Here is a 144,179-nt window from a genome sequence, read left to right as displayed (position 1 = left end):
TCCTGAAAAACATTAACACGCAATGTGGAGGTAACAAACCAGCAGGGCTTTTTTCATTCCTACTTGCCACCCAGTACTAGGATGATAAGCCACTGTTTCATCTCATATAGAATATAACTACAATAGTTTTCTGTAAGGTGTTGGGATAGAATTTCATTGAGAGGATGTTGCAGCAATGTTCTCCTGACTTGCAATTTTCTTTCTTCTCTTCCTGACAAAACTCAAGTTTTGAATTGTATACCTTGAGGAAGCAAAGGATTTTGCATCCTCACTGAAGACAAAAGCCCTTGTCATATTAAGTCTGGAATACAGCATCAGTTTTAAATTTAGCCTGTCTATAAATAAGCTACAGAACTGTGAAATAATTCAGTTTATGAGGAAATGCATCATAATGGAGCAGAAAAAAGCCTCCATTAGACATAAGTAAGGCTGAAAAGATTTTAACGAAATAGTACACATTTTTCTCTTCTGGAAATGTGATTTGTGCTAAAGAAAATACATTTTGCATTTCTGTCAGATAAAACCCATGTATCCCGAATTTACTAATCTATAGCTCAACATACCAAAGGCTTGGGGAAAAAGAAAGGCCTCAACTTCTTTCTTCACTGCCTTAGCAAGTGCTAGAAGACTGTTTTATTGTCATATTTCAGTACAAAAGATCAGCTTATTAGAAGAAGCTAATGAACAATAGAAGTGTACCAAGTTTGGCCAGCACAGCAAATAATACTAGAATAACTAGAAAGAAGTTATTTGATAGTGAGATGGACTGTTAAAGATGCCTGTATAACAATCATTGTCCCAGGGTTTATTGACCTGCCTTACTATTAATTTAAATGTTTGTTCAGTTGCATTGTGTGTATTAATTCATATATTTCAGTTTATTGGAAAATTTTGTAGTTTATAACTAGCTACTCTAGGATTAAATATTGGATTGTTGATGTTCTATTGAAGGTAAATGTCAAGAGAAAGTATTTGAGTAATGCTAGCATCTCCACTTAAAGATCAGTTTGTACAATATGTCTCTAGCAGATGAGACTTACTGTATTCCCATACGATACACTTATAGAAAAGACTTCATTGATAAATGAAATAATGGTATTTAAACTTATCCTACAATGATGCAATTTTGCAATAAAATTCCCAGTCTCCCTCCTGTGTCACTTAACCACAAACTGGTTTGTTCAGACCTACAAGTGTGCTGACTGACTAGCTACAAAGCCACATTGAACAGAAGTATTGAGCTCCTGCTGCATCCTTTCCCTAAGTGGGACTATTAGCTTTGTTCTTTCCACCTTCTCCAAGCTCAGCTTGTGAAATTCAAAGGAATTTATATTTGAAAACTTTACCTTCTTTTGTTTCGGTTGAAACTGGCAAGAGATTCAGTATGCTACTGTGAAGAGAAAGCAGGAATGCAAGATAGGCAATATGGGCACTGTGACTGTGCAAGTCTTATTTCCATAGGAAACATGCAAGTTACAGTGGGTGATCTATGGACATAGCATAAATTTCATACCTTTTCTAGTCCAGGTCTCTGAAAACATAAGACACATTAGGAAGCACTTTAGTATAATAGTAACTACATGGAACACTTCTCTGATAAGTTAGTAAGCAGTATATACGTTAAACCTAATGAAAGACAATGCATGCTACAAATAATAATGACACCTATCAAGTAGAAATTGTAGCCACTGAAGAAAAAATAGCTGAGACAAGTACAGACAGATGGGGGAAAGCTTATAGCCAGTTTGATACTGCCCCAAAACCCAAACAGATTAAGAAATTATGTAGCTCAGTAACATATGATCCAATACCTTATGCTTGGCTTTGCTTGTCCTCTGTCAAAAAATTCTGAAGTAGAGAGGGGCATTTTGGAGATGAGAAAGAAAAAAAAGTTTGAATCTCAGTAAAAAATAGTTTCTGCAATAGTTTAGAGCCGTGGACACCATGATTGCATATCCTTGGTCTGCCACACATTTCATGTCTGACCACAAGAGCATTCTTTAAGCTTTCTCCACTTTAATTTCCAGCCTGCAAAATGAGAATAATTCTGTAGCAAATAATATAAACAAATACTTAGATTAGATCTACTCTTACTTTCTGTGCTCACTTGACATTTGAAGAGACTATTTCACAGCACTGCTGTCAAATAATTGCATCGAATTATAAAGACAGCTAAAGCGGAAGAACTGACTAGAACAAGATAAATACACTAAAGATTTTATGTCACCATTGAAAGACATAAAAATACATAAAATAAATTGAAAGGTACAATGGATTTCAAGTTGTATTGGGCAACTGGTAGGCCCGAAGGTCTCAGCTAATACACACATACATCGAGCCATTAGAGGTCTCATATTATTTGTACTTAGTAGTTCTTATGGGCATCTTCTCAGGTTTGCAGAGACTTATTTAACTGCTTTCTGAGCCATGTGATAACACCAACTGCTTCTGAAATGCAGCCAACCTTGAAAGTAGAGCAGTTGCATTCATTCAGAATTGCAATCTAAATTAGGCCTGACTTGGGCTAGCTCAGGTGTCTCCAGTCACTCAAGCTTTCTACAAATCGTATAGCTGAGAACATAAACCAAGTGAATGGGCCATCTTATTTATTCTCTGATAACATAAGAGAGAAGACAATGAAAATGGAAGGCAATATGCTTAAAATTGTAGAAGGAAATGTTTGAAAGCAACGCATAATATAAGGAAATAGAATTTTTGAGATGGTTTAATAAAATCTAAAATAATTTGTTTATATATGGTTAATGAAAATCTATTGAACTACTTTGGGCACGATGTCAAAATGATTATGTAAACAGTCATGTTTCAGGGCTTAAGCCAATTATTAAGACCACCATCTGATAAATCACTAAAGCATGTTAAGAACATGCGTGGTTTCGTTCAAAGCAATGGAACTATTCGTGCTTAAAGATGGTATGCACTTAAGTGCTTTACTGGCTCAGGAGCTAATAGTTCAATTGTAGAAAGATAAAACAACTATGGGTAGGTTCTTTCAGGGGTGTCTATTATATCTTTCTTTTACTTTCCCCTAAAAAAAATAGCATAAGTTACTGTCAAAGGCAGGATATTACGATAGAGGGACCTCTGGTCTGATCCAATAGTTAGTTAGTGTTCTTATATTTTCCTGTAACTAGCAATTTTTCAATGCTAGTTTTGTTTTTCCTTTTTCTGCGATGCATAACGGAAAAAAAGAATTATGAGCCCTATCTTCTGCATGATCTGTTTGACCTCTCTAAAAATACAAGAGATGTATCCACTAGGAAAGGTAAATTATTAGAAATGTACATACTAGGGACAGACAATGGAGATTACCTTTTTTAAACATTATATAGCATCCAGGTTTTTTTAAGTAGATGGGAAAGTCATTTCATTCTTCAGCAATGATGTCACTATGCTTGTAGCCCAAATGGTGTTCTCATTCTTGGCAAGTAACATTAAACAAAGAATGTATGGTTTTCAAATGCTGCTCAGATTCAGTAAAAAGCATTTATGCAAACAAAAGCTGCTGTTGTGTCTAGAAAGTGTTGTTTATCATTAAAATGGAGCCATGTTAATAGTTTTAATATGCTAACACGTGAGGTCCTAAATGCACAGAATAATCAAATTCTGATCATCGGACTAAATAGCGCTGTCGTACTGTGATCTGAATTAGGACTGTGTGCAAGAGAAAGTGAAGATTCGAATGCTGAAGCTTCAGGCCCTGAGTCAGTTGTGCACAAATAGATACCATGGAAGTCTTTTTTATTCTTACTTTCCAGGTAAAGTATAGTTGCGTTTCTAAGTTTTAGGTGTATTTTCTTGAATGTGTAGAGAAAATATATATATAGTATGTATAATAGTCATGATGCTGCATCAATATGCAAGTTTACTGATCTGATTGAACTGATATCTGTCTTTTCTGGAATCTTGAAGGAGATGTACATTGAAGAGACATTGTGAGTTTTGGTTCAAAGTGGTTAATGTCTACATCCAAAATCATTAAAGTCAATAGTGGGATCTCAGTACTTCTGGTGTCCTCTATTTTCTGATGAGTGCTTATAACTTTATCAAAGGATATGATGGTATTGAGTGCAAATATATAGTTATCTTCATATTCATTTTACAGCGAATAAACAAGGATTGAAACTTTTTAGTTGAGAATAGTATCCCTAATAGTAGATAGGAATATACAAATAGGTATGAAGTAGAATGAGCAGTGTATTCTTGTTGTGACTTACCTGACTGCCAATATGAATTTTCAGTTTTAGCTTTTCTGGTTTTACCTAAACATTTCTATTTCATTATAAAACAGTGTATAGTGCCATTTTTGCATGGGGCTGTCCTTTTGTACTTGGGATGGAAGTCATTCCCATGAGGATGACAAAGCACGGGAACAGGTTGCCCAGGGTGGTTGTTGAGTCTCCATCCTTGGAGATATCGAGAAGCCGTCTGGACATGGTCCTGCATTCTGTGATTTCATTTCTTGCCTCTAAAAAAAAGAAGGGAATATGTGTTGCTGTTTAGATGAAGAATTCTGTTTATAGTAGCATTCGGGGCTATCTTTGTGAAAATACTCAGGATGTCACAGTGAAAAACTTTTAAAGTTTCCAATACAGAAAAATTAATATGGTTCTCAATTTTCTTAATTGTCCTTCAGTTCTTCTCTACCTGTTAGTTGTCAGGGGGAGAGGAGGCAAATGAGTCTACTGTACTCGATGTGTCTATAGCTGGGACCTGATAAGGACTGAGCAAAAGAAAGAGGAACAGCCTTACTCCTCCTAATTGGTGGGTGCAACCAAACTGACAGTATGATATTCTAGCTAGGCCAAGATTCAGCAAGTGAGAATAAGAAGAATACAGAAAATAATTTACAGATGTCCTTATGGGGAAAAGTGTATATGACTATTCTATGTGTCATTGTATCTGGATGGCTCCCCTAATAAGTTGGCACTCCTTAGACAATTTCAGTCACATTTGACTGAATGGGAAAGGTCTCAGCGAGAAGTTCCCATAAGTCTGAATATAGGTAATGGGGAAGGATTCATTAAAGGACTAGTTGAAGAAAAGCCTGCAGCTGTATTCATTGCCAAAAACACTACATGGGAGAAAAAAAAAAAGTCTTAATTTCTTCAGCCACAGGAAACACTTCAACTAGAGTTTGTATCTTTTTAAACATCTGCTTCAAATAATGACAGGGAAAAAACCATCAGGAACCAAGTGTTAGTTTTGATATTTTAGTGTGACTTGTCTTAATATTTATCTAGTGTCCAGGAAAAATGATGAGAAGAAAACAAGAAAGGAAGTGGAAGATTGGAGGAGAAAAGCGGAGAAATGGCAGCTATATGAAGTAAATTTTTTTTTTTCATTTAAAATGTTCATCTATGTATCTAAACATCTTTTCCTCTCAATATCACTGTAACCTTCAGTGGAACAAAGAAGGAACATCTGTATGTCATCTGTATGTCAGCTACATACCATACCGTTGTAAAGAACAACTGCCAGACCATTTGGATGACTGTATAATTATCAAGGCAAGTAAAACATGATAAGCCATTTCTGAAGTAATATACAAGCACAGATAGATCGTTAAGTTTCCATAGGTTGGCTTCTCACTTACAATTTGAGACAGCCACGGAGTTGTATAGATGCCATGCAACTTGCTGTTTAAAATTGGAGCAGGGGGGAATTCCATCTTTATTCCATCTTTTCAAATGACATGGTTTTTTCTTACTTAATGACAGAATCCAAGATCTGGTTGCTTATTTTTAGTTGTTATAATAGGCCTATTACATACAAAAATGTATGTTTGCCAATGTCACATTCCAGTTCATAGACCCACTCCCAGTGATTAGGAATTAATAAACTTCCCTCCAGCATGATACAAAATCTCTTTATCATCTGTAATGCAATCTTCCTTGTATAAAACTGAAATTAAGCAATCTGTCTGGATTATATCTTCTGTTTCTGAGAATCTCTGAGGCAACTGCATGTGATCATTTTGCAGTTTGCTATGCCAGTTACTAATTTATCACATTTTTTTTTTGTAAAATTATGTACAAAATAACAACTAATGATGCTTGTTTCATGTATATTTGTGTCTCAACTTTGGAGTCTAAGAAGTTCTAGCTGCTAATTTAGCTTTGCCCAAGGTTGAGAAATTTGTACACTCTTTCTCTCACCTGCTACCTTTTGTGTAATGATTCTCTGGCATCTAATGAAGTAGTGACCTGGGATCAGATAAGGTCATTCTTTATCCAAGTACCTATTGTCACAAGCCTTAATGAAAATTAATAATCTTTCACACATTTATGTGTCCATTGAATTTGGCTCAGGCTGTGAAAATAACGTACAAGAGACAGAAGTGTGAACGCACTAGGAAAACAGAAGAGGAATTTAATTCAGTTTTTAAAAAGTATTTTAGACAATCTAACCTCCTTTTTGCCTTTGTTTCTTTTTTTTTAGCCTTTAATGTTTGCCACAGAAGACTTTATCTACAGAGATTATACCAGCTCAACAAGAAATCACACAAGACAGCTAAATGTAAAAGGGAATTGCAGTAATGCAGTTGGAGTAACACAGAGCAAGAATCAGCTGTAGGCAGGACATTTTAACGTGCTGAGGTAAAAATTGTTTTGCAAATTTGCCAGTGTGCTGAATAGACCAGGCTGATCCATTGTCCCCTTACATTAGCTCCCTAAGGTGTAACAAAACCTAAGTGTACCCAGGGAAGCAGCAGTTCACAGCGGGAAGTATTTTTCCATTCATTGGTAAGGCAAGTCATGATCTTTTACCTATGGGTTTTCTACTGTGTATTTGTACTTCAAGTTACAGTGTTTGGATAGGGAAAGGAGGGATTTCTAATGGGATTCTTTGCTTTTAAGAAGTTTCTTCTTAAGAAGATTCTTCTCTTTTGGAAAATTCTTGAATCTCACATTATATGGTGCACTGAAGAGGCAGGTAAATTGAATTTCAAACTTGCATTGGAGATAAGCCTCCCTTATCAAGGACAGCTAAGTATTCCTAACAGATCAGTGTAGCTAGAAGCGTAGCTATAGGTGCAGAATTGTGGCTTAGGCTTTGTGCCCACAGGGGTGTTAAAAGCAAAGGATTTCCTTTCCACCACCCAGTTCTTAAATCTAGGTATAAAAAGGTTATGGGGTACTGAATGTCTGCTTGCTCTACAGCAGACTGAGTGGGGAATAGGCATTGGCCTGGCTATTTGAATTATTTGGATGAAGTTGAATGGATGTTGGGTTTTGTTACTACTTTAGATAAAAAATGTATGTATGCTGAAGATGTTTTTTGTTTGAGATGCCCTGCAAACAAATCAAACCTACAACGCATTACAGTCTCAAATGATTACAGTACATTATAAGATTTAAAAAAAAAAAAAAAAACACACTTTTTTTTCTATGCAATAGTGTTTAATTGTAACTATTATTATTATAACCACTAAAGGCCAGAATGTTCACTCACTTGCACAGCTTCTATTGCCAAAGACCCAGCAATTGCCTCTAAAATATTCCGATATTCATCTTGTTGCTATAGCTGCCTCTTTCGTCCATGCTGACGAAGCTTACGGTAAGAATGCTGTAATTGTAACACGCTCCTTGCTGTCTTAAGTAGTTTTCACAGCAGTATTTTCAGAGTGTTTGTGAAGCTTACCATATGGTTTCCACACTTCAGTGCTGACAAGACTGGCTATTACCAACAGACATGAACAACACATCTTCAGAAACTCACGTTCTTTACTCCTTGCCTCTTGAATCAGTTCATTTTTGCAAAAGACCTGTAATAAGCTAGTCTTCATTAAAACAGGAGAAACTGAAATCAATTGTTCTATATATGTAAAGCTGCTGCCCGCACCCAGGAGACTAATCTGTGGCTGCTCTACTAGCGCTGTTTGTCCTTGTACACCTCTTGACCTTACTTTATAGTTACTTTGTTGAATGACTTCTTATTTATAAAAGAAAAAAAGCTGAAAATACTAAGAGGGTGCTAAGCAGCTCAACTATTATGACAAGCAAGATAACTAATGTATGTGAACACTGCCATCTTTCTATTAGCCTGTCCTCCATTTGTGTGTTCACCTCTCACTGTAGTTTTCTGTCCTAAATTTTGATAAGGAATATTTTGGTACACATGTGCTTTTGTTTGGCCTCTAAAAAGAATGCTGTTTCCCATTTTGTCCTACATGGTGGAGTTTTAAATGTATTTAGGTGCTAATTCATGTTGAATTCAGAGAGAATTAAATGCCTTCACAAATATCTTTAGAAATGTAGCCACCCTTAATATAAATATTAATTAGAAATGTGTCCACTACATTGGGAATGCCATGATCCAGACAATATTTTTTCACCCATCTTTGATTTTGCACCGTAGGGAGTTTTCATGGATGGCTCTAGGAGACTAGTCTTCCTCCACAGTAGAAAAAGAAGATATTTCTGTTTAGATTGAGCTTTCTAGGGATTATGAGCCAATGTGGTATATAGAGGATAGAGGGTAGTGCAGCTGGCCGTGGAACACTGGCTGTGGGTATCACTTTAAAAAAAGTAACTTTAGCTAATACAGTTATTTTTAAATCAAATTGTATCATAGGGAAGGAAAAGATTCACAGTTAAATACTGTATTTTTCTTTGAAGATTTTCCTAGGTACTTTTAAGTAACGTTTCGTCTGGCTAGAAAGGGTTCAAATAATAACTATGTAAGTTTGCTTTCCAGACAACTTTAGCTTTCCAGGTTTCCAGGTTTTCACAATTAATTGTTTAGTTCTTTGCCTTCTCATGAATTAAAGAAAAAGAATGAATCATCTGACTTTACATTTTTGGTAAAACCTGTGATTTTGGCTTACAGAATGGTACATTCCAATGAAAGTAAAAGCCAGGCAATCCCGTTTACCATTGATGTAAATCAATACAGCTTCATCAGCTGCTGCTTTTGCACACTAAGAAATCTAATATTTTAGCAGCTTAAAGACTAGAAATAGCATGGCTATGTCCGCTGCTAAGGCTACAGTAATATAGACTGGAGATAGCAGAGCCATGTCTCCATCCTGGAAGATGTTAGTGTCTTCTGTTTGAGCTGACTCTGCAGATTTCAGAAGCACAGAATGGCAGATTCTGCTTTGTGAACGTTGCTCACTGAGTAACAAGGCCTCTTTCACATGTTCTCAAACCTGAATAGAAGTTTAGAAGATAACAATTCAGCTGCACATCTGTACAAAGAAGTTAAGAGCAGTAAGACCATTCTACGTCTTTCTCAACTTTGGGATTTGACATGCAAAAGCAAAAGGTGCAATGTACTCATTTGCTCCCCTTCCAGACCAGGCAGCCTGAACATAAATGAGGAGGATTAAACGTAGCTTTGGTGAGCTACTTGCTGAGCTCGGCTACATGTCATTAGCACATGACAGTGCAAATTTACATCTCGCGCAGCCTGTAAGTCAGTTTGTATTCCTCAGAAGTGCCAAGATTGCAAGAAGGAATTTCTGATTTTCTGAACCATGATTATTTCCCCAGCAATCTAGCAGGACAATAAGGTATTACCCCATCTTTTATACCTTCGGCCACTGGAACTATGGCAAGGATGCATTGTCTGACTCTCCTTAAGTCACTGCCTTTCTTTCTTTGCCGTATTCTCCCCATATTTGTAAAAACATTACCTGTTTGGGTTTGGAAATACTAATTTGTTAGCGTTTATAATGTGCAGTCATCTGTTCCATGCAGAATTCTGTTATAAATTCATAATAAAGATTAAAATGAGTGGAAACCTAACTAAATATGATCTACATTAGAGACTCAATATGGCTTCTATAAAGGAAAGTTCTCCTTACAGACCTCTGGGTGATCGTTCAGAGGATCAACACATTTGTGGATGACGTTGTTCCAGGCTATATAGTCTGTGTAGATATGTAATGCATTTAATGAAGTCCCTCACTGAAAGCTTTTAAGAAAATTAATCAGCCATAGAACAAAAAGGAAGGTCCTTGCATAGGTAAACAGTTGACTGAAATATCGACTACGGAGGAGAAGTGTAGAAAGTCAGGTTTACAATGGACTGGTCATTTGCAAAGTTCAGCAGCAGTCTGTGCTAGGATCTACTCTATTCCATGTACTCATAAATAACCTGGAAGCAGAGGTGAACATTGAGATTAAAAGTTTGTGGAAGATACTAGGTTATTCAGGGTAGAAAGGGGAAGAGAAGACTGTGAAGAAGAACTTATAGAACTTACAGAACGAAATGGCAGTTGAAATTCAGTGTAGATAGATGTGAAGTGATACACCTGGTGAAAACAACTCTAGAGTCATATATAAAATTGAACCAGCTGTTACCACTCAAGAGCAAGATTCTGAGGTTATGATCTTTAGTTTCATAAAGCATTGATTCATTGCTCAATGACAGTCAAAAAACCTAATCAACTTAGGCATTTTCAGTATTGAAAACAAAACAGAAAACACCATTATGCCATACCATTATGCCACCATGTACATTTATAGTTCAACCATGTTTTGAATACTGTGCACATTCTGATCCCTTGATCACAGAAAGGAGTATATTAAAACTGGAAAATGTTAAGAGAAGGCAAAAAAGGTGACAAAGGTATGGAGTGTCTATAGAAGGGATGCTTTAGCAGGCTAGGCGTTTTTAACTTGGGAAAGGGTGATTTAGAGGGCTGATGACAGATCCACAGAATCCTGGCTTTCATGGGGACAGTTGATGCGGATCAGCTGTTCACTGTCTCTTCTCATACAAAAAATAAGGGCCATCAAATGAAGCTGGCCAAGCCAACTTCAAAACAAATATAACAGGGTAGTTCTTTATGCAAAGGGTAGTAGGCCCATGGAACTGCTCGCCAAAAGGCATTGTAGATGCTCATGTTTATGTGTATTTTAGGGGAGAGTGGACAAGCACTTGGAAAAGAAATCCACTGAAGATTACTAAACAGAAAAACTCCATTAAGCTCAGGAAATTGCGTGACCTGAATATAATCAGAGACTGAGGGACTACTGAGGGGAAAGTCAAGTCTGTTTTTTCTCTGTTGCTCTTTGCTGAGCATCCACTTATGGCCACTATTAGAAAAAAGATACTAAGCTAAATGGACCCCTGGTCTGAATCCATAGATGCATTTCTGATCTTATATGAGCCTTACTTCTTTTACTCAGCTGCAGATGCTGAGCACTCATGCTGAGAATATAAAAAGTGCAAATAACGTGTTTCTTTTTTAAAAAAATAAAGACCTAACTCACTCAGTTAGAGAATGTTGGGCATGTGGTGTTCTGTGTTATTAGGCTGTTTAGATATCTAAATAAGAATTTAGAGCTGATATTTTCATAAAACATTATGGGAGCCTGGCTTCCAAATCTGACTGAATTGCAGTCAGGTTTAGATATTTCATTGTATTTGTTGTCCTTGAAAACTGGGGCATAAAATAACATACAGGCAATATTAGAGAGTAATGATTCTGGTTAAAATTATGTTGACTTTTGCACTTTAATCAGGGATTCATCTCTTCTCTTATTCTTTAGGATTATTAAGCTGCCATACATACTTTCAGTATAGGCTGAGTAGAAACTCATGTTTCTATTTTAAATTTTCATCCCCAAAGCCTAAAAAGAGAAAAAACCAAAGAGTTCAAAACCAAGCTGATGTTAATAATGATTTTCCAGGAAACATGACTGATCCATAAATGTATTCTGTTGTTCATTCACGCAGAATAGTGCTCTCTGCATTTGCTGATTCACTGAGGCTTCTATAACACTCCAGAATGTGTAACCCTTTAGAATGTCATTTTCTGAAGATCAACCATTTTTTTTTTTTCAGCTAAGACTCAACAAAAAATTATGTGGTTCCTTAATGCATATATTTCTTAAAACCTCAAACTAAACAGTTTAAGATCTAGAAGAACATTGCTGTCCAAGATTATATTAATGCTTTCAAATATTTCATCTGAGAATTTATGTATGAATGGACATTCCCAAAGCATATGCATTAGATTAACAGTCAGTCCACCACAGCTACAATGCATAACATTTTCTTTAATGAATTCCAGGGATTCAAGAAGAGTATATTTTACATTATTAACTTCAGCTTAATGCTATTAACAGCAAGTAATCCTCTCTTTTCTTCAACTTCATGAGATTTATGCAAGTTTAGGATTTTGAAAATAATGTTGTTATATTAGCCTAAAACTACTAATGAAGGCATAAATAGTGAAATCACTATTTATTCACTGTCTATCCAGTGAAAATTCACTGTCTATACAGATGGTACCACACTGTCCATCATCAACATGCCTACCCAGTTCACAGTTAAGTAAGTCTTCTAGTTAGCACACTAGGACTCTGAGTTCTACCTAAAGACTCCTGCTGACTAATTAGAAAATTAATATAGTTATATATATATATATGTATATAGTATATCTTGCAATCTAGTACAAGATTTCTGATAAAATTAGAAATTTTCTTACTACATTAAGGCTTTTGCTTATACTCGTTGCTTGCAGTGTATATTAACCCTCAATAATCATAATCTTCTGTAGGGTTAGCACATCACTTTAGTTCTTCATGTCAGATTAATGTGCAATAAAACAATATCAGGCAGTAGACAACAGCCTGTTTCTTGGTCTGCACATCTAGTAAATAATAAAGTGCAAAAATTCAAAAGTTTTGAGTTGGAATAAGAGTATTTTTGAAGCTTTGAATGAAGGAGGGAAAACTCACTAAGAATTTTGCTACCAACATCAGTGCATCCAAGACTCAAGTCTAAAAATACAAGCAGTGTAGATCATATTTTTGTTATTTTAATTTTTTTTCTCCTCCCCTAGCTCTAATAAATAATGCTATTAGCCAGTTTGCTTGATTGTATTTAGAATTTTTAATATTTTAGCATATTACTTAAATCATAAGATAGAGTGCATCAGTTCTTGTGTTTGGGCCTTCATTCTGGAAGATGCTTAACGTAGTTTGTCATTTTAAACAGGAGTTGTCTTGTTCGATTAAGAGCATTGTTCAGGTACTTAAAAGTTACACTCATGTTTAAATTCCTTGCTGCGTAGGAGATTTGTTTCTTAAAGTAACGTACGCCACTTTTGACTTAACCAAACAATTTCTATTTTGCCAACAGATGATACGTGTATGGATTCAGGCAAATTGCCAAAAAGGCTCCACTATATTATCTTTCTTGTATTGTTAAAAAATTACCCTTAGTACACCAGAGGGCCTAGTAAAGGCAAATCTGTTTGAAATTTAGAAAATGATTCTAAAGAGGCTGCAAATGCCTAGTTTAGGAGCAATGAAAGTTATAGTCTACAGCAGAAGTTGCATTGCCTTGTTTTCTTTAGCCCTGTAGGACAGATTTGAGACTTGTGCCTGTGTGGATATCTTTTAATATGAACTGAATGTAATCTGAAAATTATACTTCTAATCAGCACAGCGGATTTATTTTTCCTGTTCCTCACTGGGAAGCCAAACTGGCTGTTTGAAAGGAGACACAGCAGGTACAAACAAAAATATTTGCTTTTAAATTACTTCGGGATGTTACAGTATCTTTCTTCTTCTCTTAGTAGTTCTAGAAGATTGAGAGAATTGTAAAAATGCTATAATGTTGATTTAAATTCTCATAGTAATCTCAGTGTTTTTATCTAATTTTCATAATGAATTTAATGTACAACTCATAACTAACAGTAACTACCAATAATGCTTGGAGCATGCTATGGATGTCATAAAACCAGAAATAGCATTTGTACCTTTTGCCTCCAACTAACATTTTTCATTCTGACCCCTCCAAGGTCCATGATAAAATCATATTCCACTTCTGCTGGCGCCTCAAGTGGGGACTGTTAGACCCTCACAGACTTGGTACAAACAGTCACAGAGCTGGAAGGCCCCAGATTCCAGTGCAGCAGAGCAAGTACTGCAATGAGTTGCTCCTATCCCTTTGTATACCTGCATTACTAGTTACAAGACATCAGCCTCTGGTTATGCTGGATGTGTCTGGCTATCCCTTCAAAGAGCTGTACTTCATGTATTTCCAGTGTTTGGTCACATTGCATGTATATAATTAGCATTTGATGGGAGCTGAGTAGCATATGTCAGTGTTTGCCTGCTCCAGTTCATGGGGAAAAAAAATATCACTGCACTCAGTAGTGCTGTTGCCACATCAGTGTTTTTGTCATGAGAATCTGCTTTAAGTCTTCATGCGAGCTTGTTGCGTGCACTGAAAATGTCTATGGCTGTGCCTGCTTCTGTCCCAATTTGGTGTGGAGGTATATGGCTACATAACATAACACAGATATGGCGATTCCTAACATCTTCCTTTTCTTCCCTCTACAAGCCAAAGTTGCCACTCCTGCCACTGTTCAGGGTGAACACCATTTTGTTTCCTCACTAAATGTTGAAGATAAGACATTCTGAGCTTGAAAGGGTACTTGGGACGCTTCCTTCAAGATCTTGAAATATCCTGCAAGACAAATTGGTGAAAACTTACTCGTGACCTTACTTGTCTGTTTCGCACAATTGTTAGAAGAAGACAGCAGTTTGCTTTTCTCCATTTCACCTACATTGTTAAGCCTTCTGAGCTCTTCTGTTTGGAGACTTTATACGAACCCACTAAAGAAACCAGGGATTAAATGAATGAAAACTACAGAATCTCTTTAAACCAACAGGAAGATGACTCCATGTTAGAATTCAGGTGCAGCTGCCAGTTGCACTAAGTGAAAAATTTACCTCTGTTTTATTTTAAGTGAAAAACTCAATTTTTGTTGAAATTCAATTTTAAGTTCCATCTGCCCTTCTCTTGAGCCGAGGCTTGCAAAGGGGGCATACCTTCCTCAACGTCCAGAGGTTCTCTGGCTCCCACAATACCTCACAGTACGTCAGCAAGAGCAAAGACTGCTATAACATGAAAGAGGGTCAGACTCTTTAGTATTGCATATCAGAATAATTATAATAAGCTACGGATCCAGCAATAAAAAGTGATCTTGAAAAAGAAAATGGGATCTCACTATTTAAATCCTTTCTTTTCAGAACCAGTGTATGTCAACTGCAGTATTCAAATGCAGATCTTAATATGCACAAGACCATGAAATTGAAGGTAAAAAGAATTTACACATTAATAAATGACATCATAAAATAATAAATATATGGCTAATTAGCATATGTGTACATACCAACTGCCTGCTAGTTTTCATTTTATTTGAAGGACAGAGTATGTCTAAAGTCATCTCCACAACATAAAATATCTCACATAACTTGGACTGGATCCTGTTTCCTATGAAGTAAGGAGAATTTTGCCATAGACCTCAACGGACCTAACTCTTGCCCAGACGCTTATATAGTCATTTGAGACAAAGCAAAGAAAATGAAAGAAAAACCCCACTGTTACTCTGTCTTACTCGCAATTAGCACCAGTGTTAATGACTAACATGAGACACAGGAGAATGGATAAGGCTCACAAAATACTGTAACTTGGAGCATGCCAGAATTTATATGTTCAATTACATTGTTACATTGTATTGTAGGAAAAAAGCCTTACAAATACTAATTCAACATTTTTAATTGAGCACAAGTGGTAGTATCTTACTCAATTAAATAATTAGCAGATAGGAAGTCATATCAGGCAATTTCAACTAGTTGAAATTTGTTAAGAATTGTTAGGTGACTTCAGTGGTCTTTGGACCCAGCTTGTATGTAAACGTAGAAAACTGTCTTCATTATTTGTAATTAGATGTTTTTATTTTTTTAAAGACTAGATTTCAAATTAAGTATGGCCTATTTTAACCCTGTGGGCAGTAAGTATTTCCATTGATTTGTTTAGTGCACCTGTAATGTAGTTAGCTTGATCCTTCTACCCTTGAAATTAATGGCAAAATTCCTGCTGATTCCAGCAGCAAAACCAAGTCTGCATCATAACTAACCGCAATTCCCTCTACTCCTCCTTCCCTTTCCAAATATCTTGTTTATTACAGAAAATTAATTTTAAAATGTTCGTTGACTAATGATCTGTTGAAAGACATTTAACTCTTTCAATTTAAATTTACTTTTTAAACATTAGAAGTTAAGGAACAGGTTGCTTGCGATGAGAAACAAAATACTTTGTTTAATGGATTTCTGTTTTGATCTGTGCATATGCCAAAACTATGGGTAGAAAGGAGATGTTTACATGGTATATAGCACATTGCAAACACTAATAGCATTTAGAAAGACCTGTATTAATGCAATTTTCCTGCTTGAATGTATCCTCTGTGTTTTGCGTGGTACTAGTTAAAGCTTATTATCATACAAACTAAATGAAAGAGCCTAGTGAAATAGGCTGTTGTCAGATCCCACATGATGAATTGTAACTTCAGGCATCTCTATTTAAATCTCTCTGCTAACCTGTTCCCAATTAGGGACATCTGGGACTAGATTTTCTTTCATTTGAAGCAGAGGTTTTAAGAAGTTTTGACTCTGGGGAAAAAAAAAAAAAAAGACATAAAAAAAGGAGACGGGAAATGTAATAACAGAAAGAACTTTAAATCCAAGTCCTATATATGATTTTACAAGCAGTGTCAGAATTTTTTTAAGTATTACAGCTAAGTGTAGTGCTTTATACCATGATGTGTTAAAGGTCTGATTTTACAGTGATTGGTATTTTTCCAAGTATAAGTTTCAAAACTTTGGCTAGGATTTCTTAAAAGGCTTTTTTTTTTTTTTTTTTTTTTTAAATAAAGAGATGAACTAGAATATCATTGAAGAAACACTAGTAAACTTCCTATTCTACATATAGAAATACAGAAATATATAGGATACTACACCTCCTTTTTTTTACGAGAGTTGGAAATCCTCTTCTGTTGTAAATTGGCACAGTTTTGTGGAAACGAGTGGAGCCATGAGGATTTACACAGTTGAGAATCTTGACATATATATATTTATACTTCCTTTGCATTTTTGGTTATATCACTTCTGTTTTTCTTCATGCCATGGATGACTTTTTAGACTATGTATCTGTTCAGTCTTTCCCTGAAATTATAGCTGGAGTGCAGGAGTCCTGAGGCAAAAACATCTAACTTGCTGAAATGTACAAATGGTCTTTTAAACAAGAATTCTTCATTTTGAGAGACACTGAACATTAACCTCCCGTGCATTTCAGCTGGAACTGGCAATGTGTTGATCCAAAAATCAGGCCAGCATAAAAATGCATGCATATATACATAAATACACAAACAAGTAAAGAAATACATGCTCAAACTTAGCATTTTTGTGGTGTTTCACAAATAATTATGGGTGCTTTTCATATGTATTAGGGTCAAAAGAGAAGGTGGTAATTTAAGCAAATGTAAGTAATTTTTGTGTGTGTCCCCCAGAAAACACATATCCTGTTCTTGTGATAGCTTAGAGTGCTTAAAAAATTCATTGTATAAATGTAATTGTATGTGTTATAGTGACAGCTCCAATCCCACATTGCAAAGGAAACGTCAATCCACTGTCCTATGTACAATGGAAAACAGCTACTCCTTTTACTTTTATTTGAGTCCTCTGAAGTACAGAGGAGCACCATGAAAATGCCTCCAAATAAAATACAGCCTGGGTGGTAAATGGGAATGCCAAATCCAAAAGCAGCACAAACTGAGTAAAATGTGAGCCAGACAAACTCCCATTGACTGAGCATTTTCTCATCTTCAAAAAAAAAAGTCTAAATTTTGAACAGTGTCACATGGGACAGACAGAGACAGACAGACAGAAATTATTATGTGTGCATTCTGGTTCTCAAGCAGTATAAGGCCTATGCAGTCACAATGTATAACTTAAAATTGCTGCAGGCTACTGTATATATTGCTCAACTGTGTCTGTTAGTAAGAAAGAGATTGTAAACAAACCCCTTTTGCATTACTCTGAACAGAACAAAGGAACTTTAAAGTGACTTTACTAATCAGTGTGTCACAAAAGCAGAGAGTAACCATGGCATACAATGGTTCCATGACAGCCAAAGCAATCATCAAAATGACTGTAAAGAAAAAAAAATAGCAAAAACCTGAAGAATATCAGGTATGAAATAGCTAAAACAACAGCCTGAGACGAAGGAAAACTACAAATGACTTGCGTTCTTTGGCTGTATTCTTAAATGAAAGCTTTATAGGTGATTGTTCATAGATATGACAGAAGCTTTCTCTAGGACCTGTATTAGTTAAAAAAAAAAAGTTTTAGGAAGATGTATTTTGACGTTCCATTGTTATCATTTGTCTGGACGTAAGGGCCATACAGGACATAAGACCGTAGGAAAACATTTACAAAATACTCACAATAAGCTTGAAATAGTCCACGCTAAAAGCAGTATAAAGGCTGATAAAGTCTTTCTGATAAGTACTTTTTTGACCTTGCTATCCTGCTAGCATGATAGTGAGGGCTGTATACAATCACATACACAATTAAGTCTCATGTCCATCCTTGCTGTGCTCTTAAGAGCAGACTTGTCCTTCCAGCAAGAAAGATCTCCAGCTAATCTTCCATCTCAGAAGTCCTCAATCTGATGAGAAGCTGTTAGCAACTTTGACGGCTTAAAACTCAAGTATTTTAACTGGCATCTAAGGCAAATATTAAGTATATTGTATAAGGAGGAGCCATGGAGAGCAGGAAGAGAGAACAGATGAAAGGAATTCTTTAGGCTATCATCAAAAAGGGTTTCCCCTTGTTTTTTATTGAAAGTGCATATACTGTTATTACTATTATTAGTTACCGTTTCTATCAAGGCAATATCTAGGGGTCTGTCTTACAAATGGGATGCCACAGTGCCAGATACTCTAGCAGTATACAGCTAATGTCTGCATAATCAAATAAAGGAGAGATTCTACCATGTATAACCATGCCTGAAACAGCTTACACTTAGCTAACACAATGAACAATAGTCATGCTGATGTGACAGCATATTTGCCCGTAGTCTACTGGAAGTCCCTACTACTGTGTCTTCACTCCTGATTAAAGTGAATATGGGATATACTTTCCTGAGATACAAACACACTCTTCTCTCTGTTCTCCAAGAAAGTAATTTCTGAAGAAAAGTTCAATGACAAGCTTTCTCTTTAAAAAGGAGAACAGTCATTGCCTCCTTCACAGAAGAAATAAACTCAGGATATCAGAGAAACAGACTGTTGCACCTTATCAAAATCTAAGGTCAGTTTTAGACCTATAAAAGCAATGCTGATGTTATTATTCATGTCCTCTTCCCCAATACTGACTTGAGTAGAAATCTAGCAGTGAAAACTTTAGCAGCTCCAGCATGGATTCTGTTACTAGAAACAGAACAGCAAAACAGGGAGAATTTACAGACATTTCTAGTAAGGTTGGCTTTTCTAAAAAATGAAATAGATCACTGTAACAACAAAGGAAGTCAAAAGGACCTCAAATTGCGTGAGCTGTCAGAAAATACAGAAGGAGGCATGAGTAGCGTGTATGTGAAAAAGATTCTTTTGACCCATGATGGAGTCTGGCAAATGCTACCTTTTAAATAGCGCTTCAGAAATTGTATTGAAAGACTACACTTCCCAACATATACTTTGAAAAATGAAAAGCATGAGTGATCTTTTCTGTTTAGGACACTTTATATAACCCAGTTCAGTAAAGAATTTAAGGGCATATATAAATTAAGGTGTGTGAGTAATCCCACTGAAGTTAATAAGACTATTAAAAAATGATGAAGTGTTTTGCTATATTGAAGTCAGACTACATACCATCTCATGGGAACAAGTCTTACAACACTCCAATAGAAATATTACCATTTACTTCAGTGGCAGTTACTTGCAAAGTTAAAGCTATTCTTAGCTTTGCTGGTTCAGAGCGAACAGTCAAATTTCTTTGACCTAGGAACAGAACAACAGTACTTTAACATTTATTGCAAAACGTCCCAGAGTTCAAAAGAAAAATGCATCTAAGCAGCTAGAAAGACTTATCAAGGGGACACAGAGATTTATTCAATGACCAGTAACATGTATCTGCATTTAGTATGTTTAGCAAAGCACTTTAAATATGGAAGATCCTCAGTATATCATTATAGAGAACTGTTCATGGCTGGATTTTTAGGGGTTTTGTTGCACTATGACAGTGTTGCTGAATTTTGTGTTACATGTTGAATGCAGAGTTTCTTGTTATCTGGTGACAGTTCAGGACCTGGCTTTCAATCCTTCTGTAGCAGTCAGGGAACAGGCAGAATTAAGTTACACACAATGCATCATGTAAAACATAATGCGACCAAACCAGTCATGATTGTAATGTATAGCTAAGAAGTAGAATATGCAGTATAAGGTCAAGTTATGACAGATACGAATGCCCTAGCTTCAGTAAATGAAGCAAACAAAACTGTTGGCTTTTGGTATTGCTGCTGCTAGATGGAACAGATCTGAGGAGCAAGGTACATTATAACTAAATGAGCATAGAAACTTCAGTAGATTACTGAAGTAGATTGCTAAGTGTTCGATGGAAGGTGTGGAAGTGTTATCTGTGTGTCTCAGTACTTTGTGCATATATGCCCTCTAAGTGCTTTTTTTCCTATTCACAAAGTCATCTTTATATTTTGATGGGAACAAGCAAGCTGAAACATACCAAGCATAGTAATGAATGGTCTGGTGTAAACATATCTTTAAATCATCCTTAATTCTGATAGCTTCAGGAGATAGATACAAAATAATATACTAATATTTCACTAAATTTTGTATATTTTAGTGTATTTGTAGTGAAATGTCGGACCTGAGGGCAAAACATTTCATCAGTGTTCATTTAAGAAACATGAGTTGCTTTCTGAAACTGAGAATGAATTTTTTAATTTCTATAAAAGCAAAACTGTCACTGAAACTATTGGAAGATCTAAGTCTGCATACGTGCTTTCACTTATAAAGTGAGAAGGTTTGTTTCACTCCAGGGTAAAAGTTTGGGGATAATTTATGATGCTAGTTTTGTCTTAAGGATTTGGCAAACTCTCAAGAATAACAGCCTTAGTAATTGTAGAAGGTCAGTTCAACTTGTAAGCAGTCTGGATCGTGGTCTCAACTGAGGCAGGTCAGTTTCTTAGGCAATCTGGATTTTCCTTGTAGGGAAGAGTTAACAGCAATATTGGCCCCACTGAAGTCAGTGGGAATTTTGCCAATGATTTCCGTAGAGCCAAGATTTCACTCGTCTTTAGCAGAGCTATTAAATACAGTATATTGCATAAACTGATGGAAAAAGTGAAAGCTACAAATAAAGAAACTTCTTTTTCTGGATTCCTGTTAATGATTCTGCAAATGCTTATCTTACTAGCTATCTGCTTCATGAGAGTTAAGATACAATTTGCATTTCTCCGGAATACACAGAGAATACACCTATTTAATGGGAAATCTAAAATCTTGAACGAATCCTGTTTTCTGACTTGCAATGAAGCTATTACTTGCATGTACAAGTTAGATCCTTATAATGACTGGCCTGTATGTTTGTGGAACATTTCAGAAGTAAAGTACAAATTATGGAATAACTATCAAAGCAAATGTATATATCTGCTATTCAGCTGGAAATTTGGCTGCCTGTACATTTCTAAGTTTAGAGAGAAGAATATGAGAGCTATTCTGAACACTAATGTTATTGTAATATAGACGACTATGTAAGATGCTGCTTTTCAACAGGGGAAATAGAAGTTAAGCTAAAATTGGCCTAAATTACTTCATACCACATTCATGGGAAGTTAATGGCTCAAGGTTGCTAGTTTATAACAGCTAACTCTTATGCAGTGTGTTTAATTTTATGGACCTCAAGACATTTTACAAATCAGGTTATTCTTATAGATAAAATGAGGCACAGAGAGGTAAGTATCTTGCCAAAAGACATCTCATAAGCCAGAGAGAGAGCTGGAAACACAACCTCTGTTAAAGTCTGCTCAAAGTTGCTGTTTAGCAGGCCACATTTCTCCCAGATAATTAATTCCTAAATAGTTACAACTTGCAGAGGGTGGGAGGTCATTTTTGAGAGTAGACTGAGCATGTTTTTTCTACCTCCCTTTGGCATAAGTTGCTGCTGTCTGTCTGTATGTCACATCTTCTTTTTTATGCATTGCACTGGGGACTATTCTTCCCTCTTGTAGGAATACCTCCCTGACCCAGGCCCAAACTCTATGACTAGATCTAAGAACAGTTGTGAGATCGCAGTTGAAAGCAATAAGAGTGGGAGGAAAGGGTTTTCTGGAATAAAATGGGTAGTACAGGGCTGGTTGGTTTGAGTTTTTTTAGATGGAACCTAAATTCTGTTGCTAGCTCTGCTTCTGGAGCTCAGCCAGGAGCTAAGAAAGGAGTGTCAGAGTAGTCCCTGACAGACAGAAAGCTCAATTTTTATGCCAAACTTAATTATACTACAGCTCTTCTACAAAGACTCTGAGCCAGTCTCCTCATCTACATGGCCTGTGGCTAATAATGTAGTAGATGCAAATGAAAATGTCTGCTCTGAGACCTGGGAGCCACAGGGTACATGCAGCATGGAACAGCTTAACCCATTAGGTTCATTTTAATAGGGCTAATCTGTTTATTTTTCCTTTTGTAGCTGTCCAGAAATATTCTGATCCATCCACCCTTCCAATTAAGAGCCAGTGTCCACCAACTTCGCATATGCCAGATGGCAGTTTCTGTAGAATCGTGCCAGAAAATATGGTAAGTTTGCTACACTACAATAACTTTTAAATGAATTTGTATGAAGGTGCCCTCCCATAGCCACTGCTCAGAATTGTGTAAGCATTGTGTAAATGCAAGCCCCACTCCCTGTGTATAATATCATTAACATGTGTTTGTAGAATCAGGCCACCAAGGATGATCTTGGGTTCCTGCAACAAAGATATTACAGCCCAAGGCTGTAAAGTCTAGAAGATGTGGTACATGAGTAAATAAAGTTTTGGAACCTCTGTTAAAGAAACTGAGACTGAGGAAAAGAAACAGAGGCGGTCTATGAGGCTGGGGGAAAAGGAGGAAGCCCAGTATACATGAATTTGTTGTAGAGCTTTATCAGTGTTCATATTCTTTCTGCTGACTGTCTGCTTACATTATACTGAGTTTAAATCGCAGTTTCTACTGGTAAGATAAAAGTTTTCTGGCAGGCTGGGACTGTTTGCAGATGGGCAGGATGGCTTCTTTCTTTATTAGACTCATGCAAAAACATTTGTAAATAATACAGCAAATTCATAAAACAATAATGAAGTAGCACTGAATGAAGCAGATTTTAAGTGATCATGAGAAAACATAGAAAACTCTGTGCTCCTGATTCTAAGCTATTAGATACAACAGACTCTGGAATTTTATTTATGCAAACCTGAAATGTCTTATATTCACTTGTATATTTTCTGTTCCCCAAAGATCATTTGGTCACATACTTGGATATTACTTTTGTTTGACAGGGATGGAGCTCAGATTTATCAAGGATGTCAGGAAGGGAAATGGCCTTTTGCCAGAATAGCCATTTACTTTATTGATGGCTTTTCCCCACCCTTTTTAATGAGATTTTATTTTTGTTTGAACAGTGAAAATAACCATTGGTACAGTTGCTGATTGACAAATTTAAGAGTCACCCTCTGAGAGGTTGCAGCTAAAATAATGACTGATCTCTGCTGTTGTTAGATTTGTGGAGGCCTCAAGCAGAGTCTAAGGCAGATGCCGTTGTCCCCTCCAACCCATGTGTGCATGACTCGCACTGCTCTCCAGCTTATCCAAACGGATCCCAGCCTTCCTAGGCCTCAGGTCCTGGAAAACGCCTTGTCTATTCACACATAAGACTAGCTCTGCCTGCAATGACATGAGACAGTCTAGAAGGGGAAAGGAAATTTATGGGAAGAGGGAGATCTGAGGGACTGGGAGGATGCATCTCTAGAAGGAGAGGCAGGAAATACCCCATGAATGTCAGATTGAGTTATTCCTGAATTCTACAAGTAATGCCACAAGGGAAATGACATGGATCATCAAAGCATTCCTTTATACCCCAATAAACTCCTCCTTGTCTTAGAAGCAGACCCTATACATATTAATAGAAAACCAGCGCATGTTTCGAGTGTCCAAGATAGCTATATATATTTTTTTTCTTAATCAGACAGGAAAGAAAAGAAAATGTAGGCAACACTTACAAAATGGATGCAAACTCCAAAACGGGTAAACACTCAAAATGCTTAGAGGCAATGATGTTGAAAAGGGCTCAGGGTTCTGAGTCCCAGTCTGGAATATTTAACTGATCCATGCAAAGAGGAAAAAAATGTTCAGAGATTAATCTAGCAGTGAAAGGGTTTGTCTGCACGAGGAAAGCACTATAAAGTAAGCCAAGCCTCTTCTAACGGTCTTTAGGTATTTGAAACACGGAGCCCAGGCAGATACCCTGGTTTGGATACAAGCATATGTATTGCTACCCATATGGTATAAGCGGCTTGGGCTATTGGCATCCACATAATTATGTATATGCGTATATGTAATATTACTTATATATGTACTTTTATATAGAGAGGTAATATTATTTATATAAAGAGCAGTCCAAATTTAGGATGGTTGTAAATTTGATCTGACATTGTAATTGTTCTGGAAGGAGTCCTGAGCCAGCTTCTCTGCCTGACTTTAGCTACAAGATGCCGTCATAAGCCAGATGGCATAAAGGTGGTGGCTAGGTCAGCCTTCTTGACTAGACTTGGAGGCACAGTTTCGTACACACTAGGGAACAGAGGAGGCTCTCAGTCCTCCCACCTTCCTTTGCTTATCTAAGGCCTGGCTTGGCTCAGGCTGGTAGCCATTTGGTGTGGATAGTCAGTAGTTTGGGATCTGAGAATGAAGATGACCCTGCGGTGTGGGGGACAAACTGACTTATCTAAGGGGAGGTTTTCTTCCAAGCTAATACCTAACAAGGACATGCTAGGTGTGTATGAAGTGTCCACAAGCTACGCTACCCTAGGGTGCTTTGATGGTCAGTGATGATGCACAAAGCATTGAGTACATAGTGACAGTAACTTCAACATGAATACAAACCCAGAGATCTGTTAAAAACTAAACCAGATGATTGATTTAGACTCAAAATAAGCAACAAATTGTTATCTGTAATGCTATTAGCAGTTCATAAAATAACCAAGGATTATCGTGCATCTGTCTCTGAAAACTCTGACTTTAAAGTTCTAGTTCAATCGGAAAGCCTGCCTACACTATTCAGAAGGATGGGCAAGATGATCAGAATGGTGCCTATAAACCTTAAAAATCGATTTCCAATATTAAGATGCTAAAAACTAAAAATTTCCAAAACTTCCAATATTAAAATTATGTGAGACAGTTGTTACCACATCTCTTTTGGACAGAGGTCTTCCTTATTATTCTAACTATTTTTTTAATTCATAAAAGATTCAGGTAGTGTTTTCTCCAGGAAAGAAGCTGAATGCCAATTGTACTTTGCACATACTAGTGTCTGGAGCTAAGCTGAGTGGATCATTTGTACTCCAATAGCTATGGATTTGCCTACTGTAGAGTCTGGGGTCTTATTTTTACAGTGGGAGATGGTAAGATCCACACAGGCTTTTCTTAATCCTTGTGCATCCATAGCAGTCGGTGAAGTATTTCTTCCTATTAAGAAGGAAAGAGGTCTTTTTATGCATCTTTAGTGTGGCACATTACCTTAATGAGAGCCAAAAAGTAGCTTCATTTTTTGCCGTAGGGACCAGGAGTTTCCCTTCAGTAACTATGGGTAGATTTCATTTCTAGGTGAATCTGTTTTCTTACTTCCAACAACCTTTTTGAAAACAGCGAAGATAGATATAGCAATTTCTTTCCCCTCTCTTTTGCTCAACTTCTGGGACAGATGGGTGGAGGGAAAAAAAAATATCAGGGTTTGGGAGCTGCAGTAAAACAGAGGAGCTGGGAGGCACAACAGCTGGGACTATGGGGCAGCTTTGTTCACTAGGCAGAGGTTGATGTCCTTATATAGGCTTATTCAGGCCATCTCCAGAATTCCTGTTCCCATGAAAACTAAGTAGCCGAAGGACAACTGTGAACCTGCTGCCATAGATGGTAATGGATTTGTTAGAGTAATTGTAAATTCTTTGTCAGTCTACTTGCGTGTATCTACTCTCAACAAGACCCTTGGAAATGACTTGCGCAATGATTTGTTACGCTGTCATTACTCATTAATCTGAGCTTCTGCAAACGATTTTTATTCTTCTGAAGTAAAAATAAAATCCTCATTAAAGAATTTGTTTGTTTTAAAAGCTACACAAAGGATTACAGGGCCTTTGCAAACAGATGTAAGAAAAAATGTGGTTATGCAAAATGTTCCCTCTCATAAGCCTTTACTTTCCATTGACTTCCAGGAGCTTTGAATCAAGCCCGAAGTGCACGGCTTAGCTCACTACAAAGCTTGGGGTCAGTAATTAGAATCACATGTACTCGAGGCCACTGAATCTGATTGTAGGCGAGAGCGCCAATTTATTCGGGAAATGTGTATTAATATTATGCAAAAAACCCCACCCCAAACCAAGGAAAAACCTATTATCAGATCTGCAGATGACCATAGCCGTGATAGGTTCTAGAAATATTTCTTACACTGTTACTTGAATTTGCCTCATTTCTGGTAAATGGCTTGTGGTGGCAAACTAAACAGAACAAGGAATTCTTACTCTGGAGTAAGAATGTCCACACATGGTGTTAATCAGGGTAACTCCATGTGTGGACAGGCTAATATGTGTGACTCTACACTGTTTTAGTCGAACTGGTGAACTTCTTTCTACCCACCTTTAATCAATTAGGAGAGGATTTAAAGTAAAGTGAAAGAAACCAATACTGAACTGAATCCAGGGTTTCTGTAGAGGGGATTCCACTGGTTCAGTTAAGCTGGTACAAACTTTAGACAAGGTGTGATCTGTGTTAGTTGCCTCCTGCAGCTCTGATACACGAAAAACAGTGGCTTGGAGGTTGTGATGAAACACTGCCAAAGTCCCACTATAACTGATGTAAGATCCTTGTAAACTGAGTTAGGGCATTTAAAGAAGAGACAGAACTAGACATGCATGTGTAGAAAAAGGGAGCAAAAAACACCCCTAAAGTCAGCCCTCCATCCTTCTTCCCCTTTTCCAGCTGCCCCTTCCCAATGAAATGGGGGGGGGGAGGGGGGGAGAATGACAAAAAAGAAACAGCAGTCGAAAAAAGATGACCTGGGCGGGACATGATAATGGCATTAAGAGTGTGGATAGGGGTCAGCTCTTCGATGTCTCTTCCTGCAGCAGAGTTAGGAGGCACCATGAGCAGGTTGGTGGAGCCAGGTTCAGAAGGAACAAAAGCAAATGGCTCTTCACACAGTCACGGGTAGCTGCGCGAAACCTGTTGCCACAGGATATTTTGGATGATAAAGGTTTACAAGAACTCATGGGGAGACAGGATAAATACCTGGAACAGAAATTCACTGGAGGCTACTAACTGCACAGAAACCACATTCCACTGAGGAAATGCTCCAAACTCAAAGCAGCTGGAGGCTGGGAGAGCAGTTGGGAGAATGATCATGTATGTTTTCCTTGGTCATACTCTTCCTTTGGTGACCACTTATGATCATTGCTGAAGACAGGCTATTGGGATAGTTGGACCCTCGGCAGTATGGCCATTTTTATCTTCTTGTCTAAGAAAAGAAAAGAGCAAGTAACCTGGGGCAGAACAAAACATGCACACTTTCAACTCTTACTGCCTTAAATACTTCTTCCAGTTGGACATTTTAAGGAGAGATATTGAAAAGTTGAGTTATTGAGTAGTTACAAGAGGAATAGTCCAATCAGAGTCCACGTGGGTCAACTACCAAGTAAACACAAACTAACTTCCAGCTGTTCTTCTGAGTAAAACCGAGGGCAAAGTGTAGCGGGGTGATGAACTCTCCATTCGTTTCCATGCGCATTTGCCCGCAAATATTATCCCCCACATTATCTTAAGGATCTTGGCAACAGCATAGCCAACGGGGTGCTTTCAACTCTAGCTCTTCTTTTGACCACTATCAGTGTTTGTGTTCCTGTTTAAATAAGATAAGGTTTAAAAAAAAAAAAAAAAAAGAGGGGAGGGGAGAGAGAGAGCAGAGCTGACTGCCTCATTTGGGTTGAAATTCTCATCCTGACTTTTGAAGAGGAGGGGGAGGAAAGAAGGGAATTTTTTTCCAGTGAATTTCATTGAAAGGTTCTAGAATCTCTCTCCTTTTTAAAATCCTTTTTACTGACAGAAGTTGTGTTGATGTAAAATCCACGGAAAGACCAAGAACGGGGGTTGAAAAATCTCCCCTCCAGAGGTTAAACCTCTCCTTCTCTGCTAGGTGGTTTCTTTTGTTTTGTTTTTCTTTGCTTTGCCTTTGTTTGTGGCTTTCTCCTACTTGGCACCGAGAGAAGTCGCTGCATTTCCATTTCTCCTTCACAGAATCAGTCACGCCGGCCCTAGGTTCACGCTGAGTATCTGTAAAGTTTCCCGAGCTGAAGGGAGTCACTTTCACAGCGTGTGTGGGGCTGGCGGGGAGAGAGGCAGGGGTATCAGAGGCAACGGGGTCTCTGCCTCCGAGCTGCGGTGGCGGCTCTGTTCTGCTAAGCACTTGCAGGCTGTATAATTAACCGGGTAGGCAGTGAATTAAATCTTTGTAAAGCCCACTGAGTGGGGGGTTCCTGCGAGCTCTTTTCCAACCGGTCTCAGGCGGCTGGGATAACATCAGAAACAGCAGCGACGGCAGCAAGCAAAAAGGGGGGAGCCCGCTGGACGCTGCAGGAGAGCCAAGCCCCCGCTCGCTGCGAGTGCTCCCGGCGGCGGGGAGCTGCGGGCGGCCGATGGACAACCTCCGCGGGGCCCGGCCGCTGCGGCTGCTCTTCCTCCTGGCGCTGGTGCCTTCGCTCCGGGGCCAAGGTAAGTGCGGGGAGCTGCGCCGAGCCCGTTACCGGGCGTCCGCCGGGCTGCGCCGCGCCGCGCCGCGCTCTCCCCCCCGCGCCGCCGCCGCCGCCCCGGCGGGCCCGGCTCTGCCCCGCGGGGTCCCGGGCGCCCCGGCGGGCTGCGGGGCGCCGGCACAGCCCCGCCTGGCCGGGAGGCTGCCGGCGGCGGGGAGCCTCGCTGCCCCCCGGGCTGCCTGCCCCGGCCGTGCCCGCTCCCCCTCCCGGGGCCGCGGAGGGCGCGGGCGGCCGCACTGAGGGCGCCGAGCTTGGTCCCGCGGCTGCGGGGCGGGAGGGGGCCCAGGGGGTACGGGGCGGCTGGGTTTCCCCTGATGTCCCCCCCGTTCCCGTGCCCCTGGACGTCCCGGGCAGAGTTTAAAGCGCCGCTGCCATGTTCAAGTGAGCAGAAAGGCGTGGCGTGCACCGGCTCCGCCGCAGCCGCCGCCGGCTCCCGCTCGCCCCCCCCCGCGCCCTGGGGGCCGCTGCCGGCGAGCGGGTTCGCCCGGCTCCGGAGGGTCGGTGCGAGGCTCCGCCGGGACCGACCTCGCCGCTGGGAGCTGGTGAGTCCGACCGCCGCGGGGCCGGGCTGCGCTGTCCGACCGGCGCCCCCCGCTCCCGGGGCCGGCCGGGCCCCCGGGGGCGGCCCCGGACCTTTTGCAGCCCCGTGTCCCGGGAGTTGCGACATGTCGGGGCGGTTGGCGCTGCCGCACGCCCTTGTGCGGTGCCGCTCTGCAAGGGAAGCCGCCCGGCGGTGGGCGTCGGGTTCACTTGCACGGCGCGAAGGTGATGTGTCCCGAAACCGGCGGTCAGGAGAGGTGGCAGGTCTGATCTGCTGGGGACCAAATTGCGCCCCCCCAAAAATGAGAAACAGGATCAACAGTTACTTGAGATCTCATTGGAGCAGGAGGAATAGTGAAGCAAAAGGTGCAGGCTTTTTGAAGACAAAGTATGAAACCTTTATGAATGATACTGTGTGATGTGGTTGCTTTTGAAAGCAGGGATCTGGATCTGGGCCGTGACTCCCCTTCCATACTGTGCACTCTTTTCCCGTTCTCTTAACACTGTATAAAAAGAGGATATTCTCTTGATTTAATTCGGTGTAGTAATCCAGCCAAAACGTAACGGGTAAGATATGACAAAGAAACTTCTTTCCATATGGTGATAATGAATTTATCATAGCTAACAGATAAATGACCTTTTGCTATTAGAGTAACCCCGAGGGGGCCATTCAGAGCTGAGGCTTGATTATGCTGTACTCTAGGCAAACATTTACAAACATATGGTCTCTGGCCTAGGCCTAACAATGGCAGACAAAAGCCAGTGAAGTAAATGATTTGTTACTATCGCAGTATTTTGGCTCTTAGATTTTCACATAGCAGAGGGCTTGTCACAGATACCCTTCAAAATATTTGCTTTTGATAGAGAGAAGAAGGAGGGACAGAATAAAGAAGGTTAAAAAAGCAACGTTTAGTGCCAGAATCCCAAGATAGCTCCTACTTTCTCTCAGACAACAGGGTACATCAGCAAAACTGTGGCTTTGATGTATCCCAGTGAACAGGCATAGTAATGTTAAGCATTTGACATTATTGTAAAACACTGAAGAACTTAATTTTGTAATTTCCATGTACATTTAACCTTAGTTACTGGACTACTTTTTAAAAAAAGATAAGTAATTAGATATGTAAGTTCAGTTTTTCAAAATTTTTTTAACACAAAGTATAGCCAAATTTGGCAATAAAAGGTATATCATGCTTTTATTCTCAAATAAAAATCCATATTCTAATTTCACCAAGAATTTCTATATCCTTAGAACTTTGAAAACAGTACGCTGGATAAAATTGGATTTAAATGTCTGAAAGCAGATGAGGATCCTTGCTTAGCACAGTACCTTTTGAAGAGTAGACTTTGCTGAGGTGAAATAACTACTAGTAATTGTAATTAATAATGTAATAATTACTAGTAATTGCTCCAAGAAAGATCTTTTCTGCGTTATTTCTCATGGCCGTCTGTGTTTTGCAGGCAAATGAAGTAATTACCTTGTGAGATCATGTTGTTTAAGTGCAGGCTCTTTGGGGCAGAGCCTGTGATCCTCTGTGTGACGAGCGTAAAGGGGCTTGGGGCAAAGCCCGGCTCCTAAGTGCTTTAGTGACACAATTGCCAAGTTACTAGGACAACGTATTTCTGAAATAGAGCTTCCTCATAAGCTTGTTACCATCAGTTTTCTTAATTGCTTTTCCTTACTAATTAATCATCAAATCATTGGTATCTATTAATTAAAGTCCTCATTGTGAAAAAACAGAAGGGACTACCTTCAGTGGAACTGCCCAGTGCATATGAATATAGATGTGTGCATCAGTCTTTGCAAGAGTAAGAGTCTTAAAAACCTAAATTGTACAACGCAGCTTCGTTTTATTGTAAACATTGCATTTTTTTCTAAAACTTTTTTTTTTTGCTTATGATATAAACTGCCATCTACTGAAGAAGATGAATTACTGACATCTTTATGTCCAGTCAGTGTATGAATAGTTCATCCTCTAGCTGCGTCTTTGGCATGTCTTGGTACTACAGGCACAGACAGTTTAACTCACTAAACATCTGGAAACATGTCTATTCAGGGTGAGCTTATAGTTTGTAATAAAAAAAATGTTCCACTGACTTTGTGGAATGAGTTTTATTTTAAGATTATGATTTTTACATGTGCTTTTATAGCAGTAAGTTTATAAGAAGTATATGGGTGGAGGTAGGACTTGTAAAAGGCTAAACCTATGCTTTCTTGCCTGCTATCATAGATAAAATCTCCCAAAAAATCACATATTACCAAAAAACACAGTTCTAAAATGTGAGTGCTATCTCTAAATTAGTTTTCAGTTGAGCTTCTTTTTAATAGTCCATTTTCAGACATGACATTTTATTGCAATCAGGGGAAGAGTGAGATGTTAAACTCTTGTTTTTCATGTGCATAATTGAAAGCAGACATGTTAGTGAAATCCGAGATGAAAATCCATAAACCAGCTTATCAAGTTACTGCAGTGTATTTATACTATTCTGTCAGATTTCAGGCATTCTCTGATAGCAGATCAATGTATTTTCAAAAGTTATTTATTTATTGTTACACTTTAGCCCATTCTGCAAATTTCATATCAACTTTACATGTGTTTTTAATAAATAGTTGTGTTAAGACCAACTTGTTTATAATACTTTTATTAACATTTTCAGAAATGAAAGATGGATCTTAGCCCTCTGCGACTTGACAGAAATAGAGCTACCTGGGACCATAAAATAATTTGTTTGGTTTTGAGTTATGGATAGATCTAGAGAAGTAGGTGGCAAAATCAATTCAGTAAACAGAGAACATGGGTTTACTAGATGTAGTAAAATATCTGTAGAGAATAAAAGGGGATGAGACAGAGAAGGTCAAGAAGGAGAGAGCTGAAATTGAAATTAAAAGAAAGTCAGGGCACAGGCAAGAATTTTAATGGTAGCGTAAAGTGGTTTAGTATGAAAGAGATAAATGAACAAAAGCTTTTGTGAAGAAGGTAGCAAAAAGTGATGGTTGACAGTGACAGGGAATAAGGAAAATAAGTAAAGTTAAGAAAGAACAAAATAAGCAGATCATTTTAGTCAGAATAGGTGACAGTTTTGTAAAGCACTCAGGAAATGTCAGTCACGTGTATTTACATGTAGATTCAATGGAAGGAAGTAGGCCAGGTGTTGAAATTTTAATAGTCAAGTCATCACATGTAATTAAACTGGGAGAGTGGATAACATTGCTCCAAGATAAAATGTAGAAGTGGAGGCAGGAGATTGAGAAGACTACAGGGTGAGAAAGAATAGAAAAATTGTCATAGAATGATAGAATCGTTTAAGTTGGAAAAAGACCTTTAAGATTATCGAGTCCAACCATTAACCTAGCACTGCCAAGTCCACCACTAAACCATGTCCCTAAGCACCACATCTACCCATCTTTTAAATACCTCTAGGGATGGAGACTCAACCACTGCCCTGGGCAGCCTGTTCCAGCGCCTGACTACCCTTTTAGTGAAGAAGTTTTTCCTAGTATCCAATCTAAACCTCCCCTGGCGCAGCTTGAGGCCGTTTCCTCTCATCCTATCACTTGTTACTTGGGAGAAGAGACCAGCCCCCACCTGGCTACAGCCTCCTTTCAGGTAGTTGTAGAGAGCGATAAGGTCTCCCCTCAGCCTCCTCTTCTCCAGGCTAAACAACCCCAATTCCCTCAGCCACTCCTCAGACGACTGGTGCTCTAGACGCTTCACCAGCTTCATTGCCCTTCTTTGGACATGCTCCAGCACCTCACTGTCTTTCTTGCAGTGAGGGGCCCAAAACTGAACACGATATTCGTCCACAAAGAAGTCAATGACGGAGTCATCAGGAGCAAGAGGGAAAGCAGTGGAAGAGGGCACAAGAAGCAAAAAGACAGAATATAAAGGAGAGGAAGGGCCAGTACAGATCAGTGAAGAGCCCTAGAAGAATGTAAAGAATTACTGGCCATAATATTTTGTGAGTAAAAATTAGTTTAGAAATGCTCAGGGTAATGTCAGGGAAGTGGAGAAGGAATAGTCATAGTATCTACAGAGATGATGTACTGGGTAATTTGCAGTGATGGAGAGTTCGTACAGTACGGGAAAAATTGTGACAGTAGCTTGCCTGTTTATGAGACCGGGTGATGATTCTTGTCCTGCTGAAATAGTCTCTGGCAAGACACTGGGACAGTCCAATAAAAGTTGTGTTGAAAGTCTTCTCCGATCAACAGGATGCAACAGTTCTAAAGAAGGATCTCCAGTGCTGATGCTTTCCTCAATACACTGGCGTGTCTTTGGCTAATGTAGCACCCACAAATAACCCACGCTGCACAAGGATGCAAGATGTTCCCTGCTAAAGGGTTCACTTTTGAGTCTAGCACTGTCGAAATCTGGATTGAGACCTTAAGCTTAGTAACAAAGAAAGAAATACCTAAAAAAATCTTTGTATCAATGCCAAAGTAAGTGTATGGATATAGAAACACTTGTCTGGTATATTCCAGCTTTTTAGGATGTTTCCTAGGATTTACGAAGCATCCAAATGATATACTCTACAAATGCTACCAGCAGTACATCCATTCAAAGTATTACAGTCTTCCAGCTTTGAAGCTCTTATCACTGACTAAGAGTACTGAGTACTTCTAATATCAATACTATGGCAGAAAGTCTGGAAGAGCTAGGTGTCACTTTGCAGCTCAATATATACAATTTCAATAATGAAGAAACTCTCATTGAAGATAGAGTTTTAGTAACATATTCTCCAAAAGAAAACTTTCCCTAAATCATTGCTGTATAAATATATACAAAAAATAGATCTTTATTTTCTCCCTGCTCTATAAAGTCTGTGGTTTCTTCCATGTTCATTAGTTACTTGAACCTTGTCTTGTTATGCTATAAATTTTATCCCATCTACATAGTATTTCCAGACTATTCTTTAAATAAGGCAGTAGTAGCATATCAAAATCTTTCCTCATTGTCCATCTTTTTTTTTTTTTTAATTCCGCAATAAACAGGCCTACAGCCACTTAAGCAGTATATAAAAGCATAGTTATTCTTGCTAATTTGCTGCTCAGATGAAAATAGAGAAATCCCAGTGTGAAAATGTTTTTCCTGTAACCGTTTTACATGAGAAAAAATAGGAACATTTGAGCATATATATGTTTGATATTCTGAGACATACTGCTCAATTGCTTTAATTTAAAAAAATATATATACTTGGACTCGATCCAAAACTCTTCAAGGTCTGTCTAAAGACTCTCATTTACTACAGTGTATTTTGGATCACGGCCTTTATACAAGTGAACAGGACTAATAATAGATAAATTGTAACACCTTATGCAAAACTTCCTAATCACACCTTTTTTTTAATATTTGAAATGAGAAATCAAGAGAAGATAAAAATCTGTTCTTAAATGAGAAAGAAGTGCCACTTTAGGCTATGAACACGCTGTGAAGTAATTTCATTATTTGCATGATTTTTTCATACAAGGAGGAGTGAAGGACAGAATTCAGCATGTGCTTGTCAGAAAGAGCAGTTCCTGTTGTTCTTCCAATTATAAGTCTTTTTTGTAGGTCCACCCATGTCACCTTGGTGAGACTGGGTTCTTTAGGCCACCTGTGTCCATCAGAGCTGTGAATGCACCCTCGTTTTTCACGTTCTTGTGAGTATGTAAAGTGTAGGACAGCCATTACTTGTACTAAGCTGTTTATATGATGCTGACTCAGTGGACTCCAATACTAAAATTGTCTCAATTTCTTCATGTCTTCTAGAAATCTTCAGAACAGCCTCAGTCTTCTAGTCTTAGTACCTTTCGAACTCCAGCCTCCTCACAGAAGTCTAAAAAGTAACCTATCCAGAAAGATGAAAGAATTCAATTAATTTGTTCAAAGAAAAGACATCTCCATGAAGTAGCAGTCTTCAGATACATAGAAGGTTGTTGAAGTGTGTAAGAGCCTGTGTATAAGAGGTAGTAACAAAAGAATGGATGTAAATGGGCTTTTGGAGTGGACAGTGAAGTAATATACTACTAAAATTCTCTGTCATTAGGGGCATTGAAGCACAAGAGCAGATGGCCTAGACATGTTGTGGAATCAGCCTCACTTGATACCGTTTTGAACAACTAAATAGAAATCTGCCTAGAACTGACCAAATTTTATCAGTTCTGCCTGAGAGGAGTGGGTAGGACAAGGTAACCTCTTGAGGGCTCCTACATCCCTATCTTCTGTGGTATTTTGATGTGTCTATAGGATGCCTTATAGTCTTCCTGCAATAGGGGGAGTTGTCTTTTCTAATTTTTTAGTAGCCAGTTGTCTTCTTTTTTGAAAGATTTTTTTATTAGACCTGAGACAAAATAAAAAACCCACAGTAAAGCACTTACTTTCCCCACCAGAGAAAATAAGACATGTTGCAATATAGCATTGCCTCCCTTAGGCCCCTCCTTATCGCCAAACACAGCAACTACCTCATCACCAGCTATTGCCATCAACGATTTTAAGAGCTTCTTTTATAATCTGCAAACAGACACCTCATAAAATGAGGTTTGGCCATATCTGAAAAATCCCCCTAATTGTGTGATGGCCACTGCTGGTGCTACCAGAGCCACATTCCCCATAAATGAGTGTTCTCCAGACCTAGGAAATTTTCCAGTAAAATGTTGGCTGTTTTAAAACCAACCACAAAACACACTAACATACCAGGCATTTCCTTTAGGGTGCTGCTGCTTTAGTGAGTGGGCTAACTGGGTTTCTTCAGTGATTTCTGCTATCCTGAAATAATCACACTCAGCTGAGAATTCATCTGAAGGTAAAGGTTCAAACCCTTTAAGGCTGTGTAGGGAGAACATCATATTTCTTAGCAGCACGTGAACTGTAAGTGATTGTCTGTCAGTCCATACAGATCCGAGATGACCTCTACACTTGGGACAGACAGGCACCATTGTCATTGGCCCTCTTCGAGGGCAAAGAGGAGTCTAGAGCAGCACTGGAGAGGGACAGCTGGTGATGAACACAGCCTTGCAGACCGCAACAGATGCGTTGAAGACTGCCTCCTGGCTCGTGCTATTGTGGGGATTACAAGAGAGGGCATCCTGGCTCCAGGTTTCATGCATTTGTTACGAAGTTCAAACTGGTATATTCTTTAAAGGAACCTGTAAGAACAACCTAGTGGAAGGACTAAGAATAGCTTACTGTCCAAAGGTGACTAATGCTGCAGCTCAGCTGTGTCTATTCATCTTACCCCATCAGTATATTGGCATATTTGATGTACGGACTTGGGGTAAACAGGAGTGTCTGTGCAGAAAAAGAAAGGCTCCTATTCCCTTCTTTCTTTGCCTATAAAATGGAGGAGGGGCAACTTCATTCAAACTCTAGTCTGAAGAGATCCAGCAAATACTCACATCATCTCAGATGGAGAATGGTAGTGCTTTCCTGCATCGTTCCATTACTCCCAATTCAAAGCATTTGTTTCAGGGAATCACGAGGCCAGATTGTCTGTTGTATGTTTTTCTCTTTCATAGTTTCAGGTCTCCTCTACCTTTCCTCTACTCTGTGTGCCTAATCCCTAGGCTTATACACAAGATCAAGATGCAACAAGGCTGTACTTATCATGTTAGTCTATTACCAGTTCGACCTTTGAAATCAGCTGGCTTCCCTCTTGTCTGAACATGTCTCTGGGTCTATTTGATGCCTTAAGTGGCCAGCCAGAGTGCATTTGCATTGCCAGAAACAGCATTTCCACAGTTTGTTGTAAGGACAGCCAAAAAATCAAGACTACAAATCCCAGCTGCCAGCAGTTGACTGCCATCCCTGCTACAAAGGCAGCTGGCTTGTCCACCTGATATTAGCCAGGTGTCATTGTTTCAAGAACAATTGGTTTGGCGTAGCAGATCAGGCCAAGCACATTTTGTCTGTCCTGAACCGATAGCACAGTGGAGCCTTGGCCAAAGGGATATGCAGTTGCTCTGGTTTTGTGTCAGAAGAGTACAGATGTGAAGGGAGGCTGGAAGACAAAAAATGTGATCCTGAATAGTGCAGATGGCTGATCTGTCATTTTGAGGATCAGATCCTGTATGTAGACTTACTTTTTTTTTTTCAGCTGACAGTTAGATGGATGAGTCACTAGTAAGAGAGTTTTCTTGACAGGACAAGAAAGGTTTCGTCAGAAAGGTACGCTGTGAAAGCTGAAGGTATTTTTCTTACTGGAAACCTAAACCAATACATGTCTGTTGTGAGCACGAGTTCCAAAAATTCTGGATGACGTGCTGTTACTGAAACGTGTTGGACTAGTGCTGAGCTTTCACAGAGTCCATCTGCTGCCTGTATCTGCATATGCTGAGAAGTGATAATCATGCTCTGTTTTCTCACATTCCATAGTGCTGAGTCTCTTACAGAGTAAATCGAGTGAAGGGCAAGACCTGCACCACATTTTACAAACTTATCAATCAATGTGCTTAAAAGATTGAAAACATCTTAATAAGGAGGTGTGACTTTGACCCCTTGACCTGGACTCACTTCCAAATCCATACCCAACTACAGCTGGTTATGTGGGCTGGGTAGTCGATGAATTTGACGGTCACATCACTTATTGCACTGAAGAACTGGAAAGCTTTACTAGCAGTAGCTTGATAAGGCCACCTAGGCTCAAGTGTAGCTTTGGTTTGATATTATCATCAGCTTTATAACTGTTCCATAGATCAGCACTGAGTAATGAACAGCTATCTAATCCTGGACTGTACATAGGCTTTTCCATCATCATCAGCTGTACAGAATAGCTGCTCTTGTGGATTGTTACTTAACAAATCTGTCCCTTTTTGATCTAGCTGGAATGCTACTGCCGTGAAAATGATCCAGTCCTTTTTACTTCTGCTTATTTTTTGCATAATTCCCAGAAACAATTCAGGGTTTCTCATTCCAGGAATCATGCTTTTGGGTAACATTCTTAAGCTTATCTTTCTTTTGCAGAAAATATTCACTGTAGCAGCTGAATAAGCAATTATTACATCATAGAAGTCTAAGGTTATACAGATTTTAACCACATTTCTTGCTTTGAACTCCCACACAGTATGTTAAGATTAGCAAACTACCTTTTTTTTTTAAAACAACCATATGCTCATACACATTTTGTCTATGTAAGCATAGTTCATAGCTAGCACATGAATGCATCATGTGCACAAAATGTTTTAATTTGTGTGACCTTTAATCACTTCTTATCTGATACATCTTGTTCATGACAGCTTTTGTAAAATTAAAGATCTGAGTTCCAGCTGTGTTTCTACTGTCCTCTTCCCGAGACTCCTGAAATCTCTCTCACAGTACTACATATACCACCTTAACATCGGGACAGGCATCCTTGCTGTTATCATACTAACACAACTCAAGTTCTTTTGGATGCCCTGCTGCCCATACTTTTTTACACGGACAAAGTAGTGATGAAGCTGCATTTGATTTTGTCTAAAATAGACTTGGATTTTCTCAATTAGTCAATTAGCATGCAAAATTACTTTATCTGAGTGAAAAGGAAGTAAACATGCTACCATCTTAACAGATCTCGGGTTTATCTTCATATTTTTCTGTCTCGTGGTACCAAAAAGCTGAACAATTGCTTCACAAACTTACAAAATGGACCAGACAGTGTATTCCTGCATGCTACAACTTTCCTGAAGGGCTTCTCCCTCCAAATAAAAGGGCATATTTCAGCTGAACACAGACAATATCATCAGCCTTTCCCAGAAGTGTTTTCTCTCTCAGGTGCCTGAGATTTCTCTGGCTGATTTGCATGAAACATTATGCAGTTGGCTAAGCAGTTGAAGGGGCACCAGGTTCAAAAGAGCAGTACTGTAATTCCTGTTCGATCACCTTTGGCACTCCAGCACTGAGGGGTGCCGCGAGCCCATCAGCTGCAGTACAAGACACATGGTCACATTCAGAGAAAAGAGAACCATCACTTTCTGCACAGTAAGTGAGATTCTTCAAGATGTCGTAATCACAGTAGTTTCTACCATCTGCTTTCCACTATCCCTTCCTTTCAGATGCCGTGCATTACAAACTTCTAGTTAGGAGAAACTGAGGAGGGGCCATGACCACACCATGCTGTTGGTCTCCTGAAGAGGGTGTAAGGAGGCACAAATAGCCTCAGTGTGAACTGCATGCCCAAAGGTTTCCACCTGGGAGCCACATGAATATGCATACGTACAGTTGAATCCAGAACACTGGAAAAACACAGTTATGAGACGATAAGTCTGTCCTGTTTCTAAGTACTAATTAACAACTCTTGATGCCAAAATTGTCAGAATCAATTCCAGTGCAATCAGGAGCTGACACCCGAAGTGTGAGACATGTACTTTCTGAGATTTTGAAAGGGCAGAGATTTGTCCACGAATGAGCATTTTTGAAAGCAAACTGCAAAGCCAAGCTAGAGAAAATGTTTTTCACTGTTTTATTGTTATGTTTTAGAAGAATGGCCTTGAGGGTGGAGTCCTTTTTTTTACTGCTTGTTTTTCACTTCCCTTTATTCTCAAGAGATTTTTGGCAGGATCTTTGGAGGATATGAATTGTGATGTCACCAAAAAAATGAGCCTGGACCACAGTTCTCCCTCAGCAAACTATCCGAAATCCTTCTTTGTCTGGATGCACTCCTACAGACGAGCTCGCTTAGCTTGGCCTGCTTTGAATTCTTGAGTTATTTGGTTGGAGTAGAGGTGTGTTGCCAGAGCTGGGAGGGAAGAACTGGTGTCCAGAGCCAGGGATTGTCCTTCTGGGGAGGAACTTGGCTAAAGACCCATTTGTACAAAGCCCTGCAAAAACCTGCAGCCAGCTCTGCACTTCAGTTAAATGTGTATCATTTTTCAACACGGTTAAGATTAATTGCAGACAACAGGACTAAAAATATGGTTATTTGTAACATATTGTATGAAATTTGATGCATATAATGTTTGTTAGCAGTACACTGGCAGACAGAGAGAACCAGACAGGGTCCCTATTCCCAAAGAAGAGATCAGACACAAATTCATGTCTTTCACCACAGGCAGATATTTATTTACAAGACTGATTTTCTCTGTAGCGTTATAAACTACAATTAGCTTTCAGACACTGGCATGAATTCTGGACACACTGAGGAATTCAAGAGAAATATTGCCTTGGCTTCATAATGACAGAATTTTGACCATTATTTTGGGTATGTAAGTAAGACTAGAAGGATGACCTGGGTCATAAAGTACAGAGCTCTGTTATAAACTAACATTTAATGTAATTCCATTTATAATTATAATGATTTTCATATTAAAAATGTCTGGTTTACTTGATCCCATAATTCTGATTATTGTTTACTGCTGTAATATTTGTTGACAGGAACCACATCCTTTCACAAGCTTTACTTATGTAGGCTTAAAGTAGTCTCTATTTCTTCCAGTTTCTCCTCATATAATAGAGCTTTGATTCCCCGACTATCCTCCTAGCCTTTCTTTACACATTTTCTATTTTGATGTAATCTTTTCTAACGAGGGATAGCCAGAATTATGCTCAGTACTCCAGAGCTTTGCACTGTAGAATTGATAACTGCCTTAAGACTACCTACCTTAAGATGACCAATGCATCCTAAAATCTCATTTAACTCTTTCCTTTTTGCTTTGAATTGTGGATTATAATCACTAGTCAGGAATATAGGTTGTTCCCTGCGAACAACTGAGTTACTGGAGGAAGTTCTCTCTCCAGGAGGGAGAAGAGGTTGACCAGCCTGTTGTTTCCCAGATCTTCTCTCTTGTCCTCCTTGAAGACAGGAGGGCATTTTTTTCTCTACCATTCTTCAGGAACTTCCCTCATTTTCATGACTTCTCAAAGATAATCGTGAGTAGCCTGGCGGTGACATCAGGGAGCTCCCTCAGCGCTTGTGGGTGCAGCCTGTCAGGGCCATCAGTCAAAAAACTTATGAAACAAAGAGAAAACATTAGAAAGCTGTCCCTCTGGATAATCAGATGGGTTTTTACACAGATTGTGTATTTGTTACACAAGGAGCTGTTCAGTGTCCGGACAACAAGATAATTAATAGGAAAATGTGACTCGTGTTTTATTCCAAGTTCTGATACACCTGCTGTGCAGTGAACTTCTGCACTTGGAGTATGAAGCAAACCTGTAGTGCTTGTCAGTTCATTAACAGTATTTAGTTTTATTAAATTAGAGACTTTTACAAAAATCATACTCTGCACAAATAATTATCTTCAGTATGCTTTTCCCTTTAGTTTCAAGGTTGGTATCAGTTGGTATCTATGTTATTTTTTCTTTCATATGTTAAGTGATGAAAATACCATATACCTTTCTGTCTCTTTGTACAATACTTTTGCATTTACAGACATAGTTTTGAGTAAAACAGATTAAATGGATAATAACCTCAGGAAAAAATAGTTCTGCAAATTAACTGGCAATGATATTCATCTGTCTTTCATATCAGGCAGTTATTTGATTTATCCTGTATTCTTCATGATTTTAAAAGGTTGCTTATTGCTACTGCTGCTTTTGATAATAAAGGAGTGCAACCCAACAGATCCTATTGGGACTCTATCTATCTGAACTGTTTTCTGCTGGAGTATCAGTCCCTAGGCTGTGTCTTTATGTGGAAGGTTAAGGGAAACTGCAGTTTGCTTCACTGAGGAAGGAATACCTCCAGCACTTGGGTTGATTGCAAGGTGCTAACGGATGCTTCATTTGGCCACGGCTGCCGTTTGGATGGGTGCACTATTCTGTGTGTAGATTAGGGAGGGGAAAACAAACTGACTCTTTTTTTTTTTTTTTTTTTTTTTAACTGGCAGATGCAATACCATTTACTAAGGTTGTATTAAATATATTGTTGTGTTTTTCTTTCTTTCCTCATTTCTGCAGATCTTTCAATGGAAGAATGCTGTGACAAGGGTATTGAATGGGCAAATAAAAACAGAATGTGTACTTCTCTACCGTTAATATCCGAGGCCAGAGAATGCAGGTATATAGTTATGAATTATATATTAAACTATAGTTTATATTTTCATGTAAAACCATGGGAGTGGCAGGTATGAAAGCTGATTTGGAAGATGAAGCTCCCAGCTCTTAAATCCAAGTTTTTCAAATCCACATCTAGCCTTGGGGACAACCTACTTTTCTTCCATTACATCCTTTAAATTGTTGCTGTTGGTCTAGAGTCACCCAGCTCTAATCTCTTTGACCTGTACTGTGTCTTAGTCAGAAGTTTTTCCACTGTACTCTACTCGCAGGGCTTGGACTCTGCCTACAGTCAATACATCTCATCATGGCTCCCCTAGTGTCAGCAAAGCTTCTTCAGTTTATACTGATTGTGAATCTAGCCCAACAATGGTCCAAATTCTTGGGCAAAAGTTTATCAAGAAACACAACAGATCCTGTACATTGATAATCTATAGATTGCATACGTACATACATATATTTGTAAGACAGCCTTTTAAAACTGTTTCTCCTATGTGGTGCCACACAGATAATTGTTCTGCAGTTCTCAGTCGAATTGCTCAATGGGGGAACTTAAAGCTTAAGTCAAGGAGATTCCTAGTTACGTAGAGTGTCTGACTTTGTGAAACGTATTTGACTGTAGAAAATAGAAACCTTTAGTTAATAAATAGATATCTTAATTCTACTGACATTTAATAGGATACTAATTTTGATTATGTAATCTAGCATTAATGAATATATAAATTATAAATATATAAACAATGAAGTTAAATGTTAAAATTATTTGCAGAGTAATATTTTGGTTATACTGAATCTCTTACATTGTTGGAGCATTCATTTTTTATGTCAATGAGTTTGCATTGTTTTTGCTGTTAAATGCACTTGTTACATTTAATTTGTGGAGCTAACAATTTGTGATTGGTAGTTAGAGGGGCAGTTTCACAGAGGACTTTGTACATAGAACACATTGCATTACTCCCCCTCTATCTTTTCAAATGGATTGCAAAGTGATTTAACCTTGCTAATTGTAGAAGCGTTGGATTGATCTTTATTACGGAAGGAATGTGTCTTGCAGGCAAGTCTGTCCACGTTTTCGGACTTTTGCATTTATATTGGCATAGAAAGCAGTCTCTTACGCAGAAGAATTGACAGATAGGACTTAAATCCCAATTTAGGAAATACTTGAAGTGTCAGAAGAGTTACAGACAAAGCAGAGGCAGGAAAAACAGGAAACCAAGTTTATTGAACAATCTGGGAGTGAGAATCTTGATGATTTAATGATCATTTGATTAATGTGAGTTGCGATTCTGCTGTAAATGTAATTTTTTCTTTTAAAGATTGCCATTTTAGAGACTCTTTAGGACTTAATAGGAACTGAAAAAAAAGCTTACTAATACTTCCTCTAGCTTTTGTCCATAATGGATATGTAATTAAGAATATTATAGTGAAGTAATGGTAAATGAGAAATGGGTAAATGCACATATTCTGTGAGAGGCATGAGCACTTACTGACAAAAAAAAGAAGCTGATAAATTCAGTTCAGTTGCGTTTATTCATGACTGTACGATAAATAAACATAACTCCCTCTGAAGCCTGGCCTCAGTATAAAAATGAGTAAGTAAAATTGGCACCTTTGGCTGCTTTCTTTAATGGCAATATTGTTTTACTCCAGTTATGATTGCAAACTGGCATATCTATGAAAGGTACAGAAAAATCGCTTTATGATGCCGTTTCAGACACAAAAGTAAGAGCCAAATTCTACTCCTAATTGCTGGTGTAACTGGAGCCAGAATGAACAGTGAGGGAGCATGGTTCTCCTTGCAAGCACGTGAGGGTAATGACACTGATTTTGTACATTTTGTACATACACTCTGTCCTACTGCACAGAGATGCAAGCAAAACCAAAACCAGGTTCATTGCACTTGCTGAGATCTAGGCAGGTGAGAATATGGCACAGGATGCTTTATTGGTTATAGATTTTCAAAAGAACTTGCTTCCTATTTAGACACCTACATGCAGTGGGAGCTGCCGGGGCCCAGATACCTGTCATTTATGTGGTCGCTTAAACCCCTGCTGCGATCTTTTGACTGTCTAGTGCAGAACAGTTTGGACAGTGTAGATCAACTGACTTTGAGTGCTCTAAAAAAAAATGGCCTGTTGGGTGTACAAACCCGTATTACTTCATGCCAGAGGGAGCTCTCTTTGCCCTGCGTATTTCAGCTTGGGTTTGCAAGGTTAGCAGTTGAATGCAAGGGAAAAATACATTGTGACGTGAGCAGATTTGATGAAGTTACTGAAGTAAAAATGATTTTGCACGGCTACATTGCAAAGACCATGCAACACAGAACAGATTGGATGTGAGTACTTTCCCCAACACGCATTACAAGAATGTACGTGCTGGTTTTGAATCCTCTGCTTAGAATAGCAATAACATAATAGCATCTCAGAGTCAGTCCTTCCCTCAAAGGAAGCCCACTGCTAGAGTTTCTTTTGTTTTTCTAACCACCCTTTCTTTTGTTTTTCTAACCACCCTTTCTTTTGTTCATGTGAGGAACAAACTGCCTTATTGAATTAGAAGTGCACCCACTTGACCTTTTCCTAGTCATTTAAAGCACATTCATGGTAATCAAGAAGGGTTTCCACGCAAGCACTGACATTCGGATATCTGCTGTGCACGCTAGAGACAAGCTGAGAGTTCTGGGTTTCAACATCTTTCTAAGATCCTTCCCCCAAAGTCTCTTGTGGTTCTTGAGGGACTTGCCATCTGTGTGAGCATCACTGGCTGAATATGGTACAGTTCAAACTGCAGATGTGCTCACTTTCTTGTCCTATGCCACAGGTGAGCTAGCCCTCTGTCTGAAGTTCACATGAATTTGTAAGATCCATCTGGCTACTGTTATTCTGTTGCATTTATGTTGAAACAAGGCTCCTGGCTCAATGTCCAGTCATGCCTGCAGTCTCCTCTTGTGGTTGCTTGTCCCACCAATGAGTATATCTCTCATTGTATTATCACTCTGGAAATGACAGTATTTTTCTGTGTCTTCATGACTCAGTAAATATGAGTGTAGAAGTTTAATGAATGATATCTTTGGCTGTCATAACAGCAGCTTTTTGCCCATTCATCCATTTTCTTGTGATGTGGTTAAACTCACAGCAGCTGGAAACAGCTGCCATTTATTTTTGGAACTCAACCTGCCCAGTAAATCTTCTTCCTTTCAAAATGAAGAGTTTCCCCTGCCCAGAGCTCTTAGCAAGTGAACTTAATTCCTGGGCCAGAAACAGCATATCTCCATATGAGAATTGCATGCCTTTAGCACTGTGTAAAGTTTTTGGAGATATACTGGGAATAACATTATTTATTATTAGTGTCGCAAAAATGCATAAAAGAAGAAGCTACAGAACACTCTGCTAGGTGCTGTGCAAAACCAGAACAAAAAGGTGATCTGTGTTCCCAAGCAGAGACAAATGGCAGCACTTGGATACAGATTCAGATGGGAACACAAGGAAATAATAAGACAAGAGCGTCTGGAGTGATAGGCACCAGATGCTTAACTGCTGATAGATGTTTATTGATTTATGCCACTGTAAGTCTGGAGGAGCCTGAGATTTTAGACATCAAAGTTCTGACAGTTTTATGTCTGAAAAAGCTGTTTAAGTTATTTTTGGAGCAGTTGTCTTTATTAATGATTATCTCTTTTCTGTAGCCTGCTAAGTGTGCCTCACAGTCACTAAGATTTTTGGCTGCACAGTCAGAGGGATAGAACAGTCTGCTATGTTGTCAGGGGTTTATTGCCACTTATTTAGAAAAAAAATTGCTTACTTCACTTTGTGAATAATGTCAAACACGGTCCTTTCTCTGCCACAACATTATCACTATTGTTTCTCTACATAATATATGATATCGATATAATTTTACCCTTTACCTTCAAGAAAACTTTTATTAAGTAAACTACAAAGTTTGTGGATTGCAGCTGATTAATTTTGAGGTTTGTTGAATCAATTATTTTTACTTGAGTCCCTTGCTAATTTATAACACATGTTCAAATATATGTATTTTCATTGTTGAGGCACTCTTTATTATTTTCATTTGTCATATTGTGTCACTCATAATACCAGATCTTGTTCTTGCTCTTAATTTTCCTAAGTTCATTTCTCTTGCATGTTAAACTGCAAACTGAAAGGACTAAGGGTAGAAGACCCAGCTTCTTTTTGCAAAATAATTCTGGAGCAGAATCATTCCCTTTTTAATTTTAATATTTTTTTGTCAAAGGCCTTCTACCATGCACGTGAATAACACTGACACAGTTTGAAGACAGGCTAATAAGTAGAAGGAGAGAGACAGAGGGTAATGAAACTAGACTGACAACAAAGACATTGTTTTCAGAGCAAAGTTAAATGTTAATGCTTTTATGGAAAGAAATGAAAGGAGAAATAGGTGATTATGAAATCTGTGCTGGTTTAGGAGTGCATCCTCTGGGAAGGAGAATAATAAATGTGAAAGGATTGTGGAGGTAAATGGACATGCAGCTTTTCAGCTGGAAGTTTATTCCATGAAAATCTGTAACATTGATTAATTTTTAACAAAGTAAAAGTGAGAATATAAAACATGATTTCTTAACTTGATTTATAATCAGATCACCTAGTAACAAAATAACTTGAATTTTAGATCAGCATCTGCAACAAAGAATAAGGATTTCTTAAATGTCTGGGTGATCTCTGTTCACTAGTGAGCCATGAATAAAACTCATCTTTCAGAGAAACCAGAAAATGCATGATTTTACCTGAAATATCCTGAGTGAATCTCAGTTATGAGGCCTCATGCTCCTAGAGATTCTGTATTTAGTGTTTTAAGATTTGAGCCCTATTGTAAATACTTATTTATTTCAATAAAGTTCTGTGGCACTGATTTAACTGAAAATCAGAATATGGCAGATAAGGAAGAAGTAGCCTTTGGCTTTTTTAATTATTAGGAGTAATTAAAAAAAAAAACAAAACAAAACACAGGAGAGTACTCTTCTACTTTCTCCTTTTTTTAGAGACCAATATTGTAAGCTGTCCGTAGACATGAAATTAATAGGTATGCTACACAGGAGGAGTTGAAAGGTTTTATGCAAAGAGGCAAATCTAGATGTCCTATTAGCCATTAGAGATGGCTCCTTTACTCTGCTGTGAAGTAGAAAGTGGGTATGTGTTGTATTAGGGTCTAAGCCAAGGAGACACATGTAACTTACTTAGCAAAGACAGGGAGAGACAGTCTTAAGCTCAAAAGTCTTGGAGTCTGAAGAGCTTGTGGTGGTATGCTCTAGTGACCATCAGCACGTGGGCTGGCATGCAAAGGGAGAAGGATGGTCAGCTGGGCAGGCGAAGTTGCAGCCGGCAGACAAGTACGGTGCAGATTTTTCTAGCGTTTTTCTCTGCCATCTTTCAAGGATTTCTACCTCTGTTACAGCCACACAAGTGTTTACAGTCTCAAGCAATATTTGCTACCAGTGCAACTTCACTGTAGGATTTGGGCAATGAAGTGTGATTTTATTGTTGTTGTTCTGAGAATGAACAAATGGTATTTTAATCTAGTATTCAACTGATGTTTAATTCCTTATTACAGTTGGGGTGGGCCACGTGACTTACGAATACAACTGTGGGAAACATTTTAAGAAACTTTTCTGTTTTGGTCGAAATTGCCAATTTGTCAGAGATTTCAAAGAGATGACTTATATTTGGAAAAAAAAAAAACCACACTGGAAATCAAACAGATCTACTGAAAGACTGCTGCTGTTTGTTTGTTTGCTTGTTTGTCTGTGGCTAACATATCTAGCTCCCCAACAGGACTTGGAGGGTTAAAGGAGCTGGAAAGTCTCAGCTCCTGCACTCTTGGGCTTGAAGTTCAGGTTTTACAGGCTTCCAAAGTCCTGACAGTCAGACCACCCCAGAGCTGGGCAGGGAATGGAAATTCTGCTTCAGAGGGAATTTCAGCAACAAAAAAGCTACATATTCTTCCAAACTGGAACTAAATCAAATATCAAAAACTTCAAATATTCTGCCAAATAAAGTTACTGTCCTGGGCTTAACGTCTTGCTATGACTTTAGAGTCTATTTTTGAATAATTTGTTCATGAACTTATCCTGGGTTTTGTTCCTATGCATTGAAATCTCATAGCTGTTTTTGTCCAAGTGAGAACTGCAGAGTCAGACCATTACAAAATCCAATAAATAAGAATTGGGAATCTTCAGGAATGTAGCTTGACAACCTCGCCTCACCAATGTGCACAGAGATGCATGATCTGAGCCCAGCACCCACGTGTCCCCTGCTTTTAGTGGGCTGGACTGGATGGCCTTAACACTGAGGGAATCCCTCTCGCTGTCTGGGAGCTGAAAGCTCATCCTATGGTCATCGAGAGCAGAGAAGCTCCTCCAGAGGTGATGCATGGGAATCCACTTACCTCAGGTAACAGTAGGAGAAGCCTGTAGTTCAGTGGTGGAACTAACACACCCGTCTTCCATATACTTCAAACATTTCCAGCAGTGTAAATAAAGGATTTTTAAGAGTAAAGAGTATTGGTTTGCTGAATATCTTTATAAAATTTTATGTATTTCTAGGTAACCCTTGAAAAGATGTACTCATCAGTTCAAATAATTAGAGTTGAGGGGGAAAAAAAAGGTGAATACTCTTAACAGCAAAGAGTATGCGTTCAGTGTTGTTGGTCCGTAAGTTGTATAAGGTTTCTGATGCCAATGGGTATAAAAGTGCATTTATAGGGTTTTTCTGTGCGTTTCTTGTAGAGCTCTTAACATATCAGGGCATGCCTTTTAGGTGCTGCCCCTGTTGTATCATAAGTAGAATTTATCAGCTTGGATTGCCTTTGGGATAGTTTCCTTTCCCCCTAGCAACCAGGTAGCATTATTCTTAGTGAACCTGGGTTATCACAAAACACATGTATATATTTATATCCCTGTATGTGTAATCTGATTTGTTACTGTTTTAACTTTTTTTCTGTTTCCCGGTGTCTATTACAGGAGGTAGCGGTGGAAGAGCTTTAAACTGCAAGCTCCACCCACAATGCTACCCAAGAAGGCAGAGTTGCATGTAAAAAAGAGAGTGGAGAGAGGGAAGAGATCTCCTTGAATGAGCTTTGCTTGCAAGTGGCAGTAGCAACACGAGTGGAGGAGTTTAAAGCCTCCTCACGCAGATTATTTTCCACAGGAAGGAGTTTTCAATTTATTCACTGAAACTGAGATAAAATAGAATGATTTTATGAGCAGTGGAAGTAATAAAGCTGAGTTTCCTGTAGATTTATATCCTGTCTCCTCTCCACATCTTCCTGCCCTGTAATACCCTTCTCTCCCTTGTTTTTCTTCGCCTCTTGCTGGCAATACACTGCGTTTCTCACTATGACTTTTGTCTGTATCTTCACTTCTCCCCATATCTCCAGTTGTCCCACAGAGCAACATTATGAGCTTCCTTCAACATGCCTTACCTGTTTGTTTGAGCAAGGGGCAGCAGGTGCCAGGGTTGACTGGCCATAGGATTGCAGACTCTCACAATGTCCAGGGCCTGTCTTCTCCCTTCCATCAGTTGGAGCACTGATTTCGTTCTCGCCATCCTCTGTTCAGCCACCAGCTGTCACAAAACATGCAAGAAGGCAAGTCCTGGAGACCTTGAGCCCTGTGGCAAATGTGGTTGAAGTTATCGATTTCCTTAAAAAAATTGTTAGGACAGACTGCAAGGTAGACAGGCAGTTAAACTGTATTAAACATACGACCTTACCTGTATTAAACATATCACCTAGGCATTCTCTCTTCTCCTAGAGAATATTTTTACTTTGTAACTAAAATGCATGCCCACGGAACCTCTTTCCATGAGACTAGTGCAAGTGCTAGATGTCAAAACTTGCATCATCTGTTTTTTACCTATATATGACATTCTTCTCCCGTTGCTTCCATTCTTTTGTCAGCATGACTCAGATACAGTGCTGCCACAGCGAGCTGGAGAAGCAGTACTGTTCAGATGGGACTGAATTTGCCAACCTGCATGAGGAGTGTGACTCACATATTGTTGAAAAATCCACCTGTGAAGCTGAATACTTTAAGGTGAGACATTAAAGTTCTGTTCATCTTTAAGAAATGGTATTGACTGTCTAGATTGCTTTTAAGGGTTGACCCTGAAGGTCACCATATTCAGTTTGATGCACATAAACAGTTTTATCCCACCTGCGCCTCATGTCTTTGTTAAGGCTGTCCACTTCGTGCTTCTTTGAGAAAAACAGTTCTCCACTGAGTGAAGCAGACTGTCTCATTGCATTTTAGCAAAGGCAGAGGGTTGAATGCAAAAGGGCAGAAAGTCTTGAATGGGTAATTGGCTAGGAAACTACTTTTGCATGAAGAGAAGACATCAAAACTGTATGAAGGGATGAGTAAGAAACTCAGTCTCATTTCAGACTTTAGCTTTCATTAGAGCTTCATGGCCTAAGGTCAAACTCAGTGGTTTTCAGTCTTGGTGGTCCAAAGGGGTAGGACTGAAGTTAATCCTCTCAGCATGCTTATAATTCCAGCTTGTGTACATGTCCTTAGTTAACATGACTTTGATTTACAATTGAGTAGAGGCATCTGTAAGCTTGTGATAATAGCATTTAGTATTAGAATAAAAACGCCTGTTGTTGGCATCTTTAGTTAATCTGTACCCTGCCCTCCACCTTTATTACTATCTTTGTCTCTCCTTTCTTGAAAATGAGCATATTCATACCACTCTGCAGAGTGTTTTTGGAAGAAAGTTCCACCAGCAAGATCATGACCTTGACCATGACCCGGTCATGAACAGCTCCGGTCTTTTTACAGATTTCTTTCAGTGGTCATGAAAATAGATGAGAGTGATTTTACTTCTGCCCACTGCCAAAGATACTGAATGTTTTGGTTCATTCAGTTAAAAAAAATGTACTGTATAGAAGATGGCAGACAATGGCTGACTTGCAAGTTGCGTATCTCTCCAGAACGCTGGGTTGATCATGTTCCTGGCAGTAGGATGCCCCTGATGCCAGGGCTGTGAGGTAAACCATGTTCTCGCTGTGAGTAGAAGAAAGGTAACACGTGCTGATGAGGCTGGCATTGTTGGGTTGTCACAAACTTGTCTGCATGTGCAGCGTGATTTTGTCCCACAGCGGAGCGTTTCCCACAGAGGGGACATAATCTCACCTGTTCACCACGTCCAGGGTATGCCCTGCTTCTGGCATGGAGATTCCTCTCTGCAGCCTGTACCGTTAGAAGCCTGTCCCACCCCAATCTGGATGTGGCATGAAGAAATATTTAGCCCTCTGTGTCAGTACTTTGAGGGGCTATGAATAGATGAACAAGGACTGTGATGGTGATTACTCTGCAGATTGAAGTGCTTGCTACCAGAGACAGGTTTATAACAGCAGCACTATTTTAAACACGTGCCATGGGACAACTCTAAAACAGAATGCAACTGTTCAAGGAAACCCACTTTCCCATCAATGTGGGCTTGTCAGCATGAGGAAGAAGAGTTAATGATGTTGTTTTTTAAAATGGCCAGACTTCTGTAAAGATGGCAGGTTTTCATGGTGACAGCTGTATTATTAAACAAAATGGGCTGGGCCTTGATCTCTGGCCCTGAAAATAAATGGTTCAGCACAGCTCATGTCACGTAACTGATGCCTTTTCCCTGCAAAACACAGTGCATGAGGCCTGTTGGGAACACTCGCTGGCCTGTGCTATCCCCAAACTATGCTTCAGCATTGTCTGAGAGGATGTTAGTTGCCATTAGAGCTTGCTAATATTTAAACATTACAGACAATTGCGGGACAATGCCTGAGCCCATATTCTGTCCCTGTTTGATTTACTGGTATAAACAGTCTCAGTTTTATTTAATCTTTGTGAGCCACGTTCTGCCCCCCCATTCCCTAACAGGAATATCCTACACTTAATAACTATACTGAGATAGTTGTAGGAGTATCTTTGTAGATAATCTCTTTGATCCATGATGGACATAGATGATTTATGATCTAATATCAGTGAACAATTCATCATTTCTTTTGTTGAATACATTTTTAATCTGATGACCTTGAGACATAAAATTTGTCTGGCAATTGTGCCCTGCTGTGGTAAACTTTTACATTCACACCAAGCCCATCTCACATGGGCTTGAATCTCATTTTGCCTAAGTTGGTACATTTTAGTTTAGCTTAGGTAGCATGGGAAATCTTTTGGATCCTCTTTGTCTCCTTCAAGGAAGCAGAAAGAGTGATTTAGTAATTCAATTAGTAGGATTAATCGCAGCACTTTGCATCAAATGGGGCAGCTAATCTTTCTTTTGAATCCAAAACTTGTGATTGGAAAGAAGATAAAAGGACCATATTTTGAAAACACTTGCCTCAGCTTTTACACTTAAAGGTGGTAGGCATAGGTAATAATGCATATAATTTTACTCCTCTGTTTTTTGGAAGCATAGCTTTTCTTGCCTTGGAAAAAAGGATGCAAAATTAATCATTAATCTTTAAAATCTTCATCAAAAGACAGAAATCAATTTCTAGATTTATTGCTGATGCAGGAGATGTAGAAATGGTTTTATGAAAGTTTCTACCACAACAGCCCTGCAGGAAGGAGTGATGCTTGTAGAAATTTGACCTTTTTTAAGGTGCTCGGACATTTTCCCCAAAATTTGTCATAGGTAGTTTCTTTTTCCAAAGATGGAGATGCGGCCGTATCTCCCCAGTTTTGTCAAGAATACTTTGGTTCTGTATATTAGGTGAGCACAAAAGTTCTACTGCTTTGGACTGTTGAACATTATTTTAATTTTTGTTCAGATCTTCAAAAGTTCTGAAAAAAATTTGCACTGAGTTGTTTGTATATTTTTCAGTCTGTTTTTCATAGCATCTACTAGTTAGTCTGGATTTCAGCAAGCGAGAGACCTCTTGTGGACAGATACACAAAAGCAATGTTAATACATGGTTCACCCTTCCAGATCTGGTAACTTAAATGGTGACATAAATAATAAAGAACTATTATAAAGTTTAACTAATTAAGAGAGCTTATTGATGAAAGCAATTTCAGGTGCTTCCTAATCACACCAAAAATAAAGCTTCAAATTTCTCACATGTAACTATTCATTTATTCTTTCCATCTTTATTCCTTTCTGTGAGAAGGCAAGGTAAAACAGCAGTCAAGGGATCATAGGACTTAAAGTAGGATGCAGCTTTCTATGCAAACATGAAGATCAAGGCATGGCTTTGAAGCTGCATGGGCTTTTGCTAATAACAGGGGAGAGGCAAAGGAAAAAATATTTGAGATTATTATCGGGATCACTTAAGAAGCAAAGGCTTACAGGCTGTGAAAGTGTGTGATAACAACTCGATCGTTAGGTTGTACCATCCATGAAGGCAGCGATGGTTCTAGCAAATGGGTGAATGGTCATTGCAACATGCCTCCGGGCAGCTGGCAACCTTTGGAAAATGGTTGCAAACACATCAAGAACTGAACTAATATGGAGTCTAGACTACATTCCGTATTTCAAATCAGAGTCTTCAGATCAGATCAAAGTCTTTCAGAATAGGCTTACAACCCTGAAAAAAAGAGTGTGAAAAAGGAACTGTTGAGATTAATCTTACCAGGGTAGTGATAGTTATAATGACATACTGCTTTGTGTCTCAGAATACCAGACTGCTCCGTGAACATGAGTTAAACTAGCCTTATCACTGCTGTATTATTACCATTCCACAGTGGGAGAACTGAAAGAAAAGGTGACTTTCCAAATTCACAGGTGAGGTATGTGGAGACGTATGTGGGTCTGCAGAGTCCTGGGTGTGCTCTGAGCACAAGGCCATTCATCAGCTTCTCCATCTTTTTTTCTTTAGTTGAACAGGAAATATTAGCCTTTAGGACTGCCAGTGGAGAATCTTCTAAGGTCAAGATTAAACACCAGTTACCATAAACATCAGTTAAGAAAACATTTGACACTTTCCATCTCTGGATCATTTTGGCTATGGTATAGCAACATAAATGATTGTAAAGATGTTAAATGAAGATGTATCATGCACAGTTAGAATAAATACAGGTTGGAACAAATGGTTCAATGCATACAATTATGTTAGATGAAGACAGAGTTTCTTACAGACATTGCAAGACTTAGCAAGCTCTGTACTTGAAGATTCACATTAGCTGGAGACAGAGGTCTTTCAAGTGGTGGCTCAGCCTGGGAGAAATGAAGAACATAAGGTTATTCAGCACTTCAAGAATGACAAGATTAATGATCACTCTTTACAAAAAAATCCAGAGAAACTCTGTAGCTCCCAATTTGAGCATTGTGTGACAAGACAAAGAAATAGATAGAGTCAATACATATGCCTAACAGTAGAAGCCAGTGAGGATATCCAGCAGTATATAATGTCAAAATTTGGCAAGGCATCAGCTGCATTCAGTAACTTAAATAAGGTTTGGTTAACAAAAATACGCACACTTAAGTCAAACAATGAATCTTCAGCTCAGTTTTCATTTCTGTCTTCTCATTTATGGTTGTGAAAATTGGAAATCTAACAAAATTGTAGACAGATGTTAAAAACTTCGAGAAAGATGCATCAGGAAAATGTTTGACGTGTTAGACAGAATAAATATTCAGAAACATTGCAATTCTTGGAAGATGTCATCAAGTATTTATTTCTAAAGTCATCCAGAAAAGCCAGAAAAGATGGAAATATCCCAGACATACTAGTGATGAAACCAGAGCATCCGCCACTGGATGGATGTAGTTGGAGAACCAAGTCAAAAAAGTGTGTAGTGAGCAACCATCCTACCAAACAGTAGCTAATAAGGGAAAACATGTATCTTAATGTTATGGTGGGCATGAAAATAACACCCCAGTACTGGGCAGGAGGGAAGAGTTCCAACTGTACAGCATTCTGCATCAGGGAAAGGATTCAGTTGTGTATTTAAAGACAAAGTACAAAATAGCATGCTTACATACTTCAGAATGCTGTAAAGTAAAAAAAAGATTGAAGAAACAAGGAAAAAGGATTTTATTATTTTACTTTCATGCTGCTTTAGGTTTTAAAAAAACCTTTCGCTGCAGTACAGAGAGAGAAACATATGTAATACTTTGCAAGGGAAAACTTAGAATATAGGCAGGGGTATACATCTCAGAGTAGTGGAAGAAATGTAATAGTTGCCTTCTTTTCAATAGGTGTGGTGCTTAAAGCACCAAATTACAGAAATTTAGTTCAGTGTTTAGTTAATTATATTCCATCTGCTCTGCTTAATGATGCAGGCTATTTTCTTCAAGCAAAAAAGAGTCTGGAAGAATAATAAAATTAACAATAAAAGCCTAAATCTGCTTTTACATGACAGTAGCAATTGGCAGACGCCAGTTCCAGAGAACCAAACATCTTTGCTGCTTTCTAACAGCAAGGAAGAAAACTGAAAATATCAGTAGTCGCCCCTCAATTTAAAATAAAAGGAAACCTCCACGGGATTAACTTGTCCTGTGTTCACTTCTGTGGTGTATTCTGGGGCTGTAGTTCGGCAGGTCTGGAAGAGGCGGATCACATTTCATTGCTGGAAGCCATGTCAGGACTGTGATGCTTTTAAATAATGTTTGACCACGTAGTCTGTTTTTCAGAGCAGAATTGCTTCTCTTTATGACCTGTTAACACTAACCTTGGATGAATCATGTTTGTTCGCTTGTTTGTCTGTTAGTTCAGAGAGGGGTATTTTTTGCTGGGAAGTTGAGTAGGCAGTTTAATTATAAACTGAGTCATGCACTTCATTGATCGTGTCCCACTTTAATTGAACCGACACAAAAGGGAAGCAGAGGTGTTAAGAGTTCCCACTGTTTGCTGGTATTTGAAACTGGGCTGTGCAGGCAGGGAGCAATGGAATTCCATACACATATGTGGACCTTTCTGGTCCTCCACATCACCCTGCACACACATTCACACATACACAATAATTGTGAGAACTGGATCCAGGTTCTGTGCTTGGCTCTGTGTAGGCCAGATGCAGAGCTCACTGAAATCAACTACAGATTAAAATGTCTGAGCCTAAGTATACCAGGAGTTCTTAAAGAGTTTGCAGAAAAATTTCCATCAGTTTGCCAAGGTGAGATAACACTATTGACACTACTGAAAAAATTTGCATTGATTTGTTGAGGGCTAGGATATGACTTTTTCTTTTTTTTAACAGATATGTTGTTACTGTTGTTTGCTGGGAAAGGCTGCCCAAATTCAAGGACAGAGTTGTGAACCCAACCCGAAGACAGGATACCAGTGTGGAATTGTCTTCAGAGCTTGCTGTGTGAAGGGTCAAGAAGGCACTGATGTGTCCATCAGCGATGATGCTCCTAAAAAGGAGCAAGGTATTTTATGTTGCATATTATAAAAGAGTGAGACACAAAATGATATGGGGTACAAGGAGTGCTTGTACTTTAAATTACTTCTGTTGGAATTCCACTAACTTGAGATCTCTTTTCAGTAATTTAATGATGCATGTTCTGGAGCTCATTTTTTTGGCTAGTGATAGCTGAAACATTGTATACCACAGGAGGCTAAAGGAGCTGGAAATTGGTCACTCAGTTCCTGGTGTCAGAACTTAACTATAAGACAGATTATTTTGGTCACTAATGATCTTATCTTGGAAACTGAGTATAAGCCATTAATTTTTAATAGCATTTTGCCCACTGATAAATTCTTAATTAAAAAGAAAATTGACAACCAATTCTTTTAATTGGATTTAAAAGCCAGATGGCCTTTGCCAGCTCGTCAGAATTCAAGTCTTGCCTTTTATGTGAGAGGCAAATGCCCACAAACTGGGGGCATTTGAAATGCCTGGACTGTCTGGGAAAACTGAACATTTCCAGGAAACATGGTATCTGCTTTTCTTTCGACATGATCAGAAGAGAAAGGCATCTAGATGGCAGCAGCTCATGATGCCCTTCTCCATACCTAGTCCACAGAGCTGAAAAGAATGAATGTGGACATACTTACCTTACAGACCTGGGTTTGGGGCTTTTTTGTCTTTTTCACTTAGTAGACAGACCTGAAACTGCAGAAAAGTCATGCTGTATAGTGTTGGCTCCTTCACGGGCAGTTGAGTACTGAAAACATGCAGCCTGGCTTGCAGATCACCAGTGACAGATTTTGGGAGACATCATCCTAATCAATCACTTAAACCCAGACCCCACCACAAAAGCTTGCATTGGTCTGCTTGAGCCAGTGTGTTATCAGACTTGTTTCAGGTCTTTCAAACCTGGCTTGTGTCAGTGTACACCCTTATCAAGTAACACTGAGAAATGCCCTGCCACTTTCTTTTTGTGAATAAATTCCCCTTGTCCGTTAGCACTGGGTGAAGTGACTGGACTGGTAGATACCTTGTACTTAGACCACTCTGCTAATAATAAAAATCTGTACACTCAGTGTACCCGCATGACATGAGAAGCATATCAACACCTGAAAATCCAGAACTGTGAGCACAGCATACAGTATTTCCCCACTCACACTTGTGGGCAAGTGGCACACATAATAACCATTATGCATATGGTTAGTATGGTTATTATGGCACACATAATAACCATTATGCATTGCAAAGATGGGTCTATGTCAACAAGCAGGGTAGGACAATGTTCTCATCATTAAACTAAGAAACAAGTAGGTGGTTGAACATATGTAAAATACCCCTATTGACAATAAAAATTGCCTGTAGAAAGGCGGAGCAAGCAACATGAATAGACACCTTTGTTAGTCATGAAGGGGAGATCAGTCTCCATTTTGTAAGGCAGCTTCTTGGACTAGCACCTTGTGTTCGTGTTATGCAATAGGAAGGCATGCAGGGCATTCTGCTGCAGAGGGTAAGGCAAGCTGACTCCCTGTACAATGCTTGCTTAGTCACATAAAGGGTAATCTCTGGTACTGTGTCCCCAGAGACCTCTACAAAATCAGACCAGACTTGGGCAAACTAATTTCATTAGCTTCTCTGTGACCAAAATGTACCACTATGGCTTGAGGACTCAGTGTACCAACCCAGTCTTGTGCCACTGCACAAGAACTTGCTTTCACATCTGTGATGTATTATTTGCTTGTAAGTGACCACTGGCTGAATAGGCTTATGGACAATCACTGAAATGAGACTAAGCTTCCTATTCAATAGCCAGAGTATTTTGAGATTATGTTTTTACACATCTCACTACCAACCTACCATTTCCTCTGTGTTCAAAGTGGCGGGATTGGAGGATGTCCGTTAGCTAGTCCTTTCGGCAGGCAAAGGGTTCAGGCAGTGGATGTATTCAGCCCTTTTATGTCCTCCGTGTGGAGAGAAAGAACTCTCAGGACACATGCACGTAGCAGAAGTACCGCTGATCAAAACTCTCCAAGTTAAGGTATATTATATACCTTAGTAAAGTATATATGTATATTGCCAGCAGGAGCAGGGAGGTGATAGTACCCCTGTACTCAGCACTGGTGAGGCCGCACCTCGAGTACCGTGTTCGGTTTTGGGCCCCTCACTACAAGAAGGACTTCGAGGTGCTGGAGCGTGTCCAGAGAAGGGCAAGGAAGCTGGTGAAGGGTCTAGAGCACAAGTCTTATGAGGAGCAGCTGAGGGAGCTGGGGTTGTTTAGCCTGGAGAAGAGGAGGCTGAGGGGAGACCTTATTGCTCTCTACAACTACCTGAAAGGAGGTTGTAGCGAGGTGGGGGTCGGTCTCTTCTCCCAAGTAACAAGCAATAGGACGAGAGGAAACGGCCTCAAGCTGCGCCAGGGGAGGTTTAGGTTGGATATTAGGAAAAACTTCTTCACCGAAAGGGTGGTCAAGCACTGGAACAGGCTGCCCAGGGAAGTGGTTGAGTCTCCATCCCTGGAGGTATTTAAAAGACGGGTAGACGTGGTGCTTGAAGACATGGTTTAGTGGTGGACTTGGCAGTGATAGGTTAACAGTTGGACTCGATGGTCTTAAGGGTCTTTTCCAACCTTAACAATTCTATGATTCTATATGAAGTACATTTGAAAGAATGCCATAAGTAGGTGCCCAAAAGTTGGGTGTGGAGTTCTTTTTGGAATGAAGTCTAAATAAATAACTGAGGTTAATCTGATTTTCATTAAAACTGTGAGTACCCCAAGCTACTATAAAGTCAGTGGAAGCCAAGCATGCCTCAACAACATGTCTTATGAAAATGAGGTTAAGCTCTGGTTAAAAGCCTAATGTTAAGAACCTGAATTTGAAAATCTCAGCCCATATGTAATCTATGATCACAGCATGACTTTCATATTGAATCAGTCAGATGGAAAATGCCCCATGGCCATGTGCATTTGAATGTCAAATTTGAGTATGAAATAGCTGTAAAATATGTAAATAATGCTCTTTAATTTTGTCTTGGTTTATCCAAAACCCTGGTCTGAGTCCCGTCCCAAGCAGGCAGCTTTTTACTGTGAGAAGAAAAGTGCTTTCTCCTCTAATGTCTGTCTCTCCTCTTTTTAGTTGAAATTTCAAAGGAGGAACTAGACCAAGAAGATCCTTATCTGCATGATGGCTGCAGAGGTAAGTCAGGTGACTAGTCCTGTTAGCCAGCTCTTTTGTGATTGCCTCCAATAAAAGTGAAGCAAACTTAGATCTAGAGATTAGCCAAAACCTTTTGCCTGGGCTAGTTATGGGTAAAAATAACAGAATGAAGATCCTTTCTAAGAAATAGTAGGCCATTATGTGATGCCTCAGTAGTTCTTAAATACAAGGGAGGCATTGTCTTCCATTGTGGAGTTTGTTTTACCCAACTGAAGCTTGGACTATACATTTAACTTTTATTTAACTTCTGGTGGGTAATACCTCAGAGGTGTTATCACTGAACCCGTGGAGTACTCTGGATTCTTCACAACATGGGGATCCTATATTAAATATGTGCATTCTTTTATTCTCCTCTTGGGATGATCAGGGCGATTGAATATGAAATGAAACTTGTTTCCTTTTGAGATGCATCACCTGAAAAAAAGGAAGAAAAGCGGCTATTGTCCTCATTAGTCAGGCTGTTCTGCCTCCTGGGAAGAATGTGTTATTGGGATATTGTTCTGCTAAGTATTCTGATTTATTGCTTGTCACATGTGATTTACATGTCTATAAACTTAAAACAGCAGTGATTTATTATTTTCTACAAGCATTTCAGAACTAAGTAATTTATTTAGGATAAAATCAATTTAATAGACTTATATCCCAGTTGAGAGATGATTTACTGTGCTGCATGTTGTATAGCTATTACACTCCTAGAGAGGATGGAAATGTCTACAAGGTCATTAGCTAGTCAAAATCAGCACTGGCTCTCTTCCTTGTCTCCAGCTCCTAATTACAAGAAATGACATAGAAAAATGTGTTATATATTTTCCTAGCATTATTTCTTTATGTAATCAGTTGTTGCATTTGTCAGTTAATCAGCTGCCTGCAAGAGACAGATCAGTATGACTAATTACAAATTAGAGTTTCTGTCTACAGTACATTTTCTGATAAACTTGGCATGCCAAAATTACTTGTGATTTTCTGATTCTCACCAGGGGAAACTTAAATTTCCTAGGCAGTGGAAGTTCCAGCAGTTTGTTTTGGACCACCTTCATGGTATATGAGGAAATTAATTCTGTTCTTCCAGCACCTCCACGATAGGTTTTACTGTGGCTGACAGGAGTTCACAGTATTAGCAGAGGTTCAGAAAGCGGTAGCTGTCCATCTCAACCACGAGACTATGGTTCCTTCTAATTGCCTTTGCCAGTATTGTGTACAGGCGTCATTTTCTGTGGTGTATTAATGGTCCTGTCCTCATTAGAATTTGTTACAATTAAAAAAATTATTTAACTCAAAAGTTTAAAGCATTTTAGCTGCATTTGCCCACATTGATTGTGCTTATCTTAAACCTTTTGTTTAATGCCTATGCAGCCATTCTGAAAAATGGAAGACAGGTTCTATTTGTACTAAGAATATCAGTACTCTTACAACAAATAGTTGGGAGTATATAACCTTTTCTCTATTGTGAGAATATTAAATGTTTTTAATATTAATTTATTTTTTAACAAGATCAGAAAAAGTAAGTTTTCTTAATGATGAGCCAAATTTTGTGTAAATTTCCTATACTATCCTCTCTTTCTGTCTGCCAGAATAACCCCAGCTCTCTTTCACATCCCTTGTGACTGCTGCACATGCCTCACTACGTCCCTAGTACCCCAGTAGTAAGTCTTGGTTCCTTTAGGTTCTCTGAAGCCTTTGTCACGCACAATACCCTCTTCTCCCTTTCACGTTTCCTGCCTGCTGAGTAAGAAAAGAGCACATGCTATAGCTAATTCAGGAGCATGGTTCTAATAATGCTGGGCTAAAAATTAAGCCTAATGCAGCTAATAGTGAAAATGTTTCATTAACTTAGGGTGATGCATCTTGTCTTCCTCAGTGTACAGTAATCACCATACAAAGTTTTAACTTCCCAGCCAAAACCTGAGTAGGTGTCTGAGCTCATGATGGGCTATGAGCAACTCCTTAATTTACTTCCTTCTTATATTCATTTTTAGAGCTAAAAGAATCCGGCGATTCCCAACACTTCTTTCAGTGTTTAGCCCTTTCCTTCTTTTGTATGTGTGTGTTTAGTTATCTGCTTTTCTAAATAAATCAGCAAGCATCCTGTAAATCAATGATTTGATTCAGTTCCTGTGAAGAGCTTCTTAATTATATAAAACTTCTTAACATATCCAATTAGGTGGTGGTCCCTGCTCTCAGCAGTGCAGAGACACAGGATCCAGTTACGTCTGCTCCTGCTTTGTTGGGTATCAGCTTCAACCAGATGGTGTCAACTGTGAAGGTAAAAGAAATAAAACCATTGCCTTGATTATCAACATCCTTGTTTTAAAAGAGCAAGAACAGACAGATAAAAAAAGATCCAGACAGAAGGGATCAGAATATGCTTATGCCAACTGGGGAAAGAGGTGAGATCATGAAAAGTTGATTTAAATGGAGTGTTGGAGTGAGAGTTGTGGGAAGATGGAGTTAAGAAACAATCAGTAAAACAGATGAAGGATTTAGAGTGGAGAAGAAGCAGAAGATCTTGAATTTATTGTTGTGAATAAAACCAAAATAAAATACCTGTTCTCTTGTATAGTAGCAGATAGTAATTGATAAGGCAGATGAAATAAAGTAGGATTCTTCAGCTTGTTAAGGACATAACTGACAGAAACGATGAAAGTCTTGGATATCGTGAGTGGCATGGGAATAGTCAAGGAGGAAGAATTGTTAAGTTTCTCCCAGAACAACTACTAAAGGGACATCAGATAAAGCAGGCTGGGATAGAGCTTATCACACTTGACTTCAGATATGTGCAGTGCGGACATCTGCTTCTGGGCTAGTTAGCCTAGGCTTCTTTTGTTGCTAACTGAGAGAAACAAGCACTTCCAGGGCACAGTTTATCTTGCCTATTTTGCATAGCTGTTGTAGGATGAAAGGCGTTACTCATCAGGAGTGCCTTTTTCTCTCATTGACTGAAAAGGGAGTCTAGGTAAGTAGCTCATACAAACTTCAGAATATAAAATAGATATTGATGATTGGTCAGATTAACACTAACCTAGTGTGAAATATAAAAAGGAAGAACTTTTACATTTGATACACGTGGATGCCAAATATTCTTATGCGTTTAAAGAGAAAAAGAAAAAATTTCCAAAAGAAATGCCTATCAGTAGCTATAAAATAGAAAGTTGCAACTTGTGGCTCAGGGAGTTGGTAAGCCATATGTGGGTGGGAGGCAGAGCAAGCAAAGGATTTCTGAAAGTTTGCCTCATTCGTACAGTCACTATAATCATCTGCTACTGGACTCAGTCAGATGATGTTGGCCCTTTGCTCTCACTCAATACAACTTTCTCCTCTTTCTTAAGTACAGTGAATCAGCAGTCATAAGTCCTGTTAACAACAGGGTCAAAATGTCTTTACTGGCTCACGCTCTGAGAACAGAGATGAGTAGCCACATTGTGGGGGTGTGAGGCCAAATCCCCGCCATTCTTTGTATCCTGATGCTCAAAGGAATGACTGGTTGGAGGTGTGCCCACAGCTAGCCTTTGATCTCATCTCTTCCCAGTGATTTCATGTTTCTTATTTACCCTTTTTTTTATCTTTAATAATTTTTCATATTCTAGATATTAATGAGTGTATCACTGGGACACACAGCTGTGGGATTGGACAAACTTGTGTCAATACATTAGGATCCTTTCGCTGTCAGCGGGACACGAGCTGTGGAACTGGTTATGAACTGACGGATGACAGTCGTTGCAAAGGTACGTCATGCGCAGAGAAACTGAAATCTTTTGGACTTAAGTAAAAAAATAAGTACATCATCATGTCATACTCTCTTACTTTTGGTAAATACATGTGTAAGCTGTAGTTACTCAGGGACACACAGACAGTGCTAGTTCTTCTGGGACGGTAGTTTTCCACCTGTCACCTTGCAGATACCAGATCAGGCTGTCTGTGGTCTACTACAAAGACTTCCAGGAGAGATAACTACATTTATTTTACACTAGCAGTTTGTGTTGTGCAATAGGAACTGGTCTGGGGACTGAAACAGTTGATTTTGAAGGCCCAGCATTCACACTATGCCCATTTTTCTGGTGTTTACTTCTGGCTAGCTCTAGTCTGGTCCTGTGAATTAGTTGCTCATTAGTGAGTGGAGTGGCTAATTCCTGCTCCTGGAGCATATCTAATGGTTTGGTTTCCCCTGAGAGAATCAAGTTTGCACACTTCAGTGTGTGAAATGAAGTGTGGCAAGTGGAGTGACCAGGTGATTCAATTTGAAAACGCTAAGGTAGATGTATCTTTTAAAAAAAAGTAAGCCTTTATCGTCAGGAAGTTTAAATTTGTTGTAAAGGGATTAATTTCTTAATCACAACATTCTTCAGGATTTAAAAATGAAAAAGGGTTAAAAGCACTGTTCTTGACTAGCTATGTTTGAACACAAGGGTAATAGTTTTATTTACTAAAGTAATGACTGATTTCAAGTTGTATCTAGCTCAAAGTATGCTGTTAAGTGCATCCATAACTTTGTCTGACATGCTACCTTTGCAGAGATACAAATTAGCAGCAAACTCCATTTGATGTGGAATTGGTTTCAACTATGAGAAAGTCTGTTCCCCAGAGCTTAGAATTGTTTATAAACAGACTAATTTCATTCCACTGAGTAAATTAACTCAATCAAAATTCTGGCTAAAGTTTTATTGTAGGAACTGACCAGTGATGAATAATAGAATGAATAAAAAAGCTGACGAACAAACTCCAATGCAAAACCTGCAGAACATACAGACAATGTTTTTCAAAGTATCATGGTCTAACTTTGATCCCTTTGAAGTAAAATTTCTGCTGATTTGAATGACATCAGATTTAGGCCAACAAATAGCTTACCAGCAAGTATTAACAGTCTTTCTCTGGTGGAAAAAAAGGAGTACAGACAGTAAATTATGCATGCCATTAATGTTAGAAAGTTCGTATCTGGATAATATATGTTAATAATGTTAATTATTAATGTTATATCAATAGCGATGAAAACAGAAAATGTATAATCTTCATGTTAGATTTTTAAATGCCAAGTAAAATGACTGAGTTGTGCAACATGTAGAACCCTGCTGAACCCCATTCAGTATTAACCCATCCTAAACTTAAAACGGGCTCCACAATATATTTAAGTCTCACAAAGCTCTAGGGATAATCAATTGCATCTACTGTTGTGTCAACTGCATAAATGGGAAAGCTGAGACATCCTATTGCTAGAAAGTTTCTGTATTTTAATAGCTTTAGGAGATTTCATCCCATGGCAAGGTGGCAACATTAAATTTTAGCTGCTTTTATGTGGACAAGGTTACATTCATGAATGAAGCGTCGTTAGCCCTTGTCTGCTTTATGTGGATCATAATTTATTCACAAATATTTATTGTCTATTCTGAACTGGAATGGAATATTAAAGTGAGCAGAAATCATATTTCTGTGCATTTTAAAGCACAATATTGCAAGGATATTGCAAGCCTTAATATGGATGAGAATCAAGGCCAATTATTTCACTTATGAAAGAAATGAGCAATGTCTGTATTGGATCTAAGGTTAAAATTAAAATTGCACTTGGACATACAATTAAATCTTACTGACTTCAAAGCTGAGCCTATGTGTAAGCACACTGCTGAGGTGCTCTGTAATAATTTTCAATCATTTGGTTGTGAGAACTAAACTTGTAAAGCATAATAAACACACACACCCCCCTATATATAATGTTAAAAACAAAATAATAAAAAACCCTTAGCTTATTCTACTGTTTTTACTGAGATTCTGTTTGAAGTAGTAGGTCAGATTGATCCTGGCTCACTGCATTGAATTGCCTGAAGATATGCTGAGGATTAATCTGTCTGACATTTTTAACTATGTCTTATGTTTTAAATGTGATGAAAAAGCTTCTCTCAAACTCCTGCTAACCATTTTTTTTTTTTTTGTGATGTACCAGATATTGACGAATGTGAGACTGGTACTCATAACTGCCCCCCCGACTTTATCTGTCAGAATACTCCCGGATCTTTCCGTTGCCGACCCAAGCTACAGTGCATGAATGGGTTTATACAAGATGCACTAGGCAACTGTATTGGTAAGATATATTCTTATTTCAGTGAATACTTACGTGTTGCCTATGAGGTAAGTTGTAGTTTCACTGGGTGAGTTCTGAGCTTCTCAAGTCATTCTTCATGCATGTATGCGTTGCTCTGCTATGTGTTTTTCCTGCTCCTTTAAAGGCAGGCTTGGTCCCACAGGTAAGATTTACAGACAAAAACCATTTAAATAAAAGCCTTACATACTAGATCTCTGTTTGTAATGAGATTTGGTTACCTAAGGCACTTTTAGCTGCATTTAAGCATTTTCATTAAGTCTTTGGGGATTTTATCTGAAACAAAATTTGTAAAAAATTTGCGATATGGTTTATCTTTCTCTATCCAAAAGGTTTTAGCTAAAGCTTAGTATAAAAAGCTGTAATTTATGACATCCTTTGTAACATACTTTGTTGATATTAGTATGCATGGTTCTGCAGGTATGTAGGTATTTCCAGACCTGTCCCCCTTTAGTTACAGCTTATCAAGAATCTTACTTTGTATGAGAATGATGGGCCAGTTATAATACACCATGGAGAGGAGTTTTATTTTAAAGACTGATTACCATCTGTCGGGCTAATGCCTTGTTTCCAAGGCTCCTACAAAACAGAATGATAACGTTTATATACATAAATATGTTAGAATTACTGGTATCCAGCAGACTCTAAATGGAATTGTCTAATGTGACCTACAAATCTATCAATTATTCCCTTGAGTAGTATTTTCAAGTCTCAACTTAACTTTGAATTCCCCCAGCGGCGTAGCGTGTCTTGGACTTGTGGAACTGGCTGAGCAGCAGCAGCTGCCAAGTCTAGCTCACTGTCAACCCCTCATTCTCCTGACCATATCATACCCTGTAGTGCCGAAATCTGACACTGGAAACACTGAGGCTGAAAACAAAATTGCAGCCTTTAAAATGAAGGGGGCCAGGGCTTGTGCACAACAAACCCTTTGAAGACGTATATCTGCCATAGCTAGCACCAGGTCCATGGTTGTTAGACGTCAGTGTGCCTTCACTGACACTAGCAAAGCCACATCAATTTGCAGCAGCGATAGTTATGTTCGCTAAAATGCATTTGCTCAAAATATTTACCAAAACGATTTCACAGGCTGATTTTACAAAATGTGAATCAAATGCTGCCCTATGTGGTGTTGATGGGGGAAGAGTATGAAAACTTTCCTGTATTCCCAGTGTCATTTTAAGTTGAAAATTTTACACTCCAGTGAGCTGGGATAGGCCTGGCTGAAATGACATACTCTTCCCCATCTTCAGGCAGCCAACATTTTGCAAGCTAAATACTGTGCTTAATACTATACCAACTGGAAGGCAGTAGCTCTTCAACAGTTAACAGTACCACTGTGTAAAATGATGATAATACCCCAGAGAAACAGTTGGGAAAATTTTAGGCGAGGATTTTAGTCACGTGAAGCTGGGCCTTGCTGAAGGTTGTGGGATGCAAGCCCATACACTCACAAACAGTGCTGCTCCTACAAACTGTCAGGTCTTAGTTGTATTAACTTTTCCAGGTATCAAAGGCTGCCTCGGTACCTCCTGTAGCCACTGATTGCCAACTCTGAAACTCCTTTCCCCCAAACTAATAGCACATGCTAACCTGTGTAACAGTGAGTTCCTTACCTTCATGGCTAGATATGCCACACCAGATCATACTCTAATATGGCTTAGTCTCACCTCATTACATTTTCTGAGATTTTACTTTATAGTGGCTTCTTACCAGGCAAAGGATATCTTTGTCACGAAGTGATATGATGTCCAGTTTGTAACAAAACAGACATTCATTTGATGGATGGTAGAGGGCTGCATAGTCCTGTGAATACATAAATAAGCTATTCACATTCTTATGTGTTTACATGGACAGCTTACCATAAGACAAGGTAAGGTACTCATGGTGAATACCTGTGAGCAGTAGTTTATCTCTAGCAGCTACTACCTATATGAGCACATATTACCAAATAGATCCTTCACTGAATTGTTGACCATCTCTTTGTATGTTTAGGGGAGACTTTCAAAGGCTTTTAAACAACCACAAGTTTTTGTATACCCAATTTCCACCGCTTTTCAGTGAGATCTGGGCCTCTCATACCTCTCCTGATCTTCACCCTGGAAGCATTATATCGGTGAAGCTAGATGACAGGAATAGTTGTGTTCTCCCATGGGCAGAGCTTTTCAAATTCTGAAGGATTACAGCAGGATGTAATCCTCTTAAGGTTTACATGAGGAAAGCATCTTGCCTTAAACATCTTCAGACAGCAGATAGTTACACTGACTTCTTGTGCTCTTGTAGATATCAACGAATGCCTGAGCACCAACATGCCATGCCCAGCTGGGCAGATGTGTATTAACACTGATGGCTCGTATACCTGCCAGCGAATCTCACCCAGCTGTGGCCGAGGTTATCACCTCAATGAAGATGGAACAAGATGCGTAGGTAAGTAACAGTTTTGAAGACAAAACTGTTTGAAGAAAATAAATCACATCTATGATTTACGTTTACCAGTTTCTTGCACTTTGCCCAAGTTTTTCTCATTCCCACAGTCAATTCTTGATCCTGTTCTTTCCCTCATGGCTGTCCTAACAAGTGAAAAATGACAAGGATCCACTCTCTGACCTTCATATAACTCATGAAAACCGATATTCTGAGAAAAGGAGGAATGATCATCACCCCCAAAAAATGGCATTGTCTGTGACTGTATTAGTGTATTGGAACAATGCTGTGTGGTCTCAAATCCCCCCAATACAGAGGTATAACATAATGCCCACGTAATGTCCCACAGAAGACATTCAAGTAATGTTGAAAGGCATATATGCCTTTGGCTGGCTTTTAACTAAGGTGGCTTTTGCAAAGAAAGAGAGGTGTTTTTGCATGTGTTTTCAGTTTTTTTAAATGGCTTATCAAAGCGCTACTGACTGTGGGTCTCTGGCATCTTACACTAGCTGAAGATCTGATCCATGAACATTGAGTGTGCATAATAAAACAATTTTGCACCTGATGATTGCCTCTGAAGATTGTCTGATTTCCTGATTTCTTTTCCCTCCTAAGTCCATCAACATTAACAGGAGACCTGAGAGATTACCTGTTTCAGTAAGAATAGTTTGGATTTGTGACTCTGATCTTCTTGTGGAAGCTGAGAGCTAGATCAAAATCTTGCTTTCTGTTTCAAAACACTTAATAACTATGAGGGGACACAGAAATATGTTAACATGTTGCTCCTCTCTGAACTTGCATGCTCAGAAGTGTACTTTCAATCACTTCTCTCCTTTTTCAGATGTGGATGAGTGCTCATCCTCCAATCAGCCTTGTGGAGAAGGACATGTTTGTATAAACGCCCCAGGCAATTACCGTTGTGAGTGCAAATCTGGCTATTCTTTTGACGTCATCAGTAGAACTTGTATTGGTAAGTTGCACCTATCGACTTAAATATGTGCAGCCATGGCATTTTAAAAAATGATCCCGTGTAAAGAATGTTATTGCTCTCTGCGTAACCTCTTTCATCTGAATGTAAAATTGACTACTATATTATTTGTATAAATCTAATACCATATTAAAGAGATGCTGATACTTCAAAGGAAGCTGAATTAGTATTGTCAACATGTTATCTGTTATCCTGTTAAAAGGTAAGATTATGAGAGTGCGTGTAATTGTTTTCTATGATACTTTTATATGTACCTACAGCAAAACATTCCTTTGGAAGATCAAAGCAACTTTCTTCTTCATAGATCTAATTCAATTATGCACTAAGGTGCTTCTAAATGAGCATTTTGAGCAAGTCTTTCCCTCTCTAGTATGAAATTTAGATCTGGAAAATAAAAATAAAATTTTTGTGATCACATTCTTGTCCAGACTACTACTGCAGTGAAGCCAGCCAATACGTAGACCTCTGTATATATTTATCATTGCAGATATCAATGAATGCAGACGCTATCCAGGCCGCCTGTGCGCTCACAAGTGTGAGAATACTCCTGGGTCCTATTACTGCACTTGTACCATGGGATTCAAACTTTCAGCTGATGGCAGGTCATGTGAAGGTACGGCTGTCATATGCTTTGGCGTATAGTGTGAGATACAGCTCATTGCTGTTTAGGTATTTCTGTTTGATTTTAGCTTGTAAGACTGCACTGGAATGGCATGAGAAATCAACACAGTTATGCTTAATCAAGGCCACTGTGGCCCAACTTCCAGTGTATTGCCCTTTGGCTGGATCACGCAGAGGTGTATGAGTCTGCATTTACTGTGTTTTGAAGGCTGATTCAGCTAGATCAGATTCAAGACCTTCAAAACCATCCTTGCTGATATCCAGATATAAAAATGCATGTGTGGTCCTAAAGACTCCCTCCAAGTCAGACACCTTGAAGGACAGTGGGAAATAATAGCACAGTGCAGATTAATCTATACTGGCAGACCCTGTTGAGAGTAATACACCCAAAGCCCCTTATTTCCAGCTTACCCAGTGACATGCATACCATCTTTTTTAATTTAAAAAATTGTTTTCCAAAGTTTTGCCTTAGTCCTGTAATAGGAGTGATGAATATAGCAAGAAATTTGGGGTTCAGGTATATAATTTTGCATTTCAGATGTAAATGAGTGTGAAAGCAGCCCCTGTAGTCAAGAATGTGCCAATGTGTATGGCTCCTACCAGTGTTACTGCCGCCGTGGCTTTCAACTTAGTGACATAGATGGGATTTCATGTGAAGGTAAGCATTATCATTTTGCAGGTAGAGGATGAGTGAGCATTTCTTATTCTCACTGTAACATACATGAACAGTTCCATGTTCCTGTAATTGTTTCATTTTAACATTTGATTCTCTTTGGTATTTTCCTGTGGAACTATGAAACTTTATTTAATGAAGGTCTTCCACCCATGTCCTAGTCTAGAAGTATCTCTGCTTGTGTGGTGTCAGTTTTGCTGTTTACACTGAATTGTAGCTTAGCATACTTTTTAAATTACCAGAATTTTTTTTTTTTTTGGTGAGGAACTAGGAGAATTTCTAGTCTTCAGCAAGTGAAGATAGATACAAACACATTTATATGTTACATATGTAATGCATAATATTACTAGGTACTATTTCATATATCCTCTTTTTGTGGCTGGTTCTGAACTAATGTCTAAGTAGGTTTTCCTCAAGTACAAGAAGGATGTGGGTGTGACTTCATGAACAAGATCCTGAATTTGGACTTAGGTCTCCAGGACTTACTAGACAGTGAGACCTTGGGCAGAACACCTCATCTTAATTTCGTTTTTGTAAGAACAGGGATAAAACTATTCATCTCCCTCCCTTTTTTAAAGTACTGTAATACATGTCACTGTAAAGTGCTTGCTCTTATCCATTAACTTTGTCTCTTGGGCCCTTATATTGCTTTTAATTTTCTTCACACCTCCATTTATTCCCAACAGCCTTTATTGACTAGAGCCACCCGTATCTGATGATTTTTTTCCTTGCTGAGCAATTGGAATAATGAAATTGTGTTTGTAGCTTGCAGCAGGAACACCATACATATGCACTTGGTTGACTGTCATGAACACATAGTAAATTAGTGGTGTTTTCTTCTTGCAGATATTGATGAATGTGCTTTACCTACTGGAGGGCATATCTGTTCCTTTCAATGTATTAATATTCCTGGAAGCTTTCAATGTACTTGTCCTTCCACTGGTTACAGGTTGGCACCCAATGCACGCAGCTGCCAAGGTGAGTTCAATAACTGCAGGGATACTTAACTGGATTGTGGACTTCTGAAAAGTTCTGGCAAGTTTTTATGTTTAAAAGTATGCCTTTCCTAATAAGGAAATAATACAATATTAACAACGATAATACAGGTAAAGCAGTAAACATCAGCTTGAAATCTGAAGAAACCATTATTTTATAATGAATACACAGGAAATTTCTCTTATGAACTATAGAATGCAGTGGAGAATACTTTTTATAACATTATTGAAGAATTCTAACAAATTCTGAAGATGAAGATTCCCACTGTGAAATGGTATGAGTTAGTTTAGCCATTAAAAGGAAATATCATGCTATAGACATTTGAGCAAGTATTTAGGTCTTCTCCACTTAGTGGCACTGCTGCTCTTCTTTTTAGTTAGTTTTCTTCTTTTTTTGTTCTCCTGTCCTCCCCTTCCAATCCTGTAATGATGTTTAATTGCATCCCATGTTCAGTAGTATCTAATATGATAGTTTTATCATCTAGCACCTGCAAGTAGAGGAAAGGCACGTGTTTAATCCACTCACCTTTTTCCATTTGGCAGATATTGATGAATGTGTTGCAGAAAGCCACAACTGCTCTTTCAATGAGACCTGCTTTAATATCCAAGGGGGCTTTCGCTGTCTGTCTTTGGAATGTCCAGAAAATTACCGCAAGTCAGGAGATACGTAAGTACTTTCTTTTTCAAGGTTGAACAGCTTTTTGGTGACATGATCTCCTTTATGTCATGCTGCTGCCGACTGAATACATAACAGATTCTGGCAAATATGTATTTTGCTGGTAGGCCTGCTGTATGTTTTGCACACACAGGTCTGGTCCCTTTCTTATGCTCCTGTTTCAGTCTAAGAAAAAGGTATTCCCTTAAAAAATGCCATGTGTCAGTGGTTTGCATCATAATGATCTCTAGAGCCATAAGCTGATGTCCTCTCTCTGGCTACCTTGCAGGCAACCTGTTAGGAGGGTTACATTCAGCTTCAAAATTCTGACATTTATTTCCTTTCACACGTAGTCTTTCCTTACTATTACACTCTAGTGAAAGAGTTCTTTTTAGCTCCCTCTCTGAATTCTTACCAATGCTGCTGCAAAGCATTGCAAGAATGTCTTATTTTTAGTACCATTTCACCTCTGTTAAAAAAGCTGAGAATCCTAGCAAGGGTGGTATGTTAGCTGCTGCTCTCTCTTAACCTAGCTCAGAGAAAGTCTGTGCATTCTGGTGTTGAAAATATCAGACAGCTTTGGGAGGAGGGGCAGCTGGCAACTCATTTATACCCATCAAATGGTGCTAGCAAAGGGGAGAAGTTGTTGCAAAATTTCAGTCGCGTAGCTAGAGTTTATGGCTGATGCAGATGACTGCTTTTCCTCCGGCCCTGTGGTTTTATGGCCCCCCTGTACTCCAGCGATTCCACCAAAGGCTGCTCCGTGGTCCCCCCCATGTGCCCCATACCCAGGTAAGTGTATGCTCTACCAGCTAGGGAGGAAAGCTGGTAAATCACATTTATCATCAGCCTGCTATTGCTTTTCACAGTCAGTGTTCACATGCCCACCATCTTTTCGATAAAATTGAGTACTCTGTGCCTCCTCTGTAGAATGAAGCTAATGCTGATCTTCATCAGAGGGACTTTGTGGGGATTAGTGTCCTTTTAAGCCTTAATCTGTGAAATGCCGTATAAGTGGCACAGCAGATGTATTTGATCAGAATGCTGTAGAGGGAGTTAATGGTATAAAAACAGATATTTATAAAATATGCTTGTATTCTGAGAAGTGTCAATAGTAATTAAATTATATTTGTCACATCAATAAACAAGCAGTGCCTCGTGATGCAGATGTTCTGTTTATTTGTAATATTGTGGGTTCATTTGTATCCTAATTCAAAAAAAGTCATTTGCAGTGGGCCACTAAGCAGAATTAGCAGATTTCTACTCTTATGGACATCCCTGACTTGCAAAGTTAAGTTTATAAAATACACATCGAACACACACATTCCATTTCATCTTCTTTCTTATCTATATTTTTATGCATGTGTTGAAATTAATGGTTATTTGAGATGTAAGGGATCTTCTGGGGAAGTAGTAGAATGTCTGAGTTGTTTTTCTGTGTCTGGGTTGTTGGGGCCCTGTAATGGCTTACTCTGCCTAACTCAGACTCATAGGGAGAGATTCTTCTGATGTGCTAGGGCTATAATTAGGCTATGAGTCAGACACAAATCCTGTAGCTGCTCAGTGAAGTTCTAATTACTTTAATTCCTTGAGTTATTATCTTGTTGGATTTATTATTTTTTCCCCTCTCAACAGCTACAGACACAGTTACTAAATTTATTGTCGAAAATGTGTTTGCATAAACCAAAGAGAATATGAGTTCATTATCTTTATTGCAAAAAGTCCAAGTTAGTTCAATGGGGAGATAGGTACTCTCATACTTAGCCAGCGTACAAGTATTATACCAACATGGCAGAATCAGGGTTTATGTATTGGGTTACCTTGTGCCCACTGGGGAACAGTTTCATAAGACAGCTCTTTAGCACCCTTTTTACAGCCAAACTAGTTTACATATTCTTGAATCATTTATTTTTGGCATATATATAACCCAAGATAGCTGATAGCTAGCATATCTTCATTAGCTTTTGCATGATAACGACATTAAATCACTTTTTCACCCAGCTTTGTGCCAGGACTCTAAAATCAAAATAGTTGATTTCTCATAACATCGTATCTATTACAGATACCATTTTCCTCCCCTTTTTATTCAAAACACATTCCAGTTTCACCAAATTGGCACATCATAAGAAAGACAACACATTTTCCATTCCCATCAAGTTGGCACCTCATGGGATTTTTTGCCCTATTCTCCAGTATTTTCTTTGGAACAGCTATAATTTAATAGGCCTCAGTCCTGCACATCCAAGTTTGTTCATTCTTATTTGTCCTTAAAATCCTTATGTACAGGCAACAGCCCTCACTGATCCAGAAGCTTCCTTACCCAATACCTTTAAAGCAGAGATTTTTGCATGGTGGCTGTTGCAGTGGTGATTGTCATCAGGTGAAGTAATTGCAGGATCATCCCATGCTACAAGCTGAAAGCTCAGGATGCTGTTAGGTAGCCTGAGCTTCAGGAGGAAACAGCCTGTGTAACCTTCCCCAAAGACCAGCAAAGTGCCTGGTGTGGTCTGATCCTTAATGGTAACAATTTTATTGAAGGTCTTATCTCTTTTGCTTAAATTTTGGGTTTTTTTGTGTTGTTTTTTTTTTTACCCTTGATCAGCCTTTAGGCTTGGTATTTTTCCAAGGATAATTAAGATCTACTGCTACTCACAATAGGACTTAACTTGCTGTACTGCCTTGCCAAACACTTCTTGTTTTCAAATTGCATAACAATTAAATTCTCTTTATGCGACACTAAAGTCTAACATTTGTAATATTTAAGCCAAGAAAAAGAGTAGAAAAGATAAAGTGGTTATGGCGGTGTGTCAGAAATGCGTGCTGCATTGAGCCAGGTTGGGAAATATTTTTATATTCTAGACATGTCTGCGTATTATTAAGGTTGCCTGTCGCTTCTCATTATTAGGACCTGTTTTTAACTGCTTAGAATTTTGCCAAAACGTAACCAACGGCTGAAATTTTACATGCCAGGTGTCTGACTCAGGCTCAAGTTTTGGCAAATTTCAGCCAAAGCAGTTTAATCATTTCCAAGAACAAGGGTAGGGAGGAACACATTGTTTTGTGTGTTTAAGACATTTTGGTGATTTTTTTTTTTTTCTTTTAACAGTTTACTGTCATGTTTTGGTGCATAAATCTGAAATTTGTTAGGAGATTACTTTTGTGCTTTTCGTCATCCTTACCAAAAACCTCTGAAACTTGTGAAATTACAAACTTTGTAAAATTGCATTTAACCTTTTTTTCATAAACCTTAGGAAATTAGGACCTTGATGGGTGATCTTAATCCACCCCTGTATGCCAAAACAGAGTCAGGTCTACCTGGAGTATTTCTGAGATTTGTTTGCTTAACTTTGCTTCAAGTCCTGGAATGATAAGGATTTCATAGCCTCAGTGGCAATCTGTCTTTGTGTTTGACTATCTTCCTCAGTGCAATTTAGTTCTTCCTATCAATAGAGAGGTCTTTTTTAGCAACAGACAATTCTCTTCTGATTTAGCAGACCTGAGCTTCTTGCAGCTCTTTAAAGCAGTCTAAAACGTGCAGGTACCAACTCCACAGACTGTCTGAGCCTGCTCCCAGATACAGCCACAAGAAAGAAGCCTGATCTTCCCCATAGTGTCAGCTCCTATGTGTCCTGGGCCAGGTGCTGCTGGCCCTGACAAGCCCAGAGCCTGCTTCGTCTGTGCTTTCAAAGATCACCCAGACTCCATGGATAAGAAAGCTGCTTTCTAGCATGGGTGAGAGAAGAGCTGACTTGGTTAGAAGGAAAGGTGTACTTAGGGATAAAGAGGCTGAATGTAGGGAGGGAAGGATCTGAAGGTATGACCAGGTGAGGACAATTAATCTGGGAGATGCTTGAGGGGTAGAAGGTAAAGTGGGGTAAAACAATTTAGAGACAAGGCAGAAACCAACCACAGGAGTCAGGAGCTTCTGGTTAAGGGTGATTGATGCCAGATTTGGATGAAGACCATCAGAGCAAGGAATAATTTGGGATGGCTGCACCAAGATACTAAGGGAAAGGGTGTATGCTTTGGGACTAGGGCTGTGAAACTGAGAGAACCAAGTGTCAGCCAGGAGAGGATGAAGCAAGAAGAGGATTGGTACTGGCTGAGTAGACAGTCCTGATGCCAAACATTTGAGTGAACGGGAAGGGCAGTAGGCAAGGAAAGAGGATAGGAAGAAGGAGCCAAGCTGGGAAAGACAGATGAAGGAGACAAGGATAGGACATAAAGGCTCAGTGCCGAGGGCAAAATGAAGATGGGTCTGTCTCTTCTGTAGCTTGAAAACTCCTTGAGACTTTCCAGCTCCAGACAGGAGGAACATGCAGAGTATTTGTCAATCCTGTCTACTGTACTGCTGTATACTGTATTCCCACCTGAGCCTGAAGTGGGACTCCAGATTCTCCTCTGGTTAAGAAATAGTTGTTTTCATTCCCTTTAAGTTCTGGTCTGTTTAAGACAAAACCCACCTTCTCTACAGAGATGCTCTATTAACATAAATATAGAGATCCACAATGTGGTGATATGGCCCAGCATGTTCAGCAGCAGTATATGCTTATTTTTCTAGCCCATGTGCCTAATTGCAGAGGTTTGCAAAGATGTGTATAAAACTGCTTCACTGCAAAGCAGTGCAAGTGTTGCTTGGGCTCTGGGTTGGGTTTCTCTGGTAGCGTCTCCTCAGCGCTCCCCTTCTCCCGCCAGGTCCCCCGTGCTCTCTCCCACAGCAACACGGTGGGGTGGCAGGGTGCGGTGGCTGTATGGCCGGCTCATCCCTCCTGAGATGCCACGGAGCTGGAGCAGCACCCGGGGTCTTGGGCTGCTCACTCACTAGCAGTAGACTGTTGGATTCCCCCACTGCATGACTTTCTTCTGCCCACTGAAGGGAAGCATTTAAATAAGATCTAGAGTGTACACTGGGATTTAAATGCTCATTGCTTATTGCCTTTGTGATGCATGACCCCAGAATGAACTCTGGTTCTTGAAAGCAATAATATTTGCTATCTCTCCTTTGTGGTTATTTGATGGAACAATTAGTGCACATTAACTAAACATATAGTGAAGTGTGCAGCGTGTAGTGTGCACCACCAAAGAATAAGATAAAAGATGATGAATTTTGAGTAATTCTAACTCCTAGCCGCAGGCACATCTGTCTCCACAAATAACTTTCTGAATCAGCAGAATGTCCTTTTTCAAATCTTAGGAAGCTGGGAGCTTAGGGTTTTTGTTCTCTTAAAATTCTGGCTATTATTACAAAATGCATTTTACTTTTATAAAATAATAAATCATGGCATCTTTATGAGCATGTAAGTGCTCACGAGCATGTAAGTGCTTCCAAAAAGATTTACATGAAGAAAACATTTCCAACTAAGAAATTAACTGCCTTGACTTGCTTCTTGATTTCTGCAAAACCAAGTAGCCTCATGATTTCAACAAAACCAAGTCATTCTTTTTAGTGGAGTTATTGATGGCATTTCAGAAAAGAATGCAGAACTCACTATACCTGAAAATATTCCAAGAGTATCCACACCTAATTAGCCGGCCATCCTGTGAAGACTTGTGTGTGCTTTTTACACACATGAATAAAATTAAGAATGCATTTAAGTCTTCAAAGAATTGCTTTGTACTTTGGTTTGCAAGTGGTATTAAAAGAAAACATAGAACACATTAACTGAAGAACTGAGGGTGCTTTTAACTAGTCTTTCTGAAAATGCTTATTTTGCATATAATGAGAAGTTCCTGCAATTCAGGTCACCGTGCACTGGCAACAAAGTGGTGCTTGCTTACGAACCACAGTTCTATTGATACCAGATACTCCTGACAGGAGCTCAATTTTATATGTCAAAATAAAATACATGAAACGGGCACTCAAATTTCCTTGAGGTAGTACAAAGCAAAACATGCTTTCATGCTGGAGCACTTCTTAGTAAAGAAATGAATGAATAGTTCAGGTTCCAAAACCTCAGCCTGTGGACTGAATATTGATTTTGAGTGGAAAGACTCTTGTACATAATTCAATTGATTCATAGCTGTGCATGAAGCAGGTTTGGAGCTAAATGCGCAACCTGATCATCCCCAAATTTTACAAAGTCAATATGCAGCTGAGATCATCATGTCTACCTCTACTTCCATGTACCATGTTCGGATACCAACTTGAATGTGGTGATTTGGACATATCTTTAATCTGAAATTCATATAATCTTTCCTTGTATGCAGTTCTCTAAAGACTTCTCAAACCCACCAGGTAGCATGACATGATCTGATCTTCATTAATATGCTGGTAAACTACGACATTCTTTAATAGCAGTTACTTTAATGCCCATACCTGTCTGTGCCATATTTTACAGGACAAACTTCACTTCTCTCAGTAACAGAAAGGGAGGAGATTGCTCCCTCCATGCAGATCATGATTTCTAGGGCTGACATTCATTGTTCACTTTCAGCCTGTATGGGTGATCTCGTCCTAGTTCTCTGGATTTGAGGCTGTAATACAGTGCTTAGTGATAAGGGAAGGAAACAGCAGAGGGCAACTTTCTCACTCACCAGCATCATTCCTTTGACTCAAGGCTGCGTAAGAGTGGACTGAATGCGTAGGGCACATGCTGGAGACATCACACCGTTGGATCTTGTTTTCAGCGCTTGCAGGCATGTGTTAGACTGACTCAGGTTGGTTCTCCTGGTAGCATAGAGAAATACTGTGCCACATCAGGAGGAAGGTTTGTCTTCAAAGCAAATACACCTTAACATACAGGCAGTGTTGGAAATAAGTTTTGCATTCCTCTGTATGCTGTCAGATGATGAACATGCATAGTGCAGTATCTAGAGTGCCTCTTCTCTCAGAAAGACCAACTCCTTGTACATTTGTGGTTTTCATAATACTTTGCTCAGTCTTAAAATCCAGCGAGACATCCCAAGTAGGACACAGTCAACTCACTAACCACGTAGCCTCTCTTCCTTTATTTAACATACGTCCAATCAACAAAAGCATAAAACTTGGGGGGGGGGGCAAAAAATAGTCAGTGTTCTCCCTAGGAAGAGCTTAGCTGATCTAAATGCAAATAAACTCTCACCCCCACTGAGATGCCAGACTCAATCCATCTGTGCGTGCAAAGAAAGGGCAACACTTCTGAAAATGGCAACGCTTCTCCAAAAGCACCAACTACAGACAAGTTCATCCTTATTTAATAAATGTCCATTTGCAATATGACTGAGGTGCCAGGTTGAAGAATGGATACAGTATGCAAGTCAACATACCTTTTCCCACCCCCACTGCCCTTGCTCTCCTATCACGCTTGCTAAATGTACACTAATCTTCCTCTTGTCTTGTGTTCTCACTTTTCTTGCAGTCGCTGTGAGCGCTTGCCTTGTAATGAAAATAAGGAGTGCCAGAGCCTGCCTCTGAGAATAACCTACTATCACCTCTCTTTTCCTACCAACATTCAAGTACCCACCGACATTTTCCGCATGGGCCCTTCCAATGCTGTCCCTGGGGATAAAATTCTGCTGTCCATCATCAGCGGGAACCAAGAGGGTTTTTTCACCACAAAAAAAGTGAACAACCACAGTGGCATTGTGGTCATGCAGCGGCAAATCACAGAGCCCAGAGACCTTCTTCTGACAATTCAAATGCAACTTTCCCGTCATGGAACTGTCAACACATTTATTGCCAAACTTTTTATCTTTGTCTCTGCACAGCTTTGATCCCTACCTTACAGGCATCAGTGGCTACTTTTTCTCTTCTAAGAGTAGCTTTTTTTTTTCCCAATTTTAATAAAGTTCTAGTTCATCTGTTGCATGCTGCACTTGCATTTTATTTGCCATCATCGTTACAGTTCTCCACTTTCCCCTATCGCTGAATGTCTCAGTTTGGGGAGATTCTTATGTGTACTCTGCATCATTATAAAAAGCAGAAATTGGTATCCAAGAGCTTATTATCTGAATATACCGAACACTGATGACTATTAATTTACTTCACACAGAAGTGGAGTTGGTCTCATTTGATGATACACAGCTGCATATGTTTAGGTCTTCATTTTTAAAACAAAATAGGTGCATTATTTGAGCTGTTTCAACTGAGACATCTTTAGAGAGTTTCATCACTTAAGGGGCAAATACCGTGCATTTTCTGAAAATCTATTAAAAGGGCATAACTTAGGGCCTTAGGACCTCAGAGGTGCCCCAGCACACAAATCGCTTTGAAAGTGTGGAGCCAGATTCTCAAGCTGCGCTACTTATCATTGCTCTGTTGTAGCCAATGAGCTTGTGCTGATGTCCACCAGGTACAGATCCCAGTTCTAACTTCTAAGGATAGTGCAAAAGAGAATCTCCTCTAAAGAACATGTATTTTACAGATCTTTCATCTTCCTTTCTGTGGAATTTCCACTGAACTGAAAAACTAATGATGGGAAGACAGCGATGAACTTCCTAACAGTATTCAGCTAGTAGCAGAGAGCTCCTTTCTGTTTCACAGGCTATATCCTGAGATGTGTCTACAGGAACATTTGAAAAAGATATTTAATTGGTCTCATAACATTTTTGTCTCTCCAACTTCCATATCAAAGCTGATATATTTTTAACTGTAAAGACTTCACCCACCACCACCAAAAATGCCCCAGCCAAACCCTAGCAGCTCTGAAAGATCAGCCAGAATTCCAATATCCAAATCTTTCTTCCTTTACTTCTACGACTTTCTTCCTTTACTTCTATGGAATTTACTACAACTGGAGTTTCTTTGGAATTCTTTTGTTTTGTGAGCTGGAAGAGGATTTATTTTACTCTTCAGTCCTTGTATTGATAAATATTAAAAGGTCAGTCCCAGAGGTATGATCTAAAAATTAATGTTCTTTTACACCATCCTGGGCTATCCAGATATCTCTGCTGCCCAGTGCATAGGCAGAATAGTCAGTCCATAGATGAATGAGGAATAATCCATGTGAATGCACGTATGAAAAATGCCTCACTATGTAAATACAGGCAGCACAGGCAAGGTACAAAGTTAGAAACTGGAAACCTTCTAAACCAAGATCACAAGCCTTAATCACCTGAACACAAGGAATTACTCTGTTAGCTGTAAGCTGTGGGGTCTCAGGCTCATCATCAGCCAGGGACTAGATTGGGGCATGATCGCAGCACTCTGCCAGAGTATTACATGTTCCCTAAGGCAAAGTTTATCCCAGCTGGCTGACAGGAGTTCAAGTCTCACGAGGAATGCCAATGTTTAATAAGTCTGTTGACACATACTTACAAAGCTGCCAGAAGTTCCCAGTGGGGATAGAGTCCCAGCTTTAAATATTGAAAGCACAAGCCCATGCTACTTGAGCTAATGGGGTTTCTTACCGCCGCAGAAGATGCTTGTATATAAATGCCGTCTGGCTACCAGTTCATTATGAGGCCATAATTAAGTAGGATAAGATTCAAAAATAAACTTCATTTTTGCAAGTATTAATATATATTTGTTTGGCAGGAAAAGAAGGGAGTACGAGAATTTGGCCCTCAGTATTGTAAAATACTACCATATTAATTGCATTCAGCAAGTAATTCAAGAACATGGAGCTCAGGTTCTCCTGTATTAGATGCTTTAATGCTGCAGTGTAGCTAGAGCTTTCAAGAACGTGTGTGTAATTATGTAGCACCATTTATGTGCGTGTTTTTTTCCAAATGAAAATGAAATCCTGGCTCCTGGTCCAAAGAACTTACTAATTGAATCTAATAGAGAATATGAAAAGGAATGACACCAGGACCCAAGAAGAAAGAAAAAATTATATTCAGGAAAGGATTATTTGCAAAATCATCGGAGCAACTGAGCTGTTTCTTAACTTTTTCTCTTTTAAATTAAAAAGGCCTGGAGGAGGTACCAGCTCCAACGCTGCACTTTTTGTTAGAGGGAGAAAACTTGAAGGAAAGATTTGAATACAGAAAGTTCTCAGCACTTAGGAAGAAACTTTTGTCAGTCACAGTCCCCAGTATAGGAGGACGTGAGCAAAAAGGAAAATGTCAGCTAATCAGAAGATCAAATGCAAAGATGATGTGTAAGGATAAAATAAAAAGTGTTTTGAGATCAGAGTACATCATTAATAGCAAATAAGAGGATTTGAAATAGATGCTGGTTGTCAAAGAAGTTGCTCCAGACGTCTAAAGATGTCAAAGCAACGAGAGAACAAAGTGTTACCAACTGCACTTTGGATATGCTGAAGCAACTAGCAGGGATATCAAAAGAAAGGAGATCAGAGAATGAATATTTAGGCAGCGGAAAATGAAAGCACAAACCCAAGTTTAGCAGTGTGGACAGAGCATGCAAAAAAAAAAAGGTTGTGGGATTTGTAAGAGGAGAGAGAAATGGTGCAATGAAATAGAGCTGACACAAATGTTTATCTATATCACATGTATGGTTACAAGCTGGATGGATCTAGAAACTAGTTTTAGTTAGGAGCTAACACGTATCGCTTGTGATTGTTGTGATCTTCCGTTTCTGTATTTAGGGTACCTAAAGTCAGAATGCTTTACTCCAGTGAATCAAAAGTGAGAATTATGAATGTAAGTCTTACTTACAACTTCATCTTAAACAAATTCATGGCATTATTGAATGAGAATTTCAGAAATGTTTGTAGTATTTGCCAAATTTTGTTCCAGCTGAAGTCGAGAGTAAAGCTCCCTTTCCTTTCCAGGAAGGAGCAAAGGCAGACCAATACTGAACACTTCAGACACTCCCACCACAAGGTTTTTGCATACAAATTCTATTATCTAAACACAGCTATGAAAATTCAGCATGCTGTGTGCATTGTACCGGTACTTCATTAGTAATAATGTCCCAAAATGAGTTATGCAAGCTACTGTTTATAGGTGTCCCTAAAACCTTTAGATGATGGTATAGTTATTATTTATGTGTTATATAATGCAAAGAGAGAAACTTTCAAAGAACTTTTTCAGAATTTGGAAACACATTATTGGAAGTAAAACCCGTCTGACTTGGCTGTTGTGACCCCAGCTAAGCGGGGTCATGAGGAAAGATGCAGTGTTTGGTTGTATGGCTGTATAGATGTAAAGGGCTACTAAACTCCTCTATACACAGTAGGAAAAAAAAAAAAGACAGAGGGAAACAAACATGAATGATGTACATTTTGCCTCAGTTCTATTTGTGACGTATTTTGAAATAGACTAGTTTATGCTGGAACTAGAGTATGTAATTTAGCTGATCCTTATTTCAGAGGTTTGAGGGTCAGCTAGCTGGAAGTCCTTTCTTAATTTGGCAGCTGAGTTTTAAAATAAGGGGATGGAATCTGTTATCGCAGGTCAGACTTATGTCCATATATCCAGGATTAATTTGTTCTAAAATGACCAGCAGGAGGCATTTCAGCAGAAAGCCCTGTTCTGTTCCCTGTGAGATGTCTAGGAAATGATGAAATTTTGTACCCAGGTAAAGGTGGGAAGTAAAAGGTCTCTCCTGGCCTCTGTCTCCTTGCCAGTCTCCAAACATCAACTACAGAGTGAGAATAACAAGCCAGACTCAGCTGGTGTAAATTAAGGCAGCTTCATTGCCTTCCCGTGGACTATGCCAGTTCACATCTGTTGAAGCATGATTTCCTTAATGTTGATTCATGTTTTCTCTTTTATCTTCATTTTAGCTTCATACAATATCAGCGTGTTTGGCTTTGTTTTCTTTGATGAGCAAATGTGGGTAGCATATAATAAGAAGTTACTGAAGTATTTATTATTAATAGAGCCATAAAGTCCCTTTGAACATCTGAAAAAAGGTGGCTTGTAGGTGTGGACTTGAGTAACACATTTTGAAAAGAGCAAGAACCATTTGTTTCTAGAGGTATCTGACAAACTAAAGCTTCCATTTTTGTTTTCCTTTTACTCAGTGAATTTTTCTTCCTTTTAATCTTTTAATTCCCCCCCTCTGACACTGCAGTCTTTTCTTTTTTCCACTTAGAAATATGAAGAAATGGGCAGGTCAAAGTTGAGATCATTTGTGGGGCTTAGTCACATTGTAAGTCCCAGCATAGCCCTTTCATCTCTCATGAACACAGACCGGGTATTGTGTGAAGTTCTTGAACTGTAAGTGACTTTAAATTCACTCTAGTGGACAAGGGTGAGAAGAAGTCATTTAACTTTTAATAGACTTTCAAGGACGAATGAGCAGCTGGTTGAGATGGACTATGAAATGACCCTTACCATTTTCCCCAAACTCAGAATTCAATCTTTGAGGTTTTAAATAATGTGGTTAACTTTTTTCCTCCCCCAGTTCCCATTCCTCTCTGTTTTCTGAGTTTAGATGGAAAGGGGGGGGGGGCGTGAAAAAAAGACTTAAGAGAGGCTTTCCTGGCTCTTGCTGCACTGAAAATCGTGAAAAAAAAAATCGGCCCTTCAGATATTTCCTGCCAGATTTCCAGAATGGAAACAATTGTTTCTGCTTTATGAGACTGATATCACATGGAGTACAAAAAGGCTTGTGCAAGTAAGTGTAGCTCTGCTGAAATTGGTGAGACCACGCCAGTGCACTGCAGCTGAGGATCTGGCCCTAGTTGTTTGGTCCTGTTTGTAGTTGTAAGGAGACTTTACATGGCATCTTATGCACTACAGTTCTCCCTAGTTTTACATGCCTGGCTTGAAGAACTGGCTTTGAGGGGGTTTTGACTGCAGCTCTTAGCCAAGCCAAATTTTTCAGTGGTCCAGCAGTTCTGGTGATCTGCATTTGTCTAAGTTTTTGAGGTGAAGAATGAACACTTATATCAATTGCAGTTTCTAGCTCCCCAGATTGCAAAGCACAAAGTAATTAATTTTCAGGATATATATGCATCTATCTCTCATTTCTCTTAGTGTCAGACTTGAAAAGACAGATACTATCCGTTGCATTAAGTCTTGTCGACCAAATGATGTCAACTGTGTCTTGGATCCAGTCCACACAATTTCCCACACTGTCATTTCACTGCCCACATTCAGAGAATTGACAAGACCTGAAGGTAAGTGGTTTGTCTCTTGTTCCATTTAACAGACTACAACATATAAAACCTCCACCGGAAATCCTTGCCTAAAGCCAGACTAGCTACCGGTGCAGTAAAATGTTTGCACAGTTCCAAATTATAGTGTACTATTCATTTAATTAAAACCTTCAATATCCAGGAGTTTTAATTTTATGGGGCAAAGAAAGTCATTCTAAGCTCTAACTCATACAGCTTCCCAGTCTAAGGAAATACTGAGTCTGAATTCCCATTTACCACATAATTCACATTTACTCACATAATAGCAGTGTACCCCATGACTTTCTCCTTCCTTTTTTTGCAGATTTTGCCATAAGAAGTAGGTGCTCATTATATTTCTCTCATCTGTTTATGGTCTGTTTGCTATTGACAGGTGGCTTGTTCCAAGAATATAGCCTTTATCTACATGAAAACGTTAATCACAAAATACATTATATTGAATATGCTATCTAGGACTGTGATTTACTGATTTTTGACCTATGAAAAAAATAAGTGTTGTTTTTTAAAATATAAAATAATAAAGGAAGGGAAATTCCAAGGACTGGACAGAAAGTTTTTAAGATAAGATTTTCAAAAAGCATCCAAGTGAGTGGCTGGCCAGTCATCCAAAGTGAGTTTTCCAGCCCCAGATGCTGCACTCTCATGGGCATTCGTGTATTTCTTTAGTTCCTTCGGCCTCTGCAGTACCTGTGAGTTTTTAAGTAACTCCTGCAGTTTCATAAGGATCGCACTCACTTTGCTTAGTTCACATATAAACTTAGAGATCAAGAGCCAGTTTTTGCTCCTTGGCATTTGCATTCGTATTCTGGCAGCTTCATTGGAGATTGCGTACACATCCATAGGCGGAATGACTGCCTTCAGCCCTGCTTCTCTGTAGGATGAGCCACTCAGCAACTTACTGTGTGACACAGAGAGAGAAGAAGGGGATGGAGGAAAGGAAGATTATTTTGGAGGGTTTTTTCAAGATCTTAAATCCCTACTTCTGATGCACCCAGAGTCTCAGCCTTGCTATCTCAGAAGGTTGTCCTAAATGAAAGCCAAAGCTGATTCTTCACTTCTGTACCAGGCAGAAGGAGTAGGGCAAGAGAGGTCCAAATCCTTGTTTGTATAGGAACAATATAACCACTAATAACTTAGCTGCGTAGAGCTGCTGTAGATTGTGTCAGGCCTGTTTCAGGCCTTGGCTGGCCCTACTTCACAGGGAACGGAGGAATGCCCCATAGCCACTTCTACTCCCATACACGCCCCTTCAGCTTCGCCAGGTGTACTGGCAGCAGAGCTAAGGATTTGGCGCAGGATGCTTCCCAAACCGTTCCCTCATTAGTCCATCCTCATGATTTAATAAAAAGAGATGAGACCTAGCGAGCTGAGAGTACTAGCGAAGCCTAGAAGATGTTCCTAAACTGTAATTCAGCATATGGCCTTGGGTGAATTCTTACAGCTCCATGGTTTAGTTTCATCATCTGTAGAGTGAGGATAATAATGAGAATACTAATACTTACCTCCCTCACAAGAGGCTTGAAAAACAGTTTCACTTTTTTTTTTTTTTAAATCTAAACCCCTCCTCCAATACTCAAAAGGACTCTGTAATTTGCAATGGGAATACTTTGTGTAACTGCCTAAGGGAATCAGAGTTCAGGGGTTTATCTGTTTGGTCCCCCTCCACTGCCCACCCTGGGGATCCTCAGTGTTGTCCTCTTTGGATACATGCTGGAAGTCCGACTGGTTTCTAAGAGTGGTCTTTCTGGACTCTCAAAGTAATAGTGTTTTGGCTTCAGGGCTTCTTGGATGGTGCAGGAGGAGAAAATAAATCTATCCAAATCCTCCTTTTCCCCAGATGTTCTTTCTTTCCATTTTAAAGGACAGATTGGGGCTGGGGAGGTGTCCTCCACCAGCTTTGAGGACAAGTCATTTTCGATCAAATTCTGTTGGGTTCTTCAGTGATGTTTTCAAAAACTTCTCAGTCCATTCTGTGATACTCTTTATTTGCAGAGATTATTTTTCTTCGTGCCATCACACCTACATATCCGGCCAACCAGGCAGATATCATATTTGACATAACAGAAGGAAATTTAAGAGATTCCTTTGATATCATCAAGCGTTACATGGACGGTATGACAGTGGGTGAGTAGAGTGTTTTCTGCTTACTTTCTTCTCTCAGTAATGTAGAACAAGGTCGAAGAAATTAACTCAAGTAATTAATTCCCACCTTGATTTTCAAGTCTGTATTGATTTAATATTCTCCAATCCAATATGTGTAATTTGAACTAATATCACAGATTTTTTTAATTCAAAATACCAGAGGCCTAAACTTTAATTTGAGAAGTATTTTAACTTTTTTCAGAACTTGCTCTAATTACAAATGCAAATGATTTAGCTTTAAAATGATGAGGTTTGCCCATTATAATCAAACCAAATACAAAATGTGTAGTATGTCTGCAAAGAGACTGTAAATTTAATTAACTGTTCTTTCTTGTTTAAACAGCATTGCACCAATTTTTGGATAATAATCAAATTTTTAAAGCAGGACTGAATTTACTGCAAGTGTTCCCTGTTTTATTTTTTAATGACAGGCTGGTTCAGTTTTAAATACCTCTGTTGAGGATAAAAGGGATCTGGCAAATGCTGTGGTTTAGAAGAAACTTCAGAATGGAACATACACATTTGATTTACAGTCTCAATTTGGCAGGGAGGAGACATGGCAGGAGGTATACCTGTGTATATGGGTCATGTGCTAGACCTGCACCTCATTATATAGTGGGGAGGGGCTGCAACACAACCTGAGGTCGTACTTTCTGGTAGGTTTCTTTCAGAGCAGGGCCCCTTGGGGGGATATAATGCATACTATATCCAGTATGTAATGTGTATAGTGTATCTAGGATATATACATACATGCACACAGATATATATTTACAGTGTATACTGTAGCTGTTGGCAAATTACGTGAAAGTTGCAGAGCAGGAGCAGGTCCCAGCTGATGTGCTGCTTTGCCCAATGTGCATTGGTAGTGCAGTGGCAAGGGAATGTGCTGTCATTCTCATGATTAGAGAATTAATATGCCAGGTATTAAAAAGTAGTATTTGATTGCTCTTTATTAATGTTTGTTTATGAAAATAAAGGACCACTGTTCCCAGTGAACATTTGTGCTTCAGTATGTGAATGTGGAGGTTATGCTCAGGTTTATACATGTGCTTCTGGGCTTTCTAGCAGGACTTGTCTGGATGAAAAGAAAAATCGCTGCTGTGCTTCTTCCATACTGATGGTTTGTGAAAAAGTGTATTTAGCATGATCTGAAGGTGGCACTGTTGCATTTCAGAAGCCTGATAGTACAGCATCAGCTGTGCAAAGGTTTTATGAACTGTAGATAAAAATCATAAGTCATTAGGTTTATATTTCTTTCTTTATCAAACAGAAGTATACATGTGAATGCTGAGAAAGAGGGAGAGTCTGTTAAAGCAGGATGATAAGATTACAGATTTCAGGTATTGGGTTGATTCTTTAGAAGAGTATAAATGTTATCAGATCCCACAGTAGTTACAGTAGTTTGCTTTTCGTGCTGTGTTCTTCTTTCTGCCTGAAGTAAGAAAGAGGGATGTGTTTAGAAATTTGACTGGCCAAGGTATTTGCCTGAGGGAAGCCTTTCCATTTTGAATAATAGGACTGTGTGTCAATGGTATTTTACTTGGTAAACTGGATATCTGCCTCACAACGTTAGGAGAGAGAGGATATTCTTATACACCGGGTTGAGAAGATATGATATATGCCTAAATACATTCACAGATCTGCAAAAGAATTGGGCAACTCTTTCTTCACCTCAGTTCCCCCATGTGCAACGTGGAGATGATAAAACATGCCTACTACTGTCTTAATTAATTCTTGCATGTAAGAGTCTTAAGTAATTCCTCTATGTAAAAGTACTTTGAGATTAATGGATGGAAGCTGCAAAGTAAACTGCCTGCAGCAGAATTGGAAAAGGAAAAACAAAACAAAACCCCAGCTGATATTACCTGGAGGGGCAGAGGTTCAGGACAGCATGTTGTATGTGTGAAATTAGGATTGCAAATAATTCTGCCAGCAGCAGTTCTGCTGCTCTCATCATAATATCATTTTTCTTGTTATTAATAATCTGAATGTTAGGTGTTCCCGTAGAAGTGCTGGGAAGTTTTCAAGACAAATAAGTAAGATGGGATCCTAGTCCACAGGAGTTCACAAAGTGAGTCCCTCTTGTAAAGAAAGGGGAAGGGTTTGTATAAGGGTGGAAAAAGACAAAGGGCATAGACGATATCAGAAAGATTTACTGGTTATCAGAAAGATTTATTGGTTATCCCATGAAGTTATAGGAACATAAGAGCTGTGGGACTGTAACATAGGGACTCTAGCAGAGCAAATGCCCAACTAGCCCACTAACCAGTGCCCAACATATGGGCCAGTAAGACAGGTATACAGGACTCTTTCTCCAAATATAATGTTCCAACTTGCTGCAATCATCAGATTATATGCTTCTGAAAAAGCACACCTGGACCATCATGCTTGATGACCACTGATGGATATATGCCTCTTGAATCTGTGCAGCCTATTTTTTAATCTTTTTTTTGCTGCCTATATTGTAGAGGAAAGAATACATTTACTCTAATAATAAATCATAGATGCATGGGTAAAAGGAATAATAAGCATGTTTCATTTTGTGGTAATATTTCAGGAGCAATGACCAGAGTATCAAAGCTAGTTTATCTGCTAATGGAAATTAGATCACCAAATATCTTTTCTCTACAAGATAAATTTTCTCTACAAGAGAAAAGACAGAAAGCCTCTACAGGAGGTTTTATTTTTTAAAGAAAAGACATGGACTAGCTCAGAGAAAGATGGAATGCTTAACAGCATATGGAAAAAAGCAGGAAAATACTTACTAGTGTTACTGAAAGAGCTGAGTGTAATAAACCTTGACTTGATGTCAGAGCAGAGGAAACCAATGAAGGGATTCAAAGAAAGTAGGGAGCACTGGAAAAAAGAGGGGAAGAAAGGACAGATCCATGAAAATGCTCTTGTAGGAAGTCCTTTGTTAGTAAAACAGTTTTTTCCCAGGTTGTCACAATAAGAGAGATGATGCCTTAATAAGGACCTGCATCTAAACTGTGTGTAAATGGAAAGGAACAAAATGCTCTCAAAAGTGTAACACTAAAAAAAAGTGAAAAGGTACAAGTTTCTTTTGGTAAAGGTTTAGAGAGGGGGAGGAGCTATTCGAGATGGAGTTACAGAGGAAAAGTGAGCACTTCAACACTGACAGAGAATTGTGGACTGAAGAGAGTCAGGTCATCTGTTTTAGCCATTATCCCTTTAAGGTGACACTGAGAAATCAAGGAGAAGATGTTAGTGAAGCTCAGAAATATGTAGGATTGGATGGAGAATGGCTGATGAGCCTGGTTTGTGATTTGTTGATGGAGAGAGAGCAGCTGAGGTCACAGGAGGAGATGAGAGTGTGTAGGAGCAGGTTGTGAGGAAGGAAAATGAAGAAACTAGAAACAGAGGAAAGAGCTGCCCCAGGGAATGTTAGAAAAAGAAAGAACATGGTCTCCCAAAGGAGTTGTAGGAGGAGCAGCCACAAAGGCAGGAGAAGAAAGAAGCAAGGACAATATTGCAAAATCAAGGAAAGAAAACTTGTCAAATGGGAATCAATGATCAGCAGTACCAGACATGGAGGAGCCAAAAGTAATAAGAACAGACTCCAAAACTAGCTATGCTGACCTACAGAAAGTGTCTTCCAGTGGAAGAGAAGGAATGAAAGCCAGCCTGCTGGAGTGGCAGTGTGTAGACTTCATGCAAGCTGAAGAAAAAGAAATGTGTAAAAAGTTGCTTCCGATATTTCTACCCTCTTGTACTAAAAAGAGCTGTGAAACCCCATTCTTTCCTGGTTCAAGAAGTGCTGTAGAACCCTCTGTTGCCTGGTGTGGTTACAGGCCAAGGTGGCACTGAAGCCAAAAGATACTGTTAACAACTGCACATCACTTATTAGCATGGGCGGTAGAAAACCAGAAGTGCAGACCTATTCAGTTTTTTTTTTAAAGCTTTTATAGACTTTTCACTGCATTCCTCCTTTAACCAGCTGTCACTGAAAAATGAAGAATGCATTTTCAACCTGTACAAAAATGTCCTATCAATGCCTGAGGTATTATCAGATACTATAAAACATTTCCCCCCTCAGCTATGCATTCATTTCCTTCGGTGACTGTAATACCACCTTGTAGTCTGGTAAACTTCAGGAAGATTTTAAGATTTCATAGTATAGCTAAAAGTAGTTTTGATAGGCTGAAATCTTCCATATAGCATTGTATACTAACCTAAGCATATATTCTGGCCTATGAAGCAGAACAGTACTATTTTTATCAAAAGCATCCAGAGCCAATACAATTATAAAATTTCAATTGTACCTATAGAGCTTCTCAGGGGTGTTGTGCTGGTGCTTGAATACACTGATATGAATGGTTGCTTATAATTTTACAGATAGGTACTACTGCTCTCCATTGTTATTTGCAAGGATTTCATTGCTATCTCTGTCCTGAATTTCCAGCCTCTTTTACACGTGTGACAGTTTATGATGTTGCCTTTGAACCATTACAGAAAGCGTCTCAACTACTGATAGCACAACATTGGAGTTATTAGTAGTATAATTTCTACTATAGTATTACGATTGTTTAGTATGTTCCAGAGGCTGGAGAGGGACTTTTAAAAAATGATCAGAAGGTAGAGAAAAACAGGTACCATAAGAAAGTGTGCTTGTGGGATCCCATATTGGCTGGGGGCAGGAGAAAGAGACTGGAGGTTTATTTGACTTTTTGGGAAACCTGTCCTTAGCACAGGGGTAGCAGTTCTGTATCTCTTAAGTAGTTTAGCCATTCCCAGTGTGGCAAAGTCTTTTCACAGTCTACCATGCAAATGTTTGTATGGTCTGACATTAAATTCAGAGTCACTGGGTTGCAAAAGATTTGGTTCTGAACTTTGTCCCTGGACCCACTCTGCAGTGCCGGGCAAGTACCTTCACATTCCTCTCTGCTTCTCCCTTATCCTCTGTTGCTCTAGACTCTTTATCTTTGGGCCAGAGGCTGGCTGGCTCTTACCCTGCGTTTGTTACTGTGTTTAGCATGATGAGATCCCCAGACTGATTTGGGCTTCCTGGCAGGGCTGTGATGCTGAAAGTAGCAGTTCGCCTGCAATTGCTTTTCTGTGGGGAAATGGAGGGTAGGTGTAGGCAGAGCCAGGGCGTCCAGGAGAGCTCCGCTGTTCAGAGGGGCGAGGATTTCAGCACATACGTTATCTCCCCTTGTGGATACTCTTACTAGAAAGTAAGCAACAATAGCCATCTTTTGTCATGACTATAATGTCATTAGCATGAAACGACAATGGTGTCTGGCAATACAAAACCGATGCCGTCCAGTCATTCACAGTGAGCACACAGAGCAGGGACATAATTCAGCAGGTTTTTCGACAGGCTCTTGCAGCCTTACATTAAAAAAGACACAGTCCCTTTCAGTATCTTTGTTCTAGTTTCATCCAGGCTTGCCCCTTTCACAAGAGGAGCCCCTCAGCAAAGAATATTTTGTGAGTTTTTCTCTATGCCAGGTTGCCCTGTCAAAATTAGTAGCTATGCATTTGAGATGAGGGTGCCCAGAAGCCATTTGGTAAACGGGATCCTAGATTTATTGCCTGAACCTGCCCTTTCGGGATGCTGATGACTGTGCTGTTCAGTAGTCAAATCTCTCAACACCCTCCCTCCCCTCCAGAAAAAATGTCAGGCTGGAGAGCTCTTCTGGAGGCAAAGAAGCAACTCAAGCAGGAGGTGAATTTTCATTTTGCATCTGAGAAATGCTGAAGGTGCTTTTCTGGTGAGAATGAGTCTTGTGCTTGAGTGGAACAACCTTCCTAATGCCAAATTTCACTCTAGCACATTGCAAGTATCTGGTTAATCAAACACTCCTCCTTGATCAATGTTCATCTCACCCCTCGGGTAGGAAGGTGTAACGTATTACAAAAACATTCATACGGACCACCTTTGGTTGCAGTTTCCATAAAGCCAGCAGACAAATAAATAATGCTACAACTCTGACAAAGTTTCGTGAACTGTGGCGTGAAGTATAAAACCTGCCAACTTGGGAAAGAAATGAACTGAGTCAGGGAACAGCTAAGGGGACCGCCGAAGGTCCTTGATTCAGATTATGTAGCATGCATTTTTTGATATTAATTTTAAACAGTGGGCTGAGATATTACATAAATGAGCAAATAAAGCCAGATTTGGAATCCACTACACCGAGAAACATACTATAGCAATTCCTCTGAAAGATGTCTTTGTGAATTCAGCCTTCTGAGGTGCTTTACCCTGGTTTAGAGTAGTCGGAGACCTGCTTTTTTGAGGATCTCCAAGTGTGAAATATTTGTGTGACTGATTCAGCTGCTTCTGCTGCTGCTCCTGAGTTTGTGTGTTGATAGCAAGCATCTCATTCCTGCAGTAGTGCCCACACAAGCCTATAAAACAGGAGATGGAAGGTAAGAGACTCAAGGCACATCGTATATCTTTCCCAGTATGATGCACAGATGCATGGCTCACTTAGAAAAAAACCGTCCTAACTTTTATTTTTAAAGGGGTCAAATGTGGTGAAGTGACCCCTTATTTCAGCCTTATTTTGAGAATTTGGTCAGGGATTAACACACATTAAGATTCAGAAAGCTTCCCTTGTCAGAAGTTCTGCTAACAATACCAGCAGAGCTGTCGCCTCTAGGTGATGACTGAGCCCTGATATAAGGGCTTTTATGTCAAATCCTCAGGATTAGGTACGTTTTCTTCCATGGTAAATTGAATCAGAGAGCCATATCGTGCTGTGTGCCATAATGTGGCTCTTTGCCAAGAAATACTGAGGGTTATAATAATTAATTGCCCAGGTGTCATGGATATGCTACTGTATCAAAGCTTGGATGAAACTGAATGATGTGGTCGTGGGACTGGTAGGGTCAACTAAGCCACTCTCACTAAATGGAGAGATTGCATGTATGTGGTGATGTAGCATGATGGACACTAAACCCCCTGTAAATAAGATAGTGCGAATAAAGTATCAGGAGGCTGATATATGATGTGATTTTGCACATTTTGGACATTCAGCCTTGAAGTTTTTCCACCTGTTTTTGTAATATGTAAGATTCTTTTACTACATAAAGCATGTCACATTCTCAAAGGTGGAACAGGAAGGATTAAAAAATATATGGTGGAAACTATTTTTTAATGAGGCTACTTCAAGTACAGTTATTGCATTTTAGGCATGAGTGATTTCGCAGCATTGTCAACGTTAAAACCCATTGCGAGGTTTGGCTGGAAGGCAAACCAGAGATCTAAAAGCACTTCAAGTTTGCCAAACCATGATAAGAGCACATCTCTCTGAAGTTATTTGGTGTCCTTAATAAAGATCATAGTATTTGTAAACTAGCCAAACCTCAGTAAAATCAAAGGTTGTTTTTAATTCTTTCATAATACCAAGGCTCCATATGATCCAACATGACAGATAATAGCTTTGAAAATATTTACCATTTGTTTCTGGCCAAAAAATATATTAATACCATGAGGCCTCTTTATTGCCTCTTTATTTGATGCATTTCAGCAATCAAAGCTTTCTAGAGAAGCCCAAGTGTTAATGAAATTAAACTTCGTTGAGTGGTTGAAGGATAGCATTTATAATAAATTGAATCCCCAATTTCTGATCTGTTGAGTAAGGCTAATCAGAAAGATCCTTTTTCATGCTGAAATGTAACTCCTGTACTGTAGTTTCCTTTTTCTTTTTTCTTCAGAGGTGAAATGAAAGGCAAAAAGAGAAGCAGATTCAAACAGTTTTAGCTAAACTTAAACTAAGACTTGTACCCTAGGTGAACACTTCAAAGGCTGGAGAGTTTTAGACACAATGGTTTGGACAGTCTTGAAATGAGTGCTTTGTCTTTACGTAGTTTATAAACGATTACTGTGGTGAACAGGTGTTGTGAGCATGGAACAGATCTGCGCTGTTGCTTATGGTCACAGGCGCAGGCCCTCCTCTTTTTTTTTGAGGGATGTCTTGCCTTACCTCTGATTGTCTTCTACACCTCTAAGAGAAGGATACGGTACAGCTCTGAGCTGCACTGTTGGGTAGCGCTTATTGAATTGCTCTGGGGACACAGGCGTGTTTGCCTGTTCCTGAGATAACACGCTGCTGGGGTCAGCACTGCACCAACTGGCCCAAGTCGTTAGGAGTCCTGTTTATGCCACTGGTGCAATCCTCACTGTTACAGTACCTAAATCACCATTGCCTTTCTGTTCCCTAATAGGGAGCGTTGGGATGGTATTAAGTGATCTGGAGCTTTGTTGGTGCTCAAAAGGGAAATCCCCCTCTCCTGTCTAGCTCTGAACAAACGCTCCAGCCCTTTCCCTGTTGCCAGCATTAGTGCTTGTGCGGCAAGCTACATTTTTTGGTTTTTTTTGTTTCAGGTGTTAATCCAAGGGAAGGGGTGGAGGATATAGCAGGACTACTATTTTCGATCAGCTTAAACCAACAGTGAAATTGCCCTGAGTGTCACGTAGCTTATGCAAGTGTGATTTTATGTGTCCAAATTGACTCCTGAAGCATTTTATAAGCACTTGAATGCTCAACAGTTGAAAATTAGGCCATTTTCTTAGGAATTTGAATGAAGATCTGGGAGGTCCATGTTTGAAAAGTACATGTTTTTGAAAATCTTGTCCCCAGATACTTCAGCAAAGATATGTAGAGCCAGCCACATTCCTGTGAAGGAGTTCTCCATCAGCATGGAAACCTTGTTAACATCCAACTCCAACCTGATTCTCCAAATCTATTATTTTGTGAAGTGTTCACCATCAAACTTGAATGAAGGTCTAATTCACAATGTTATGAGGGCAATTCACTTCAAAGCAAGAGGAAATCTATTTCAGTACTTGTATTTTGATTAATGAGTTTTCTGAATCCTTTAACCATATTTATGTTTGTCAGGTGTGGCAGCTCAAGGATTAATTACATCTTCAGAGCTATTTTTCTGTATATGATTTGATGCCTGCAGTGATGATTACCGAGAAATATTTCATTTTCCAAAGAGCAGCCACTTATTAATAAAACAGATTATATCAGAAACTATAGAGCACCACATAGCAGGAGCCTACATTGTTATTGTCACAAATAATTGAGAGAAATATAGATAGCTTTCACAAAAAAAAAAAAAAAGAGAAAATGAAAAGGACTATTTAGCTTTTGAGAGATGGAGGAATCTAAGGTGTACATTAACTTTCTGAAGTCAGCAGACATCTGGTGGTCTGGGAAGTGCCTGCAGTTTGACAGCTAGATTGTGCCTTTAGGCACAGTCATGAACTAGAGAGGACTGGAGGAACATAATGCCTGTGAGACTGCCTACGGAGGCACAGCCTCCTGCTGTGAAAGGCAAAAAGAAGGGCTTCTACATCAACAGCAAAAGAAAGACTAGCAAAAATGTGGGCTTGCTTCTGAATGGGGCAGGAGACCTGGTGACAAAAGACATGGAGGAAGCTGAAGTATTCAATGCCTTCTTCGCTTCATTTTTTACTGATAAGAGTGGCCTTGAGGAGTCCTGGGGCCCTCAAAGCAATAGGAAGGTCTGGAGCAAGAAATACTCATCCTCGGTGGAGGACGATCAGGTTAGGGAACGTTTAAACAAACTGGACATACCCAAGTCTGTGAGAGCTGATGGGGTGCCCCCATAAGTGCTGAGGGAGCTGGCCAATGTCATTGTGAGGCCACTCTCTATTATCTTTGAAAGACTGTGGTGATCAGAAGTTCCCGTGGACTGGAAGAAGGCAAATGTCACTCCCAACCTTGAGGAAGGCCAAGAAGGAGGATCTAATGAACTACAGGCTGGTCAGCCTCACCTCAGTGCCTGGGAAGGTGATGAAGCAAATCCACCTGGAAGACATTTCCAAACATATTAAGGACAAGAAGGTGACCGGGAGTAGTCAGCAAGGATTTATGAAGGGGAAATCATGCCTGACCAACCTGACAGCATTCTACAAATCTACAAAGTGGATGAGAAGACAGTAAATATTGCTTATCTTAACTTCAGTAAGGCTTTCAACACTGTCTCCCTTAACATCCTCATAGGCAACCTGAGGAAATGTAGACTAGGTAAGTGGACAGTGAGGTGGATTGAAAAACGGCTGAACTGCCAGGCTCAAAGGGTTGTGATCAGCAGCACAGCTAGCAGCCAGTCACCAGTGGTGTATCTGAAGGATCAATACTGGGGCCAATTTCTTCATTAATGACCTGGATGGTGGGACAGAGTGCACTTTAACAGGTTTGAAGAGGAAACAAAACTGTGATGAACGGTTGATACACCAGGGGGTTGTGATGCCATTCAGAGGGACGTCAACAGGCTGGAGTAACGGGCTGACAGGAACCTCATGAAATTCAGCAAAGGGAAATGCAAAGTCCTGCCCCAAGGGAGCAATAACCCTATGTACCAGTACACACTGGGGGCTTACCAGCTGGAAAGCAGCTCTGCAGAGAAAGACCTGGGGGTCCTGGTGGACACCAAGCTGATCATGAGCTAAGGACGTGCCCTTGTGCCAAAAGCAGGCAATGGGCTGCTTTAGGAAGAGCGTTGCCAGCAGGCTGAAGGAGGTCATCCCTTCCCTCTACTCAGCACTGGTGAGGTCACCACTGGAGTGTTCTGTCCAGTTCTGGGCTTCCTGGTACAAGAAAGACATGGACACAGTGGAGAGAGTCCAGAAGAAATGGAAATAATAAAACCAAATCTTAAAACACCTTCCCCCCACCCCTTCCTTCTTCCCGGGCTTAACTTCATTCCCGATTTCTCTACCTCCTCCCCACCGGTGGCACAGGGGGACAGGGAATGGGGGTTGCTGTCAGTTCATTACACATTGTCCCTGCTGCTCCTTCCTCCCCAGGGGGAGACACTTTCCCTGCTCCAGCGTGGGGTCCCTCCCACGGGACACAGTCCTCCACGAACTTCTCCATCATGAGTCCTTCCCACGGGCTGCAGTTCTTTAGGACCTGCTCCAGCGTGGGTCCCTTCCATGGGGCGCAGCCCTTCAGGAACAGACTGCTCCAGCTGGGTCCCCGGCGGGGTCACAAGCCCTGCCAGCAAACCTGCTCCAGCCTGGGCTCCTCTCTCCATGGGTCCACAGGTCCTGCCAGGAGCCTGCTCCAGCGCGGGCTTCCCACGGGGTCACAGCCTCCTTTGGGCATCCTCCTGCTTCAGCGTGGGGTCCTCCACGGGCTGCAGGTGGAGATCTGCTCCATCGTTAACCTCCATGGGCTGCAGGGGGACAGCCTGCCTCACCATGGTCTTTCCCACAGGCTGCAGGGGAATCTCTGCTCCAGTGCCTGGAGCACCACCTCCTCCTCCTCCTTCTTCACTGACCTGGGTGTCTGCAGGGCTGTTCCTCTCACATATTCTCACTCCTCTCCTCTGGCTGCAATTGCCGTTGCACAGAAACCTTTTCCCCTTTCTTAAATATGTTATCCCAGAGGCACTACCACCATTACTGATGGGTTCGGCCTTGGCCAGTGGTAGGTCTGTCTTGGAGCCGGCTGGCATTGGCTCTGTTGGACACAGGGGAAGCTTCTGGCAGCTTCTTGCAGAAGCCACCCCTGTAGCCCCCCCGCTACCAAAACCTTGCCACGCAAGCCAGACTGAACACAGCTGAGAGCAACATGCTGCAGGTGACTCTGCTTTGAGCAAGGGGTTGTACAGATGGTCTTCAGAGGTGCTTCCCACCTCAACTGTTCTGTGATTCTGATTCTGGATTGTGGCAGTGTTGAAAACATGACAGGACTGGATTGCTACAAAAGGAAAGACTTTGCAGCTTTCACTCTACTAAAAGCAGTAGGACATTCCCTAATGTGCAATGTTTGAAGCATTATATTTTCAAAGCTAGGATACATTAAGCAATTACCCAACAGTTGATTCACTTCCCTTCTCCCCTGGCATGGTGTAGGTCAGCAAGTACTCTAGTAACTATGTTGGCGGAGCAATTTAAGCACTGAAAATCATTACGTTGGCATAGCCTTTTGGAATAAAGAGCAGCCTTTAGGAAAGGAATTTAATTAAACTTTAACGTATGCAGAGCCCCAAAGCCTTTTACAGGAAAAAAAAAAAAAAAAGGATAAAATAGCCTAAAATATGTTTTCTGTTTGTGACCAGTATGTGAATTATTTTTCAGTCTTATTGATGAAATCTCTGTATTTGTAATGAATACTGAATAAGAAATAACTTTTTTCTTACAAATCTTAACATGACTTCTTTGAGTTCAGGTCTACAGAGCCAAAAACCGATTTGGCTGTATAGTTTTGGCTTCACACTGTAGATATGTATTTACATGTTGTAGACTGAGATAGTCTGGTATTCAAGCCTAACCTGCAACTCGTTGTCTATGGTTTGATCCAAGGAATCATTTATTCATGGCTGGATTTTTTTTCTCTTGCTCATTTCTGGAATGATCCTATCAATTTTGCCTTTTAAAATAGCCACTGCAACAATCATTTCCCTAGTCCTAAATTTCCTAATTGCCTGAACATCTCTTTTGAAACTAGGACTAGGCTCTTAAGTAACCGTGATGCATCTGAGATGTTTACTCTTAATTTTGAAAATCTTGGCCAGCAGTATAAAGCAAGAGGCCTTGAGGAGAAAAGGAAACTTGAAATTATAGTCCAGGATCTTGCATTAACATGAGGAGATCAGTCTTCTTGTATTGCTTAAGGGAGACTCATAAACATGCTTTTCCCCTACAAAAAGTTGTTCACCACACATTACCTCCAGCATGCCGGTGTTTTGGGCTACTTTCCTTTAAGAGCCATGCAATGGCTTTAGGTTCCAGGAGGCTGAGATAACCTCTCGGCTTCATTACTGCAACGTCCATATGAGTTTAAAGAAGTTTGCTGACATTAGAGGCGAGCCTATGTCCGTCCTTTGTACATAATCATACGTACCCATGGCCTGACACAGACTAGCAGACTATTTAAAGGCTATTTTTGTGATTCCCAAAGATCCATTGCTTAAAAAAGGGTAGTTACTGTTGTGGTGTGCCAGCTAGGACTATTTATCTCTGACAAGATGAGGACCAGAGTGTTTTTTTGTGGGGAAACAGAGACCCAGTAACAGCCAAATGTAGGACTTCAGAACATACGTTGAGATTATTTGGAAGTTAATATAAAGCCCAATAAATTATCTGAGTTTCAGTTTAATTTAGGCTCCAGCTCCACAGCTCTCACCACATTCCCTGGTACTTGAATTTTTCCAAATTAATCATTTCATGTGCCAAGTATCCATTTAAAGCACAAGGAAAATAGCTAAAGGAAAAATTATAAGGTGTTTTTTGTGTCATTGAAACCTCTCTCTTGTAGGTGTCACTAGCAGCTCATCCCAAAAGTTCCATCTGAAAACAGACAGCGCTAACTCTCACCATGTAATAGCACGTTCTCTTGACAAGCCTTCCTGTGGTTTTATCAAAGGGGGCACATTTTGTGATGGGCTTGAGCTTTCGCTTACGATCAGACCTGTAGACTCATAGCCCGAGGATTAGGAAATTTAGGGGAAAAACTGATTTGCTTGGGCTCTAATGCATCTCACATGGGATTTTATTTATCTCATGAGGAAAAGAAGTGAGTGTATTGCTACCAAAATGTCATATAGTCTGCATGAACAAGCTACGCATTTTTCAGCCCTAGTACGTATTCCTGCTTCTCGCCTGTTAAGCCTCATACCCTGCTCAGCTTTTCAACCCTGCTGGCCTGCCTGCCTTGCTGGCGCGTACTTGGTTAGAAATGGCCTGGGTATCTCAGAGCTAGGCAGCCAGTGAAACAGGCTATATATCAGGGGCAAAGAAACATCGTCACACCTAAGAATTACCGAGAAGATCCTAGGAGATTCTTTAGCTTTCCTCAGCCCTTAGACCCTTTGCTGTCTATGACTGTATTTTACAATGGAGCTGATATTAACATTCTTACGGAGCCATATTCCACACAATAATTCATATCATATTTCATATACCAAGTTGCTGTTAATTCTAACTAAGGCAAAATATTCTTTTTGTTTTATATACGATCAGTAGTTCCATTTGCAGTAGTGTGAACGAAGACTAATTCTTAGTTGTCCTATTAGTTTCTGATTTGTGAAAGTTGATTTTAACAATGCATGGCCAGGATGCAAACACGAAAAAAAAATTCAATAGGAGTGTGTGCTTATTTTGAAGGAAAAGCAGACAATGAGCTATGCTCAGACTTGTTTGTCTGCCTTTGGTATTTCAAATATATATCCCATTCTTATTGTTTTAGATACTTTTAACAGTGTTAAATTTAAAATAGATCTCAGAATGAATAAAAAGATGTGTTTGTTCTATTTAGGACTGGATTAATATGTTAACTATAGATTAATGATTAAGAAAAGTGGACTGTTCTTTTCACTGCTTCATGCTCTCTCAGTAACTCCTCACCATCCATCCCAAGATTAGTCATTCTGTGGTCAGTTTTTAGCTGACCACAAATCATACAATTACACAATGTTAAAAAAAAAAAAAAAGGCAAATTTTCCTAAATAAATTATTTGTTCCCAGAAAAACTGGCTAAATTAGTACCTGCCTGTAATGACAAGTGTGAAGTCTTGCACTAATGAAAAAGGGGCAGTACTGTTGGATTCAACTGATAGTAAAAAGCCACGTCTCTCTCTTAACTTGCCACCTGAGAAGAATCACAAAAAGGAGACTGTGTGGTTGCTGTGAGCACAAAGGAAAAAAAAAAAGGTAGTTTTGTTACTGTCCTTGGGCATGCGATGACCGGAACAAAACAATATAGCTGTAGCCCCGCGTATGGGGGAAGAGATGGGAAGGTGGTAAGAGGAAAAGAGCTCTTGTGCTTCTTATTTAACACAGAGTTTGAAATGTGGTTGAGAGGATTGATCACATTTTTGATAACTGTGTTAATTGTATTTTCCTGAGCTAGCCCACAGGTTATTTGGAAGAACAATTTTTGATTTGGCAGTAATTTGGATTGTTTATATATACACAAATACATATGCCTGCATATGCATATGCAGGTAAGGCAAGAGGAGGTTTACTTCAGCACATCCCCTCTTCTTCCAGCAGTCATCAGATACAGCTCCCCAGTAATCAGCAGTCCCTGTTGCCTCTCCCTTCAGCCTCTGATCCCTTGCCCACTCCCCTAACACTTCTCAGCCTGATTTTGGGGGGGTCTTTAAGAGTTTAGGTTATCAGAGGCTCTCTTTTTGAGGAATAGGTGCAACTTATGTCTGTACTGTGTTCTTATGATGATACAGAGTTAAATATTTGACTAGACTCAAGAATCAATCCCTGTGGAAAATCTTGCAACCTTCACCTCTAGAACAGAAAACGTAGCATAATGCATCCTCTCTACCAACCCAAAACAGTCTTTTCTAGTGGCAGTGTGAAAATAAGCTGCTTTGGTTCTGCTTTGCTTTCCAGCAAACTGTGGAGATCCCTGTTAGAGGAACTTTCTCTAAAGAAAATGCAAATGGAGTGTTCAGCAAGAGGTGTAAGGAGCACAGTGACCCAGATTCATTGCAAGTGTAATTGCTGCAGGTTTTGTGGTTAGCAGTGGAAAAAAAAAAAGAAGAAAAGGTTTTTTTTTAAAAAGTATTTTAAAGAGTTTTGCAACTGCTCCTTCAGTGTGCTGGGCAGTGAGCTTAGCACAGAAGTCAGAATCAGGAGTCTGGATTTCTGGAGACCAAATGTTAATGCATGATAATGCGGGGACTTGTCATTCAGAATGGGTTAATGTAGTAACAAAACAGCAGTGTTTCTCCTAAGTTCAAAATGGACCTTCTTAGCAAATCAGCTGCATAATGCAAAAATACAAGCAGAAACCAGACACAGAGGTGAATTGCCTGAGGGTCTCACATATTTCAAAGCAGAGAAATGTAATGATATCTTAAAGAGGTACAGACGAGCCAAGGAATACCTGTGGCATCTGATTACAATAATAGAAATTCTGCTGAAAGGCTTAGGAAGATTAACAATATTAACCTTGCTGTCTTATTTATCCCATCTTCTTTGATAAGCAAAGCCTCAGTAATCCAATGACAGTGGCTCTAAGACTGTTGGTTGTTTTCATTATTCTCACTTGAAAATAAGTATTATATATTATTTAGGTTAATGTCTTCACTACACATGGTGACATACTTAGACAAAATCAAAACATGAAACATGAAAGAAGAAGAAACGGGGCAAGAAAGCAGCTCAGTGTATTAATTACAGAGCTTTAAAAGTTCTGGGCCATGGTCAGACTATCACTGCAGAAATAAACATGACATCCAAAAGCTTACTGCCTCTCAAGCCAAGGCTGTTTGCTTACACAGATCAGCAGATGGAAAGGATTGGCATAGATCCTGTTTACAATAAGGGCAAAGCGTGCAAGAAAAAGGACTCTTATCATTGTTTTCTAAAAGGAGGTCAGCAAACCATGAAGATACCCAAGCAGATTTGGGATGTGTAATAACATCTCTGCTCAGTTAACAAAAAAGCAAAAGCAGACAAAAGTGAGCTGATGGAAAGTAGTTTGCCTGGCCTGTGACACGTAGGGTTTTCTGTAGGTCGATTCTGTGTTTGGGTCACAGATTATGAGCCGAAGAGTATAAACAGCAACAGCAGCACATCAGACTGGAGGGTCACAGCGCTTGCTTGCATAGATGTGCCTGTAGGCAAGACAACACAGATGCTGGAGATCGCCTGGCACATGGGACTCAGCAGCAGTGCGAATCTCCTTGTTCATTTATTAACAGTGATTCACCCTGTTTTAATATAGACAAATACTCTCCTGGCCTTTTTTTTTTTGTGCAGAATGCTAACCTAGCTGAAATCTAATTTTGTTGGAAAAGGATTTACCAACTGTAGAGTCTGCAGCTTTGGTCCCAGAGAGGACCAGCTGATGGTGGTATTTGAGAGCACTCTGTTTTCAGGTCATTTAATGAGCAACACCATTGTTCTCCTGGCATCCTATGGAGAGTGACTCACAGGACAGTGTGTACTGCTGCAGCGATCCAGGACCGAGTCCCAGACTGCAGTTATCCCCATGTCAAATCTGAGTGGCTCCATCCATCTACTTTAGATTTAGATTGGTAAAAAAAGAGATCAAAAAGCTGCTGCTTAATTTCTACCTTTCCTGACTTTTCAGTACATTTAAAAATTGTAACCTTCCTATTACTATAAAGTATGTTTTTATACTTAATATTCAGCTATAAATGCTGAAGGATGCCAGACCACAAATCTGGACGCAGCATTAGTCTGCCAAAAGGCATAGTGGAACAACATGTTTATGCAAATGTTGCAGCAACTGATAAATCCACGTCGCTTAAAAACATCCAGAGTTATTACACATGGCATCTTCAAATGTGTCCTGTGCTAAATGCTCTCGAGATACTGACTGATTCATTGAGCCACATAGGTGAATTACACGTACCAGGCCCGAGTCTCAAGCTTTTTCTTTAGACATCTGTTTGTGAGAGTAGGCAGAAGGTGCTGCTGGCCTTGTTTGGGTCTAGAATACCTGCGCCTCCCTTGTACCTGACATGAAAGGCACAAAACAGTAGAGAATCAGACACAGGTAGCGTCAAAAGGCAGTGACACGTTATAGCAGGTAGCCTTTAACAGCATTTCTGAGACAAGTCCTAGGACCACTGCAACAGGATCACTGGGAATTGGGTAAATGTGTAGCCAGGTTTCGGGCTCTGAGCAGCTTTGCTATTGCACAGTTTCCTCCCGCATTTGACCTTGAGTTTGGTGGGGAAAAATGCTCAGGTTTTCCAGTTTAGCACTTTTCACCGAACAAATGGAAAGCTCTCAATGAGTAAATCTGCCAAGAGCTGAAAACCTGTCATATGCTTTTGTTCAGTAGAACATTTCAAGGTTTTTTTCTTATTCTTTATTTTTTCTTCTGCCCATTTAGAATGACTGCATCCTTATACACGTGCTGTACCGCAAACCCATCTGACTGCATCATCCTATTTATTTAACAGGAGAGGAAGGGAAATAGTTCTTTTGCACTGGTGGTCATTTCAGGACCATCCAGGACATTGGCACAACAAACTGGATAAATAAATATTGTGCTTCTGTGTACATTCCTTCAATTTCTTGCTTCAATATAGCTGTCTTAACATGTGCAGCATTCGCTTCTCAGACCGTTATTAGGCTTGATTTTAAAACTGCAGCAAGAGAACTGTGTTGAAGAGTACTCCCACATGGATCACAGTGTGTTTGCCTGTTCCGCCTTGAAAATAAAGGTTCCATTTTTTCTGCCTATTAGCAGAATGCATCCAAACAAGAATGAGAAAGTTACTAATTGCTTTGAATGCTACATCAATAATATACGGATAGATGCCATACTGTGGCATAAACCATCCTGAGTGGAATTGCATCACAACAGAAAAAACCACAATTTGCAGTCCCACTTCTAGACTACAGCAGACTCTACTAGAGCAGAGCAAGAAAGTGTAGGACACTATAAAAAGATTGCTAAATGGAAACAGCAACCTTTGCCATCTGAGGCTTGGTGATCACTGCATAAGCCACTAACAGGGTGGGTTAAACAGCTTGCCAGTGCGGAGTGATTCCAATGCTGCGTGTTTCCGTGGTTGTCAGTTAAAGCACTGCCTGCAATAATGTGATGTGTTGTTAGCAAAATGCTTTAAATGCTACCCTAAAGGGAGGGCAATTTCAGCAAGGCTTTTCTTTTTCAATATATCATCTGCCAAGCCCAGTCATTTTTATAAGGTGCAAGAGAGTAGCCAAGAAAACTATAAAAAAAAAAAAAAGTATATATATATGTATGTATGTATGTACATATAAATTGTAGGGGGAAGCCTTAAAAAGTGTATTCATCAAATATGGCAAGCAAAGCGAATGTGGTGAAAAGTTCGCAATTTTACTGCATGCTGAAGATATTAGTTGGTATTTAAACAGGACAAAACTGTAATGTCATCGCTGCCTTGGAAACAGGTGCTGACAGCCTGCATAAGCAAACGTTTATCTCTCCCATCAGATCTCAAGGCAATGTGTTCATAGGGGACTGCTGTAGGAGCTCGGCTGGGACTCCAGGAAGGCGCTGGTGTGCTGCCTGCTTGTGAAACATAACGCCCAGCATGCAGAAGGACTACACCTTAAAATATTCTTTTCTTAAACTGTGGATTTCCTTCTGAATCACATGCCCTGTCAGATAAGTCAGTTGTCAGAAGGAGGGGTCTGAGGAGGGGGTCTCCGCCAGACTCTCTGTGCCTGCTGGCTGACCTTGGGTTTACGTGATTTTTGACCTTTTGGATACATCCTTTCAGATGTGAGCCGTTTGGTAGCTCCCTACTCTAATAACACCGGACCTAGAAAGTAACTGTGAAGTGAGAACGTGTTTACGGTCTGATCCTGAGCCTTTGGAGTCAATGGCAAAGCTCCCGTTGACTTTCTTTTGTGTAGGTCTGAAGCTGTAATGCTATTCTGTTCAGCCACATCATGTCAAGGCACCGATGAGACCTTATGGCCCAGTTGGGCCTCCCCAGGGTCCTCCCCCACACCCTGCCAGGAGCCCCATTTCAGCTTCAGTCCCTGCCTGAGCTGCGCTGGCAGAGTGCTGGTCTCCAGCTCCATCACAGCTGTGGGTCCTCTTGTTCTGGACCTGACCCATGTGTTGCCTTCCTAGTTTGACTTTGGCCCTCCGTCATCACCAGGAACTTGCCCAGTGATCTGGGCCCTTGGTTGAACCCGGCTGCCCCCTGGCCTGCCCTGCTGCCTGGCTGGGGTGGTGGGACAAGCCCTGGCTGGAGAAGCCCTGCCCTGCCACCCCCCGAGGACCTCACCACTCAGCCCCCAGCAGTCCCCGTCCTGCTGCGCCCCTGCACTGGGGCTCCTCCTTGTAAAACAAACCAAAAGACTAGAGCCCTAAAAGACACGGCTCACTTCTCCTTTACCACCATTACCATTACCACCTTTACCATTATCAACCAGCGGTGTTGGTGAGGGAATGGCCACCATGCATGTGAGGAGTGACACAGGCACAGACGCTGTGGTAGTCCCCCTTTCCTCATTAAACTCGCCTGCTTTTATTCCGATTGCTTCCAGTGAGGTTATCCATCCACGATGCAACACGCTGTCAATTTACGAATTAGTATTATCAGATATTTATAGGGAAAGCGTTGATTGCATTGCTGCATCGTAATTGCCATTACAAATAATTTCTACTGTTCCAAATGAAATGTGGTTTTCAACACGGTACCAGAAATTGCATGGCATTCCCAGGTGTGCGTGCTTATGTACTCCTCAGGGCAATGTGTGTGCTGGCTTACCTAGGGAAAGTCTCCTTATGTCCTACTTAAAAAGCAGTGTCACAGACTTCTTAAGAGAGTTTATCGCTCTGAATAAAAGGTAAAAAAAAAAATTCTCATTTCAGAATATATAGTTTTTCTGCCATTAGCAACATTTTAGTGCTCTTTCTAGATCCTCTGCAAGATATTTTGATTCAAAAGTTGTATTTTATTCTTATTTTGCAAACTTTCTTGCAAGCCATTTATGGATCCAATACATAAAATAACTTTCCATCAGCCATACTGAAAATGGAGTTTTTGTCTTGCTGAAATGGAGCAGGGTGTAGCTCATCCAAACCCTTTTGATTCCCCTATTAATCTCAGCAACCTATTTCTATCCCGACAGGTGTAGTTCGCCAGGTGAGGCCCATTGTTGGACCTTTCCATGCCATCCTGAAGCTGGAGATGAACTACGTCATGGGTGGAGTTGTATCTCATCGTAACATTGTCAATGTTCACATCTTTGTCTCCAAGTACTGGTTCTGAGAGAGCGTTTAAAATCCCAGTCAAGCAAGCCGCTCCAACCTAAATCATTACCACAAACTATTATGTCATATACTTGTTTGTAAAACCCAATAGTGGTTTTTTTTGTTTTATTTTTAAATATTTGGTTTATAGTTTAAGACAAATAACAAGCTATTATGGTGATTAGACATAGGGTGGAGCAAATTAAGTGAGCCTGATGTAGTAGTTGTCTGTATAAGTAAGTAGTGTGTAAAAGTGCTCAGCTGCCTTTTAAAAGTTTAAAACTATTCTAAATGTTTAGGCAGATCTTAACTATTGCTCCTTGGCCGGATAACCAGAGCGACTGAGGATGTGCAACAAAATAGATGTCAGAGTTCACTGGGATGAATATATGGTATCTTTGGATGGAAGAAGTTTGGTGAGGATTAGTAATTTCACCTCAATATTAACTGCCTTGAAGGAGGCAGTTTGCCAGAAAGTGCTGAATAGTTGCTTTTGGGCCCCAGTAGGATAACTCTGAATAGGCGCCCAGAATTGCTAATCATTTCTGAAAAGTTTAGCCTAGATATTTCAAAAGCGCCATTCAGCTACCGCTACAAGAGGAAGTGCCAAAGGAATTAGAAATAGTAAGAGACTAACAATCTATTGCACATATTAAAAAAATACTTCTTTTTTGTACTTATTATTTGATTGTAAGATTATGTTTGAGTCTAATTAAACAAATACCTCTCATTGAAATTAACCTCTTACAAGGATAACACATATTGCTTAAATTCCATTTCATCTGTACTCAGCAATACGTGGGAAACTCAGACCTATAACTCCTGTCTATTATAGGGGAAAGCTCCATATCTTTTTAAAATTGGTAATAAAACCAGCATGTTAAACTCTACACTTCCTATGCACCAAACCAAGGCATATGTAATAATATAATGAAACTCTCACAAATAAATGAATGTTTAATGTATTTTCCAGGCATCAAAGTAACGTATCTTTTTTATTACAGAACAGAAAATAAATAGCTCCATGTTTCGGTTTGTTATGTTTGTTAAGATATGAGGAAATAAAGTCAGATGGGAAATACTCAAACGTGTGCGATGGTTTCTGCTTACCAGAAAAATCACACAATATACAAAAATATATCTCCTGTAAGCAAATTAATTATACGTATATATTACGCATTCCCCACTCAAAACAGTCCACTATTTCATCAGTCATTATTGGTGCTAGGCATTTGTCTCTTCCTTTCATACAGAAGCCCCTGAAGCTTAAGGGAATCTTTCCATTGACCAGAATGATCTTTGAATAGGACTAATAAAGACCCTCCTCTCTGATCCATTGCAAATAAAAGACCATAACAACTTTACTGTGTACGTGCAGAGCTCTTCATTACATTCTCTGCGGCAGGGAAGCCTCTCTGCCTGCAGCATTCTCACTCCTTAAGCGACGATTCTGTGATAACATATTCTCACAAATAGAATCTGACTAAAGGATGCCCTCTTGATGGTACTCGTTCCCCCCACACTTGCAGAGCATCCCAACCCCGTACATAGCCTGGTTTTCAGGATGCCATCAATAGCGCCCACCTCTACAGTCCTTAGCATTTCAATAAATAGTTACATATTTGCGTAGAAAAATGCTATGAAGCAGATATATTTAGAGCAGGTGATCTTCATCATTCAACTAACTAATGGAGATTCTGGAAAACTCCAAAGTACAAAAGATACTATTGACTTCAGGGGTTACTAGCCTACATAATTCCGATTTAGATTGGAAAGTAAAATGTTTTATTACTCTAACAAAGTCCAAGAAAAGGCGGATAGAAGACTCTCCTTAAATCGTCAAGTTCTTTTTCTTGCCAGTGTAGGAAAAGTAAGTAGCCTTAGTACCAAAAATACAAAAACTGTTTCCATCTGATTTTCTAGACTGTAATTTTTGATCCTTTATTTCCTCTGTAAGTGGTATTTAGTTGCAGTGGAAAGAACTTCGGGACAGCAGAAATCTAATTTTAGGATCAAACTGATGAACAAACTAATTTACAAGCTTCTGTCTGTAAAGGAGAAACCACACACCACCACACACACGCACACCTCTCCCCTTCTTCGGTCTGCACTTTTGAGTAAAAATAGGATAGAAGAAGGATTACCACTGCTTCCTGGAAAACTGTTTTCCTACATTGTCCCAAATAATCTTTGAAAATTGCAAGCAGCTTTTTAAATAGTCCTGATGTCATATGAGAACGTTGATCCAGGAGATGATTTTATGTTTTGTGTTTATAATAAAATTAAAGAGTGCTTAGTGCCATGGTCACTGTGACGTGTCTTAGCTTTTAATAGAGCAGCATAGAAAAACTAGATAATTCAGTAATGATAGGAAAGACTAAATATTTCTCTCATCCAAACCTGTGACAGTAAAGTTTCATTTGTTGCAAATGGGACAAAGTAAAACTATTTGTAATTTTTATTGGCAAATCATTAAAGCTGTTCAAGTGGGAGAACGTGCTGATGACATTGTCACTGAGATCCACTCTGAGGGCTTTTCTTTCGCTGTGCTCTCTTTGGATTGATTAGATCTAAGTTCAAGTCATTTTAATTGTGGGGAAACAGAATCACAAGTAACTGAGCATTGAGGAGAAAACAATGAGAACAAGTACAGAGTGCTGGGTGTTCATCAGTCTGCTTCAGTCATACACAGAACGACATCACGGGCCGTGGAAAAGCAATCGCACACCGTTAAAAGAATGAGTAATAATAATACACAATTACAGATACTACCTAGGATCAAATTACCTGATAAACTATCTTCTTTGACACTAGATGAGTACGGAGAGACAAAAATCACTCGCATGAGCAAAGGCTCACCGGTGCTAGCCAGATTCTCGACGGGAGGAGCAGCGGGTCTCAGGTTGTTCTGCCGAGAGTCAGGCGTCCTGCATAGATGGGAAGACTACTTGTGTGCTACGGGGACTGCTTCGAGGACAAGTCTTATGGCAGGAAAAACTGCCTCACGGTTATTTCCAGTGGGATTAGGACAGTTTGCCTCGGTAAGCAGTCTGTGTACCTAGACGGTTCTGAGTAATCGGGGCCATAGCCTTAGTCAAGTAAAATAATAACAAACCAGGAATATTTCAGATCAATTTGCTGATAGACTGATCTACTTTCTACTTCTTCAGTTTAATAATCACTTCTTGATGGATCTGTAATTTATTAGCAGATAGAGAAGGCAAAATAGCATAGTGTATGGAATCCTAGCGTAGTTACTCCTTTTACAGAGGAAGGGCACGACAGCCAAGGACAATAGCAATGAAGAACAAACAAGTTTCGTAACAGTGTTCAAATCGGTGCGTTCCACGTATGAAAGCTGGATAAGCTTGTGCAGTGACGACTCAAGTTATTTCATGATTTGGAGAGAAACACTGTGTGCCTTTCCAGGGTAGCTCTCCTGACTACAGTGTATGGTAACTCCTGGCAGCCGCTGGTGACCAACTGTAACACTCCAACGTGGCAAACTGCTGGTCAGCGCTGTGAATTCTCTGGAGCTCGTGCAGCATTAACGTCTTCCTGACTCAACCACAAAAATCACACTACGCCTGAGTTTGGCCCATGAAAAATATCATAGCATCCACTTCGCCCACGCAGTTCGTGACCGCTTCTGTGCCTGAACACATGCAATCAATCAGTTCTGCCAACGTGGCCCTGGTGAAATCTGCCCTGTGCAATGCAGGGTGGAGTGAAAAGCAAGGCCCGAGCTGACTTCTGGAGCAGAGTGAGTTACACCGGTGTCACCAACACGTGACAGACTGCACTTTTTACGGGAGCAGGTTCAAGGCAGTTGTGTTCTCACATCCATACCAGTATAAAGGAATTAAAACAGGGGTGGTTTTTAGATTAAATACAGTAACTCTTTATAATGATCTGTAGTTCAATTAGCAAGTGCATGTGGATGACAGCCCATGTTTCAAGCCAGTTAAAAACATGCTTACCGGTAACTGAAGTGAATGCAATTATTGTTTAATATCTAATTCTGAAGAGTGGCACAAAGCCACCAATTCAACACCGGCTGCCTTATATCATCTGGTATGTAGGTACCCCTGTGAAGACAACTCCTTCCAGGAGCACGTGTCAGAAGATGTTTACATACGCTGTTTGTTCCACTGAACGTGGAGCATACACTCTGCTCATCAGTCAATGTGATCTTGCTACCTGTATTTTTTTAAATGAGTATTTGTATTTTTGGTCTTTTTGTGAAAATGTTATTGATGCGGAAAAAAGTAGGTGCCAGCTGTGGCAGAAATGAAGAGCATGGGCTTTTCGAAACATTGTCTGTAAATGATAGCCTTGAGCAATCCTCTTGCAACATTACAGCAGCCTGGATTTAGTATTCTAGAAAAGGCTTTTACAGGGATGCTGACACATGACTTTTCTGTATTCTGTGGTGGAGTTAATCCATATTGCATAAGAAAATTGTGTATATGTATGTATTAGGTGTAGCTTGCTAAGTAGGCTCTTTAGAACACGAAATCCTGATGCCTGAGGAGCAATTCACACCTGCTGGAATGGACATGTGCATGCCATGACCATATTGCCTTTATCTTAACCAGCTGAGCTTGACGGCTTGTCTCCCAAGTCTCTCGCTCTTGACACTAGCAAGATCACTAAGGCAACGGGACAGGAAACCCACCCCAGGGATGCTGTCTATGGGTTGGGCTTTCCCAGGTCGGTAGTCCTTCGCAGAAGTTGAACAAAGGATCCGTTCCCTTTGCAATCAGGTATGTTACATACCGAGCCATTTTAATGTCATGTATATTCCAAACTTCCCATGAAATTGCAGCAAAGTCTAGCCTGTGTCCAGTCAGGAGTAATTGCTATTAGCAGATGAGCCAGGGGGAGCTCATTCTGAGTTTTTCCTGTTAAATTCCAGGTTTAGAGGCAGTTGTGTAAAAATTTATTTCATCAGAAGTAAGGGTGGCGCACTTAGTACCGTCCCTGTTAAATATGCTGCCAGATGATATCCTTTTTGAGCAAGACAATAATCTTAGTTGATAGCTTGATATGCTTACTGGCCAGCTGAATCCAAGACATTAAAGCCTAGCCTGGAAAACCCCATATTGCTGCTGCTGCTGGAAGCGCCGAGGCCAAGCCCAGGCCGAGGGGAGGACTGGTGATGCTTGGCCATGGTTGACATGGTTGGGCACAGCACACGTGCAGCACAGCCCAGGCAAGAACCAAGGCTGAGGGCCCCAGTGCAGCTCCCAAATCGATGTGTGCAGGCCCCAGCTGAGGCTTCTGGCAGCCCTTCCGCACACCAGTTTCTCCATGGTGGCCGGCTCGGCATCACCCAGCCGCCCCACGTCAGCGCTGGCCTGGAGCAGCGGTGGCCAAGACCCCAGGAGGAGCCGGGGGAAGCGGCTGCAGGGGAGGGCTACAGAGAAAGGCCATCACAGGTTGGTCGTGCTAATTAGAGCTTGTTGGCGCATTCAGGGCTGTGCCAGGACTTGGTACCCTCACAGCTGCCATTATGGGCAAATAAATCTGATGGTAATGGAGAAATTGAAGAGCAAGGAAAATATGTGGAAGAGGTTATGAGAGACCAGGCAAGTCAGAGCAACTGCTTTTACAGGTTGCTGAGACAACAGGCACTTGCACAGTGGCAATAAATAGTTTACAAATACCCTGTGAGTGACCAGTGAATAGCACTACAAGGATTTTGAGAAAGGAACATCAACTACTTTAGCTTACTTCCACGTGAAGTCAAAAACCAGGTGTCCTGTGGGGATGTCCCTTGCGTTTGCTATGCTGGGTGTCACACGGCGTGAGCTGCCGTGGCATTTGAGAGCCCCCACGCAAGTGGGCAATGTGCACCGGTTTCAGTGGCCAGATGCACCCAGTCTGGCTCCCTGTGGGCCCTGCGCCCCGTGACAGCCGGGCTCTCCGGGGGCTGCCTCCATGGGAAGTCCCAGGGCTCACAACCCACCACCCGCAGCAGCCTGTGCACGTACGGGGGCTCAGGGTCCAGCCTTGCTGCGTGTGTCAGATGAGCACAGATTCCTCCACATCCTCCACAGTGGCAATTCCCCTTACGTCGTGTCACCGTGACTTATTTCAGAGAGCTTTTGTGAATGTAAAATATTGCTCGCTCTTCCTCTACAGAAATAGACGGACGACTGAGGGATGTCGGCTTGTTTGCCGTAAGTGCGTGCCTTGTCTGCATTTTGTCTTTGTCTAAATGAGATTGTAAAGTGTCTGGAAAATGATCTTGTCTTTTGTATATGATCTGTGTGCTGTATTAGATCAGTACAAAAGTTAGAGTTAATGTAGAAAATTGGTTGTTTGTTTCCCGTCCCCCCTGTCGTCGTCGTCCCACCATCTGTTTCATTTAACTTTTTTTGCTAGTAAATTGTGAGGATACCCTTCATAAGAATAGCAGGAAAAATATTCACGCAGTGGTAAACTCCACTTTTACCTATTTTTTGCATGATGATGTAGTGCATCTCAAAATAAGCAAATGATGCTATGGACAGCATAGTATCTTAAGTTTTGGGCATTCAAAATGCATCCGAGGTAGTTCCAAGCAGAATTCAAGATGAGGCTGTGGGAATTCAATACAATCAAAATAAATAAATGTGCTCCTTAATATTATTTTCTTTTTCTTTTTGAGAAAATCAAAATCTACTTAGAAAAGCATTCTGCAATTTTTTTCTACTGTGGGCATACACTTGATATTGTGTCTTCTCATTTGAACAGTATTTGTTTTCCACAGCAAGGTTCGAGTTTGGGTCCATTGGCTGCCGCTTTGCTTTTGGTTTTTAGTGTGTTTAACACCCAGTCAGAACTAATTAAACATATTCCTTTTGATTTGTGGAAAAGGCCATTCTTTCTATGAGGAAAGAAAAAATCCTTCTCTTCCCTAAGTTGGGTGTTTTGCTGGCTTGTTAAAAGATGTCAGCTGAGGTCTCCCAGGGATGCTCATTCCAAGGGCATGCAGTCAGTCGCCGTCGCAAATAGCACTTGATTGATTGTTCTCTCTTGGCCAAGTCTGAAGCGAGCACAGTTTTGATAAAAACGCCAGAGCCACTTCTGGTTGGCCAGCATGTCCTCAGCCATTAGTGAAGAAATACCCTTTTTCCTAAGCAGAAGCAGTGAGAGGGACCGGAATCTGATTTATACCTCAGGGTCCTGAGTTTGGCTGAGATTTCAAACCTGCCTGCAGGCAGCCCCACACCCTCGCCTGCCCTCTGCGCACCTCAGCCGCTGCCCATCACGGCCAGGGCTCCCCGGGCGGCCCCGCGTGCCTGTGGAGGACGCCCTTCCCTCAAATTACCCGTCTGGTCTGATGCTGAATGGTTCTCCCCACTCTGCACCGGCAAGGAATGCCAAAGCCCTTCCCAACGTCACTGCTGCTTTCTGAGCGCCTTTGTTCCCCGCTGCCTGTGGCGAGCGCAGGAGGTGTGAGGCTGCGTCGAAATTGCTGCTACTAGACAAGAGAGACATAAAGTACACCCACCAAGTCTCCAAAATCATTGATCTGATGAAAGATTTTTCATTCCTGCTGTGGCTAAGAATGCACTATCTGTTCTGTAATGAGCGCTTTTTTTTTGCTTTCACCTTATCCTATTTCATCTCTTTTTTTTCCTCTCCTTTTCCCTTTATTGGATTCTCTTCTCCCTCTTCTTATTTTCAGTCCCCGCATCCATCTTTTTCTTTTTCTTCTATCGCTGGCTGAATGTTTACTTGTAACTAGGCAATTGAAATTAAACATGTCCACCTGACCCAGAAGAGAGATATTGAAGAGCTGCAGAAAGAAAACCTGTCCTGGGGTCACGGCAGACAGACAGAAGCACGCTGTGCTTTCATACCCCGAGTGTTTCACCATGGCACTCTGTATCACATCTAGATTACGCCACCATGGACACCTGCATAGGACAGTTTATGACCACCCTCTTTTAAGTTTATGTCTTACAATTAAATCCACGTACCCCATCACTTCAAGGTGCAATAGCCAATGTGAAGCATGAGGCAATACAGAAGACTCAAAAGCCCTTTTCTGTAAGATATTCCCATTTGGGATGGTACTTTGTCACTCCCTACGGGAAGACAGGCCGCACAGGGGGTCTCTGAGCTTCCTGCATCCGTGGCAAACAGAATACGTGCATCCATCATGCTTCACCTACGTTGGATCAGAGGAGCCAGGTTAAATCCCTGCGGACTGTGGCTAATGCAGAGAAGCCATGTGAGCACAAGATATAAACATACTTTCTCCCTTCTGCTTCCAGATCTTTTTTTCTGAGGGTTTCTCTGTGTGTGCTGTAGATGAGAGAACTGGCTGCTATCTGCTGCTGTCCTTCAAGCCTGCACGGCCATTTGGGGGACCCACCACGCTCTGCAAGCTTCAGTCACGGGTGACACTTCTGCCAGTAGTGCTGAAGCAAAGGGTCAGTCCCTCACTGTGGGCCCAGACTACCGTATTGCAGCAAGGGCCACTGGGTCAGGGGTGTGGGAAGCCACCTCATGGAGTCTACACCACTTGCAGACACAAGTTTCCCGCACTAATTCCCATGTCCTGCTGATAGCATGCTCTCACTTGCCACAAAATGTCATGGCCCCTCCATGAACTCATGCTACAATCAGGTTCTTAGAAGACATTTGGGGTCTGCCTGTGTTAAAAGGCAACTGGCAGAGCTGGCTTGTCCCATCAGACGACCTGGGACTTCGAACAACAACAAGGTGGGACTTTCCCTCCCCTCCTGCAACCAGCGCTGGTCGCTCTCTTGGTAGATTGGGGTCCAGAAGCACAAGAACGGCTCTTCTCTGGAACTGTGCTTAATCACTCGGCTAGGTTAGCTAAATGTCATGTAGGTAGCTACGAACAACTTGGAAGTTTTGTGATTATATCATTGGACATATGCCCCAGCTTATGCTGAAATGATGTTTAGTAGTGATGAAAAGTGAGGATTAAGGATCTGGGCTGTTTGATGCTATTCTGGTACCTGGGTATATCATATCCAGCCCCTCCATGCCTTCACTTACACATCTGCTAGTGGCTCTTGTAACCTCGTAACTTCACTGAGCCATCGACCATGAGGAGCAAGGAGACAGGAGTCACGACTCGCTCCCTTTCGCTTCATCAACGGCGACTGGGCTACCCGAGTCCCTCCACTGGGCTACAGGAGTCCCTCCGCTCTGCGGCGAGAGGAGCAGGTCACCAGCTGGTGTCTGATGATTCACGTGGCGCAGAGGTGCAATGCGGGATTTAATGGTATGGAAAGTGTTTGAGATCCCACGAGGGCAAAGCACTGTTATTTTATGATCACACCAAGCTTAAGGCTGGCGTTGGTACTGCTCTATGGAAATGGATTCCCTCACCCCATTTAAATTAAAAAAAAAAAATCAAATCAAAGAAAAGCAGTTGTATCTGACACCGTGGGTGATAAATATCTTGGCCTGGCAATTCTCGCAGAATGACCTTCGCAGGTTGATTCCAGAGATGGTGATTAGCTCTTTTGTTTTGCCATTAGCTGACGGTTCTCACATGAGTGAGGTGTGGTGCAGGTAACACGGGGGGGGGGGGGGGGGGGGGGGGGAGCTGATAAAAGGGAAAGACTTTTGGGTTCCCTGAATCAGACTGACCCTGGCAAAGGCAAGAGCACCTTTCTCTGAACCTGCCCCATCAGTGACCTCGGACCTGATCAGAGGGACCACCCTCAACTCTGGATGCGAGGTAAGTTAAATTATGTGCTGCTGAATTGTCCTAATACTGCCAACATTTTGGGCAGAAGTTGTAATAATGATAAAAAAGCACCAGTGTAATGGATACCATCATAACTCTGTAACTACAGTTTAGGTTTTGAAAATTACAAATATGTGTTTAAGTAAGGCTAACCAGAAAGTACTAGATGGTGCTTTAACTGTGGCCAGCTGTCTAGTATTTAGAAATTAGAAAAGAATGTTTTTTCCTTCCAAAGTGGAAAAATTCCTGTATGTTTGTACATATTGAGCTGGTGACCATTTGTCCAGCTCAACCTGATGCTTCCTGGTAATCTGTTGTATCAATAGATGACAAAGAACAAAGAACAACTGCACAAAACAAAATGAAAAATGGACTCTGTAGCCTTCAACTTATGATGCACTTCACCTCTTATGGATTAAAGACCCTGTTTGCAGCCACTAAATGTCATAGGTTTTTTTTTTTAATCAGACCCCATCAGTTAACAGGTCATGGTAAGCTTTGCTTTCTTTTTTTTTAACAGTGAGTTTCATTTTGTCTTGAATTATATGTGCGAGACTTAGTGATATTTCTTGAACTCATGCAGGCAACTCTGTTCTTTCCAACTCATGTACCTTTGGCTGCTGATCTCTCTGTAAATGTTTATGATTGTAATTCCTTTTTACCCCTACCCTGAGTGAGCTTCACACCTGACCTCTTATTCCACCTCCTCCTTAAGCTTCTCAGATGTGGAACAGCTGGGAACATGGAATGAGTATTTCAGCTGCCGATGTCTGTGTCAGTCAAACCGAAATGAGATGTTCTGCCCCTGTGAGCCACTGTGTTTGTAGAGCTGCTGGCTCCATGTCAGGCAGAGACCCAGTGAAGAAGGCTATGTGGGTGAGGTGGGCAGACAGATGCAGGAAAGCATCTATGTTAGCAAGCCAAGAAGCCGGCGTTAATGCAGTCTGAAAATGTGAGCCTTCCTGAACTCCTCTTAGGCAAAGGTTATACTGAAATTGTCAGTGGTTCAGGCTTGACTTTCTGATGTCTGGCCAAACACAGTTAGCTGATAGGCATGGGTGGCTGAAAGATTGCTCTCATTGAAGGGCATTGACAATGGAGCTTTTTTTCCTAAACCCACAAGATTTCCCAGATCTGCAGACAAACAGCTTACTGAGACAGGGTTAGAGAGGAGCTAAAACAGAGCTCCACATCTAGGGTAGAGATGGGCTTACCTAGGCAGCAGCAACAGGACTCTGAACAGGCACAAAGGGGTCAGTTGAGGTTGGATTTGGAGATGCTCTCTTCAGTGGTGGTTTTGTACTTGACACTTGGTCTAGAGGCTGCCTCTGCATGAACCTTTCTGGAAGGAGAATGAGCAGTTCAAAGAGCAGTTTGGTCAGCAGGGCCTCTCTGGTATCTCCACAGCAAAACTCAACACCCCCTTTCTCTGGACCCCCATCTCCTCTGAAACACAGAGGCAGTGGGTTGGCAAGAGGGACTGGGAAAGACCTGGTTCAACCTCTTTTCCATGGCAGTCAGTTATGTTCCAGTGAAATGGAGAAAACACTCCTACTGAAGCAAGGAGGAGGAAAAATACAAGCCAACAGGATTGACCTCCTAGCCAGGAAGCGCTGGACTGAGCTGGATGGATGGTCGTGCGCCTTTCAGAGTCAGCGGGGTCCAGCAGCAGCTGCCCACGGAGGGGAGGAACGCAATTGTAATAGGAGGAAGGGTTCGCTGTGTCTTTGCTCTCTACGCAACACCAGGTGTACAGCAAAACCACGCTGGCTCTGCTTGTTTCCAACTGACCATACTTATTGCACCAGACCTGGCTTCTTATGTGCTCGGCTGCTGTGGCAGGGGTCTGGATGGCTTTTCCAGTGCAAGCTGAGGAGGCCTGGTGGGGGGTTCCCGAGCTATCTAAAGCAGTATTATCCAGTTACTCTCCATGACTGCACAGGGGTCAGGACACTGACTTTTATTTCATCTTCTGGCAATAATACTAAAAGCCTAAATTGGTGTCTGTTGAAATTAATGAAAAGTTCATGCTTTGTCAGGCACTCGACACTATAAAGAGACCTTGGGCAAGTGTTTCACCTCTTCACACCATGTTTTACTCATTTCTTCTCTCTGTGGAGGCTATGTAGATGGGTACCTTAAAAATCTATGTTTTGTTAATAAATGCCAGTTGTACTGAACCATTGGGTGGCAGAGACTCCATGGGAGAACAAGAAAATTTTATTAATTGGTTAATAAAAATTTTATTAATTGGCTAATCTTAATAGGTAGCTTTAGATATATGAAAGTGTTAAGACAGTTTGTGGAAATAACCCAGAAACTTCACAGAAACAATGGAAAGGCTGGCTGGAACCACTGCAAGCTGGCGATAGTAATTGGCGAGGCTGAAAAGAAAAGCATCTTCTGTAGTCCTGAGCTCTGTGCAGAGATCCAGTTCGGCACCCATGTTGCTGAGGGGTGCTCACCACCTTGTGCTAATGGGGTGGCTTTCATTAGCTCCTGCAGTCTGCAGTGGGATATCCTGATTTGGGAGGGTCCCAGAGGGGTGGTTTGATCCTGCAGAGCCCGTCTGAGGGCTCAGTGCCCCATAGCACAGTGCTCCCCCCTGCAGCTCTTGGTCCCTGGGTCCCTCTTTCCTTGAACTGAGTGAAGTCTTTAAAATGACATAAATACCTGCTTTTGGGGTGGGAGAGGTAGTCTTCTCCTGATGAGTGGATGGGAAGCAAAGGTCTACCAAGCAGCAGAGCCAGCCGGTTGAGTGTGCAGGCAGGAGGGAGGAGAGGGAGCTGCAGCCTGGGAGACCAGAGACCATGCTGTCAAGCCACCTCCTAAGGAAACAGTGGCTCCCTGGAGCAGCCACTTCTCTTCAGTCTGAAAACATCTACTGATGGAGGTGCAGGTATACCTGAAATGCAACTGTCTGAAGCAAAAGTGAGACAGGGCTATTAATCTGTAAGGACCAGCCTGGAGTCTCCAGGGAATTTGGTGAGTTGGTAGCTCGTGGTGCGCAGCTGCAGAGGCTCCTCCACAACATACTAGTCCCCGTGCAATAGCCCCCCATGGCCTTCAGCTAGCCCACCCAGTCCTGCTGCAATGACCCCAGGCAGACTGGTAAGCAGAAAGCCTTGTTTTAATTTGTCCTGCTCCCCTCCATGTGGCTCCAAGACCACATGCTGTGAAGGTAGACTGTCAGTCAGAAATACCACTGTCATCAAGGACCTGATGGGTGGGATTCAATTGTTTAACCGTGGGCTTCTGGTGCCATTTTAGATGTCTCAGGATGTCCAAGACATCTGTGTGCGGCTTGGGATATGACGGAGGACTTCCAGGAGACCCACACACTTCTGGAGGAGGATGGAGACCAGGGGGCATCTAGGCTGTGACTAACTGCCTGGATTCCAGCACCTGAACCCCACCCCAGTGCCAGGTCCAGGTCACCCTAAAGCACCGAGCTCTCCTGGGGCCTGCTCTGGTGGGGAGACACAGGGTGGGCATGGCTGGCATGGCCATATCTAAACTGGTGGTGCCCTTCTCTCCCTCTGATAGGCGAGAGCTGACTTTATTGATGCAGGGCTGATCCAGTCATTGGTGTCAACAGGAATTGCACCACTGAATTCAGCAGAATAAAAGCCAGCACAGCTTCATGCTGATGGGCTTTCATAACCATTTGTTGACAAGCCACTGTAAAAGGGAAAATTAGGTTTAATCTAACTGACATAATGGGAAAATATAGAATTGTGTGGACAAAAAAAAAGCTGTTTTCTGTCATCTTACCATCTTCCTCAGAGAAGATAGGCAAAAGCAGATGCTATCAGTAGAGGAATGTGTCTAAAGCAATGAAGCAAATCTGGAGGAGAAGATTGTTCAGTGTTACCTTACTTAGCTGGAAGATGGAAAATGCAGACCAGGAAGCAACTGGGCAAAGAAACTGAAAATGCTCAACTAAGAACTGACCAAAATGGAAGAACAATGTAGGCAGAAAGAAAGACTGAACAAGGAGCTGGGGAGAGCTGGAAGTTTATGGTTCTGCTTTTGCCTTTTTTTATCTGATTAAAGTAATTTCAGCCTAATGGGTTGACATCTAAGTGGCTGCTGGATAATATCGGTATAACTGCTCAGATGAGAGAAGAGCATTTGATAGCTACCTGTATGTAAATCAGACAAGTTATTTATAGACCACAAACTCCAGTATATGAATGAGAGGAGCTATCACTTGGCTGGTTCTTATCAGGAAAAAAAAATGAGACCTCCCAGTCTGCCAAAAGCTGTGCCCAGGAAGACCTCTGTGTGAAGTACCTCTGAGGGTCTTGTGGGATCCATCTTTGTGGATCTATCAGTAGGAACTAATAGCAGCAGGCTAGAAAGTTTAAATCCTATTATTTTTCTATTATGTATGAAAAAGCAGAGTTAAATTAATTCCTCCCCCCCTTCACAGAAAGCACATAGAGATTATGGTTCAGAACAACTTATCGATGAAGCAGGAATGAAACAGCTCCGTCTTCTTCTAACTCATTCGCTATTGGTCTCCACTAACTTGCATCTTTTAATTAATTTTTTTGTGTAAATGTACATATAAAGTAGACATAGGCACATTTTACAAAAATAAAATATAATGAATAGAGTAATATAGGAAACCACATAAACTGTATGCCATAAAGAAATAAAGACCATCAATGTGTTGTCAGAGGAAACTGTCATTGAAGTAATTCAATTCTATCAACGGTATTTGTTGCCCAGTGACTCGTACCAGAGGGCCAGCAAGGGTCTGTAACTGAATCGTCTTAAAAACGCTGTTGAACTGAATTCACTTCAATATCAGGTATTTTTTATGGAAACTGGTGGGAGCTTTAAATGCAAAACCCTAAATCACCCTGTTCTGCTCCATTTGACTGGAATTTGAGGACTTTAGTCAAAAAGAGGAGTCTGAAAAAATAATCTTACTGTATTGACAGATCCCCAGACTGGGAGGGAGGCTGCAGGCTTGATTTGACAGGGAAAGAGAGAGTTACAAATGCTTGCTTTCCTATCTTTGTTAATAGTGGAGGGGAAATGGCTGGAAGTCTAAATGGTTCCCTGTGCTCGCAGCTCAGGTTAAGGTAACAGGGTTCACTTCTGCTCCTGATCACAAACATTTGGAAAAGTAAACACAGGTGAGGTAGATGCAGTGAGGATAGTGCTCATCCTGAGAGAGAGAGAGGATGTCATAACAAAAAAGATAAAACATAGCTATAACCAAATTAGCCATGACTAATTTACAATGCTGTGTTGGGCACTATCAGATACAGATAACTTCAACAAATTGGCTTCAAACCACAGGTGCCTCACTCAAGGTTTTAAGTCCCACACATGTGAGATTAAAGGAAATTCAAGAATGTAATTATTTGCAGTATGTTAAAGAGTTTACATCAGATTTTTCTGAAGGAGGAGTTTGTAAAAGCAAGTATATTACAGCCTGTTTACAGGCTAAATACCAACCTGGCAATTATGTTCTGCTTATTTAATTTCCTTTGCAATTCTAATTGCATACACAAGTCGTCTTCCTCCCTGCCCTCTACGGCTCTTCAGCACCTGCCATGCTCTTTGGCATTTCTTCGGAATATCATGTAAGCCACCGTGTCGATATAAACAAGCACTGCTCTGTTCTGCAGCTAGTAAATGTTATATGAAACTTAATTCACACTCAAATAAGGGAGCGCTCAGGTAATTGCAGCCCTGGGTTTGGCTCATAAATACAACATGCTAAAATAACTGAGTAGCATCCGTGTCTGAACTTACACTGCACATATGTCTTCCCCAGACAATATGCTTTTATTCTCTTCTTCCAATTGCAGTTCATGGCCTGAATTTGCTTTCCTGAAGTCAATGGAGCATTGCTATTAGTTTTGACTGGAGAATTTTATCAATGACTAAACCTCTTTGTCTCTCTCTCCCCACCCTCTGTTTTCTTTTTGTTTGATTATTCTACAGTGCTAATGCATTAGACCTTCTATAACACATCAACCTTATTTTTTGTTTACCAAAAAGGAAACTCTTGGGGAGCCAACAACAAATATTTGATAGGCTCTGCAGATCTGAAAACATTTTCCATATGGCCAGATTTCTGAAGGTTTGCAGACGCCTAGTGAGATTGTTATAAGAGTCAAGACAGATTAGCTATGTGTCATATTTAGGTATGTTAACGCTTTTTTTAATCTAGTCCTTATCTCCTCAAAATCTGGCTGTATAACAAATAAGAAAGAATGTGCTAAGGTATTTACAGAAAGGTATTTTTTTAAATACCATGCTTTCCTGACTAGAACATGAAAATAAAATATATTGGACTTGGTAGAAAGTAATGTTGTACTTTCCCACTGCCCACCCTTAAATTTAAACTAGAGATTATATACATAAAACTTGAAGCAAATTGACAATAGTATTGGCACGTCAACTGGGACTGAGGAATCGAAATGCTGATATCCTATAAGATACCAAGGCAATATGATTCAACTAACTGTAAACCACCTACATAGCAGTGCAAATAATCGCTGGTTAAACAGTGGAAGAAAGTCTAGTGATTAAATGACTTGCAGCCTCTTTGCCTTCAGCTCACGGTCAATAAATCTCATTTGAAAAGTAATACTGCCCTTCGCTTATCCCTTCAGCACGAAGAGGCCATCATCATCATCGTGCTATATTATTTCTGGCCTCACAGTGTTTGCACTGCTGACCTATTATTAGTCAAGTTATATCATCATCTATGACTAAGTTGGTTTGTCAGAAGCCAGTAGGTGGAATTGTCCCAGCTCACTGTGGCACTCATTGATGGAAATAAAAGCATTTCTCTGTGGGAGGGGAAGAAAGATGAGAGGGACAGGTCCATGCGATGACTGACTGCAGCTGGTGACAGAGCAGATGTGCATCCTGGTATGAGGCTATATGTAGCCCAAGTTGCTTGGATGCAGTAGGTTATAACTGCCCACTTAATTGTGTTAAATGTCTTGAAGGGGTAAGAAGCAGCTCAGGAGGGCTGAGCTTTATCTTCACGCTGTCCTTGATGTTCTCTGTCGCCTTGAGCAAATTGTGTAGGCTTTGTCTACACTAGCGAGCAGTGAAGCGTAAAAGGATCAGATCTGGAGACTGAAACAGTTGAAGGTAAGGAGTTGATGTTCACCCTCCACAAACACACAAACACTACAGTTTGGGTTTTTTTTCCCAAAAAAAGTCTAGTCTGATCCATAGTACCCAACATCCATGAGGCTGGAGCACATTAGGAGCCCTCTTAGTATGCATCTTGATTTAGTTTCATCCAGGGTGAATCCAGCTGTTGCTCTATGACCTCTCCACAGTATAAACCAAAGCATAGTAGGTGGGGACAACCAGGAGATTAACTTCAGAAGTGCACTAATGGTACAAACTGAAATGCTAATGCAGATAACCCTTTTACTCCTGCTGTCTCATAGGGATATTGCTATACTAGGTGCATTTATGTGTGACCTGTTTAGCTACTATCATAATGATAGTAGATGTGATAGCATATTTTATTTCAGCATTCACTTGACAATATGTAAGCAAAGACTAAATGATGTTTAGTAGGTGCATAATTAGCAGAGGTTAGGCTGAAAACGAACAAGGAGGTGGTTCTTCACACAATGGGTAATCAAGCTGTGGCGTTCCTTGCTACAGGATATTGTAGATACTAAAACTTCACAAGGTTACAAAAGTGGCTGCACAGATTCCCAGAAGTAAAATTCACAGAGGGATCTTTTTTCAAAGACCTTTCCTGTGTGTCCGGAACTCTGAGCTGCAAATTGCTGGAGGATCAGAGACTGTCCTTGGGAAGAATCACTACATGCTTGCCCCAAGTACCCAGTATTGGCTGCTGCCAGAGATAGGGTAATGGAGCAAGATAGACCTCCCATCTAACATGTTAAACAATTTGTGAATCGATCACTTCTTTCTTTAAGAGGCTTTAGATTTTTCAAATTTAATCATTCACATAAAATCATTCCAATAAGTAATTTCAATTATTCAGGTTTTGAATTATTTTTATTTTAAATATATCTCTTTGGAAATGATATTATGGTTCCCCAGGGAGAGGGAAACTGCATATTCCTTCTTCCAGAATAGCTGAGGTCCTTCTACAGGTTCAGTCTCACAATAATGCCACAAGCCTTCCCCCAGAGTTGGGAAGTGGTGCGTGATGGGAAAGGACACAAACTCTGTTGTCTGAATGATGCTGTGGCAGAGTACTGAAAACTGAATGTTGCTACTTCAGCCTCAATATTTTGGGGACTGGGCATGCATGTTTTTCCACAGAAATGTGATTTCCCTAGAACCCAGATGCTTTTTATGAAAACAAATCTGTTCAGTCCACATCTCGGCATCCCACCAAACAACAGGCAAAAAAAATCCCTTCCTGGCTCACATTGAAGCTCTTAATCTGCCACTGGTGGAAAGCCTCAGTGCACACATAGATTTATACTGCATTGTATAGCTTATAAGGACACAAGCAGCTAGTGTCGCTGTTGGCCAAGCTCAGACTTTTCCACGTTCATCAGGGGATCGGATGTTCTGGTGGCTCAAACCAGGTCTGAAAGAGCAGCTCCATAATACTCAGAGGGGTTATATACCTCATGACAGGTTTCCTTCTCAAAGCCAGTTTGAGAATCTCCTGCTCCTCAGCAGTCTTTTCAAACCCTCTGTGGTGCTTTGCTATCCCATCGCTATGGCTGACACAACTCTATAAGCACTTGTGTTGTAAACCAGGTCTTTTATGTGATCTGTATTTAAAAAAAAAAAAAAAAAAAAAAGAAATGACTGGTTTGCTGTTGAAGGTGTTTTAACCCAGGTGCTCTTAGCAGTCCAGTATATAGGTCATTACCATAAAAGATCACATAAACAGAACAAAGCAGCTATAAATAACAGCACAAGGGTGTTAAAAAAAGAAAAAAATTACCTTTGCTTTATCATAGAAGTAGGGTACACACAGTTTGGAGTGCCTATACTTGTAGTGACTATAATTCCTTTGTCCAATTTTTGGCCTCAAAGCAAGCAGCCTTCCTCCACAGTCCCACGCACAGTTACGGTCTTTGTGCAATTCAAAACATGGACTTTTTATCAACCAGTGGCTAGAACCTGTCTGACATTGCAGGAAATATATTTAACCCCTTCTCCATAGACTGGGTGAGGTCTGGCACTTTTTTTCCTTTTGGATCTTAGTGTTTGGGCAGAAATTTTCTATGCCTCAGGTCAGTTTTTGTTTCTTAGCCAAAACAAGCCTGATGTTTTCAAGCATGAAGCTGTGGCAAATCAGAGTGACTGCAGACCTGAGCTGATGGGTGCCAGAAGAGGGGGTGAACATGCATCCTGCCACAGAGGAGCATATGATGTGCTGCCTGTTGATAAGGAAAAGTCTAAATTTGCAGTTTTCCTATATTGAAGTAAGCATGGATTTCTCTCTCTTTTTTGTTGGTGGTGTTTTGTTGTGGTCTTTTGTTGTTGTTGGGTTTTTTGTTTTGTTTTTTTGTCCTGGCATGCTCTCAGGCTGCTGAGCAAGCGCTCCCTAGTTCCCGGGTGGGATGGCCTTTCTGTCAGGCAGGCAACTTTTTCGAACGCCAAGAAAATCTACAAAAATACAAGAACTGAGCAAGTTCTGAAAACCAGGAGCTTGCAAATGCTCAGTCAATAGGAGTATGTTAGGCTTCAGCGCCTAGCCACTACATCTTTTTAAGCAGGTAGAATTTATGTGCACAGCTGTTATAGATGAAACCATCAGATCTCACCAAGGCTCTTTGGTATTGAATCATCTTAAGTTTTCATCGCCAAGTGCACTAGAAGCTTAAACTCTGCCATGGAGCACGCCCTGAAGTGTCAATCTGACCTTTGAAATTCCTGCCTCCTGCCTTAGGTCACACGGGAGTCATGGGTCGGGCACCTCTGCAGCCTCTCAGTTCCCTGGAAAACCCAGTTTGTCAGGTGCGCCAGGCCCTTTTCTTCTCAGGCACTAGACTAGACTAATTATATGTCACCTCTAGGATAGGCCAAATATTTGGAAGGGGACCTGGTCATAATTGTTATACAACCTTTGAACAAAAAGAAGTGACAAAAAGAAATCTTAGAATGGAAAACGGGGTTTGAAGGAAAAGTGTCTGCAGCCAATGGGGTTAAAATACTGATGGAATTAACTGTTTGTTTTTCAAGAAAGAACATTTATTTATACAAAATCTCCCAAACCCAAGGCAATTCTCAGTCCCAAAGGTTGTCATGTAATTGTGGTATGGCATTCAAGCTGTTCTGCTGCAAGAGTCTGCCTTCAGCTATATTGCTTGAGAAAGATTAAAGGTATCCTATCGAGCTGCAGCGGCACAGAGCTGTGACAGTAATACTGTGGTTACTTTAGCTGAAGTGATTATATTTTGAAATGGGAATAATAATTCAGTGCAGAGCTGGAGAAAGCTTTGTGGTGACTTTAATTACTCAGTTCTAGTTGTGTAACTGGATTAAAATGGCATTGCAGAATAGTGGCACTGTACTTGACATCCCAATTTTTCTTCCTTAAAGGGTTTTCCATGTCTTGAGCTGCTTATTTTCTCCTTGAGATAAGATTCGGGATGTCAGTTTGGAGGAGTTAAGTATATGTTTCAGCAATATCGGGATTACTTTGTTTTTCTTTAGCTTTTATGTTATATTGATATATAAAATGGAAGATGCCAAAAAAAGTGACTTTAAAACCATAATACATGTTCTTTTTAGCAACAGATCTGTACGAAAAGCAGGATAGCATGTTTGTTGTTAAGAGCTGCTTGTAAAGGGATACACACAAAAAGCGGTTTGCAATGCGTGGAAGGAAGTTTGATGTGGTCTGGGAGAAATAAGTGCCATCTATTGGGACTTTATCCACCAGCAATTAGCACATCTCCCCACACGTCTCCCTTCTAGGGTGTATTACTATGCCCTTTTTCAGTTTGAGGTTTAAATTTTGTGAAATGGAGCTGTGCAGTATGGGCAGAAAATGGTCAAATGCTCAAAGGAGTCGGCACAAAACAGTGAGATATGTAATCAGGCATAGAGTTCTGGGAGCACGGCAGGGATGATGCTGTGGCCCTGTTGAATTTGACTGCTACAACTGCAGTGTATTTACCCATGCATTTATGCAGTAACTTGCCTCACCAATGTCCCAGGGCATACAAATGAAGGGCAGAAACAAGAGCCAGACTATCCAGCCCAATCCCTTGCAGAGATAATGTTCTTGCAATTGAGGAAGTTCACTTTTATTCAGCTAAGGCAGGTAATGGAAACCAGGTTCACCAGGCCACCGTCTCTGCTTGCGCTCTCTGTATCACAGCTGCTTTCCTGCTTTTACCCTTCCTGCTTCCTTTCTGCTCCCCCAACCCCAAGGAGACATCAGGTCTTCGTTTCGTGTGTGCTGGCTCCTCAGCTTCTGCTTTCCAAGAACAGTACTTCCCTGGACCCTGGGCTGAGTTTACCTAAGCATTTCCCAGGTATCTGCTTACGCTCCGTGGTGCGAGACGGGGAGCTAGACCTTTGGTCTGACCCGCAGCCGTTGTGTTTGTTGCTGTCATTGAGGTCCTGAGCTGTCCCTGACAGAAAGTGGGACGTGGATATGTGAGGAGGGGTTCTTGGCTGGGGATGTGAGGCAGGTTTAGGAGTCTTGGTCCAGGCAAATTTCTCTAATGAGAAATTTTTCTTGCACACAAGCTAAGTGTAGCTCATGCTAGAGTTCTCGCTAAACCAAGAGCAGAAAGAATCCTGAAGTCAAAACAATTCAAGGAACAAAGCTTCCCTTTCTCCTCTGAAGAGTTTAACCCACAGGCCAGTAGGTTTAGTTGACAAAAGGAATGGAAAATCTGATACATGCAGACAGATGCAGACACGTATAAGATACATAAAGTAGTTACCTGTAGGCATAAGGATTATAATACAAACATACTGATGTTTGTCCTTACAAAGGTGGGAATGTCAGTATAAACACTGAAGTGCTGGTTTCTATACCATCAGGTAATGATCCATCTTTGACCCTTGATAATGTACAGGGCAAACTTACTTATCCATTCAGCTGATGAGCAGAGAAGCAATCTGCCCCTCTGATGGCACGGTGTTGCCTGGATGGGCTGCAGGTGTCTGAAATTAGCTAGAGATCTTTTCAAGACTGTATTACAGCCCACCTGGGCTGTGCCTGCCCCTCCGGAAAGGTGTGTATCTTCCATAGCTCCTACATCACAGCCGCCAGCCCGGTGCGGGTATCTCAGCTGGCCTAAATCATCTATTATGGCGCTGCACATCTGTGTTCAGGCACCTGAATCGCTCCCCTCAGGAGCTCTGCTGGAGCCTGTATTCAGAGAGAATTACGGCCAGGCAATAGTGGATTTTCACCATTGGGAAGACCAACACACTGTGGAAGGAAGAAAAAAATGTTAATAGATTACATAGGGACTGCCTGACTAAAATGCTACCAGCTGTGCACGGGAGCAGGGAGTTTTGTTACTGCTAGCAGGAAAGGGAGTAAAATGCCCACTTTGTTAGTTTGGGGAGACCCAATTTGTAAAGTTCAAATCTGCATTCAGACCAAAGTCCAGGGTTATTTTGATCAAAGGAGTGAGTATAGCCTGCTGCAGAGACAAAAACAATAGCCAGACTAGACTGGCAGAGAGCGAGCTGAAGCTTTCAACCACCAGCTTCTCATTTCTTGGAGCGTTAAGCCTGGATACAGCTGTCCGGGAGTGAATTAGTGCACAAAGAAGCTGCACTTGGGAGCACTGAGGCTCTGTTAGGTAGATAAGACACTAGGAGTAGATTAGATTGCAGTGTGCTGAAGGAACATCTGTTTTGGGAACAGCAGGAGGAACAGAAAGAAAAAGACAATATAATTTGCAGAAGTTAAGTTTTTGACAGTATTGACAATTTGAATTATTGGATTTCCAGTAAAGTTCTGCTTGTTCAACCATTGGTGAACTTTCCTGCTGCTCGCTGCTGGCATGGAGCTGTGTCATTGCAGGAGGTGCAAGGAATTTGCATATAATGGATACTGCAGTGGAGAAGGGCCAGTTCAATGGCCACACTTGATTTAAAGTGGTGAACTGCACCAAAGACAGCATTTATGATGTTGTAAAAGCAGCATCTGCATTGCTCAGGGTTATTTAAGAACTATCTTTATTGAATCACTCATCGGGTCAGCAACATGAATTTAACAGCACAACCCCCTCCTGCTCACCTCTTTTATATCTCTGCATGATGTACTTTTGTCCTGAAAAAATAAAAATAACTGGTCCTGACAACAAGTGTCATTTGAAGAAATAAAAATGCTGACAGGACAGAATGGGTCAGCAGCAGACACCAATTTTGCATTTAGGGCTGCAGAGGCTACAGAGAGCTCCAAGTGCTGCATTCCCAATGAGGATAACATCATTGATTTATTTCATAATTTCCCCTGCCTCTCACTGATAGATGACTGCTTATTTTGATCCCTGGAAAACAGTTCTGCACAATAACATAGGTGCATTGAATGCTCCAAAGGTCAAGCAGCTTGAGCATGGGAAAATATTTGTGAATGAGGCCCCAAAAAAAACTACTGAAAGAGGTGATTTCTGGCTCAAAGATTAGTCTTCATTTAGAGACTGAGAATTTATTGCTGCCCAAACCAGCATTATCAGCTTTCTGTCAGCAACAATCATCAGGATTTCCTTTCCCAATCAACGTGAGCTGTGACCTCATCGTTGCAAAGGTGAAACCCTGACAGGGATTAAAGGCTAATAGAGAGAAATGAGGTAGCAGGGCTAAACAAAGAGGAGATTGTTACATGGCAATAGCGAACTCGGGCAGAATGTTACAGCTGAAACATGAACCACTGAGCCAAAGGGGAAAAACAGAGTATTTTTAAGAAGAGCCTTAGTAACGCTGGGTCTCTCCGTCTTTCAGTGGAGAAGGAAGGCAGACTGCCATCCTTGCCGTCAGAGATTTTTGAAGCAGGATTAGCATAGCCTTGTGGTTTGTCAAGTGTTTAATTGCAATTCTGCAGGGACGCAGCCTGAAAGACACTGGAAACCAATTTAACAATCATGCCTATCATTATATACACCAAATTGCTCCTGTGCACATACAGTATTTAGGAGTCTGAAACAGAGAGCCGAGTCGGGAGGCAAGGTTTAGAACATGAAAAGTGATGAAAGGCAAATACATGTCTGATATTCATCAAAGCAATTTAATCCACGGCTGAACAGTGAAAAGAGGTAGAAAGGATTTTATGTTGATCTGTGAGTTATTAATTTTTTTCATTCATCCCTTCACTTTCTGGAACCAACAAGTGAGGATATTTATTCTGGGGGGATTCTCCTCCCTTAAAGGTCACTCTTGGCTGCTGCAATATCTTTTCATCTTAAAGCTCACCACAGACTTGATTCAAGTCCCAGTGGAAGCAGTCTGTGCCCTAACTTCCAGGGGGCTCTGGATCAGTCCCTTCGGCAGTCTCCAACATGCCCCTGGTTTTTCCAGCAGAGGTAGAGTTGTGCTGTAGTCCAGACCCAGGTGTTCTAGAAGTTCATGGCACCTAGGTTGCTTTCTGCATGTTTCAAATGGCTTCAGCCCACCAATACAGGGTACCATCTCATCGTCCTGTGTGCAGAGCCCTCTTTAAAGGCGACCAGACAATTTGACCTCCCACTGGAGCACAGAAATTACCTAACAGTGCTGAAGGTACTCAGCACCTTACTGCATGAAGTCTTCAGGTTGCAATCACTTGTGAGTCTCCAAGTGGAGGATTCAAAACTAAATCCAACCGAAACGTATGAGAAGAGTATTGAATTTGATGTGGACCTGTTATATTTAACATGGGCTACTTGCAGCACATCTCAATCTGGCACAATTTCAAGTGAATCTTAAGCAGAAAGGCTAGATGAAAATATTTTGATGATGATGAAGTGTATCTATCAGGGTCCTTGCTGATACTGAGCCGCCTTCAGAAACTGCTCAGAATAAAAATACCTCCAGCCTAATGCATTTTAGGGCTTTCTGTGAGGAATCAATGCATCTTTAAAACCTCCAAGGTGCTTTATTCTTTATATTTTAGAGATTAATGTCAGCCACAAATACAACAAGGTTAAGCCCTTCTCTAGTAAAGAAATAATCAACTCGAGCAATCTGGTTCTTCCCCAGCTCCCAAAAGGTGGAGCTGCAGGAACAGCCTTCAGCTGCTTTTGAAATGTTTTTAAGCTTGCTCCGAAACTTGAAGTCACGTGCAGATAATCCTCAGCCCACAGGGAAGCATTAAGATGCAAGGTTCATATCTGCGGAGGGCAGCCCGACTGAAATTTGGTTCGTAACTAATGATAAGAACACACTTTTGGAGGCTGGGCAAAGTCAGTGCCCTTTCTGGGCTGAATTGTGTGGTTTTGGCATGGCTGAAACTTTTCACTCAAGGGCATTAAAATATTTAATTGTATGAAAATCTTAGAAATATTAGGATTTAGCAGCGCTATAGCTTGAGCTCTATTTTTTAGTGCCATCAAGCTAAGAAACATGAAGCCTACTGGCATAGAGGTATAGAGTCCTGTAGCAAAACCCAAAGCTATCCAACATCGAAAGGCAAGTGGCAGGCTTTAGATTTGTTAGACAACAGTTTTCAGGGGGGAAGACCCATACATCACGCTGAACCGAAGGGGAAATTTAAGTAGGCACAATGTAATTACCTTATCTGGAATCAGGCCAGGAAACCAGACTGAGATCTTTAGTCTCAGTGAAAACTGTATGGATTTATGCTTGGCAAACTAATTGCCATGAATAATTTATTAATTTATATGCTCTCTTTTGTTTTCAATTTAATTTTTAGTGACCGACCACCTGCAAACAAAGTAAACTCTTCTCTTTTTTTTCTTCCTATCTTCAGTTGTGATCAAACACTCATCAGGATCCATTTCAGTTGCTGCCTTTCTTACAAAGTTCTTGTGTTATTTTACTTTATTTTATTCATGCTATTTCTGCTTCATGGACGACTGGATCTCCAGGCGCAAGAAAACTAAGAAGATTTCAAGATCTGAGCCTATTTAAATGTCAGGTTTGAATGTTTTTACCAACACCTGAATTTGGGGGAGGTGGTTTTTCAGACTTTTGCAACATGGGAATACTTTAAAGACAATATCAACAAACACCATGTCACCTGTTAACATGCGTTATTCGGGAATGAACACTGGAGGTTTCACGCTGGCATGTGGTATAAAGCACCTGTATCTCCCTCAAATTACAGGGTGTGCTGGCACCTTAATTCCCACACAGTCCTGTGAAAACTCTTATCCTACAGAATCAAGATACATTCCTTTGAGATCTTTGGCCTGGTGTGTTTGAATACATTTTTATTTGTATTATAATCAACTCTAAAGCATGCTAGCTAGGGAAAATAGCTGTGCTTTCCACAACATAACCTATTAAGGGCAGAGACCAGCATTACTCGGCTACAACTACCAGAGCCCTCCTCATTTCCTCCCTCTCTCTGCAAACACACTCTAATTTGGAATGAGCTGGAACTATTTTTTTCACTATATATATTGAAGACAGACTTGGTGTTTGTATTGGCCCAGGGCCTGACATGGCATTTGTGAGGATGAACCACAAGCATGCGTACTCCAGCTACGCTGAGCTAGGAAAATGTGCGCTACAACCAGAAACTACCTTCTCCCCCCGCCCCTCCATTTCCAAACCGATAAGGCAAGGGGGAAAGCACCCTTCAAGCTTCTCCTTTCCAACTTGTAGCCACGGCTTCCTTTCTGACATCCCACCGCTCTGGACAGGCACGCATTGAGACCACTTTGCAGTGCTAGGGACGGTCAGGGCTGTGTGAGCAAGCTTTGTGGGATGGCTTTTGCAGGGATGGGAGGGGAGGAACATGGAACTGGTCATAAATGGATAGCGCTTTGGCTTTTTTTCCAATAATTTGCGAGGCAATATAGCTAAGCTTCATGGAGGAAAAGATAATATACGCCTAATATGGGTAGTAATTGAGCATGTTCCCAACTGGAACAAGGAGGAGAGAATATCCCAAGGAGATTATAACTCCATATCCCAATTTGATCCCTGGCATGGATAGCTTGGCCCCGGCTCCAGCTAGCAGTAACTCACACATTGCGGTGAGCAAAACTCCACTGCATTATACAAAGACGAGTTCTGTAGTAAGATTAATCCGAAATGGTGCGATAGCGCGGTTTGGCGCATGAAGCAGCTAGTGAACTGCAGAACCTTTGACTGGATGGCCATCAGTTTAGATCTCACCCGAGCTGGTAGCAGCGAAACTCCCCCAGACAGAGACTCTCCTGTTTTTGGGCGCCTTTCACAGGGAATCGTGGTTTTCTCACTGCTACCACAACATCTAATACAAATAACACCTCCCTGTCTGGTAGCTTGCCTGAGATAGACTGGTCCTGCACCAACAGAGCTGATAATTGATCGTATTTGAACAGGTGCCATCTTAGGGTTCTACCTTTGCTGAGGATCATCAGTGGAAGTGCTAGAAACTGAATGCCAGCTGAGACCCCGGCTATTTCTGTCCTCACTGCTGCCGTATGGGAAAAGCTCCCGTGATGCTGCAGGAAGCAATCGGATAGTAAGAAGGGAATGGCACCTGCACACAGTGGTCACAGAGATGCTCGTCCTTGTTTGAGGTCAATGGGAGCTTCTAGATGCCCGATTAACTTCCATTTTTAAAGCCACTTACTCTCCATCTGTGGTCAGCAGAAGGTTGTTCATCTACTGGAGGTAATTCCTACAAAATACCTTCATTCACAGTGTGACTGGAAAAAATACTGTCACTTGAGCTCATTAAGCTCATTTGACCAATTCATTCAGTGAAAGTATTTCTTTTGCTAATCTCTGAATCTGAATTCTCTCAGTGCCAGGAGGCACACAAGGCACGAACATCGTTCTTCCACTTCGATCGGTCTGCGGCTGCGTGCTCTGGAGTCCCAAGGGCCACAGCGCAGTCTTCTGTTGGTTTTTTCCTCAAGACATGACTGATCCAGTTCCATCTCCTCCTCCTCACTTTGTTACTGATTTTCTCCATCCCCGCCATTTCTGATGCTCGTCGTTTCTGCAACTTTTTTTTTTTTTTTTTTTTTCTGGGAGGAGGTAGTTGGCCTCCTGCCCAACCCCCATGACTTGGAGGGCCAGTGGTTTTTCTGTCAGGGTGGCCTTCCCTTAGGCTGTGTTGGTTCGCGGCACCTTCTTCAATTTTATCCGGTGCACCCTCCGGAGAGGGATCCCCTATCCACCACCCAGGGGACGCGCCTTCTAGCCGTGCAGCCCCAGCCGAAGGTTTCTTTTGCTAAACCGGCAAATTAATTCTGTACTTTTTTCACAATATCCCTTGAGATTGCATTGCTGGCACTTAATATTTGCAGTTCCAGACTTATAAAAGTAGCTGTCCATTGTCATTTCTACCTAGATTATGCAGACAAGGACAGATTAGGATGCACTCTACTTTCTCTGGTTTTATCCAAACACTGCAAAGCTTTTAATGGAAGTTTCCTTCCTACTTCACATTAAAATGTTCATAAACATTTTTAATCCCCACTTCAGAACATGAACAATTTCACAGAATTCTCTGAGAAAGAAATCAGTTACTGTTTTTGCGAAAATCTGAAAAACACTTTATTTCATCCAAATTCAAAATTTTAAGAGGATAACATCATCCAAAATTTGGAAAGCTTTCATCAGCTCTGAGACAGATATATTTATAAACTGTCAAAAAGTGGACGTAGTCTGATTGGGATTTTTTGCGACTGAAAGAGACAAAACCTCTTTACATTTAATGTTAGCAAGAGCTAATTCAGATAGTCCACCTGAGCATCTCCTCTAAGTGAATTATTAAGAAGGCAAAGGTAGACACATTGAGAAACTGCAGTTAATATGTTTCCCTGATACATTCCTCAGTCATTTACACATCCTCTTTTTGTTTAATCATTAAATCAGTCAATCTTTTCTGCTTCACGTGAGTCTAACTTATATTGTTGTGTAGGGATCTCAGACATTTTTTCCTTCAGAAACCTTGCAGTGATTAACAAGATTGTCTTACAAATCAAAGAAAAAAAAAAATCAAGAAAAGAGTTTTTGTCTCTATACAAGCCGGCTGGCTTCACTTGTTATGGAATTTTTCCCCTTTACTCCTGGTAAAAAAAAAATTTACCTACCTAGCTCCCAGTGAAGCCCTCTCAGCAAGATTCTTAAATGCAAAAGACAAGTAGGATGGTGCTTTTAAGAGAGATTATTGGACAGAGTGTCTGTAGAGGTTGAAATACAACTTTAAAAAGAAGGTATTTTTGAGAATCTTGGCTTGAGGAAGGAAGGTGGAAGCCGCTGTCAGCCCAACTCTTTGTTTGCCAGAGGTCAATGAGTGATGAGAAGAGATTACACAGCAAGTCCATAATATTGAGTAACGAGCTTTGAAACTCTTCTGAAGCTCTAAGCTTGCATTTACTCCTTTCATTTCTTCTGCATCGGTCTGAATAAATCTTTTAATTAAAAAAATCAACATCTGGAACAAACATTGATTTGTCACGTAAACCACAGTGCTCAACAAGTCTTCTTGCTGTTTCTGGCATTAGAGTGCTGCGGGTGAGTGCGTGGCTGCGCCTGCACCGAACCTGCTCAAGGGACGGACTCCGTAGGGTTTTCTCCATCCACCCCTTCTCAGGAACATTTTCCCCTGGACCTAACTCTCTAGAGCCTTCCATTGACTGGCATTTTTCTGCCCTTTCAGACAGGTGTGGGCAGTCCCGTGCTGCCCTGTGCCAGGAGGGGACAGGAGGGATGCGGATGGCATTTTCTGTTTCAGGAGTTGCCTGTGACTTGCTTGGGGTTTAGTTTGGGCTAGGTCCACTGTAGCTCTGGGCTGTGTCACAGCACTACAGGTGGCTATCTACCCAGCACAAACTGTAAAGTTTATCTTCCTTTCCAGCTCTGACCTGCCTCCCCAAAATCACCCACCCTATCACACTTTGCGGGAAGGATGGCAATGCCAGTTAGCACGTCCTGCCCTCTCACGCTCCCTGTCCCTCCTTCCTGCAGGTCCCCATCTCCTCCCTTGTGTTAAGGTGAGTGTTGAGCCACCACGTGGTGGACCAGCATCAGGAACTAATGAAAATAATGACAATAATATGAATATGGATATGGGTATGAATATGATGTGGCAAAAGTGTAATGGTCAGATGAGGTCACCAGACGGATGTGTGGCCACAGAAACACTCGCACCAGCGCAGCGTGGGAGGCGGGGAGGTGTGGGACACCAGCAACCAAGAGCAGGCAGGAGGAAGGAGGGCAGAGAGTCCTGGAGATGGCTTCCAGCCTTCCTGCTGGATCAGCCCTCTGAATCGGCTCGTTCCTCCCCGGGTGACTGCTAGACCTCAAACAACAGAGCGAGGGTGGGAACCGGCACCCGGGGCAAAGCAGGAGAGCTGTCAGCTCCAACATCAGTCTGCAGCCATCGCTTTCGCCTGGCTCGACTCCCTGAGCTGGATCATCGGCAATCACCACCAGCGCAGGAGGGAGGCCAGACAATTTCAAGGCAGATGATTTAAGTCATCTCTGGCTTCTGAGAGGTACAGTGTCTGACAGGGTATTTACTGCTCTTCCCCCCATCCTTGCCTACCTGCCAGGGAATGCCATGGGGCAGAAATGGTGCTGGGAGGCTCTTCTTGATGTTTGCCACTGCACCAAGGGCTGAAAGGCCCCTGAACACTAAGAAGGGCTGAAATATGCCCCAGTTAATGATACCCCAGTAAAATACCAGTGTATCAGAGCAGTGCTGCTTTGCCCTTGTTTAAAGGAATATAGGAGAGGCCAGACTGCGCGAAGGTATCCTCTAAAATAAGGAGAGGAATTTCTTAGAAAGGCTTTTTGCGGCATATCAATATACATTGATATGGGAGTAAAGCAGCCCAACTCATTTAAGACTGGGAACATTGTTAAATAGTGAACACAGTGGCTGAGTCTGCTGTTGTGTTTAAAGGGAGGAAAAAAAGACAAAAAAAAAAAAAAAAGACAAAAATGGCCCATTCATGACAAAACCAGTCGTTATTTCTTCCTTTACAAAAAATGCGGAAGAAAGGGAAAAGTGCTCTCATGAGAACCTGTATGAATTTCCTTAAGAGGGTGTACTTTAGATGGAGAATAAGCTAAAGTCTGTGAGATATTGGGTTTCCAAGGTAACAATGCAATGTTTTCAACAAGAAAGCAAATAGATGTGTAAGCCCAAAGTAAATCATTAATGTGCATCAGTATTTTTGAGATGGGTTGGAGTGACTTACATATTGTAGTCCCTCTTTATTTAATATTTCAAAAGTGTTCTTTGATTTAAAAGCAAACACTTAATAGGCCTCTTCTCAGACAATTACGCTCCCTTTTCTACACAGCACTCTGAGAAGAGACTGGTTATTGATGCCATCTAATAGAACAAACACACAAACTTGATGGAGTCAGACAGAACAGAGGGGCCTTGGTACATCAAGAAACTTAAACACAGGCATTATTTTAAGGTTGCTAACCATCTCAAGACTGCTCAGTTTCTTGCAAACTTGCATTGGCTTCAGCACCCTGCTGAATTCAGGCTTACTTGGTCAATCTCTATTATACTTCTTAACTGCAGTGAACAATTTTTGGTAACAGTATTTTTTAACTATTTCTAAAACAACAAATGAAAAAGTGGATATAGATAGCTTGAGGCTGCAAATAACTTTTTCCCAAGCAATTCTTATCTTCATATTCATACTGTTTTCCTTTTTTGATACAATTAATTCAGTCCAGGAGACCTGTTCATAACTGCATGATGAATAACTCCTAAATTAAGTTAAACACTCAGTTGAAGAGATTTCTTACAGGATCATGACTTGGCCTGGAGAGGTACTGAAACTCCAGTTGCTAATGGTTGCTAATAATTGTGAATGATCATTTTTTCCCCAAGATCCAACCACTGTTCCAACATCTCTTGCCATTTCCACCGCTATTCTAGTGACAAGTCTGGGCTACACATTCAGCAGTGCTAAAAACACGGTCATTTAAAAATGCTACTAAGATGGAACAAATAGAGCTAGAGGTACTCAGCTCATCAAAATTTAGGACCAACAACAGAGGATTATTTCCCAGAAGAAAAAAAATACACTGCACACCTAACATTACAGAAGGGAATTAAACTATGATCTGTAGTTAGAAAATCTTCGTAACGACTTTCATTAGCCCGGTAGAGAAACAAAATTCTTCTCCGATACGGGAAGTGTTAAATCTGTGGCAATTTATTCAATGCTGGAGTTTTTACAGTTCATAATGTACATGAATGATTAAAAAAAAAAAAGTTCTTAAGAATTTAAGTAGTGTTTCTTCGCAGAATTATTTTTGGAAGCTCCTATTTACTGTACGTTATTTGTGTCCCTTCTGTCTTGAAACATAAGCGACAATGAGTTTGTAAGCAGCTTCTGTTGCAGGTTTGAAGAACTACTCTGGTTTCTGCAACTGTTAATGGTCTAACAAAACACACCTTTTCCTGCAAATCTTGCCTCTTTTAGACCATCCCAACTACAGCAAACTCCCGCTACTTCCAGACACAAAGGACAGCCTGTTACTGGGAGCAAGTGGTTTCCCTGCAAAAAGTGCCACATCAGGATGCTTCTCCCTTGGGACATCCCGCTGACTGTGAAGTGATGTGCACGTGTAGAGGAGAGACGGGGGAGAGCAGCTGCACGGCTAAGGCACGGTACAAGGAGGAGGCGGAACTCCACCGACCTTCCCTGGGAAGCTCCGAGCTGGGTGATGGTGCCACACCACATCACTGCTGACAGTTCCCTGAGCAGATTCCTTCCATGGGTAATTAGCCTTCACGAAGCATGAATGAACTAGTTTTCTAACAGGAGACTGAATTTTAGCTGACAAATTAGACAGATTCCCCGAGGCCAGAGTTATGCAGCTTTGCCAGTCTCACTAAAAACGTGATTTATAATAGATTCCTCGGTACAGGCACTCCTTGCTTCAGGAATGAAGGTGCACACCACGCTCAGACTCTTCGCCTAATGTGACGATCTTAGACAGCTTTGTCTCCTGCTAGGAAAAACTGACTCTGTTACCTGCTTTTGATTTACCAAGTGACTCCTCTTTTGCCCAACTGAGTCTGATGGTGCTGGGAAACTACAGCCTGTATTCAGAAGTCAGGGGTGCACAGGTGTAAATCACATTTTAGGAGGGAAGCGGATGTTAGTTTGGGAAGTTAGAGCAGATGTAGCTGGACGAAGTTTCTAGCTGGTAAGGCAACTCAACAGATTTTGTGTAAGATACATCTCCGGCTTTTGATGACGTTGGCATAAAACAAAAGCAGCAGAGCAGAGATTGTGGCCCACAGAGTGCAGGCCTCTTACCTTGCATTAATTATACACGAAATATTTCATCCTGCTTTCGATCCTGCAGCCACCCTTGCATGTTCCCCTGCACCAGGCGATGAGCAGCATGAATTCCGATGCCTGTTACCTCTGAGCATAGCCCCAGGGGAGCGATGAGCCTGCTATACCGATTCACCCTGCCGGCAAAGATGGCTATTTCATCAGCATGGGGCAAGCACAGGTAAAAGACAAAAATGAAGTCTAGCAGACATGAATGCCATATTCTGCTCTATCCACCACCTCATCCTGCCTCTAAACCAGACAATGCAGAAAGGGAGACAAACAAGATGTTTTCCCAAGACTAATGGCAAGACCCGGAGTTTTGTGCAACTGCAGAGTCCCAGGTACCAAAATGATGGGCAAGGAGAAAGGGGAAGAGAGAAGTCAGGAGGGGCTTTAGACTAACATAATCCCAGGCCCCGTTCTTGCCAACGGAGGTTCCACCTCCGACTCACCACTGTGTCTTCTCCTTATCTACCCCTCCAGTGAACCTGGTATTTGTATTCAGTGAATATCAGCGCTTGCTCAGATCAAAAAGCAGGCTCCCCATCCCTGACAGTGTCTTGACCATGTCTGTGTTTGCACGGTATTAGCAGTTAATATTTGTTTTAATTATTAATTTATATTACTTAGTAACTGCATGCAGTGTTATTCAGGTACCAGGCACATCCAGAGGCTGGTAAAATATGTGGGGAGAGGCGAATAAAACCCATGTAGTCTAGATCTAGCAAGTGGATAATGTGTGCCAGACAGATGCAGGCACAGTGGGCTGATTTTATTTGTATGAGTTTTGGGCTTAAGCAGGACACTGCACACGTGAACAGATGGACAACCCCCTCCTTCAAAATTTGCTTTTATCTCCACGTGAGCTGGGAAATTCACAGCTCCAGAGCATTACTGCTCCCAGTCATTAAAGAGTGCCTTTTTTTTTTTTTTAATTTAGAAAACCAGAATCCTGTCATGTAAATACAAATAATGACTTCTGCAGAGGCCGAAACTTATAATCAGCACATGCAGAAGGAAACTATCTAATTTCATTTATATTTGTGGCTGCTTAAGGAAGTTAAGACGGTGGTTTAAAAAATAATAATCTATGTATCACTTAACCTTACTCTACTGACATGTGGGAAAAAACATATAAAACATGACTGGATCAAAGCTTCCCTTCACATACATAATTAGATGAACTTTTCGGACAGCCTTTACATACTGGTCTAAAAGAAACATAATTCTCTTTTTTCCAGGTCAACAGGTATGACAGCAAAGTTTCATCAGATATTTCTTTGGTGTGTTAAGGTTTTGAACTTAAAAGGCAATAAAATACGCTCATATCCACAGATCTTCTGAAATCTTCTGAAGATGTTACTTTAATAGCAACGTTTGTTCCCTTCTTTAAAGTTTAGGTTGCATGTTTCTTTCAAAGGAATATAAAGCTGGTGTAGGACAATTCTAAGAAAATGAGATCTGAGATTTTTAAATAGATCTTCATGTGTTTCATAGTATTATATCAAAATTAATACTCACTAATTTTCACTATGCTTTTCCCGTAAGTGTTAAACTGCTCTTACAGTTGCAAAAATTGACAAAAATCTAAAGAAAAATATTCTGGAGAATTGAAGTTTGAACCCGTTATTTCTCAGTTCTGGACCTGTCAGTCTAACAGCTCCCTCTACATAATTGGATATATTTTGTCTTTAGAGAGAGACAGAGAACATATGTGGCAACTTCTGAGTTACCAATAGCATCTTCTAAAATAGTATTTCTTAAGGTGACATAAGACTGGCTTGCATAAATGCTCCAAAACCAAACTTTGTAGGTATTTGTTTCCTAACACCTAAGATACAAATTCCAGTCCTGTTGCCCTTGTCTTAAAAAGCTTACCTGATGACACAGTATCGTAAGTGCGGAAAACCTTTTAAGTCTTGTTTTTATGTGATTTAGTTAGATCCTAATCTTATTTCTAGGGAGGCTAAATGAAATGCTGCAAGTTTACCTATCATCTCCTGTGATTTTAGTTTACAGTAAAGATTCATAGATTCACTCATGAAAATATTTTATATTTCACAAATGGAATTAACAAATTAAATGAACTGAACATCTGCAGTGAGTAATATGAACTCAGTATAGTCATTCAGAGGTGATTTTAGGTTGAGTTCTGCAGCCCATCATTTTACTTCCACTAGATGTCAGTCTGTTGACAGAGCTGGAAGGGCTTAGTCCCTATTTCACAGTAAGGAGCATGGTCAGGATCACAGCTACAATTCTTCACTTCCAATCACCAGCAGTAACCTAAAATAGGAGATACTCTGAGTCACTATATTGGTTTTTCTTGTTCTTTGCTCTTTTAGCCCCTGTCTTTCCCTCCAGCAAATTTCTCAGCATTGACAAGGTCCACCAATGCTGATAAATGGGAGCAGCACCAAGTAACGCAGGATTCCCTGTGGGCATTTTCCTGCATTCATCCACTCATAAGGGGCCAGGCTTGACACATCTACTCATGAGGACTACTTTGCTCGTGAGTTCCTCGAAAATATTTAAGTGCATGCCTTTTTACTCGCTGACAGCAACCAGGTGGTGAGGAGCTTTTTGGTTATTTCTGTTCCTTAGGAGGGATATTTATTTTTATTTTCTGGGAAGAAGATATAATTTCAGAAAGTATTCTCACCACTCCAACAGTATCTTTGTAAGACAGCTGAAGGAGCCAAGCTTGACTGCAGGCTTAGCAGATGAATTAAATTCCCCAAGCAGCAGAATCAGGATAATATTTCCAGGACCGTACACAGGATTTTGGAGGATTTTGCACACAGATCCTAACTGGTGGCTTCTGCAGCCCCGAAAAGGTAAGTTTCCCATGTGCAGCTCTGCAAAATTCATGCAAGGCCAGCATGTCAGGTTTAATGTGCATG

At 40.6% G+C, this 144,179-nt stretch overlaps 1 protein-coding gene across 1 annotated transcript; it reads left to right on the top strand.

The window, feature by feature from the left end:
- Nucleotides 1-28,721: 28,721 nt before the first annotated feature.
- FBLN1 (fibulin 1) lies at nucleotides 28,722-108,230 on the top strand. The gene is made up of 17 exons (XM_082308869.1): nucleotides 28,722-28,846; nucleotides 42,273-42,372; nucleotides 50,298-50,433; nucleotides 56,527-56,698; nucleotides 59,811-59,870; nucleotides 62,053-62,154; nucleotides 63,476-63,613; nucleotides 65,821-65,958; nucleotides 68,260-68,403; nucleotides 69,242-69,370; nucleotides 69,876-70,001; nucleotides 70,548-70,667; nucleotides 71,529-71,660; nucleotides 72,221-72,344; nucleotides 85,143-85,285; nucleotides 87,296-87,427; nucleotides 108,033-108,230. The coding sequence occupies exons 1-17, from the start codon at nucleotides 28,771-28,773 to the stop codon at nucleotides 108,170-108,172; spliced, it is 2,112 nt and encodes a 703-aa protein (XP_082164995.1). The 5' UTR covers nucleotides 28,722-28,770; the 3' UTR covers nucleotides 108,173-108,230.
- Nucleotides 108,231-144,179: the final 35,949 nt, after the last annotated feature.

This window comes from Platalea leucorodia, assembly GCF_965183815.1.
Source record: "Platalea leucorodia genome assembly, chromosome: 4".
Taxonomy (NCBI): Eukaryota; Metazoa; Chordata; class Aves; order Pelecaniformes; family Threskiornithidae; genus Platalea; species Platalea leucorodia.
The sequence above is the reverse complement of the archived record's forward strand: the minus strand, read 5'-3'. Positions and strand labels throughout refer to the sequence as shown.

Bases quoted from the DNA above. Each gene is read 5' to 3' on its own strand.
- FBLN1 (XM_082308869.1), top strand. From the start codon at position 28,771: ATGGACAACCTCCGCGGGGCCCGGCCGCTGCGGCTGCTCTTCCTCCTG. The intron at 28,847-42,272 runs GTAAGTGCGGGG...TCATTTCTGCAG, and splicing joins GCCTTCGCTCCGGGGCCAAG to ATCTTTCAATGGAAGAATGC. The intron at 42,373-50,297 runs GTATATAGTTAT...TTCTTTTGTCAG, and splicing joins TCCGAGGCCAGAGAATGCAG to CATGACTCAGATACAGTGCT.